This window comes from Sander lucioperca, chromosome 15, assembly GCF_008315115.2.
Source record: "Sander lucioperca isolate FBNREF2018 chromosome 15, SLUC_FBN_1.2, whole genome shotgun sequence".
NCBI lineage: Eukaryota > Metazoa > Chordata > Actinopteri > Perciformes > Percidae > Sander > Sander lucioperca.
The window spans coordinates 20523205-20638981 of NC_050187.1; the positions used below are offsets into that span (position 1 = coordinate 20523205).

At 40.4% G+C, this 115777-nt stretch overlaps 5 protein-coding genes across 14 annotated transcripts; 3 read left to right on the top strand and 2 right to left on the bottom strand.

Annotated features, from left to right (window-relative positions):
* Positions 1-3472: 3472 nt before the first annotated feature.
* LOC116054388 (serine/threonine-protein kinase MARK1-like) lies at positions 3473-34504 on the top strand. 4 transcript variants are annotated; one of them, XM_031305922.2, is made up of 19 exons: positions 3473-3819; positions 7344-7544; positions 13736-13789; positions 21865-21913; positions 22510-22575; positions 22933-23003; positions 24619-24675; positions 24842-25078; positions 27380-27499; positions 28594-28693; positions 28832-28944; positions 29031-29235; positions 29956-30137; positions 30375-30466; positions 30615-30755; positions 30954-31205; positions 32024-32050; positions 32682-32726; positions 32834-34504. In XM_031305922.2, exons 1-19 carry the CDS (start codon positions 3769-3771, stop codon positions 33177-33179), a joined length of 2409 nt encoding a protein of 802 aa, XP_031161782.1. In that variant the 5' UTR covers positions 3473-3768; the 3' UTR covers positions 33180-34504. The 4 variants fall into 4 exon arrangements, with proteins under 4 accessions (XP_031161782.1, XP_031161791.1, XP_031161800.1 ...); XM_031305940.2 differs by having other exon boundaries at positions 3475-3819; positions 29031-29184; XM_031305931.2 differs by lacking the exon at positions 32024-32050 and having other exon boundaries at positions 3474-3819; positions 32834-33179.
* On the bottom strand, positions 34387-39978 carry LOC116054413 (leucine-rich glioma-inactivated protein 1-like). The gene is made up of 8 exons (XM_031305956.2): positions 39294-39978; positions 38977-39048; positions 38303-38374; positions 38147-38218; positions 37486-37557; positions 36899-37068; positions 36647-36811; positions 34387-36486 (listed from the first exon to the last, which is right to left on the bottom strand). The coding sequence occupies exons 1-8, from the start codon at positions 39488-39490 to the stop codon at positions 35669-35671; spliced, it is 1638 nt and encodes a 545-aa protein (XP_031161816.1). The 5' UTR covers positions 39491-39978; the 3' UTR covers positions 34387-35668.
* A 3600-nt stretch (positions 39979-43578) lies between these two features.
* Positions 43579-64718, bottom strand: LOC116051035 (cone cGMP-specific 3',5'-cyclic phosphodiesterase subunit alpha'-like). Its single transcript, XM_035992522.1, has 33 exons — positions 64637-64718; positions 57828-57989; positions 57530-57649; positions 56606-56671; positions 56189-56339; positions 55794-55920; positions 55530-55719; positions 55355-55429; positions 52318-52788; positions 52098-52229; positions 51158-51532; positions 49329-49847; positions 48329-48481; positions 47807-47896; positions 47530-47670; positions 47368-47442; positions 47187-47251; positions 47004-47070; positions 46852-46899; positions 46586-46735; positions 46269-46412; positions 46111-46176; positions 45876-46022; positions 45517-45624; positions 45311-45420; positions 45114-45201; positions 44862-44962; positions 44642-44749; positions 44480-44543; positions 44318-44392; positions 44134-44217; positions 43816-43966; positions 43579-43706 (listed from the first exon to the last, which is right to left on the bottom strand). Exons 1-33 carry the CDS (start codon positions 64676-64678, stop codon positions 43666-43668), a joined length of 4506 nt encoding a protein of 1501 aa, XP_035848415.1. The 5' UTR covers positions 64679-64718; the 3' UTR covers positions 43579-43665.
* On the top strand, positions 64647-85386 carry myofl (myoferlin like). 2 transcript variants are annotated; one of them, XM_031305971.2, is made up of 53 exons: positions 64648-64831; positions 65312-65367; positions 65514-65605; positions 67737-67845; positions 68062-68155; positions 68791-68960; positions 69322-69450; positions 70354-70416; positions 70536-70586; positions 70721-70751; positions 70847-70962; positions 71097-71223; positions 71316-71419; positions 71508-71576; positions 71659-71702; positions 71788-71870; positions 72147-72271; positions 72386-72499; positions 72757-72934; positions 73326-73450; positions 73545-73654; positions 73861-74053; positions 74140-74295; positions 74394-74525; positions 74616-74779; positions 75241-75355; positions 75959-76061; positions 76174-76313; positions 76387-76551; positions 77303-77390; positions 77536-77613; positions 77798-77979; positions 78110-78268; positions 78355-78456; positions 78671-78832; positions 78932-79097; positions 79192-79262; positions 79352-79366; positions 79447-79545; positions 81089-81217; positions 81996-82151; positions 82298-82389; positions 82509-82679; positions 82812-82960; positions 83182-83321; positions 83475-83563; positions 83638-83733; positions 83847-83988; positions 84115-84214; positions 84349-84542; positions 84626-84735; positions 84851-84998; positions 85141-85386. In XM_031305971.2, exons 1-53 carry the CDS (start codon positions 64744-64746, stop codon positions 85177-85179), a joined length of 6123 nt encoding a protein of 2040 aa, XP_031161831.1. In that variant the 5' UTR covers positions 64648-64743; the 3' UTR covers positions 85180-85386. The 2 variants fall into 2 exon arrangements, with proteins under 2 accessions (XP_031161840.1, XP_031161831.1); XM_031305980.2 differs by lacking the exon at positions 79352-79366 and having other exon boundaries at positions 64647-64831.
* Positions 85387-86158: 772 nt separating this feature from the next.
* Positions 86159-114054, top strand: parga (poly (ADP-ribose) glycohydrolase a). 6 transcript variants are annotated; one of them, XM_031306000.2, is made up of 19 exons: positions 86219-86326; positions 86670-86671; positions 87025-87087; positions 88748-89395; positions 89538-89670; positions 90443-90565; positions 90670-90750; positions 91596-91670; positions 95687-95779; positions 96974-97128; positions 101224-101303; positions 101412-101472; positions 102411-102486; positions 104314-104461; positions 109610-109688; positions 109832-109940; positions 110618-110723; positions 111995-112123; positions 112827-114054. In XM_031306000.2, exons 3-19 carry the CDS (start codon positions 87059-87061, stop codon positions 113006-113008), a joined length of 2307 nt encoding a protein of 768 aa, XP_031161860.1. In that variant the 5' UTR covers positions 86219-86326; positions 86670-86671; positions 87025-87058; the 3' UTR covers positions 113009-114054. The 6 variants fall into 6 exon arrangements, with proteins under 6 accessions (XP_031161851.1, XP_035847874.1, XP_031161852.1 ...); XM_031305991.2 differs by lacking the exon at positions 86670-86671 and having other exon boundaries at positions 86159-86416; XM_035991981.1 differs by lacking the exon at positions 86670-86671 and having other exon boundaries at positions 86159-86416; positions 87025-87083; positions 88744-89395.
* The last annotated feature ends 1723 nt before the right edge of the window (positions 114055-115777 follow it).

Genomic DNA, 115777 nt, shown 5'->3' on the forward strand with positions numbered 1-115777 from the left:
TGTGTGTGTGTGTGTGTGTTTGGTGTGTGTGTGCTGTATGTAGCGTGTGTGAGCACATGCATGTGTGACAGCGATGAAGACAGGTGAAGGGGAGGCCAAGGGTGGGCGCGGGCTGTTGACGTGCTAGTCAGTAATACTTTTCCTCAGGTTGAGGTGTGCTCACCGGGAGGGTGTGTTACTGCTGGAAAGCTCTGTAATGAACAGGAGGCTGGCTCTCTGCCTGATCAAATTCCACCGCAGCCTCATATCTATCTTGCCTTCCAAAAATGTTCAGCATACCAGTGGGTTTTATTGACTTGTCAGAGCAGACAGCCGAGTGCAAGCTCTGCCTTGTAAGGTGTGCAGTTAACAGGTTTCTAAAGCAGGAATGTCTGCTGATGACTTTTTATCTGCAATACATTTTGTTGTGTTTTTAGCTCAAATTGACGAATGGTGATTAGAGCTACAACATGTGATAGGACACTAGTAATTCAGAATACAGACTTTGACTGTATTTATCCAAACTGTACTAAATCATGTTTGCACGTGTTCCTTTAAAATTAACTAGACCATAAATCTAATGAAAGCTAGCCCCAGTTTGTGTCTCTCATGTATTACCATTACATTTCATTCACAGAGATAAGCTAAGCTAGTTTTCAGAAAAATAAATACCCAGAATGCCGTTTAACAATACTTATGGCTGTTCTGAAGATATTCCTAGAATCCACAAAGACTCTTCAAACCATCTGGATGAAAAAAAAATTCTGTCTGCTGCACGATAAAATGATAGATTTTTTTAAAACCTGTTTCCTAAGGTAGAATAAAAAAGATGATAGTTCTTGTCCTGCTGCATCGATTTTGATATTTTGTAGGTCTGACAGTGCTAAAAAATTGCAATGCTAAAACAACGGAGTACCCTTTTAATGAAACAAAACTCTAAATATCTTTGTCTATATGTTGATGTTACTCTCCAATATTTTCATACAAAATAATGCCGTCATATTTTTCTTGTGTCGCACAAAAGAGCAAGGATGTATGCCATTTCCACAACCTGGATAGGAAATGTTGCCAAAAGTTTTTTTTATCGTGCAGTGGACGAAATTTTTTTTCATTCAGGTGGCTTAAAGAGGATTTTGAAAAAAACCTTCAGAACAACAGTAAGGGTTAAACTATCTTCTCAAATATCATCAACATCACAACTTTCCAGACGCTTAGGTCTGTACTTGAATGTAATAGTAATACATGAGAGGCACAAACTGGGACTGAATGTGAGAATGCAAAACTCTACAAAACATCTTCCTTCCTGAAGAGGCTTCTCATGGTATTTCCCACACTTTTGCAGGATGTGTGCAAACATTGTTACTGACTGGAAAGCATGGCTTGACTTTCACTGGTGAAACTGAGTCAGGCAAAAAGAGCTATGGTAAAGTGCCAATGCTGACAGATGCTACTCCACTATCTGTCTCATAATGACTTTAGCCTCCCACCTCCCACTACTCTTTCCTCTCACCCCCTGTCCTGCAAATACAGTTAACTGCATGACCATCCGCAATGAATGGCGGTTAACAGCTGCCTCTTTTTTGATGGTTGCCTGTGAGAGCATGTAATTGCATTTGGCCCTGGGTGTACATGCACTCATTAAACCAGTGTCAGTGCCCATTACATTCCACAGCAGTGCAACTCAGGTACAGAATGCAAATCCTAGGCATGAACAAATTCTGTGAATGCTTTAGCACTGAGGACGAGAGCACTAAAGGCCTCAGCTCAATACAAGGCCACTAGCAACTCAGTTGCATTGATTGTTTTTAGAGTGAATTTTCCTTCCCATGTGAAGTCTGATTAACACAAAAAATTGAATTTATTTCTATGATTGCATAAAAACTGGGTACATTTTAGCAAATCTAAAATATATATGAGCAAAACAGCCAAATATCTCACTATTAGTAGTAAGAGGATGTGTCTTACTGGAATAATTTAGCTGGTCCCAGTTGTTAGGGCTCAGAGAGGATAAGATCTGCTATGTTGGGACCTGATCCATGCTGGGATCCAATGCAGAATTCCAAAAATGCCCATCTACATGCCAAGATTCAGTGTTGGACCCCTTTTGTTTTGCTGAACCCATTTTATCTCTTTGCATATTGTTCTGGTATCTCTCCTTAAAAACATGATGAAGAGAAAACATGTTTTTCAATTAAGTTTATCTGAGCATTCTAACCTGTTGTGAAGGAGGGTGATGGTCTCTCTAAGATGATGTAGTGGAGCTGAGTTTGTAGTTAGTGAAAAATAAACTACAGATTCCTCAAAACCACAATAACGGACCTAATGTTCTCAGTGGCTTTCAGGTCCTATATCCATCAGTTATTGTGATACGGTATGTCATGCTGTGTCCATTGTTGGTTGTGGCCCCTCTGCTGTGTGAGACAACCCATCAGTCATGTAAAGCCTAGGAAGGTGCAACTGTCTGCCTGAATTCCACAATAATACTGAAGAGACAAAGAAGACTTGGCACCAGAATGGACACTAAATCCTGTTGCATTGCATGTTCTTCATCACAATATGATGTGTCAGTGCATACATGACTTATGAGACAGAGGATAAAGCTGAAGGTAATTCATGCAAAAAAAGATGAGTTCTGGCATTATTTGTTTGGGCCCCACATGTCAAACACTGCAGATGTGCAACATACTGCAGGTGCAGCCTGACACCTAGTGGACAAACTGTGCATGCACACCCACATGCACATGCCATATATCCTCACCACACCCAGAAAAACCCAGGTAATGATTTCATGAATGAGAAACACAAAATCTGTCTCTTAGTAGCAGACAGTCGCTCATATTATGTTCCCTGCTCACTCAGAAAAAAATAACTTTTAAATTACCAAACATAATTAGAGTAACAATGAGAGGTGTAATGATGTAATTGTCCAACAGATGGCAAAGTCTGTCCAGTTTGCAGTGTTACACAGGCCTCACCCATGAACTAGGCCTCTCTCTGGACAATCTTTACCACATTGTCATATTCAAACACCATAGTAGTAACCCACTGAGCTGTAAAACCATATTTCCATCCATAAGGTTAAACTAAGGAGTTCACACATCCAGCAAGATATATATATATATATATATATATATATATATATATATATATAAAATAAAAATTGAGCCTTTTATTCAGTCATACTACAAAACCACCATAATATGTCCTTAATATGTTGGCAGGCTGTGCACGCCCTACAGTTAGATGTGGCCTATATCTGACGGACACTGTTCTAACTGTGCTTAACTGTTATCTGGTGACTTGAATAATGAGCTATGAAGAGGAGACAAAGGGAGAGTGTGTGTATGAGAGAGAGAGAGAGAGAGAGAGAGAGAGAGAGAAGAGAGAGAGAGAGAGAGAGAGAGAGAGAGAGAGAGAGAGAGAGAGAGAGAGATCCCTCCATCCTTCCTGGTGGGAGGTTTGAGATGCGCTGCGCAGACCCGTCCGCTACCGACGCATCTTCCTGCTAGCCTGCCCGTGTCCCCCCCTCCCCTCTCTCTCTCAGTCTCTTTTTCCTCCTTTTCTGTCTGCCACTAGCCTACCTGAGGGAAAGTGCACAAAGCCAATAAGACAATCTGGCGTGTCGGCTGGGCCCTGTGCGCGTTATGCTTGGGTAAAAGGCCGCTGTTTGCGGTGTTTACAGGGGATGTAGAGAGGGACAGAGGCACCGCTCTCCCCGACGGACCGCGCCGTGTCTGCTCTGCTCTGCCCAGCCCGCTGCATCGCTGAGCGGCCTGCGAAGCACACAAGATGTCGACCAGAACGCCATTACCCACGGTGAACGAGCGTGACACCGAGAATGTAAGTGCTGTTATCCAGAGACACCGGTGTTTTACTGGACGTGGGAACGGAATAAAAATGACCTGGCTATTTTGCGCACTGGTCGGTGCAGGTTTATGGCAGCGCTTTTTGAGCTAGTGTTGCAGAGCGACTCGACCAATAAGCACTCCGGCTTTTTTTCTTCTGTTCCCATCTGACAGGAATAAAAGCACGCAACGTTAGCCGACAACAACCTAGAATAGAGGTGCAGTTTGGTTGTGTCTGCCCCAGTTTCTGTACACAATACGGCTAGCCTAAACAACGCACTGCGTCAGTATGCTGGCTTTAATGATAGCTTGAATGTTAATTGTTGAGAATGAAAACGTCTATGTGGCCTGTGAGAAAATGGTGTTGCTACACTCGTGCAACTGGGGGTGTTTTGTAGTCCACAACGTCAATATGTAGGGAGTGTGGGGGAGGATGTTGCCCTACTTTTCAGTGGCAACGCTAGCATCGCAATGTGACATCCATCACCTATTGGGCCCTGTTGTAACTGCACGCTCAGTGATGAAGAGGAGGGAGCGTGTTATTATTCACCATACTGCTGCCACGACACTGATGCCGTATTATCGGGCTAAAGAAATGGCTTAAACTGCTGGAGATGTCTCATCTCTGTGTGAAGGAATGTTTGTGAACGGCCACCCTGCTGCTCGCGTGCGTATACACTCACGTGCTCTCAAAGAACAGCATAATAATACACATCTTTTGAGATATGTACAATTAAGGACTGCTGTATCTATGCTGACAGGCTCTGACATATCTAGGTACGTCTGATTTTTTTCCCTCCTGGAAACAAGACGACACAGTCTAAAGCCTCCTTGATTTAGGCCTATATTGTGTTGCAGTGTAAACAGCTGGAAGCAGACTTTTAAAGGTTATTCCCAGGTTTAAAAATAGGACTTTTATTTTGTCTTTCCATTTAAGAGTGCATTTTTCTTGATTATTCCTCTTCAGGTGATAACATTTAAATTGGAAAATGCATTTCCAAAGTTACTTAAACCCTAAAGTTAATATCAGCTCTCTAGTCATTCTCTGCTGGTATTCAGAAATGCATCAGTGCTAATATAATTGTCTAATTCTGTCTAAGGCCTGTGTGCAGTGTGTAATAACAACAGAGTGTAAATTGTAATTTCCCCAATTGTAATTTCCCCATTGGGGATTAATAAAGAGTATAAATTATAAAAAATATTATTATAATTCTGCTTTAGGTCTCCTAAACATAGTATAGATATACTGCTAGGCGGCTATTAAAGCAGCCATATTATGCTCATTTTCAGGTTCATAATTGTATTTTAATGTTGTACCAGAATAGGTTTACATGGTTTAATTTTCAAAAAACACCATATTTTTGTTGTACTGCACCGCTCTCTCTCACTGCTGCAGCTCCTCTTTTCAGCTGGTCTCTGTTTTAGCTACAGAGTGAGACCTCTTTCCTTCTTCTTCTTCTGTACTATCTTTGATTGCACTGCACATGCCCAGTAGCTCAGATGTAGATCATGTCAGCTAGCTAGCTCCATAGACAGTAAAAGAAAGGCTGTTTCTACAACTTCGTTCAGTTACAAGGCAGGATTAGCTGGGAGACTTCTAAATGAGGGCGCACATGGAAGTAGTTCTTTTGTAGATTATGGTGAACTTGTGTGTGTTGTAGCAGTACTTTGCTATTGAGAACGAGGTAGCATGCTAGCGTTAGCATGCTAGCGTTAGCATTAGTGTTAGCATGCTAACGCTACGAGCTAATGGTTGCGGTTAGCCTGCTCGTTTCGGCTTGTGACGTCACAAGCCGTGCCGATTTTGAACAGCTCACCCAGAGACTGAAGGCAGGACACATTCAGAAACCGTATCTCACTCTAAACAGCATGGATGGATTTTTTTCAAAGTTTGTATGTGTGTGGAAGCACAACATAACACCCCAAATCCCAGAAAAAGTGATTTTTTCATAATATGGGCACTTTAAAGCACTGCCTTAGCCGCACTGGCAGTAGCCAGCCAGCCTAGCCTGCCTCTGTTCGACTCTATCATGCAGCCCCAGGGCCCACTAGCAGCTGAACTGCATTGCATAACAGCTTATTACTCAGAGAGACGAGTGGCTTTAAGTGCAGCAAAATAGAAGAAGCTCTCTCTTGGCTTGTGTGTGTGTGTGTGTGTGTGTGTGTGTGTGTGTGTGTGTGTGTGTGTTTTATTTTTTTAATACGTCCCTGAAGACATACTGTCAGTGGTTGGGAGTAAATGGATGGGCGAGTGAAACCAACTTTGTGTATTAATCAAGTGTTCCAAATCACCTGCCTGTCCAGATGCCCCTCAGTTAATTTACAGAATTTGGAGCCAGGCCAAGTGTGTGTTTGTGTGTACACGTGTGTGTGCCTGAAGGAAGAACTGGTCATATGACAGATCTGATTTAAAGTTGATGGAAACAAGTACAGTCCCTTTAATGTGGATATTTCCCATTTGCAAATAAAGGCAGTGCAAGCTACACATATTTCTCTGCCATGGAGATGTAAGAGAGGATTTTGGTGCATTAGAAACAAGGATGCTGACTTTGACAGGCATCTAATCAAATTTCTCCTTGCCTTACACACACACACACACACACACACACACACACACACACACACACACACACACACACACACACACACACATTTTGGGGAGTGCTTGAATCCTGCAGTGTAGTTCTCCCTCTGTCAGGATGTATGCTAGCTGAGGTGATGCGCACCCTGCAGGGTGTAGCATTTCCCCGATGAAACGGGAGCAGGGGAGCCTGGGTAACCAGACCAAGGCTTTATTCTCTGGCTGGGTGTGGTGCTCAGGAGCAGAGGATCATGGGATCTCTGACCTGGACTGACATCAGCAGCTGTCGTGGAGGAGAGGAATCAGACTAGCACAAACTGCATAGCCTGTGCCAGTGCTGTACTTGTAACAAGCTGTTCCTAATTCACCTTCACATGCCATATCACAGGGACACTTGTTATCGGGTTTGGCCATGAAGCCACTAATATTGTTATAACTCTTGACTCTGTACTGCACATATTCTCAAAGGCACGCAGTCGAATGAGTTTACTTTCTTTTGTTATTGAATTTTGTCTTGTGGCTGATAAGGTCTTTTAAGGTTAAGGTGTCAGAGGGAGAGGAGGGAACCTGACTCGTTCCCACACAGTTCCTCTTTGGGCTTGCATGCAGGGTACTACTGTCTGTGTCTGAATGTAAATGTAGCTACAGTATACACATGCACATGTAAAACATACATATGATCAGATCCTAGATCTAGGTTAATGGGTTCATCTCTGTTTGCATATCAAATATCCCACCTTCGGCACACACAAACCTCCACTGCAGCACTCTGCTGCATTGTTTGTATGTGTGCAGCCAATGTAGCAAGAGGAAGGGATAAATGTGTGTCAAAAAGCCCGAGAGGTTCAGGGACTTGTAGTATTAGTGTCTATATGAAACAAAGTTCCAGTCAGGGAATGAGGATGTTGCTAATCTCGACATGTGTGGCTTTCCTGCAGCACTCGTCGGTGGACGGCTTCGTTGAACCCCCAGTCCCGCCGACAAAGTCTGCAAGTCGCCACAGCCTGCCGCGATGCCGCAACTCTTTCACCTCCACAGAGGAGCACCCCCATATTGGCAATTACCGCCTCCTCAAGACCATTGGGAAGGGGAATTTCGCCAAGGTGAAGCTGGCACGACATGTCCTGACTGGACGAGAGGTAAGACAAGTTTTAAATATTTTATAAATCATTTAGGTATAACTTAATTGTCCATATACAATACATTGGTAATCCCAAAACCTAGTTTTTCAGCCTCACTCTTTTATTGCTACATGTTAACAATTAGGGCTGCAGCTTACTATTACTTTCATTATCGGGTAATCTGGCGATTATTTACTCGATTAATCAATATTAATTGTCAGAAAAAAGTCATACATGTCCATCACAACATCCCAGAGCCCAAGTTGACATATTACTTGTTTAAGCTGACCAACAGTCTAAAACCCAAAGACATTGAAATTACCAACAAATAAGACTAATAAAACAATCAATCAATATTTGAGAAGATGGTGCCATATTTATTTGCTTCATCAACTCTTTCACAGAAAGATTTTGCATAGTCCACACACACACTGCTGACCTGTCAGAGTGATAGACATCCTGCTTTGGTGTGTCGGTAATTAAAGCTCCTGTTTCCCCAAGGAGAAAACAATGACCTGTGATCTGTTCACTGTCTTTCACTCAGCAGGACCCACAGTGCTCACTGACAGCTCTGATCCACCTCAGATATCCTCTAATGTCTGTTTATTAGCCACTTGCATCCTTTAATCCTCTGAGTTTATTTGGTCATATCAGAGTATGGAGGGCATGAATATTCTCCCAGGTCAAAGCAGTAACAGTTTGATCCATCCTGCGTCCTTTAATGCTAATGTTAAACAGGCATATTGGGTATGCTGCCCACTATTTGCGGAGGTCAGGCGCTGCTTCGTGTGCCTGAGTGCCCTTGCTGGCTCATCAGAATGCAAAGACATGGATCAGAGTGAGAGAGAGAGAGAACAGGTGGAAAGAACATAACCCACTAAAACCGATGTTATCTGAGCTTGAGCCTAGAAAGCCACCTCTTACCAGCAGCTAACAATATTTCTTGCAGCTTAAACAAAAGAAAGTTTACCTCTGTAAAAAAAACATCAAAAAGAGCAACAATTACTTCTACATGTAGGTGACAGAGTGTACTGTCCTCTACCTGCCGAAGAGGGTGACAATACAGGATGTACACACACACACACACACACACACACACACACACACACACTGCCTCTACCATATGTTCTTCTACTCACTAGGGAGGGGCGTTAATAAGTTATTATGTATTAATCAATTTTCAGTGAAATTGTACTGTAATGATATGACCTCATCATGTTTGAATACTGTCTAAATCAATTATTCCCCCCAAAAATCAAATTTTAAATGTGAATAGTTTTATCTGATGTAATACATAACAGTGGAACAAAGTTAATTTCATTTCATTATTTTATATTTGAATTTGCAGACATTTCTCATATTGTGATGTATACTGTAGCAGTATTAGAAAAAAAAGTATGATTAGGTCTGCAACTAATGATTATTTTCATTATCAATCAGTCAGTAGATTGTTGTATCAATTGATCAATTAAACTTTTGGTCTATCTAATTTCAGAAAGAAATTGTGAAAATGCCTGTCACAATTTTCTTAAACTCAAGGTGATGTCTTTAGGGCCAAAATGGTTTAGGGCCAACATACATTTCTGATGTGCTGCTACACTATGAACCACCCAGACCTCTCAGGTCGTCTGGGACAGGTCTGCTTTCTGTCCCCAGAGTCAGAACTAAACAGGGGGAAGCAGCGTTCAGTTTTTATACTCCACATATCTGGAACAAACTGCAGGTCCGCCACAACTCTCAGTTCTTTTAAATCAAGGCTGAAAAAAACCTTTCTTTTTTGATGCTGCCTTTCTTTAAATAATTGTTAATTTCTTATACTGCACTGTAACTTTTATTCTCGTGTTGTATCTGTTTTTAATTTTTTTTATTGGTTTTAACTGCTCTTTAATGTTTTATGTAAAGCACTTTGAATTGCCCTGTTGCTGTTACAAATAATGCTGCCTTGCCTTGCCTTTATACACTCACGTGCAGTACAGAGAACAAATGTACTGGAAGAACTAAATATAGATATACAGCTAAACAAAGACAACAGAACTTAACAAAGATAAGCAAAAATTAACATACAGATGTTATGTGGCAGGGTGGTATGAAAACTAGTAAATATGAAAAAAAGTTAAATCTAGTCAAGTCGATTTTATTTTTAAAGCCCAAAAATCACAAGAGGACTTAAAAATCTGTATGACATCCTCTATTTTTAGACCCTCACTCGGAATAAGAAAAAAACTCAATATGCAAATTTATTTTGTATATACAGCAGGGGTGGCGAACCTGTGGCTCTTGAGCCGTATGCGGCTCTTTGCCTGCTCCTTTGAGGCTCTTACTGTGTGGCTGGGGGCTGTGTTATTTATTATTATTATTATTTTTTACTTTTTGAAACATTTCAGATAAGTACAAAAAAATGGAATGCACTTGCCCATACATTTGCCAATTATTTTAAAATAAAAAATAATGCAGCAGAGTTTTGAGGACAAATCTCTGCAACCCGAGGAAAAAAAAGCTGCCACAGATCACCTTCCTCATTAACCCTTTCACTGCTGAATCAGATTGTTTGAAAGCCCCTCTAGTGACAAACAAGTGAAAGAGTCGCTTCGGGTGGCACAACCGAGCTCTAGCAAGACCTGAAAAGGATTATGGATAACAAATACTGTCAGATTTCCCACTGAGTCAGTCTAAGTAAGAAAAAAAACTATGAAAACTGCTATGTATTATGACTGTCATCAGATCTGGAAGTCACTGTTGCTGTTGTAGTGTGGACGTGCATGTGTTGTGTGGCTTTTTGCTATGGTGCGGGTTTTTTTGTGGCTCTTTATGCTGAACTGGTTGGCCACCCCTGATATACAGAGTAGACAGAAACACACATTCATAAAGTATCTATTGTATATGCAGGTTACATTGTTAGTGTATACTGTATGTGCAGGGTTCTGTATAAACTGTATGGTAGTGTAAAGAATGCTGGAATATATTTGTATGGGTAATTATAAGTTACTCTGTTTATAGAGGTAGTTTATGTGTGTATATTGATGGATAGAGTATGCGCAATACTTGCTCATAAATGCATTTGACAGTAAAAGAATATTGTGCACATTCTTATATTCTAGCAACAATAATGTCTTTCTGAGATACAACCTTATACTCACACGCTACAATAGCGCTCAGAGATCATGACCCTGTGGTTGTGTAAAAAGAGCTCAGGGGGAAATATAAGTGTAGAGAAACATGTAAAGCTCTTCAGTGCACTCAGATGGTATGACTAAGTTTACCCTCTGTGTCCTCTAGCTGAATATTCACTTGTACATGTTTGAAATGCGTGCGCGATCACAAGACCTGCATACGGTGAAGAGCATATGGGCCGTGTGTTACGCGGTGAATAATTAACAGGGATGCACGTTGCCCTTCTGTCACTATGGAACTGAATTATTCACCCTCAAATCCATTGGACGGAAAGCACACTTGCACACAGACACTGGCATATGATGTGATGCCATCCACTCGTTCATCAACTCTCTCAATCTGAGAAACAAAAAGGGACATATTGGTACAGTGTAGCGTAGAGGAAATGTAATAAATATCTCTTACTAATAGAGAAATGTGGAAGTTATAACAACAGAGTGACACACGATGACAGCTTCGACACCTGCAGGCATACGTCAACACACACATGCATGCCTTCACCTGAGTTTTGTCCATGACAGGAGGAAGCAGAGAGGAGGGGAGTGAGGTCTGTCTGTGCACCTGCCCACCTAAGACAGGCTGCAAATAGACACCACCTGCGTACTGCGTGTCTACACACAGCGAGCCTCTCTGCAGTCTTTTACTCCACTCTCTCTTCTCCTTGCTAGACGCTTTTCCTTTTACTGCCACCGCATTGCTGTCATTATGGAGTTTAGTTTACGTTTGGCTGAAATCAAATGCAACTTGTATTGTCTCAGGGAAACCCTGCTCGGCCTGAATAATCTGCATTTTCTCCACTGTGACTCAGCATTTACTTCCTGGTTTTCCCCTTAACAGGCTGCTTGGGATTAGAGTCTGCATCCGCTGAAGCATGCTTATTAAGCTCTCGTAATGCCGCGATAAAAAATTGTAATTAAGGCTTTCATGGTATGATTAATCTGCTAAAGCAATTTCTCCCCTGCCTCCCTTTAAAGAGAGGTCAGAGGTCAGGGTTGCAATCTCTGTGTCAGAATCGTATTAAACACTTGAACATACAGGATGACAAAATGAGCTAAGTTTAGTCAAGTCTGGAGTTTCACAATGCAACACATTTTAGAGACAGTGCTGGCTAACTATTGGAAAAGAGAGAACATGCAGCAATCAGTGGTACAGTGGCTCCTAGTAGCTCAGAAAAAAACTAATGCATCTTTGAAAAAATGTTTCACAATATTTATAGGCCTATGTCAAGTTTACAGAAGCATGCGTAAGTCTGATTTGCTGTTATTATAAAGCTACTGTATGTTTTATGCTAACAGCAAGATCTTTGACCACTAGGCTGCTGTGACACCTTATCTAGGTTGTTAAGCTGCAAAATGTCCATTCACAATTTTAGCTATACTGACACTGTGTCCCATCCCACACATTATACTTTTACTATAAAAAGATGTAATCTGTATTAATTACATAGTATGTTATATCGTACTAATTGGCAATGGAGCTGTTTTTCCTCTAAGTGACTTACATGGGACGCACATGTTTGTGCGTGACGCGACACAGTCCTTCCAATGGTTTCACACTATTCACACTGGTCAAAAGTCAGCAGTAACATGACATGCTGCAATGCGTCAGCAAAGGCGGGGAGAAGAAAACTGCTAGCTAGTAAACATGGATGTAAAAAAAATGCTGGATTTAAAATACTTAAAAAATTGACTGTGCAGTTGTATTATAATGGGGGAAATGCATTGAAAATATTTGTTAGAGCTTACGTATACACACCAGTGAGTAACACTGAATCTAAACATAACTGTTTGTTTACAAGAAAACTACACAGGCACATAGCCACACTAGCAGTACTACCATAACATCATCATTGTCATTGTGATGCATGTTAGCATGCTGATGTTAGCATTTAGCTCACAGCGCTGCCGTGCAAAGTACAGAGCTACCAACATGGCTGTAAACTCTCAGTTATTAGCCACGAGTTGCTCCTCCTTTTCAGAGTTATATTATCGAACAACAGTGTGTAATCGCATCGCCACACTCAAAAATCAAGAACATTTTGTAAGCCTGCTGGTGTTTTTGAGTATACAATACTAAAAACATGGGGAAATCATTGATGTTTGTAGACAATTTCATTGGAACTGCATTACTGTAAAACACTTGGATCTGGGTTTATTTCTACTGACATTAACAAACACTACAACGACCATGTCACAGTGTTAAACATTTTAAATGTGTTGGTGATCAAAAATCTTGTGGTAGTTGCCTTTTTGTTCAACCACAAACTAGTGACATTCATAAGTCTGTGTAACAAAACTATAATTAGTGTTGAATCATTTTTCTGCAACAACAAAAGGCCACATGTATTTTTTTTTAAATGTAATTACATTACATTGTAAAACTGCTCCGTCAATCACTTATCAGCATTATGAATGAGCTTGTGGTGAGTCTGCAGTGTGGCTAAGCTAGTTGCTTTGTGAAATCTGCTGAGCTCTCAGAAAGTGAGGAAGCAGCTCTGTTTCAGTGTGCACTTTGGGGTGATTATTGAGATGGATGGATCAGACTGCTGCCTAGCAAGACCTGCCAAGCCAACAGTAGATCACCAACCTGCAGAGTCATATATACTAACTAACTGGCCTGGCTGCCACACAGGGACAGTTGGACAAACTCTGTGGATGCATTTATACATACTGTAAGTGATTCTGTGTGCAATGGGTTTTATAGTAATCATCATCAACAAATACATCTGTTTTTATCTCTGCCAATCAAAGCTTCAACTCTTCAGAAATTACTGAATACACAAGCTTTAAGGTGTGTACAGATAAACCGATTCAGCTGTGACATGTTTTGACAAAGCTGCCTCACAGCAGAATAGTGAAATAATGAGGATAGTTCATTTCAACACAGGCTTTCACTGTACAACCAAAACACAAATACAAAGCTAGAATTAGTTTTGACATCTTGGTTATCTTTTATCTCTATATCCCCCTCTCTCTATCTCTCTCTCTCTCTTCCTTTCTTCTTCTGTCTTTGTCTTCCTGCCTTTTCTCTCTCTCTAGGTGGCGGTAAAGATTATAGACAAAACCCAGCTGAATCCCACAAGTCTACAGAAGGTGAGTCGGTGTTTTTATGGCCACATGGTAACTTTAATGTTTTGGTTACAGCGCTTTTCCATCAGTCATTCCTGAGTTGTTGGCACTATTGATTCTGTGTTCTTTGAACTCAGGATGTGCTGTTTTACATAATGTAATCAGATGAAGTCAGGAGAGACCACAAGGCTTGTTTAATCCAGCCCCCCACCCCCTTGTACTTGTACAGCTAAAAATACCCCTGCCTGCCTGTTTGTCACTTACCCTTGTCTAGCAGTCATAACCAATTACAACGAAGGATTTGGGACTGTTTCCTGACTGAATTTCAAATCCAGCTCTTTCTGCTGATTAAACTCACATACACATGCATATAATCCTGTAGATTACACCATGTGGAAAAATAAGCACACTGCTATAGTATGAACATGCATCACTTACTGAGGTGTCCAGCTGAACGTCGGTGATCATGACATAGCATGGCTCACCATAGCTCCTCTTTTAATTTAAGTGTTTTGTAAAGGATGAACAAACTGCTAAGCAACCGCTGCAGTGGCTATCAGACTGTAATAAAGGACCATTTTAACCACCACACCTACATAAACGGCAGTTGATGTGTTGATGGGCCTCTTGGCTTCTATCTCATTGTAAGCTGCCGGGGTGAGAGAATATCGCAGCTGCAAGCAGTCTTAATGGCAAACTAATAACAATAATTACCTTCCCAAAATGTCTGCTATCCCACATTAGTCTGAGTGGAGTGAACTCAATGAGTAGCCTGGGAAAACCCTGACGAACTTCCGTCAAATTTGAGATTTTCTCTGCAAGTCAGTCTGGCCAAGAGCCCATTCAAGCCCATTTCCAATTTTTCCAAATTGAGGCACCAATCACAACCGTTGAGGCGGGCTTTACACGATGACGATAGCGCAGCTTTTTGTTTACGTTCAACATAAGGGTCACTGAAGCGCAGCAACCCGTTGATGCCGCTGTAGCTGCTACGTCACCCGGATCGTTGGTCTGATTGGTTGAAGGACTATCCAATTGCACCCAGAGGCATTTGAGCGGTGTCTGTTGGTGACGCCCCTTTCGAAATGAGCTGCGAATGAAGTTTGCCCAGACCCACTCTCAGTTACAACTGAGAAGGGTCTGGTGTCAACCAGGCTACTCGATGAGTGTTACTGGAGGAAATGAATTCTGGGCTAATCAAACAGGGTATAATTGTTAAAGGGCGTTGTTAAAGTGAGACAAATGAAAAATTTGGTTCTTGCATTTCATATTTCTTATAAATCTGTAAAACAAGACTATTGGGGCATTTCTAGCATGATTCTGCTCCCGACATTGTTCTCCAAGAGCAAATCTGTAATTGTCTTGTATCTTAATGGGATCCAACTGAAATTCTTCAGCCAATCAGTGCAAAGAAGACACTGTGAGAATTTCAAGCTCCAAAGTTCTGTACTCATCTAATCTGACTGAGATACATTTCATTGTGCAAGCTCTTTTGTCAAACAGCCTATTGTTGTGCTTTCTTATCTGCACACGCACACAGTGGGGTAATGAACATTTAGAGGCGTGTATGTGTGTGGCATTAAGATTCTGAACATAAACTGACTTCACCGATTTGGGTCTTGTCTAGGTCATGAGTGGTTACGCACCCGATGGGTCGGGTTGTCCGCTGCTTGGTGATGGGCAGGGCAGACGTATCATGTGAGACTGCAGACCAATCAGGATCTCGCTGATCAATTATTCAGTGAGCCTTTCAGATGTCAACTGCAGTAGACCTGAGCGGGTCAATATGGAGAGATCTTATGGCTTTTCATGGGGGATGAGCTATTATCATGCTATATAATAGCATGTATGAACGTTGATGTTAGTGTCTGCGTGTGCATTCATGTGTTATATCTGGTTTGTGTATCTGTATCTGAGTGTAGACATGTTATCTATGTATGGTGCTTATATATAGTTGTATATTTTAAGGGTCTTTGCTCTGCACTATAGATTGCTATATGGTATACATTAGTGCCATCTGCAATGCAGAAGCTCGTCTTTAAATGCAGCAGTAGTCTCCTGGATTGAATCGATTATCTCATTGACTTAGAGTGTCCTATATGCTATCCTTGTGAAAGCTCTACTATGGATGCATTAAAGGGACCATCCACCTTAATACAGTTTCTGCTTGGTTACTCTTGTGACATTGGCCAAATAATATCTAGGAGGAATGAAGTGGTTCTCATTCCTGGTGTTTGGGGTTCATAGTGCTGCTGGTTGGCCAGATAATTGCAGTTAATCGCAATGATTTTCATGTTGGATGGCGAAGTATTTAAAATCATAAAAAAAAACAACTACACTGTACTGTACAAATTTGTTGTTCAGTGATGTCAACGTCTCTAGCTCAGTGTTTTTGCTTTGGCTGCTTGTTTTGTTCATGTCTAGCAGTCTAGACTGAATTTGACTACGTTTCCTCAGGGTGTCATGGGCTGCTTTGCTTACTCTGTTCCAATCGTGACCTTCACCTTGGGAAAGTAGCAAGAAAGTTTAATAATGAATGGATGTAAAACATAAGGACTCCATTACAAATTCTGTTATAGGTTAAGGTTAAGGATTTTACCCCCTTGACAAAGTAGTCATTGTAGTTCTGCAACACAGGTTCTTGGACAATAAAGTGAAAATACCACAGTGTACATTTTCATGGTTAAAAATGCCATTCTGTGTAGCTGAGCAGGCTATTTCTAGAGGCGAAAATAAACAACAGACAGCCATAATTATTGATTCAGTGACTCCGGCTTTTTACATGCATGAAGAGGATTCTTTGGTGCATTGGTTGTCTAAGATGACCTTGTCTCCTTCTCTTGCTCTGCTTTGGAGTTGATTAAACATTTTGTACTGAGGGTCAGGAAAGGGCGCTGTCTGAAACGTCCATTGTGTCAAAAAAAGTGTCAAATTGGAGTGCTGTCCTAGTACCTAGTACTAAGGGTAAGACCTAGAGAAGAATTGAACCATGCATACAATTCACCATACACTGTTATAGTACAGTTTTTTATTTGTGACCCTGTTCTTTTTGACAATGTGACCGAGTGAGGTTTCAGGTGTTTGATTTGGCTGCATCACTCTTCCACTTACTGTTAACAGCGACTCTTTCATGTTAGCCCATCAAAATGCCACTGATCTCTCTCTTTTTATGGTCTCAGACGAGCCACGCTGTGGGTGCACCATCTGGCACTGTAGGCACAGCCAGCGCTCTGGCAGATCCTATATAGCCACAAACACATTGATGCATTCCTGTACCTGTGCACAGCCATTAATTCACTCATATACACATACAAACATCCTCTAACTTATCTCTGTGTAGGATTTAGAGTGGAGTTCACCTCGCAGAGACGAAGAGATTAAACCCATCTTAAAATCTCTGTTTTTTTCACTTATTTTCTTGAGTTTATCTTTGTCAGTCTGGTGCTTCCCTCTGATTTCTTTTTGATTTTACAAAGGGGTTAGCAGAGCCCAGCATGAGTCATGAGGCTAGAATGAAGCTCCAGTCTCTTCCTTTATGGCCCATTGGCGCTCTCTGCCCTGGTGTGACTTTGTGGTGGTTTCACTGTAACAGGAAATGAGGTTAGCTGAGCTTCCAAAGCACCTCCTTAGATCTGCCACAGGAAATTCATCACATGTCATCTGTGGTCAGGGTTGTTGACGTTGTCAGGGTTTTTAGGCATTTTAGCCCTAAAATAGACCTCTCCGTTAATCCCCTCTTTCACTGAGCAAACACTGCTCTCATCCCACCATCCCATTGCTTTCTATCTCTTTTTAATCTGTAAATAAGAGTTTTCATCGCTTCAACAATGACATCAACGACATATTAAAGGTTATATAATTGACCAGTCAGACATGATAGATGTGCCGCTTCAGACAAAATTAAAGCCTTTGCTGTTAAAACGCAAGACACATTCGTATTTGGAAAAGGTCGTGCCGTTGCGCAAAACAGGCCGCAAAGAGTAAATTAAGCGACAGAAACACTGGCAGCTTCTCCGGAAATTAAAATCTCTTTTCTCCACTTTGCTCAGGTCCACTGTGCTAACCTTCAGTCTTACTATCTTATATCTTAGTGTCGTGTTTTAAAGGCAATCGGAAAGCGTTTAGGACAACATACTCTGACTCTGTTTGTGCACTACTGTATTTGTCAGTTGCAAAAAGCCCACTGTGGGGTCAAGCTCTTTTAATGGCTATTGTTTATGTCTGTCTTGCGCCTGCCACTCTGCATTAGCCAATGAAATGCTGCCGAGCCCATAGGCTACAGGAGCTTTGGTCTTGTTCAGATGAGTGTAATATGATTGGACAGACAGCACTGTTGTCCGAGCTGAATCATGAAATAAATCAAATGTTGAGGCTGCTAAGATATGCATGCGTTTACATGTTCATGGATGTATTTTTACAGTGCTGTCAAGGCTTTGATTAAGAGTTAAAATTGTAAAAGAGAAGTTGTGCCTTGGTGTTGTGGATAATAAATATGAGGTGGCAGAGAGAGATAGAGATGGGGGTTATTTTCAGCACCTCAGGAGTCGAGGACAGGACAGCTTGTCTGAATGTCGGTGACACTTTCGATCCCTCTGTCTGTCTTTCTGTCTCTCACTGTCTTCCCTCGATAAACAGCAAGCAGTGGTTATTTACTGATATGCGGTTTTGAAGTACTATTCTTCCAGGCTACTCTCATCCTATCAATAATCTCCATGTTGAATGAGCAGCTGTGCTGCTGTGACTGAAATAGTCCAGCCAGTTCCTGTAAGTGTTCCCAGTCTGATATCTGCTGTTCTGCTCCTTCTGCATGGGAACTTGGCTGTAATTAAGGCTAGTTTGCTAGTTTGGGAGTCTGGGTGCCCCTGGGTGGCTGGAAGTAGGTCACTGGCGCAGACTACTGAGGTTCAGGCATATTCAGGGGGGGGGTCATGTTTGTGATAGACATTTTGTTTTTTCAGCTATTCTTGTAATCATTTTCTTCAATCACTATCTCAATTTATTATCTGAATCAACCATTTTGATTCATTTTAGCTTGAAAGAAGGTAATTTTGCTTCAAAGGAAGTTGGCCCAAATATTCAGTACTCGCTCACCTTCTACCATACAAACGGCTTTATGCCACGCCGTGACTCACATGTGTGACTGTAGATATTATTGATATTAATACCAGATCAAAACACGCATTATCTTCTGACAGCCTCCATGGTGGCTACACCCCTATTGAGCTTTTATTGACCGGTTTGTTGCTGTCGTTTTCCACAGCCCTTCTCAGATTTGTTCTAATTTTTGTTTCCAAGTGGCTGCACGCGTGCTTCCCATGTGAAGGGCTTTAGGGCAATGACGCAAACAAGAGAGAGGGAGAGGGAAAGAGGTAGAGAGGGGAAGAGATGGAGATAAAACACTGACTCTTTAGTCCATCACTCATTCAGAATAATAAAGAGTCCTGTCTTGACGGATGTGTCACATGTTAAACCACGTGAGTGGATGGGTGCATATCTCAGGCTGGGACTTATATGTTTATTCTTGTGTACTGCAGGACATCTTCTGGTTATTGTGTCAGTGTGTTTCCACTCTAATTGACTTTGTTACCATGAGGGAACTTCTCAGGCCAGCATAGCAGCTGATGAATATGGAGCAGGGTTTGCCACACAGGAGAGACTTGCTATTCTGAGCCACTCAGGAATGGAAGATTTCTGTTGTCAACAACATGGTGCCGTAACAAATTCAATCTACAAAATCTGCATGCACACACATTTCTTTAAAATGTCAGATTTAAAAAGAGACAGATTACTTTATCAATCCCAAATGCAAATTGCAGTGTTGCAGCAGACAAATCACATGTAAGAACTTCAAAATAGTCAAATAAAAACATAAAGAACTAACATCTTAACAAGAAACTTAAAACTATACATATATATATATATAACTGCAAACTATATGCAATGGTAGTACCTGTTAATGTACTAGGTTAATAGGTCGTACAAGGTTAGTGCAACATATGCAGTTACAAAGTATTAAAATGAACTGCAAGGTCTGATTAAGAGGAATCGGTAGTTATGCACAACTGCTCTCTGTTTCTTCAAACTATGACTACATTATTTTTTAACTATGACATTATTCTGTTTGTAACCCTAACCCAGATTTTACCCTTGAACCGGTTTACACATAACACAGGTTATTTGCATTTATATCTTATTTATTCATTTTATATGTTTCTTAATGTCCTCAAATCCCATGGAAAGACCAAAAACTAACAATGTGTTAATCAACCTATATACTTTTTGACTTACCTACCCTGTATGTGGCACTTTAGTTTCTAATAAAGATTTAACTCTTTAAAACATGTTTAAAAAATTGAAACCAGCTGGGCACTGTAGAATGTAGCTAACATTACTCAAACAAGAGTAAATTGTGCAATCCTTGTGACAATTCTCAGCTGCTGATTAATACACATTTGGTGCTCTAGTGAAACTAACAGCAGTAGGACAGTATATGTGGGATTGATTCAAAATAAACTACAGTGTCCATGTTCATTGGAATGAAGGCAGATGTCACACAGTGCAACAATGTGGCTCACTGATGTGTTATGTCAGACAATACTTCTTAATAGGAAAAATATCTTTTTTGGTCTTATTCTTGTCTTTTTCTGGGATATTTTGACAACGGGAAAAAATATAGAAACCTTATTCTTTAAGCCCTCTGCAGCAGCTCGGTGTACGCTGTATGTGTGCTGGGTCTAATGAGGTAAGAGGTGTCAGAAAGATAGAAAAAGAGAGGCAGGAGAGCAAGTAGAGACAGAGAACAGGGCAAATAATTAAAGTGAAAGAGAGTACCTGCATGTTGTTGAACCAGACTGTAGCTTAGAGGTCCCTTGGAGTCGGGCCTGCTCAAACTGATATAATGGCTGTGTTTGATGCCCTAGAAACATAGACTATCCCAGCACTTATGTAAGACCTAAAAGGCCATTAGAAAAGCTGTACACACACACACACACACACACACACACACACACACACACACACACACACACACACACACACACAGGTATACACGCATGCATACACACCACATACACATGTTTGATAATGACTTGTAGAGTAATTGTCAAGTTTCTCTTTTTAAAAAAGAGGACAGGAGATGAAAGCAGCATCGCTCAGGGCCTTTTTGCTTTATCAAAGTGGTCAGAAAATGGCAAAATCTGTGTTCTGTCTCAGGTAGCAGTAGATGCTGAATCCCAGTTGAGCGAATTTTGAAATTGAACACTCAAACAAAGCCTTCACACAACTGGGAATCAGCAGAATGTAAATGATTCAACAGCACCTCTAAGTGGCTGCAGGAGCTTGTCTGACATAAACAGCCACGCCAAAATTGAGGAGACACCGCTTTAAAGGATTGTAACTGAATTCTGTCGTTTCTGACTCCACATTCAGCTGTTATAGATGGTGCTTGGAGAAAATAGACTGGACAATGATTTTCTTTTTAGTTTTTTTTTTTTTTTCTCATAAAGGCTGGGTAGAAACTTTCCCCGTCTGAAGTAAAGAGAGTCTTATCATAATAAAACTTGTAAAGGAGCTTAAGTTCTGCTTTGTTTTCTAGAACTGCAGGACAAAATCATTAATATGACTTTGCTACTCTTTTTTTGCATGTTCATACTAAGATGATTACATTAGGCAGCCAATGCCTAACTGTCTGTAAGCCTGTGTACTGCTGCTCTGCAGTGACTGGCTATTGCATGCTGCTGACTGGGTGTTTGGAAGGCCAGCTGGCCTGATGGTTGGACTGCAGCGTGTCAGTGGAGTTGTAATTCTGGTCCTTATCTGTGTAGGGCAGGGTTTAGTGCAACATTGTCACTGCATCAGTCCTATTGCTTTACACAGTACAGTAGTCCCATGATCCTCAGTCCCTGTCATGTTCCTCCAGAGCGTGATCCAGTGTCAGATATACACACTTTAGTGCTTTGGACTTAAATGTGGCTCAGTTCCCTTCGCTCAGCTCCCTAATGAGTGCTTGATAAAATTTTCTAATAGTGCTTTCCCAGCAGAGACAGAGCTAACACTCAGGTTTGCCATGTTTTTAGACGAATGTCCCTCTGTCTCAACAGCTCTTCAGGGAAGTCCGAATAATGAAGTTACTGAATCATCCAAATATAGGTAAGTTCAAACAGGAGCCTGCAGCAGCTTGATGACATCTTAGCAATAATATTCCCATTTCATTTGGATTAGTTTTAGCAATTAAACCAACACCCAGCACAAAGCTAAACCAGTATAACTTTTATCAAAGAAATTATTATTATTATTATTTTAAAAAGCACAACAGTTGATGCTATTTGGTTCCTTGCTGCTGCTTTTTTTTTGCAGTAAATTAATTTGATTTATTTATGTATTTTTGAGTGGGAACCTCTGTTTTTCTGTTCTCTGATTTCTATTTTCTAAATTCCCTCTTCGACAAAGTAAATACCAAAAACGAAGGTATGACCCAATAGTTTGAAGATCTTAACAGTAGCAACAGCTTCATGAAAATGCGTGACTTCACTTCATATTTTTAGAACTTATTGGCTTCCTAAAGTACTAAAGATTTTATTCAGACTCAGATATCCATTTTAATGCAACGAGGAAACTCTAAACAGACTGGTAAACTCAGCTAACACCAATGTTGAACCTCAATTGGTAAAAACTATGTTTTATAAATATATAATTCATTTGATCTCCCCCTTCTTCTCTTTCCTTTTTTCCAATATCTCCTGCAGTGAAATTGTTTGAGGTGATTGAGACGGAGAAGACACTTTATTTGGTGATGGAGTACGCCAGTGGGGGTGAGTGAAGCGTTAATGTCTACCACTAAATGTGTGACATCTGGTTTATTTTGTGAGTGTATTCCTGCTTGTTATTTCCACAATATCGGTTGTAGAGCAATTTAATAAGCTCACATACAGACAAAAACACTCAGTAAGGTGTTTTTAAGGTAATGTAATTTGAAGCTGCCTCTAATGTAATATTCATATAAAAATCTGTAAACTATTTAAGTGCAAACCATGCCATTTGAATGCTTTTATCTAGAAAACTTTACAACCAGAGTGGCTACATGATTATGGTCACCCTAGTTGTGATAATGGTAATATAAAATGAGAATATACTGATTGATAATTGTATATTTCCTTTCTCTACTCCAGGAGAAGTATTTGACTATCTAGTGGCTCATGGCAGAATGAAGGAGAAGGAGGCCAGGGCCAAGTTCAGACAAGTGAGTCATCAGTATCGCAGTGCTCGCACTTCTGTCGTCATTCCATTTACTGTTTTCAGAGGGAAGACTGCATGCACCAAGATCAAGCTTCGTCACCGACTGCAGAGGAAAGATGGAGTGTAGATAGCTTGGCCTGAGAGAAGAGGGGGGTTGAGAACAACTTCCTTATACAGTACATGCTGCTCTGACACCTAGTGGTGCTACAAGAGCAAAAAGGCATCTACAGCAATTTATGTAGCCTATTTCATGCTTATATGTACATATACTATGAAAATTTACAGAATTAGACCAGTTCTTTCACATCCACAGCGTTAGCATATTTAAAATCCCTCATTGATGGTCAGAGGAACTGTGTGTGACAGTGTGGGCAGCTTGCATGTCTCTGTGTTTGTCCTAGTACAGATAAATCAACATTCAAAAAGGTAAAAGTGTTTGTGCATGTGGCTGAGACCAGGCGAGTTGGCGGAACTGTGTTTTCTATTTGATTGATGCTTTCCGGGCATATATTGGTGAAATTATAACTGTCAACTGTCATAGAAACTGCTTCCTGTGTGTCACACAATTACAGTGGCTTTGACATGAGACATTTGGGCCTGAAAAATCACAAAAATGTGCTTGCATGAGAAATGCAGTTCATAGACCTCAGATAAACATTACAATAGCCTCAAACATTTCCTGTTTTGGAAGCAGAAACATATACCATTCCCCCCTGTCTTCATGTAAACCAACTGGCAGAAGTTTGTTAAATTGAATGGTATTGCCATTAGCATTATGCAAGGTAAACGTTAGCTGCCGGAGCTTTTGGACGTAGAGGACATAATCATCTAAATTCTCCTGTTGCGTTGACAGTGAATCTGAGTAATTAATTGACTTCAGTTTAGACTAAGGTGTTTGCTTGATGAGGATTACCTATTTTGCTTTTCTTACCTGTGAAATAAATCCCATGATTAACTTTTTATTTGGATGCTGAAACAGTCTTGCTAACATGAAGCTAACGTGAAGCCTTGCTAACCTGAAAGCGCTCTTGTTTGTTTATTGCCCCACAGTTTGAGATAAAACCATATAGGGTTATAACCTTGCACAACAATTAATACTTTTATTCATATTTGGGATTTGTGCTGTAGAGCTGCAGTGATTATGCAATGAAAATGAATTAACAATTATTTTGATAATTGATTAATCGCTATTTTTCAAGCAAAATTGCCAAATGTTTTCTGGTTTCAGCTTCTCAAATGAGAAGTTTCTCTGTTTTTCTTTATCATATATGACAGTAAATTGAGTATATTTGGATTTCGGACTGTTGGTCAGACAAAACAAGTAAATTGAAGAAAATTTCTGAGAAATTTTTAATGGCCCTTTTTGACCTTTTTATAGACTTAACAATTATTAAATAATCTGCACATAATAAAAGTAATTGTTAGTTTCAGCTCTTTTGTTTCCATGTTTTTATGTCTTTTATACTTTTTTTTTGTACACCTCTGTCACTTGTATGTTCTATCTTTGAGTAAATAACTATGCAACAACTGTTTTGAAAACTGCTATACAAAGAGTTTTCTTTCTTAATATTTAATACACCTGTGATGTCCTATGACTTGTGTGTATGTTTGTATTTCAGATTGTGTCTGCAGTGCAGTATTGTCACCAGAGGAGGATAGTACACAGGGATCTAAAGGTGAGGATCTAAACTCTTATTTTCTCTGATATCTGATTTCTTATTTGAGTAGTATCCATATCTGGAATGTATATCTTGGAAGAAGCCTCTATAATGAACTATGTTCTGTCAGTGCTGATACATTAACAATCCACATGATGAGTTGCCTCATCTCCCCCCACCTCAGGCAGAGAACCTGTTGTTAGACGCAGATATGAACATCAAGATAGCCGACTTTGGCTTCAGTAATGAGTTCACTGTGGGCAGCAAGCTGGACACTTTCTGCGGCTCCCCGCCGTACGCTGCTCCAGAACTCTTCCAGGGAAAGAAGTACGATGGACCAGAAGTGGATGTCTGGAGCCTGGGGGTCATCCTCTACACACTGGTTAGCGGATCACTGCCCTTCGATGGACAGAATCTAAAGGTGTGCACTTGGTTCTGGTTCTGGGATGTATCACTGGTTATGTTTATGTAGACAGTAGAATGTATTGCTTTACAAAGGTCGTACACAGTTCTTTACATTAAACTTTGATAATGTACCTTCTGATTAGCTATACATAGTCTATATCCTTGACGTTCCACTTCCAGGATTGCTCCGTGGAAATTCCGCCGGATTTCACTCATTTAAGGCGGATATCTGTTGCCTTGGTCTTCCTTTGTGTTGGCATTTTAAACTGGTTGTTTTATGAGTACTATGGTTAACCTTTTCTCAGATCTCTGCAGGGTAAATCCAGACAGCTAGCTAGACTATCTGTCCAATCTGAGTTTTCTGTCGCACGACTAAAACAACTTTTGAACGTACACGTTCCACCAAAACAAGTTCCTTCACAAGGCTATTTTGCAGAGGCGCAAAATTGAAAGTTATTTTTATAGTTTTATCACCATGTTCAGTACATTACATTACCAGCTAACAAACTGTAGTATTGCTCTTATATTCTGTTTGTGATCACTGTGATAGTTATTTATTACCCACATCGGAGACCTTTTTTCTATTTGCAAAACAAAAAACTCATGTAATTGTATCTTAACATTGTCTGAAACCTTTCCAACAGACAATCTGACAATCATAACCATATACGCAGACACTGGCCTGGTGTGCAGAAGTGTGACTGTGGGTTTGAATTTCACACAATCATTGCGGGTGTACAATAGGGTGACCAGCTGTCCTGCTTTATGTGGAACTGGCCCACATACTGTATTGAAATGATCTCTTGCATTTTGATTGGCTATAGTTTTCAAAGGTCAAACCTGACAAACATACTCTTTGTCCCACATTTGGGAGTGATGCAAGTGCAACACAACAAATGGCTTTTACAGGAGACTGTAAGAAAGTATGCAGCGTTTCCGCCCCTCTCTGTGATGGCAGGCGTTTTGCCCCACTTTCAAGTGTGGTTGTTCAGAAAAGGTATAAACACTTATTATATTATATTATATTCAGACCTTTAATATGTCCTCCAAAATAGAGTATTAAAGGATGCAGCTGTCTCTTGTAGCAGGGGGAAAACAATTGAAAGTCCCAATAGTAATAGCAATAATAAATGCTACTCTGAGACATTTTTATTAATCAAAATATATGAAGAATTCAGTTTTTAGTCTGAATTTGCATAGACAGCAAAAGCCAAAGTAAATGACAAGTGCAAAATGAAGTGCTACGGCCTGTTATCTCCTATGTATCCAAGCTTCTTATAAGTGGGGTATGAGTCATTCTGAGTTAGGATGTTTACATGCAAAAACCTAGAATTGGGTTACTTGAATAACCAAATTAAGAGTGGAATTTCCTCTCTCTGTCTATCGTTTGGAGTAAGACATTGTAGAGATTCATCCACCCTGCTTTAATAATGCAGCAGTTTTGGAATATTCTTTGACGCTGCAGTAAATCCAGCAGAAAAACTGCACTGGGCTAAGTGATCTGTTGCCTTTTTAAAGCTGCAGTAATCAATATTTTTATATTAACAATTGATCATATAACTAAGTTTAGTGTGAGCTTGTGATGGTAAACCAACAGAGAGCATTTTAAGTGCCTTTCAGCTCTGGGTTTTAGTTTTACGGCGCCCAGCCTTTTGTTTTCAGCCCCAGCTAGGGTTGGGCATTGTTTTTAACAATTCCGATTCTTCCTTTCGATTCCGGTTCTTATTGATTCTTGATTCCGATTCTTTGAGGGGTGGAGTTGAAACGGGTCACATGTCTATTTTCACAAATAAAAGGAAAGTTTTATTTTGAGTCAATGGTGGTTTGCAGTTTTACAGCTTTTTCAATGTAAAATAAAGCCACACTAGAGCGTTGCTTACTGTTCTCCATGGCTGCAACACAACACGCGCCTGGCCGCTTCGGAAACCAAAACCTGCGCATATTAAATTCGGAAGCGATGATTAGATTTAAAACCAAATCCTCTAAACGATTCCAAACGATTCCAATAAAGAAACGATTCCACTTGAATCGTAATTTTTGAAAGGATTCCAAGTAGGAATCAGTTCTCGATGCCCAACCCTAGCCCCGGCAGGCAGTTTCTTTTGAGTAAGCAACTAGCTATTGAATATTATGAAGCATTTAGCAGCATATCTGCTGGATGAGTATATACTGTAGGCAACTGTTTGCTAACACTGTAACAACTGTAAACTGTGATAATGTTTTATGGCTTGGTCCACTGTCTGCTGCTCTTTTGTTGCTAGTTGTTGCTAATTTCTTATTTGTTTACATGTCTGTCTGTCTGGGGCTTGGTGTGTAGGAGCTGAGGGAGAGGGTCCTGCGGGGAAAGTACCGTATTCCTTTCTACATGTCCACAGACTGTGAAAACCTGCTGAAGAAACTACTCGTGCTCAACCCTGTCAAACGAGGCAGTTTGGAGGTATTACCGGCGTTTGCATTGTTGCATCTTCACAGTTATTTGCTCTTCATTCAGAAATGTTTTGCACAGCAGCCCGAACAGACAGTCCTAATTATTGCTGTGCGTCATCACATAATCGCTGCTGTTGTTAATTATAAACCAACAGAACACTTCACTTTACAGTCTGTCAGATGGAAATTTGGAAACATTCATCTGAGATCAAAGAATGGTCTTACATAATTCTTTGATGAAAGCAAGCAGAAATAATAAAGCTGAATGGAATTTGTTGAAGCATTGTAAGTAGGGCTGGGCGATATGGAGAAAATCAAATATCACTATCAATAATATAATATTTTTGACCAAATACCTCGATATCGATACCGTACGATATTGTAGTGTTGACTATTGGTGCTTTCACAAAATATTTACCCAATGAGATTTCAAATAAATCGATGATAAATGATAAATGATAAATAATCATCAGTAATGTGGATATAATGACTAAGTGGGTAAAGGCAAATAATAGAACAGTTACAACAGTCTGGTAAGTTCAGAAAATGACATCACTTTACTGTAATTCAAAACCAGGAAAAGACAACACTTATTGCATATTACGATATCCAAAATCTAAGACAATATCTAGTCCATATCACGATATTGATATAATATCAATATATTGCCCAGCTCTAATTGTAAGAAATAAAACTTGATTAATAAAAAAACAGAATCCTTATGCTCTGCACTTTCACTGCATTCATGATATCAGGAAGGATTGTAGCTTGTTTCTCATTTGAAAACAATATATACAGTAGTTGTCAGTTCAATTCAAGCTCAGGCTGTCCAGAGTCAATACCACCCCTGTACTCAAAACCAGACTGAAGTTCAATAGTAAAGATTTCTCCACTAATAATAACAATTGATCACTGTGTTGTTCAGCCCTGGCTGATTTCATAAAGAAGTCATTAGTTTCTCATCTGTATGTTGTGCCTTTTGCTTTGCACGCAACTGTCATGTTGAACAATTAAAAGACATGAGTCAAGATGTATTATCTGAAATTGCAGTTGATCTAATTGAACTGTACATACATAAACTGTAATTGTCTCTTTATTTGTCAGCAAATCATGAAAGACCACTGGATGAATGTGGGTCATGAGGAGGAGGAGCTAAAACCTTACATCGAGCCGGAGGCAGACTTCAGTGATTCATCCAGAATAGGTGTGTGTGTGTGTGTGTGTGTGTGTGTGTGTGTGTGTGTGTCTGTGTGTGTGTGTGTGTGTGTGTCTGTGTGTATGTCACTCTATGTCATGGCCAGTATACTGACTGTGATTCACGTTGACTTCTATCCGCCATCAGAGCTCATGGTGACGATGGGCTTCCCTAAAGATGAGATCACAGAGTCTCTACAGAGCCAGAAGTACGATGATGTCATGGCAACTTACCTGCTGCTCGGCAGAAAAGCTCCGGAGGTTTGTTTGACGTACATCGTGTTGACATCATCACCAGTAGTTAACGCAAGTGGCCATATCCCTCATCCTGTGTTTCTATTTTTCAGTTTGAGGGGAGTGAACCTTTGACCAACAGCATCCTGGGTCAGCGACAGCGACCGACCAGTGACATCAACAACAGCTCCAGCATTTCTCCTGCCCATCCCAAGGTCACACGCAGCATCTCGGCCAATCAGAAGCAGCGCCGCTACAGTGATCATGGTGGGGATGATGATGGTGGTGGTGGTGGTGGTGGTGTCGTAGAGAAGCCAAGTAAAGTAACCTCATCCTTCCCAGCTCTGAGAGTGTGGCTGGCTGCATGCTGTGTAGGGGGAAGTTGCTCTCAGTCACTGAGGATTGGCCACAGATCAGATACCGGTATCCACCCTGTGGAGCTTTACCAGCTTCACTGGTAAATAGCTGAATAAAGCTGATAAAGCTTGAAAGTTTTCCTTTTGGGAACGATAAATAAAGCACATTTCAACTGTTAGTTTTTTTGTAAAAGGAAAGGATGTACATCAAACCTGGACTAATTTGTTTGTTTGCTTAATGTTTGTTTTCATAATCAGTCTATTCAAATGTACAAATCAGTGACTCAACCTCAACACTGCACTGGTTGTGTAGCAGCTTCCTCCTATGTCATGTGGGGCCATTGTGTCTGGCGCCATCTGCTGGCTGGCTGCCTTCCTGCAGCTCCCTGAGGAATATCACCTCAAAGCATGAGGGGTGAACAGCTTTGCTTTGTACCTGCTCACCTTGGTTTCTATAGCTGTACGGATTCTTAAACAATGTGTTGGTGCAGTGTTCTATTTAATAGATGGGATGATGTGAAAATCCTGGCTTTGAGTGGCTTTGCTTGACGCTATTGTAACAAAGACACTGTCCTTGTTTGCTTGTTCTTTTTTGTCTGAAGATTCCTGATATTGGAGCTGTAATAGTGATATGTCCGTTGGAAAGTGTATAAGCATGTTCTGATACGCGTGTCTCTCCTAGTTGGTCCGTCTGTGCCCCCCGCGGTATCGTACACGAAGCGTGGCCAGGCCCTGAGTGTGGAAAGTGACCACAGGGAGGAGTGGGACGGAGCGCGCCGGCTGGAGCTCAACACTTCTAAAGGAGATGTTCCAGCTTCACCACTGGGGGTGCAGGAGAGAAAGAAAACTACAAGTGCAGTGGGGGTGAGGATGTGGAGGACACTTACACATTACTCGAGGATTGCTCACACATTTCCACATAAACAAATAGGTGCAGGCGGGTCTATATTTTATATAGATATTTCAAGATATATATACATTTTATATTTGTTTTAGATTTTTGTGCCTCATCATTGTTCTATGTTCACTCCTTGAGTGACCAGGCTTTGCTAATACTCAATCTAACATGCTTTATCATGTTGTCTCTCTTTCCACGAACAGACCAATGGATCAATGACTCGCAGGAACACATACGTGTGTGAACGATCCTCTACTGACCGCTATTCAGCTATTCCCAATGGCAAAGACAGCAGGTAAACACATTCACAGTTAACTGCAGGGTGAGATCTAGCTCTCCATGTTCTCTGTGTTTTTCATTCTTGTCCAAGTCATTTTTCTGTCAAATTTTCCAATTGTACAAATGACTACGTTTTGTTTAAATATTTTCATCCTAAACCCCAGTTTAACCGAGGTGTCAGGGAGCACCTCGTCGACTGCAATGAGTTCTACACGACCTCGTCACACTAAGTCCATGTCATCGTCAGGACATCCTTCAAAGAGCACACTGCCCCCCATCGACGACAACACAGAGCTGAAAGCCAGGTGAGCAGCCTGATCATCACCAATAACTGCAGCCATAACGACTGTGTATTTTCGATGTAAAAGTCTATTTGTGGCAAAGATAGTGATGCTGATAGTATGATTCTAAATGACTTCTAAATTACAGTATATATAGCGAGCATGCTGATACAGAATCTTTTGTCACATGTAGTGATTTCTCCTATAATGTTTATGTTGCAGCTCCTCTCCGCGGGGTCCCTCCACCTCTCCGTCTGCACACAGTATTAGCACCCCAGAAAAGAACCGTTTCCCCCGTGGTACCACCAGTCGCAGCACCTTCCACGGTGCTCAGCTCAGAGACCGGCGCAGTGCCACCTACAACGGCCCCCCAGCTTCGCCTACATTGTCCCATGACACAGGGGCTCTTGCTCAGCAACGCAGGGGCACCTCCACTGGGATCATCAGCAAGATCACCTCCAAGTTTGTCCGCAGGTCAGTGAAGCCAAACGGCTGCACACTAGGTTGTACTTACCACTTCTTGTACCTAACAGTTAAGGTATTCACATTCCCTTTGACTACTTTATACTGCCTGTGTGACTAAAGTACTGGCATTTATGAGGGCTTCAGTTTTGGAATTGTTCTTTTGCTACTTAGTCATACAAAGTCATAGATGTCGTTTAATGCTTCATGCTGTCTGAAGGTATGACTGATCTTTGGGTAATTAATAATCACACTAAATGTCAGTTGGATCAAGTATTAGCTCTGCTCAGATTAGGGAAATTCCAATTTAGACTAGTCCAACTACACAATAAAAGTGTTGTAATTATTTTTTAAACTATATGTTGTCTGCTTTCATTGTTAAAAGCTTTCTCTTTACATGCACTCACAATATGAATCTAATATGCTTAATATCTTATTCTTAATATAGTAATTTAAAGATGTAAGAGTCCACAGCCATGCTAGCAGCTCTGTGAGGCAGCACTTTGGCACTGCAGCATTTTGAACAAAATAGTTATATTCCCCCAAAACAAAAGAGATTTAAGAAGTGCTTGTGTTTAGATTACTCTCTGTAACTTTTTCAGCAGTGAAAACAAAGAAAGCATCACACGCTCTCTCTGCCTCTTTAGTACAGATGCACTCTCTGATCTCCTCCCGAGTCCTTAGTGCTTATTATACATCCACACTGTTACCCTTTGCTGTCAATATGACAAGCAAAGCATCATGCATACAGCAGTTAGCTCCTTGTGTCACCTTCGCGCTGGCCCATCTGGTAGAGGCTCACAGCTTTCTCTCCTTTTCTCCCCGCATAGAGCTATGTCTTTCAGGTCGACCCGGAGGTAGGAGAACACAACGCTTGCTGCACCTGTCCCCCCTGTCCAACAAAAAAAACTGTGTCCACTATGACCTTGGCCCGTGTTTCCTTAACCCCTTACATATTTGCCCACTACACCACATCCTTGCCTACTGACACCCTTGTTATGCCATGTATTTCCCTCCCTTGTGTCCACTGCTTCAAGAACCAACCTTACGGCACACCAGCTTTTCCTGTACTAAGCTAAGCCACAATATCGGCTTCTCAAATCGCTGGCTTTCCTCTCCTTACTCTCCCCCATCTTCATGCTGAGCTTAATAGAAAAGATCAGGCATATTATGGAGGCCAAATCAAAGATTTAGAACCACTTTCCCACTCCTTACAGTTAAGTGGGGATTAAGGAAAGGTAGCGTACAGTAGACGGGATGATGCATTTGGTTATTGTGAAGGGGCTACAATAGTATGCGCATCAAAAAGTCACAGACACCTCATTGTGTGCTGAACCCTGATACTCAGGAGTGTTGATTCTTTCCTGGCATGATGCCTAACACCCCTATCTGTGTCCAGTGATAATGGGGCTGGTGTTGGTAGTGGATGGGGGAACCCATGTTGACATCAGCGTGTGGGAGCAATACTGTATTCCTGGTTTATTTCAGGGTGCCTAGTGAGGGAGAGGCCAGCGCCAGGACGGAAACACCAAGGTGAGAATTTGATTAAGACGTAGATTTCATAGAAAGCCTGTAACCAACCTCTGCCATCCTTTAACATCTCACTCCATATCTCTTTCTCTCTTCTTCTGTTGTCGTAGAAGCGCGTCAGGCGATACTAAGGAGGACTGCGGTCGGGACTCCAAGCCTCGCTCGCTTCGTTTTACCTGGAGCATGAAGACCACCTCCTCCATGGAGCCCGCCGAGATGATGAGGGAGATCCGAAAGGTTTTGGACGCCAACAGCTGTGATTACGAGCAGCGTGAACGCTTCCTGCTTTTCTGTGTCCACGGCGATGCTCGCCAGGACAACCTGGTCCAATGGGAGATGGAGGTGTGCAAGCTGCCCCGCCTTTCACTCAACGGCGTGCGCTTCAAGAGGATATCGGGCACGTCCATCGCCTTTAAGAATATCGCCTGCAAAATTGCCAATGAGCTCAAACTGTGACAGCAGATGGAGTCCCAGTCAGTCTTCGGTGAGCTCTGGTTCTCATCTCATCACTGGATTAGTGTTGACTTACAGGACAAAATTCAGCACTGAAGGTCCTCACCTCGTAGAATCAGGGTGGACTCGGCTGGTAATGCAATACTGGCCACGAATGTACTGTACAGGGTAGTGGATCAGAGAGATAACGCAAGGTTTAACCTCTGTGACGGAGAGATAGCAAAAACAGCTAACCACCCCCTTTTTTTTCTTCCATCCAGCCCTCTGTCTCTCTCATCAGCCCGCTGCTCCTCGTCATAGCACACATTCATGTAACATATGCAGTATGCAACTGAAGATGACCATCCTGCAATAATGTTTTCAATCTCTTTTTCTAAACGCCTACTACAAGATCTACTCTCCTCGCTGAATAACCATTAAAATGAATGAAAGCTAAAAAAGCCGCTTTTCCACCTGTGTTAAGTCAGTATATAGATCAGGCTGGAGCCCATAGTAAAACTATGTAAAAAGAGAATTGTACTGTATGCATAACATCTGCAGGTACTGTATTGTATATTGATTTTGTGTTCTGTACAGAATTTTATTGTCAATACTGTCTTTTTTTCATGGGATTTCAGTTATTTCCTAATATAATTGATGTATCTTAAAGCATTATCCTTTCGGTCTGAGTTCTTTTTTTTTTTTTTTTTAAGAGCCACCGTATGAAAATAGTGTTTTTTACTTTTATTTAAAGAGCACTAAATTATTTTGTGGAGTATTAAGGGATGTGCTCCCTTGCCTTTTACGTTGTATTTTATTTGCCTATGGAAAAAAAACGCTAAGTTGCACCACATAGACTTGAGTAGTAACTTCAGTTAAAACTGAAAATGTGTTCACTTTATTTTCTCTCAGCAGTAGGTAGGTGATTTGGAGATCCTGCTGCAATTGCACAAGTTTTCCAGGATGATGTGTATGAACATGAGAGTATGCACCTGTATTTCTTTCATGTTAGTTTGGTAGTCCTCAGTTACAAAAGAAGCAGGGTTTTAAATTGGTTTACTTTAGAAAGCGAAGAACAGGATGTCTTTGTCCTAAGGATGGATGATGCATGAAAAGTCAAAATCAGTCACTATGAAAGAGGCAGTCTGTCTCGTGGAGCCTTGCTAAAGAGCCTGATTTAGTCCTGCCACCAGTGTGATTGTGCAGGTACTCGTGTATCTCCTTGCTTGTTTTTTTTTTTTATTCAGCGGATTTTATTGTATTTATTCCATTACATTGTAATGTGCTGCTTTGTAGAATTGAGGCGTGCACTTTGTTGGAGAAAATAAAAAGGATTTTATTTGTTTGTATTTATTTTATTTTATTTCTCAGATCTGAATCCATAGTTACACAGCTAACTTCAAGACGACAATTTCCCTCAAGCGATGAAGTAGATGTGTTAGTGCGAGTTGTTTGCTTAGAGGACTGGGTGTTGGCATTCACTCTGAAACAACATGCTACACAGTGCCAGCAGGGAGCTCAGATGAGATGTAACAGTTAATAATGTAAACCTTTATTGAATCTATATAGCATTATATTAGTCAATAACTTAATCCTAATCATGACACAATTGATGTGTTTTGCATACATGTTAGTCAAAGGTAAAGCATTATGAACAATATCCTCAGTTTTTCATTTCAGGTCCTTTAAGTGTGTGAAAATAGTTCTGTGTGTGCCCAAAATGTTTTCCATACTTCTTATGAAAAACTGTAATTCTTAATACTTTAAACATTATACAAACCATTAACGATAAAAATGTAAATTGAAAAGATTCACAGGTAGATTCTCACACAACATTTCTGTTGATATTTTCCAAATTATAAACATAAGATTTTAAATAATTCTCTCTAACAAATATGTATCTAATCAGTGTGGTCCTTCTTAAACTTACAAAAGCTTCATGTACAAATCTTTTAGCGTACAAGTGGAAAGACAGAAAAATGTAAACATTTCGTTTTGGCAGATTTGTTCAGTTAAACATGTTAATAGGTTAAAAAGTACTAGGTTAAAAAGTACTATTTCATTATTACTTTCTGTAGATAAATATATGAGATTACAAATGTATAAACATTGCTGAGTCACATGAAAAGCTGAACACAAAAAATAACCTACTGGCAAGAGTTAATGGATTAATGAGCATGGGTGATGCATTCATCAGGATGGGATGGCCTGTGTAAGGCCCTGGTCATGCATTAATGTCCTGACAACATATTGGGTCTAATCCTAACTTGAGGTGCATGCATTGAACTCAACATGCATCTCAGCCAAGTAGCTTTGGTTGAGATACATGTATTTATCGTTACATGATTCATGCACTAATTTTAATGGATGATAAAAAAGAAGAGTAATGCCTGCCTTGCTCAAGTTAGGATCACCTAGGTGTTGTTGCAGTGTTGTCTGGATCTGCTGCAACAGCCATCCCTAAACACAGAAACCACTCAAACAACCACCCAACCAGTCAAGAAAACAATCGCTCAGTTGCTCAGATCAATGACCAGGTGCTCATAAATCTGAGTTTTCCCTTTGAAACTGGAGGCCAGCAGGAACTGCCGGTTGTCTATGGAGACTGGAGAGAAGGCCCTTGGTGCCTGGATGTTCACCTCCTGGAAATGGACAAACTCGCCCTTCTTGGTATCCCAGCGGTACACCTGGGTGAAAGAGTAATCGCTGCCCAGGATGGCGTACTGCCAGCTGGCCACAGAGAAGGGTTGGAACACCATGGAGCCACGAGATGGCATGGTCTGCAATTCTCTAAAGAGGGCTCCATCCCAGCGCATCACTTTGGAGTCGCCGATGAAGCGCGTCAGACAGATGAAGAGGTCGGATTTGACCTGAAAATGCTTCACAGCGTAGACGTCCTCCATCTCTGGGATGTCGGTGCGTCTGTCAAACAGCTTGGTGCTTTTGTTCCACTGGTAGATGACTGGCCTCTGAGAGCTGCTGGACAGGATCAGGTGAGGTTTGGAGGAGATCTCCATGTACTCCGCATCGGTGTCCCGGTACCACGGGTGGAGCGATTGGTGAGAGTAGAAGCCATTGCCGTTCCACTTGTAGATGGTGGTGGAGCCGGCCTTGGAGCTGTCTGCTATGACGAAGAAGGATTCTCCATCAATGCGGAACGTCTCCACATCGTTTGGTTTGCGGATTTTGAGGATGTCAATGCCTTGGAGCTTAATGAATTTGTTGGCAGAGGTGTCACGCTTATAGATGTGTGAGCCACCAAACAACTGAGCCACAATGACAAAGAGCTGGTTGTCAATGACCAGAGGTTTGCAAATCACTGTGGATGTGCCTGGTGAAGAGAAAGAAAGGAGAAAAACATTACAGTTTCACTTTGTCTTAGATCCATGTCTCCATCTAGTGGCTCCTCCTCCAATCTCACCCCCTCCTTTTAGACTCACACAGCTCATTCACAACCACATGACATCATATTTGAAATTACTTCTACTTACTGTCAATGTCGTCAAAGTTTCTAAAGACCATCTCCACATGATCCCACTCTAGAAAGCTGCATTTCCCAATGAAGGGCTGGGCAAACACCACATACTGGTCATTCCCAAAGGAAAATGCCTCCACAGATATGGATTCAAACTTCAGGGACTGGTAGGAAGCAAACTCTGTGAGAGAAACAAAAACACTCTTTAAATATCATTGAAAAAGTCAAGAAAAATAAAATGAAACTAAAAGTATTTCTTGTGCTCCACCTGTAGTGATGCAGTCGAAGGACTGCGGTGCCAGATCATTGATCTTCTTGTCCAGTTGTGAGGCCGGGCCTTTACAGTAAATCTGATCTACTGTAGCGTTGGTGCTGTATATCCACTCCACCAACCACTTCAGCTTACAGTCACAGGTGAACTGGTTCCCTCGAAGGTCTCTGAAGGGACAAAAGCACCAAACTAACTTCCAACAGGAATGCTCTCAGCTTTTTAAATTGATTTTATTTTCAAACGCTGCAGTCACTTAAGTATGACCGCTGGCTTTGCTCTCTGGCCCTCACAGCTTCACTCTGTGCTCTCATTAATATCAAGAGGGACTATATAGAAGCACTGAACATCTTCAGTGGGTGATAGATTGCAAACTATCTCTGGCTTCCTCACTGCAGCATGTAATTTTAATGGCGTTAAAAGCACCACCCACACATTCTTCAAGCCTTGGCTGAAGTGGAATAATGATACAGAGTTCTATATATAGAAGAACTCATAGTCCATGATAGCATACATTATACATTATGTAACATTATGTAATTTATCTCTTTGTTTCCAGATGATGCAGGATTGTAATTCATACTTACACTTTCGTCAAGGCCTCAAGACCTTTGAACAAATCTTTGGGCAGAGTCTCCAGATTATTGTAGGCCAGACTCCTGGAAAAGAGGAAAAATGGATCAGAAATACTGCATATTGTATTGTGGTTACGCAGAGCAATATAAATATATCTATTAAAGAGCTTAGGCTTGTGAGTTTGAGGAAACATTAAGCTATTTTTAGAGCTGCCTCCTCAGCCATTTTATGGCTCTCTCTGCTACAAAAAAGGGACATATCTCTGTTGATGAGGTTGTTGTACTTTATTTTCTTAATTTTCTCAGAGCTTTGTCTTGAATATCATGACATCATCTTGTGTCCGTGCTCAACAGATATCTTAGTTTTAGAGTTTTTAGCTAACTCATTAGTTAGTTTTTAGCTAACTCATCTTTTCGATAGGTAATTTTAGTTGCTGACATCAATTAAGAGTGGAGTGGAGCAGTTCTTGCCTCGACCTGCAGACAGATACAACACGTTCTACTGATACAAACAGAAACAGAAAGCAACCTTACATTCTTTCTTACAAAGAGACCATCAGTGAGAAGATTTTATATTTAAATCAAACAGAAATTGAATTATCATCCAATTCTAAGTACCATTGTTTTTTTTTATTATTTTGCATGAGAAGCAAGAAATACAGTTTATACTTACAAATGCACTAGAGTTTTCAGTCCACGGAAAGCATGTGGTGAAATTGACTTGATTTGGTTGTTTTCAATGAACCTGAAAAAGGTGTTGAATAAATGCATGAGAAGGGAGACAATCTTTTGGAAACCTTTCCAGTATAAATTTGAACCTTATACTCACAGATACTCCAGATGAGGAAGACCAAGGAAAGCATCCTCATTTATAGATTCCAGGTTGTTGGCTGTGAAGAGGCTGTGCAGAGAGAGCCATAATATTTCACTATTCCTGCTCACAAATTATGTTAACAACAAGCTGTTGTCCCACATTAGCAGCTGCTCTGAAAAAGATGGACCTGTGATAGAAACCCCCTCCTGTCTCCTTCACAGTAACCCAACTACATCAAAGACAAGGATCAATGTTCTATTAGGATTCCTGCAGCCTTAAATTGTTTTGAAGGACATTGTGACTCAGTCAATACTCAATAGTAGACAGGAATGAAGGGGGATTCCCTCTTCAAAAGACGGGATTCCCCATCAATATATCTCCTTCTAAACCGTCTGATGCACTGATACATGTTAAGGCAAGACTTGGATGAATGCCCAGCAGAGAGACTATTATACCCTGAAAAGGCATGTAGGGAAATCATTTAGAAAGGTAATTTTCTCCAAAGCGGTTATTGTTTGAGCCCCCCATTCAGATGGCTACAGCAACACCCATTTCATTAGGCTATAATGTGTAGTAGCATCATCATTGGGGAGATGTCTTTGAACGTTAAACATGGCGTTGATCACCTCACTGGGGACTGACAGCATGCAACAAAGACTGAAGAACAAAAAGCTCCAGAGATTTCTCACAGGAGATGCAGGGCAGGTGTGTGGATGAAGCTCTCTTTTGGGATTTCAGTGAACTCAGACTTGACGAATGATCTGTGGAGAGGGGAAGACATCAGCAGACAGACAGACAGACAGACACACTGGTTAGCTTTAAATAATAGACTGTCTCATACGAACTGTTATTCCAGACAGTTCCTTGGATTGGGCTAATGTGCAGCAGCAGCAGCAGCACAGAAATACACGTCTTATTCAGCAGAGACGAACATGTTCTGTAAATCTCTGTAATGGAAAGCATTGGTTAGGAATTCGTTATTTAAATAATAATACATTTGACTTACAGTGATATGACATCGGGTGGAAAGCTGCGAGGGATCACTCCTGCGCTTTCACACAACGCGTTATCTTTGGTACATGTACATGATGAGGGACAGCGAGGCGGTCTGGCTCTCTTGCTGTCCACTACGAGTAAAAGAGACGCCACTACAAGTACGCAAAGCCAGGGCGATCTTTTGGGAATCTTGCGTGTATTTACCATCCTTGCGAACCGCTGCGGGCACGACCTGCGAGTCGAACAGCCCTACACATGAACCAGGGTCTCCGCTGTGGTTCCTTTTCCACTGCTGCGGCTGCCTGGAGGCCAAGCGACGCGCTGTCCGCTCCTGTCCTGCACACTTTGGAGGTGATTAAACCGTACGTCCACGGCGCTGTAATTACACTTCACCCCCAGACGAAAAATCAATATACCCCCGTGACAAAAATCTGGCTCAAACTCAGAAAAATACCAGCTGGCGCGGTGACAAACGTGGTGTGAGGGCAGGTGGGGATGCCAGCGGGAGCAGACGGAGCATCTTCTCCATCCAAAACCACGCCTATGATTTCAGCAAACGCTACACTCTCCGTGTCGACCTCCCGGAGCCCAATAGGCTACGCAACGGAATGGTGTAAATTTTCGTGAATCAGCTGGGGGAAATGATCAAGCTCTGACATGAGCCAGCGGATTGCTGCCTTTGCGCAGACGCACACGGGCTTGCGGGAAGCGGGTGGGAAACCCGATTAAAATTAATTGTCTCCATCATGGAAATGGCTAGAGCTGTAGTATTGGCTCAGTATGCTCCACAAGACTTCCAACATGCCATAGCTTGTATTATTATTGTCATTGTAACCTTCAGTTTTGCTCCAAATGTTCTCAGATTTTTGTGTGCACATTTTAGGTTTATTTCCTGGTTTGCACGCGGTTTCCATGGCGACTGCTGGATGCAAAATGTGGCTGCCCTGTTTTAAAGGGGTGTGGGGAAGCCCTCCTGTCACTCTGACATCTGCTCTGCCTCAGTCCAATGAACCCCATCCCCCTCACAGACAAAGGACTTCGTCTTTGCTCACATGTGGCTTTGTAAAATGAAATAAACACATTGCTGCCTTTCTGCAGCAATGTGTTTATTTCATTTTACAAAGCCACATAAGAAAGCTCATTTTTTTCTTATGGTTTATTTATGTTATTAATTACCTTCACAGTTAGTTTGCACTGTTGTCTGTGCCAGACATGACACGGGAGACCTATAAGGTCTTCTTATTCACCATCTAATATCGCAGATCCCTCCAGAGTAGATTATCATGTTTATTCACTGTGCCTGGCAGGGCTGCATGCGTCAGACCCTTCTGGGAAGAAACATGTGCAGGGAGTTTGAAAAGGCCTCTGAATATAGTGATCTGGACCTCCAGTCTCTCTGTAGGCCTACCTGATGGGATTACACCATCTGATATCCAGTGTCTGTTTATGGTGATAATACAATTTCTCCTGTAAAAATGAAAGCTGGACATTTAAAAGGAGCAGGGCCATGCTCTGAGAGTCGTCTCATTTTATGCTGTTTTATTGTTTGAAGGGGAAGGGTGGACGAATAAAGTGATTACAAGTGAGGGAGATAAAGGAGGCTTACTTCTGAGAAATTCAGAGGGGAATTGTGGACATGGAGGAGCTGGAAGGCACAGAAAGTAATAAATGTCTTTTTTTCATAAGCAGCTTTTGAACAAAATGGAGAACAGTGGATATTATTGTTGTGCTGCAAGATGATGGGTAGTCTCTGTGCTTCATAAATGCCTCATTCATCGCCAGAATAGAACACACACTGTCCAGAAACTATTTGACCACAGCAATGTCCGTAGCTATTGATACGCCTGAGTCTGGTGTTTCTGACTGGTAATGGACTTTTGATATCTGTGTTATTGGTTTTCTGTAATTAAAAACAAATATATGACTATATGTACATTAAGTGCATGCATAAATGTATTACCAAAGCAAAAATTCAATTATTTCTTGTTGCAGGTGCAAAATCAGGGTGACTGTCTTCCTTGATGGTCTGACATCCCCACTAGAGGGAAATGAGGAGCCGGTAGAGCCCTGATTTATGAGCTCTCAGCTCTTTAAAGGTATTTGTAAAATTAAAATAAATAAAATTCTATATTGCATCTTTCCGTTCTTATTTTCTCTTTATGATTGTTAATCCTAAATTAGCTATTGTAATCATTATTAATACAGTTCTAAATTGATGTAAATTAGAATCAACATTCAGTATTTTTCACAACAATCATTATCTGACAATCATATTCATATTAAGGTTCAAAATAGAAGAGGCCATCCTATTGCTCACCCTCACCACCAGTGAAAGCAGCACATTATGTGAGCATACTCTGTTTGACCTCTGGACCTAGATGCTGTCTTAAGGCGTCATGTCAGTCCACAAAGCTGGCTTACCTCCCATGACGTCACATGTCAGTCTCATATCAAGAGGATGATTACTTATGACAGCGATACAAGAAAACACATCTTCTTAAATTATATAATAACTATCTGCCATACAATAATTTATCATCACTGCAGAGAAATATGTAAAATGTTTTTTAATTCTTTCTAAGCAGCCTGAGAGCTGAACGTAAGTGAATGTGTAATCTCCATTTAAAACCTTAATAACTGAATAAGTGGATGTCGGGTTACGGTGAAGGTGCTGAAAAATATTCAAAGTTATATGAGTTAAAATTGATTGTAATCTTGCACTCATTTTCTTAACATTTTGACTTTGATATTCTGAATAGATTTTTACAGTTGTAGTAAGAAGCAGAAATGAGGCAGTGATACCTTTTCCTGCAGGGGATCTTAAAGGGATATTCTCACAGGATGCACCACAACATCTGCATCCAGACAAAGGTCAACACGCATGACTATGTTTGCATACTTTAAACAGCCATTAAACCCCATGTAAACCTTTGCAAACTGCAGCCTACAAGGGGTGATATTATATAGTTTCTTCTTCATGTATCTTTTTAAACAGTGATAATAAAGTTAGTGTTGGGATTCACAATTTGTCTAGTTACAATACATGCATATTCCTCTTGCTCATAAGGATATACATTGACATTTGATGAATGAATAGCTGAAAACAGAAACCAGTTCCAAATCAGTAACACAGGTCTCTCGTAAGCTCGTTAGCAGTTGATTAAAAGATGATGTTTGTTTGGTCAGTCCTGCTCTCCTAAACCCCCCTTTAGCTAGATCTCAGTAGTAGACGACGTAGTGTACACATGTTGGAATCAATAAGGTTGTAAGTCACCATCAGAAAATTCTTTCTATTCAATTATCCATGTGCTGCTGCTAATATACCCTGACATTACTCTAGTCAAATAGAACCTTATTTGTCCTGAGAGGGGCAATTGGTTTTACATGATGCAGCTCAAATGAAGTAAAACATGACTATTTTTAAATTTGTGTATTCTGATTGGGCTAGAATGTATTTAAATGCACAACAGATGCATGATTTGAAAATAAACTTTATTGAAATTCATGATGCTATTGCACATGTAATTATGTATTTATTTAAATGCTATACATTCATTTTAGTCAATTTTCTTTGCAAAGGTTGCATTCTCTGAGATATAAAATTCTTATGTTAAACTTTTGCATCAGAAAATAGAATCACAAGCTGTGTTTTGAGAAATCTAAACACATTATAATTGATGTGTTGTTCACACTTAAATGCCATTTCTCCTATACATGGTGCAGAGTGTTTTCACATGACACCTTCCTATCCTGTAAATGCCACATGTACTCTGCATACGCTGACTTATGAGCAGGACGACAGTATTTTTACTTTATGTAAGCAGGGGGCTTAAAAAGAAAAGCCTAGGGACTTGAAGTGGCTTATAACCAAATCCAATTCAGTCAAATCTTCTTACATCTCTCACTCATTTGCCAGGGACATATGCTTGAAATTTTGCACTTAAAAAAATGCAACTAGTACTTTTGTTTAGTGAGCTCTTTCTCTACAAAATAAGAGCATTTTATTGAAGTATTTATATACCAAAAGTATCCAGATATAACTGCATCATATTTGCAGCCTAATATTTCTATTCATATCATGTCCAAAGCAAAAAAAGTCAGCTAAATATCCTTATATTATATTCAGGATAAATAGTTATAATGATGAAGTTCACTTCTTTTAGTACAAGAACGTTTTCATAGTATTACATACAAACTATATGTGCTCAAGATTGGTGACAACTAAAACAGCTTCCTGTATCAGAGGATATATACAGTATATATAAAAATATTCATTTAGGGATTTTGCACATTAGAATTCCCTCACCTGTGAACACATGCTTGTGCGCATACACACACACTGTACAAATACACATCCAGACAAACATTCATAAACTGGAGGTCTAGAAGATAACGCATGTCTTTGAATTCCCGCCATCTTGACCTGTAAAAGGAACAAATGAGAAAGACGGTTAGAGGAAAATTGACAATGCAAATGCAGAATGAGCAGGAGGATTGAGGTAACGCCTTGGATTGTAAACATCGGCGTTCACCTTGTCCGCCTCCACCCTCCAGCCTTTTCTTCTCGTCTTCAATAGCCTTCATCTTGGCCTCGTAGACATCTGCGAGAGCTCTCCACTCGCCCCTGTTGATATTCAGCCCATCGAACATGGGGATAATCTCTGTGTGGAAGCGAGAAAACTCCTGCAAACATACAAATACGTGTGTAAGTGCAGATACAAACATACAGATTGCATAAGAAAAATTAACTGGAATATATATATATATATATATATATATATATATATATATATATATATATATATATATATATACTGATCATGTAAGTATTTTAATATGTATCTAGGTACCTTGTACACAAAGGAGCAGACAAAGTCGATGAAACCACACTGCATCTTAGGCAGCTCATCAGCATGATTTCTGTCCATCATTGGCTAAAGAAGACGAAGCGGGAGAAGATGATTATTGTTATGACTTTATGACAACATATACAGTGCAGGCAACACACCACAAACCATAGTTTAAAGCTCTTACAATAGGCTGCTGGTCAAGGACTGTCCTTTCGAGGTCTCCCTGCTCCCAAAATTCTGCTGCCACCATTAGAGCGACCTAAGACCACAGAACCAGGAGAACATAAGACCAAATGGGTGAATGATCACCCATAATCACTTTACAAGTCTGAAGAAGGGGACACACCTTGCTCTGAACCTCCCATGGCTTTGTAATGGCTGACAGGTCACAAGCTGTCATCATCATTGCCCTGTGGAAAACACGACACCATGGAAGCATCAACACAAGACAATCTAGAGAAATGACATGACAGAAATGGCTATTTCACATGATAAACTTTGCATTTACATGATAATTTCCTTCCTGGTTGCATTGTTGGAGATGTAGTTGATCTTGTCTTTCTCCTCTGGCATCACCTCCACAGCTTCCACAATTTTTTGGAACATTGTTCTCTTCCTGAAAGATGAGAAAGCTGTCAGATCTTTTCAAAAGTCCATGGAAAATCATGATCAGGTATTACAAGTGTTACTATATACGTAGATGGAACTAAACTCATGATATTTCTTACTTGAAGTAAAGGGCGAGATCAGTGGCAATTATGCAAACTTCAAACAGATGCTGCACCGTCTCAAACTGACGCTTCTGAAGGTTTTGGAAGATATTCAGGTTCTGTGAACGATAGCAGAAAAAGAGGTTAGACGGCAGCTAAGAGTCCCTAAATCTAAAAGGTACTGGGTGAAAAACATTTGCAAACAAATTTGTGACTATTTCAAACCACAACTACTGTTAAACACATTCATGTAAACACATAAGGACCCACCTCATTCTCCATCAGTGTCTTACTGTACTCAAGATGATGCCGCTCCATAATTGAGGAGCTGTGCAGTTTTGCTAGTGGGGATAAACTCCTATAAGAGTCCACCAGAACATATGAGTCAAATGTTTGGATTTGATCATGTTTCTCACCAATGAATTTGTCACTGATGTCACCTAAAAAATGACACACAGAAATCTTACTTTGTCTGGTAGAGATTGTTGGTTCCTCTGTGGTCAATATCGTGGCAGAATCCGGCAGCTACCATGGCAAAGGCCTCGAGATCGGAGTAATACTTCTTCAGTTTGCCTGTCTGATGAGGAACAAAGAGGACAATCCTGTGTTATAACAAACAGTAGAACAAGAAAAAAAAAAAAACTAAAATATTAGTATGAGAAATCTGACTTACTAGCAGCAGAGCGAACATGGTTTGTCCAACGTTGAAGCCGTGCCTCCAGTTGTGGTAGGTAATGTCACGGTATCCCCTGCGAACGGTATACATCCATCGTGTCAGGATCTGCAAAAAAACAAAACAGAGCTGCAATGAATCTTTGTATTTGCATTGCCGGTTCAAAAAGTAGATCCAGTTAAAATCTTTAACTCAGATCACATATAAATGTCTTTTAAGGTTATAGAGCAATTGAGATAAGCCAAAGTCAGCCTTGCAAAATATACAATCAAAAATTATTGAGAATAAAATCTCTTTACACTCAGAGAGTGGGGGGTGTAGTGAATACAGGCATGTTTCCTGACTACTGTATACTGTACCTCAGCTGGGACTTTGAACTTCTCTACCACCCCCAGCTCAAAGAAGCAGCGGATGCCACATTTGATGAGTTCCAACTCTGACAAGGGGAAATCACTAAAGCGGAACTCATGCAGCTCCACCTTCTTGGCGTCAGGGATGTTGCTTCTCTGCAAATTGGAAACAAACTGTCAGTAAGCCATCACAAACAAACTGAGTTTATGTGGAGTACTGCACTCCACACATCACTGTGCTTACCAACAGTTTGTACATCTCCTTCTGGTCACAGTCCTCTGGTGCAGAGCCAAACTTGTCTTGAGTGTTCTGTGTGGAAAAGGTAGTTTAAAGGGAGCTCATTCTATTATCTTTTTCACAGTCTGGTTGAATTATATAAATCGAGTGTGGCAGCAGCCTACCAGAATGGTCTGCACGTCATTTAGTGTGGCTGTTGTCTGGTACATGAGAATTTCCTGTGCAATATCTTTCTTCCACTCTGTCCTGTTCAGTTTGTCGTATGTGTCGCTATTCAGAGTGGACCAGCCAAGGAACTGGGTTAGAGCCTATTGACATATACAAATACAAATCTTATGTTACCATATATTACAGTAGTAAAAAATGGAATTAAGTAAGTCGGAGTGTATTATAACAGCATTAGGAAAATATAATATCGGGAGGCCTTAACAGTAAAACAAGATAAAATAAAGAGCTACTGAAGACAGATCATTTTCCGTACTTCTGTAATTTGTTCATCATTCTCGTCAAATGGTTTGCCATCACTTCTATTGTAAAAAGTGGCAACACCAACAATTTCTTCCTTTTTGTTGACGATGGGGAGGGACAGGACGTTCTTAATCTTCCATCCAGTCTCATCCACCGCTTCTTTCTGTCAAATAGAATCAAATAGAATATTCAGATTATTTTAGTGGTCAGTTGTGTTGTAAAAAAATAAATAAAAATGAATTTGATTAAATGTCAGTAAGTCAGTGAAGAGTGTTTCACCTGAAATGTGAAGTAGTCATCTGCTCCAACATTCATCATGTTGCAGATCTAAGACAAGTCATCACATGTGTTTGAAGATCAGCAGATCAATAAAACTGATTGTTTAACTACTGCAGGGTTTGCATAAAAAAAGCGGCAAAAGTGGAACTTACAAATCCATTTTCAGCCACATATGTTGGGAGTCCGCTGACCAGAGCCCAGTGGTCGGCAGGAGGGCCGCTGTGAGTTCAGGGAGGATGAGTAACTGCGTGTCTTCTTATTAGACTATCAATTAACCTCAAAATATGCAAATAAAGCCGTATAACACTGTTGCTACAGTGCATCAGGATACTTACGGGATAACTTTAATTTCCTCTTTATCTTCCAGCAAGTAGTCAATAAGCTTGTAGAAGTTGATTTCCTGAATGTTTTAAACATAAAAGAGTGTTTTTTTTAATATATTTTTTTTATATATTTATCTTCACCAATTGGTGAATAAGAATAATGTGACAATAACAAACCCAGTGTTGGACTTACTCTCCCATCAGGTGTCTTGGGGCCTTTGTATGGCTCCTGTTCTCCTAGTTTGATTGGCCACTCATCGAAGAATTCCTGGTGGAGAAAAGACCAATTCATGTTTCAATATACTGCATTATTAATTCAATGAATTAAAGCTTTTTCAGACTTTCCAGTACGCACCTTTTCTTTGGTCATGTCCAGGAGTCCCACAGAGTATCTCTCACACTTGAGATATGTCCTCACTGTGTACAAGGCTTTGTGAAACTGCCTCTCAATATCCGTCAGCTCTTCAAATACTTTGCTGGCTGACCACAGCAACACCTATGGCAAAGAAAAGTATCACTGCTTAGAATATGCACAGGAGCCTTTGATTATTATTAACTATTTGTCATTCTGTTTATTAAATGTGAAAATATTTTCAGACCGGACAAGTGGATTCATTACTGTGTATTTTTACCTGGCTTCTCCTGGACTCTATATCCCACATGCATGAAGTGTGGGCTTGGAGAGCAACCACAGCAGCAAAGTTCACATATTTATTAAAAAGCTGTAATGAAAGAGCAAAGAATCATATTGGTTTATGAATGACATGTTCCCTTTCAATGTTACTTAATGAAAACAGATTACAGTCAATTTCTCCAACAGATTTTCACATGGATGACCTCTAAATTCACAAATAGGTATGGGAACAAGACAAGAAAAAAAAAAAGTTTAAGCTTTGCCTTCCTAAATGGATTATAAGTTGAGCTGTCATAACGGTGATCCAAAGCACAGAGTCAAGCCTTTAAATATCCAGGTCAGAGACAGAAAAGCTGGTGGGCTAAAATTAGAAGAGTGATGAGACCCTTCTACTGGATTTATCTGCCTACTACAGGAGGTAAAACCCTGCAGCCTTAACAACATACTTTCAGTTTCTCAGCCCAACTAAGTGCAGTCAGTATAATAAACTCTTATATTTATGAACATCCTGTCCACTCACCTCCTGATCACTCTTTGAAAATTCATCAGCACCTTGTTTGTTGAGTGCCAATATAACACCAATGGGTTCCTTCTCACACATAATGGGAGCAGTAATCATGCATTTCGTGGTATATTTGGTCTGTTTATCCACAAAGTCACTGAAATGAGAGTCCTGAAAATAACAGGAGAACAGTTTAAAGGTGTGTGCCAACATACTGACCACAAGATAAATGTAAAAGAACATTACAGATAAACACACATGTTTATCTGTTACAATGCTATTACAGTATACTACTAAGTTACAAATCAGCATGAAAATGTGAGACGCACTAGAACAGAAAATATAAATAAAGCTGACAACAATTAATGGTAATTGTTCTGTCAGGGATCTTCAACAGGGGGTGTGGGACCCCTAGGAGTTCCTCAGAGTCAATGCAGGGGGGGGGGGGCTTCAAATTATTGTTACATTTTTTAAAAATTTGAAAGTCCTAAAATGAATCCAACATATTATTAGCAAATATAAATCCCCACTTATGATATACTTACCTATAGGTAAGGTAGTCACTAGCCACCCACAGATACATATAAAATCATGCCAATTATTACAATTATTAAGCTATTTTAATAGCTTAGTATTCTATGCAAAAAAAACAGATCTATGAAGGCTTCAGGCCGCCCTACACGTACTTGTAGTCCCAGTGTATAATGCAACTTCATCATGTTATACAATATATGTAGTAGGGGGTCCCTGCTCAGTCTCACTTTCAGCTAAGAGGTCCTTGGTTTAAAAATGTTCTAGTTTATATTGTAGCTACACAGTTTTAGTGCAGTTTGAACTGCACAGTATCTCTCCAGCGATAACATGGAGTCTTTGGAGTTTAATAAAACAGAATTACAAGATGTTTCCTCAGATGTCTCATCCATAATAGGCCTGGTTTAGTCTCTTTGTTCCAAGCCCAATTGTTTTTTTGTTTTGTTTTTCCCTCTACCATAGTATTGGTTTGTTTTCATTAGCTCACCTTCTTAACATCAGCAATGTTCTGAGGCTTCTTGGAATGTGCCGTCCATCCAACAATTCCCATGTCGGTGGGAAAAACAATCTCTGCAGTGGAATCCACTAAATTCTTTTCAAATGGAGAATTGTGTGACACGTCGAAGAGGACCGTGGTCAGCTCAGGAATTCCGTTACGTGCCCTGGAGCCAAAGTAGCTGCAGCGATCGGCCTGGATCAGCAGAGCAATCCTCTGGAGAATTGTATGCAGGGCTTTTTCCATCGGGGTGTTGCCTTGCATCCCCTTTATGAGATCGAATATGAACTCAGCCTCCTGGATGGTGGTGACATCATTGTAAGAGGCTGGGTCTTTGACCTGGACCTGGTTGTTGAAGGCAGCAGTGATCACATCTGCCTTGACTTTCTTGTCATAGTACTCCTTAGCAAATTGTGGGTTGTTGTCAAGGAACTTCTCTACAGTGTTTTTGTCTGCCATGTTGTCCAAATTTGGATGAACGATCCCTTCTGCAGCTGCACAAAGCTGCTCCTCTCAGATGGGTACAGCAGAGCAGTAAAGGTGGCCTTCAGAAGATGTGGCAGCGCAGACCCTACTGAGACATTTCCAAAACTCTTATGTGGACACAGCTCCAAACGTCTCCTCAGTAACAGAAGGTAGTGAGTGGCTTACTGGGTAAGGGGATCCCAGGGGAACTAACGACAGTCATGCAAGGGTCATAAAGCCCCTGAGCTATCTTAACTCCTAAATCCAGCCACTGGTCATTTCAGGTGGCCAATCCTATCACAGGTAATGTCAGTGGAGTTATGACACTTGTAGTATATCACCTACACTGTAGAGGGCACTGTGAAATTTGCTTTAATACTTTTCCTATTTAAACTTTATTTTTTCAGTTTACTTGCAAAACGTAATGAGCTAAATAATTGTTTTTGTAAAGTTATTCTGTTTTTGTGATCATTGGGAGCCAAAATCATAATCACAATTCGATTAATTGCACAGCCCTAGGAAGCAGCCACAGAGATAATGTAATTATATCACTGCTCTCAGCTCATCAATTCAGAACAAGTACTGACAGCTGATTCTAATATCAGAATTCATCTAGGCACTTCTCCAGAAAGAATTGAGTGTTTATTCCATCGGCCTGGCTTTCCTGGGCCAGTTCTACTATTGCAGCTACATTTAACCATTGACAGGATTAAGTGGGATTGTAAACTGCTGGTTTGAGTTTAATTATTCTTGTTGGCAGGCAAACTGCCATTCGTTATTATGATCTGGTTACGAGACACATACTCCCACACCAGATGACTAAAAGGAAATGGCATGACAAAAAATAGTCTTTTCTATGAGGTGCTCCAAATTTGTTGCACAATAATACTTCAAATTAATGGACTTTATATTAGTCAATTAATTGGTTATGGCAGTTCAAGAAACAAAACACTAATCAATATTTTTATAGAACATATTATTATAAAAAAACAACTAAATATGACTTCATCTAATAATAATCTGTGCTGTATTAGTGCACACCACATTTATTATTTGGGATTTCAAAGTAAGATACATTTTTGTAAAATTAAAAGAAATGACAAAAAAATCACAAAAAAGCAATGCTTTATTATAAAATTACCTATCTTTACAGTGTTTGCTCTTTCAAAGGTGTTTCAATCTTATATTAGTATGAAATAATTTCTGTATTTAAATATAATAATTTCACTTATGAGCGAGCATTGTATCTTACATGACAGGTACAGTATATCAAATGTCACCGGAGGTGTGGACCATGTGCTGAATGCTTTATGTAAGTTTGAATCCTCTATTTGACAAAACAATCATGATAATCATGAATGTATCCCTTGCACTTGACCACTGCTGTGAGGTCTTTTTCTCAGTGGTACTATAACAGAGCCACAGCAGAACCTGCGCCAGCCATTCTTGAACTGGCAGACTGAGTAAAGGATGGGATTGAGGGCTGAGTTGGCCAGTGTGAACGTTACCACCCAGAAGAACATGGTAGAGGACAAATCTAGGTGATCCAGGAAGTTCCTGGCCAGGATGAGGAAGAAGATGATAAAAATAGGGCTCCACATGATTAAGAAAGAGAGCACAAGGACCAGAATTGTACGGAAGAGCTTCATATCTTGGCGGGACACATGGTACTCAAGAGAGTCTCTAACTGGCTGACTGTCTCGGAGTCCTAGCCTACATCTTTTAGCAATCTGTAATACAAATAAAATAATATTACAACAGACTGGCATTCTACACTTGTGACATTATATAATGTGGAGAAAAGAGATGTAACCTGATTGATACTATGGGTTTACACATGATGTCCTTTATGTTTGTCTTCAATGTGTCTCAAACATCCGTAAAGTCTTCCCACAGCTAAACTCAATTTGTGGCTTCATTTTCTATCATCTGTATCACTTCAATGCCCACATTAGTAGAACTGGTTGCCCAATGTAATATTGACAGTTGATAGTGCAAAGCTCTGAACCACCTCCTACAACCCCGCCCTCACAAAGATGAAGGATTACTCCTGTTTGGTTAACGTTTGCTATTTCCTAAAAATGTTTTAGAGTGACACAGGCAGGGTGGGATGGACATTAATTGTAGATAGATGGACTAACTCATTGTGGATTTGTTAAAAGTAAGAAAATTACAGAAAAAATGTCAGCTATCCAAATGTTCTGGGATCCCCTGAGCCTACAAAACTCAACTGTCTTTTAAACAGTGCCTTTCTTCACTTCCTGACATCTTTGCCAAAGAGCACAAAAAACCCACCTGTAATATTTTGCTGTAACTGACCACAATTATGAATCCTGGAAGAAGGAAGCACAGGGCAGTGAAGGCCACGTTCCACACAATCTCTGCAGTTGTGTCGGGCCACCTGAGAGTACAAATGTGTACACGTTTCTGTGGAAAAGACATGAAAATAAACAAAAACACATTCATGGCAGGGACACTGAGGTTTCCTTTCATCCATCCATCAAGCCATCCATACCTGCTCAGGGAAATCGACTTCCATCACAGTGAAGAACAGACTGAGGGGTATGGAGGTGAGTGCAGAAAAGGCCCAGATGAAGAAGAGGGTGCCGATCACCACCCTGCGGTTTAAAATGGGTACAGCTTGCAGCCGAATGATGGCCTGGACCCTTTCCACACTGATGGAGGCCAGGGTGGTGATGGTGGCACAGCCGCTCATACAGATGACATACAGCACAGTGTGGCAGGCCGTAAACCCCAGCATCCAGGACTCAGTCCACCGCACTGCCACAATCAGTGGGATCATGCTGACAAACAGCAGGTCGGCCACAAACAAGTTGAGGGTCAGGATGGTCTTGTTGGCCAGCAGTCTGCGTTCCCAGGTTACCAGGGCTGCAGCTCCCGCATTTGATGCCACGGAGACCAGGAAGACAGCGGTGATAGCCAGGGTCTCGACAATAGTGATGGCAACATGATCTGAGTGGTGCGCCTCAGAAAAGAAGGAAAAATAAGTGAAGTTTCTTAAATGGAGAAAGTGACTGTGAGGGTTAAAATCCATATAGGCTGAGAAACGTGTGTCTAGATCCTGGATGCTTACTGATTTCACAGCTGGAGACTGCCAGAGATGTGAACGGGGAAAAGCAGCTGATAAGGCATAAAGTGATAAGAGTGTGATGGAGGGAGGTGCCTAGACTCTATGATGCTGTTTGCTCTTCGTGCTACATGCAGGGAAGTCAAACATTACAAAATGTTCTTTGTGCTGTGTAGTTAAACATCATTTTATTCTGTGCTACTTTAATGCCACATTTGTTTTGCAAACTCTTCTTCACAGCAAATTCTTTACACTTTTCAAACAATATCAAACACAGCTAGACCTCCAGACTGCATCACCTCTTTAGGAATAACTCTACAACACCCTACAGTTAGTTGCTGACTGTGATTGCCACGATTTGCCTGAGGAGCGTTAATCCAATCATCAATCGAGTTGTTATACAGTAATCCAAAGAGTGTAAATGGCAAATTAGCTGTTTATATCTAATTAGAACACTTTTATTTACGCTGTGAATTAGATTACCAGGTTTACTTCGTAAGTAGAGATACATTAACTGATCAGTGGCTCTCCTGAAAATAGGCTTTTCATCTTGGGCAACCCCAACAGGGACAGGTTTAAAAATGTTTAGGAAGAGGAGAGATTTACCTAAGAAATATTTGTTTTACAAACTAGTTAACACAGTATTTTGTCATCATCTTCAAGTCCGCAAGAGAAACACCCACTTGGCTTTATGTCTGACAGGCTAAGCTCATATTTCCATAAAGACGTATGTATGAAGTTTCTAAAAGGCACAGCAAGTATGGAGGTGTCTAAACCATATTAGTATCTTTTTTTTTTTTTTTTTTTAAAAAAAGCAGTTAGCTTACAGTAGGTTAACTCTTGGTGGAACGTTCGCTTTCAAAGCCCACTGTCACTGCACAGACCTGTCTCCCCATATTGTGGGCTAGAAATACTAATCCACGTCCTGAAATAGCACAGGCAAGGGATTAACTGACAAGCGGTTTTGAGATATTCATCTGGTTTGAACATAGATGTTTGAACAGTGTGGGAGGGGTCAAGGACCTACAGTCGCATCATTTCATAAAGTATCACACATAACTATTCTTTTTTATTTTATTTTTTGAAATACAGCACTTAAACACAAAACTAGGAGTCTACGGCCATGTTGATGTTTAGCGGGACACATTTACCAGGTTCACCATTGCAGATTAGCCTGGACCACCAAAGTCACTAGAATCTATCCTCAAGGGACCCTGAATATCTGCAGAGCCACTAGCTAACCGAAGCTTTGCGGGTTCATTCAAAATACTAAGAAGCACAACATCAGCAACTCAACACGTAGTTTATTAAGATAACTTGTACCTCTGGTTACACAGTAAAAAAACAATCCATATGACAGAAGGTACAGAATTGAAGAAGTTCTCAGCTCAGCTCAGTCAAAACAGACATCTACGTGGATCAACAGTTCTCTGTATTGAGAGGCAGAAAACTCGGTCCGGCAGCTGGGACACTCCAGGAAGCTTTCATTCAGCAAGCTCTTGGGAGGGGAGCATGTAAGGCTGTCTCTGGAGCACAGGGAGGGTGTGTGTGCTGCTTCACATGAGTTGCCATCCTGCTGATCTCTCTAATATTAATACAGTCATCGATCAGTTATGACAAATAAGACTCTGGATTAAATAGTTCTATTATTTTTGACCAACAAAATTTAAAGCTGCACTAATCAATATTTATTTGTTTATTAAATATGGATCAAATGACTACAGTACGTGTAATGTCAAAAAAAATTAATTATAGAGCCATAGAAATGTATCAGCCAACTTTGCAAGTTCTCTGAGCTTTACGGGGCCTTTTGTTTTGGATTATTGTTTTGGTTTTCCGACTTACTTACTTATTTATTCTTATCAATCTTTTTTAGGTTATTATGCTGACCCAATCTGCCCCCCCCCCCCCTCCCCAAAATAAATAAATCTTTTAATGCAGTTTTAAGGTCCAGCACTGAATTTTACACTATTCATGCCAACCTTTGACAGTTTTGTCACATGGTCTTTGGATTTCTGCAGTTTCTTCAGGACTCTGACCATTTGCTTCTTTAAATACAAACAATCCTGTTTCTCATCCTCGAGGTCTTGTGAATAAATCTTGATCTACAATTTAAAAGGTTTGCATTACAATTGAGAATATAATATAGTATATAAATAACTGTGGGAATATTTTCAAATACAAATAATTACAGTATGTCCTTTGCTTATGTAAGGACAGATATGTTCCCTTTAGAAGGAAAGCAAAGAGGTAAGAAAGTATGACATGCCCACTCCTGTGGATGAGTGAGGCTTAGAATCCCAAAGGACAGACTGATTGACACGAGCCAATGATTCCTTCTTAAAGTGTAATTAATCTGTGTTATTGAGAGTGAATGTATTAACAAAATCCTTTTCATTTTTAGTTAATACTAAGATTTATTCAAGGATAGGGGACCAAACTGAGATGACTAATACTTTCATACCTGTCGCTCCATATCTGCAATCTTTTCCTGGTCTTCATTGTGACAATTTCCCAAACACTTCTGAAAGAAAGTCAACTGAGAAGAGGTTTTTTTTATTTATTTGGTGGCTTTTTTCCACCTGAAGGATAATTTTATTTTTCTTACTTATTAAATGAATAGTTCAATGAAGACGTACCTGCTGCTTAAAGTTAGCTGACCTGCGCTTCTCCTCATCCAGTCTGCACTGGAGGTCTTCGGTCTCAGCAGTCAGCCATTGCTCTTCATCCTCAGAGCGATGATGATCTTCCGGTGCACTTTTTATGTTCACATTTTCAGTTTGCAGCTGCTGCTTGAGCTCTTTCACCTTGCTTTCCCTTTCCTTGCACCTACACATCAAACAGTCTGTCATGTAGCTGACTACCAACTTTAAGCTACACCATATTCTTCATTTTCTTTATACCAGTTTTGGGTGACTTTCAGGTTCTGGTGGGCCATGTTGAGCTGCTCCCTGAGCACCTCCAGCTCGTCTTTGGCTTTCTGTAAGAGTCTTTCATAGTGCTCCTGCATCTGGCTTATTTGCTCCCTCACTGTAATGTAGATACGCAGATGATGAAAATGAAAAGTTACAAAAGAGGAAATTACACAAATGCACAATTAAAATGTCAGATACAGCCCTACACATGCACCATGTAGTAATAAAATACATGTTATTGCCAATGCATTGCAAGCCACATATTCTGTAATAGTGGGCTAAGCACGGGCAATCTTGACATCTTAAAAACCTTGTTGTGACAGTCTGTTGCCCCTTGTTGCCCCAGTGGTGAGTGCCCACTGCCCACTGTCCCTCTGGCTCACCATCTGAATGGTCCTCATTGTGCTGCTGTGAGCGGGCCTGATTGGCTTTGTTCAGCTCCTTCTCCAGCCATAACATTCTGGCCAGAGTTGCCCTCACATAGGCCTCTCTCTGCTGGTCATATTCCAGCCACTGCTTGTTCTTCTCCAAGGCCTCGGGGGGATTGAAATAAAAGAATGAGAAGCACAAAACAGAGAAAGACAGAACGAGAGTTGAGCCAGGGGGATGGCTCCAAAGCAAAAACACTTGGCAAGAACTGTATACTGTACACTGGCACACATCCTCACTGAGAAACAAATGCACACATAGAGTATACAAAGTTAGAAGTAACCAGAAACACAGAAAGGTGAATCAGGCATAACTGAAACAGCGAACAGAAGAGACTTTCCACAAATATGTGGCCACCACACATTACTTACATGACTGAGGTGATTTTGGAGCTCTATTGTGGTGTTGGCAGAGGCCCATTCATCTGAATTGGAGTCCTATTTGACAAAGAAAATATGGTACAGCCTGACACATATGTGAATGAACAACTGATTTTACCCAACTCTCGCCGCTGCTTTAATAAAGATGTCATAATAAGGCTCAAAACACAGGCACAGTGGGATTAAGAGCATCACATTCTTAAGTGTTATGACCCCTACAATATCCAGAAAGTCACTGTGATGGTATGCTCTGTATGAGGAAGTGTGTTTTTATGGAGAACAGTACTCCTCCTCTAAAATGTGAGACTTATAAACAGCTGCTGCCATCTAGTGGTGTAAAACTGGTAAGAGACAAGAGGGGCTTTCCTTGAAGACCTTTTTTCACAGAAGACTTTTTGACATGCCACAGTAGGAAAAGCACAGATGTAAATAATCAAATGGATGCTGGCAGAATTAAAAAAAATTTGGATTGGTTTTAGGTTGCTGGTACTGTGCATGCTGGCTCACTGTCATGACTTACTGGGACACCTGAGTAAGACAGCACCATCGTTAATGTTATAAGTAACACAAAACATCAACATTTATCATTAAACATCTAACACTAGGATGTTAATAGGCACTATTATTAGAAAAAGTAAAAAAAAACATTTGTTGTAATTTCCATAACTAAACACATATTGTGTTAGTGTGTTCAAAAGGATTTGCTGCTTATAAAGGCATATAGCTTGTTTTAACTTCCCTCAGCACTACACTACACTCACTTATATTAAAATCGAGCCATGCTATACCTTCTTCTCTGCAACTTTGTTCTCGAGATATTGACACCTAGCTAGCTGAGATGCTCACAAGCTTGTTCTTGATTTCTTCAATCTATCTGGAGTAACTGGATATGCTTCTCTTTCTCCTCATACTCACTACGTCCATCAGCTTCCCTTCTTTCTTACTCAGCTGCTCTGACAGCAACTCAACCTTCTCATCTTTGGCTGTGAGCTGCTGACAACTCTCTAGCCTAACAGTTTCAAGAGAGAGGAATCTCTGCAAAAAGACATTGAAAAATGAGCTGTTTTACAATACCCTGCATTAAAAAAGCACAGCTCTCACTGGCAACATTATTTACAGTACAGTGTGAGTAATCTTGGCTAGTTGACCAATGTTGGCTAAATATCACAGAAACAGAGCTGATTGTTTGGCTGAGTAGTTTGACTAAGTTTACCTCTATGAGCTTATTACGTTCTGAAAGTTGACGAGACAACTCAACCAGGGTTTTCTTCAGATAGGCATTCTCCTTCCTTAGACTGCTGACAATCACATCAAGCTCTGAGTTGGGCTTTTTCCTGGGGGAATTCTTATATTTCAAGGACGCCATCTCAATCACCTGTTAACAAATATTACAAGGGACTGACACAAAAAATACGGTTGTCAGAATATAGCCTACCTGAAAATATAATTTTCAAAACTAAACATTCTGAATGGGTACAAGATTGTTTTCCTTTTAGTTGTTGACATTAAAAAAATGCAGCAGCAGGAAAAAAAAAGTAAACCCAAGATCGTTTTTAAAGCACTTAGAATTTAAAGAAAAAAAGCACACAATTAGATAAACAATCTAGCTAGCTAATGCAGTCCATCAATAACTACAATACATCTTATCTTTATAAAGTCAATATGAAGTTGCCGTTGAATGTGTTAGAGAGGCGCTGATTCAAAACTTTGGAATGATACATAGACTAAGTATGATAACCATAGATGATAACATATTTCTTTTACGTCATGGGTGTTGGTGGTTGCATATGACTGCATTTTAGAAACACCACCACTAGCTGACCGCCTCTGAGTTTAATTAGCTACAATTTAAAGAGCATAGGTGTGATTGGCAAAGGAAAAAAAAGCAGGAAAATATACGGCGCACCCATGACGCTGCGACAGCCCCCCCCCCTCATTTAAAAAAAAAAAAAAAACCATTAAATGGCACTTTCTGGAGAGTTTTGTGCGAAGAAATGGAGAAATTGAGTCTTACATGATATGTAGGTATTAGGGCATTTAGCATTTACATTACTGTTAATCAGTCATCACTTGATTACACATTGCATTACCTTGTTATAATATAAATAATAGTGCCACATGAAGAGACAGTGCAGCATATGACAGTAGCAACAGCTGAGAAGATTTGGGTCTGTGGTGACCAGGTCCACCTCACACAAACTTCCTTCTCCTATTCTCTCTCCTTACTACCACACCCACCCACACCAGCCCACATTACCACGCCCATGCAGCCCCACCCATGGACATTTACGGATTTTTAAACATTTAATGTAACTGGCAAACAATGCTTTCTACTTTTTAAAGAGCACACGTTTATAACAAATTTTTATTTATGCCGTTTGTATGCTGTTACTGTCATTCTCTACAGTATGTAGGTATGTAGTATGTATGTTGTCACTGTCTGTTCAATTGTCCGTGTTTCTCTCTGTTGACACTGTACATATTAAGTTATAACTCTAACTCTGCAATTTAAATGTTTTTTATGGCTGTCTGTGATTATACGTCAGGGTTTTTCCTTGCTCAGAATTTGTCTTTGCGGGAACACACAAAGCAGGGGGGGGAGGGGGTCTGGGGGTCCTCCCCCAGGAAATTCTGAGGGTAAAAGACTTCAATTCCTGCATTCTGATACATTTTTAGGCACCAATTTATGGTAAAAATGTCAATATTTATTGCAAGGAAATCACAAAATTCTGGTGGCAGGTAACAATTCAAAATACAAAATATAATGGAATATTATTATATTCAGTAGTCCAGTAAGGAGGCTTTCACATCCGGGACATGGGCCGGATACAACAACACAACCCTAAAGTCCAGTTGTTTGTAGGATTGACTTAGGCTACTTAATCAGTGATGTTGAATATAGCCTTGAGTGTAACGGACCACCACAGTTCATACATACATGTGAACCGCAGATTAATTGCAGAGTTTAATCTACATAGTGTAAAACTACTACATGAATGGGGCACAGCAGAAAGACGGAGCAGAGCGACGCTGCTTGTTCAGGGTTTTCATGTGTCCTCCTATAGGCCTACACTTTGCATCAGGTGTTTAAACCAACTGTACCGAATTAGACTACTATTTAACGCAAGATGTTTTTAACCGCTAATAAAACTCAATTTAATACTGATGCCGTCAGACGGCCGCGCGGACAGACAGCAGTCGGAGTTCCAGCAGAGCTCTGCGCCGGTCAGCAGCGGCTTCTCACTGTACAGCCGGTCCCCCAGAGCAGCATGATCACCGGGAGGGTCCGGTACAGCCTGAACCCTGCAAACAGAGATCCCGTTTGAAGGTGACATGCTTGATTTTGACTGAACGTCCCAATTTAAGTAACCTCTGATCGGGTCGTAGCAAATTAAGTACACTAAGTTTAAGATTAGGTGTTGGTCATTCTCAACACCTTTCTACACCCCCCCCCCACTTATCAACTCTGGACTCTGTGCTGCTGCCAGCCTGTGTAACGTACGTTACTCACCATCGATCGACTGTTAGCTTCAGCTGGCTAACGTTAGCTGTCAACCTCCCGACTAGCTAGTGATCTAGCGAGGATTAGCCCTTCAGACCACAGTGGACTTCAGTGGACTCTCCATCCAATCTCCCGACTGGACCTTCGTCTACCACAACTGCCGGACTCTTTCAAATACATGTACTCCCTGTCTCCGCCAATCACTTGGTAGCGTTGGTCAGCTGTCAGCTTACGCCAGCTAGCTTCTGTTAGCGTCCACCGACTGACGGCTCGCCCAGCACATCTTTTCGCTGTAGAGCTCTTTTAGCCATGTTTCCCGGCTCAACACTAAGTTAGTGTGGGCCACTACCTTTCTGCACTGCCGAAAATGGTGCTCCTAAAATATTCCTCACTGCAACTTCTCAGCGTCATCTGCTACGTCGCTTCAGCTTGCATTGCCAACATAAAATAAAAATATTGTCCCATTGTCGGCTTCAGCTAAGAAGATAGTTCGCCCCCACACGTCCAAAATTCTTATTCAAATAACCTTCCGCAACGATTGCAGGCTCTTTGGTGGAGCTCTGCTTTGAATGAAGTTACATCGTGACAAATTAATGGACCACTTGCGGAGTGATATGAAGACATGAGTCAGAGGCACAAAAAACGTTGACCGGTCATTATGTTTACCAATACCCCCTGTCGGTACACGATCCGTTCTGCCTGCACGATCCGTTCTGCACATGCGCAAGATAATACTGTTTTACGTATCCATACGACCTGCACGATCTGTTCCACGCTAGCCTATGGCTAGCCTCCACCGGGAAGCTAACGTTAGTTTAGCTAACAGCTAATTCGGCTAACCGCTAGCTGACAGCTAGATTCAGTCTAAAATAACGTTAACTCAAACGTAATGGGAAAAGCAGGCTACAGCTAAATTAAGACTTCACAGTAATAACAATAAAGACAAGTATTGAGTGATTGTATTTTAAATGAGCACAAGTAAAGTAGAACTGACGTAACAGCTGTTATATATGTTAGGTGTTTGTTATATATGTCAACGTTTATTTTCAAGTTTTATTTTGAGGGTCTTTTAAAGTTATTACATGCTGTCTCAGCTAGCAGTTAGCCGAATTAGCTGTTAGCTAAACTAACGTTAGCTTGGCTGTCGACCGGAAGCGTGGAACAGATCGTGCAGTGTCGTAAATCCTCGTACAACCGCGCATGCGCGAACATTTTACGCATGTGCAGAACGGATCGTGCAGGCAGAACGGATCGTGTACCGACACGGTCCGTGTACTTGGTGGCCAACGGATTTTCGTTTTGAAAGGAAAAAAACAAAAACGAAAAACGGCCAGTTTCCCAATTACCATTAGTAAATAGGAAAACAAAAAACGGAAAACAACCCATTATTCGTTTTTTGTTTTGATATTAAAAAACGGAAAACGAAAAACAATCTCGTTATCCGATTGTCTTTGATGTATTTGTAGATGGAACTCGAAAATTAAAATACGTGTGTATAAGTCGTATTCCTTAATTTTGCATTGGTATTTTTTTCGTGACCCGGAAGTTACTCCCGCCACGCCAAGACCCGCCCTTCAATAGCATTTATTGGCCAGTACTGCCTGTAAGATCCGTTCTGTGGATGCGCGTAATTACGTAGTAGAAAACTAACAATGTCCCTGTGCGATTTGTAACTGTCGGTACACGATCCGTTCTGCCTGCACGATAGACTGTATATAAGTAACATGTGTCAACACTTTACGACCAAACATTACAACTTTTTTATTAAATCTTTTTTTATTAAATCTTTATTATACAATAGTCATAGCTACAAACATTCGAAACTTGTCACTGATCCAAAACCGTGTAGCGACATCGTTGTTGTGTTGTTTACGTTAATGTTTTTACCTAATACTTCGTCTTGACTAATAACCATAGACTGTCTATTATTAATGCGATGAAGTGTAAACGTACATAAGTGTCCTTTTGAAGATGGGATGACAGCTCTCCCAGCCACCACTGCTGTATACCACTATAGTAGCTACATGCTAACGGCAGTAAACACTATAGTAGCTACATGCTAACGGTCATCTTAGCTGGCAATGTTGTTAAATTCTCCCCAATTCCGGGTCACATTCCAGCTGAAACATGTCCGATTGTGTAGTGTTTGGTCTGCGATTTTTGACGTTAGAAAGTGCTGCTTCGTTCCACTACAATCTAACGTTAGCATACTCATAGCTAACTATTGTAGCTGCATGCTAACGCGACATAGCGGAGCATATAGCTAGCTATGTACGTATATAGCAGGACTTTGTACCGTAAAAAATCACCAATAAAGGCTTCTAAACCAAATACTAAACAAATACAAATACAGTAAAGTGACCGAAATTAGGGGTGAAATGTCCAGCATTGAGCTACATAATAGTTTGCTAGGAGTTAGCTGGTCTCTCACAGAGATCTCATTTGTAGCCCTGTTTTTACCTGATACTTTCATAAAAGTACAAACACATGAAGTGAGAGGTATACACATGCTTAAACTTTATTTAAAACATGGTTAACCTGAAGCAGGACGGAGTCATGACTTATAACACCAAAGCAAGGCTTCTAGCTCAGGCTAGCTAGCGTTAGCAAATTACCTTCAAAGTTGTAAAGAAATGACGAAACGTAAAATTTGAAGCCTTTATTTAATTTGCTACATGGTGTTGTACTGGATGGCCGGACGACGCTCCGTATATCATTAACAGATACTTTAGGCAACTCCAGCAAACACCTTGTAAACTTCATCTTTGCCATCATAACGGTCTACTGTCACTGTCTAATGTTTTCTTCCGGTAACCGGGAATGTCCAAACATCCTTACGCCAATGCGTGCATAGAGCTGTGAAGTATGCCGGTGCTCGCGCAAGCGTAGAACTGATCAGGCAGTGCACAGAACGGATTTTACAGGCGGTACGGATCGGGTACTGACAAAGGAATAAGATTTATACACACATTTTAATTTCCGAGTTCCATCTACAAATACATCAAAGAAAATCGGATAACGAGATTGTTTTTCGTTTTCCGTTTTTTAATATCAAAACAAAAAACGAATAATGGGTTGTTTTCCGTTTTTTGTTTTCCTATTTACTAATGGTAATTGGGAAACTGGCCGTTTTTCGTTTTTGTTTTTTTCCTTTCAAAACGAAAATCCGTTGGCCACCAAGTACACGGACCCGACACCCCCGACCCGTGCCTTGCGACAACAAAAGCGGATTTGCATGATTTACGAGAGCTTCATTTTCAGGTCAGAAAAGCAGGATTTCCGGAATTATCCGGAAGAATCACACCCCTGAAAGAGAAACTGTTGAAAACTGTTTCTCAACTTTTACGCGTAAACATGGCCCAGTGCTAAAAAAGAGAGAAAAGGAAATAGGCCTATCTCAAGATCAAGATCGTGTGAATCAAGATCAAGATTTTCTGAATCTGATTGAAAGCTCCATAACAGCCAATAAGTAACAATAACGTTAGCTAGCTAGGTTAGCCAACTTAAAGTTACCCAACAGATAACGTTAACGTTATTTTCACACTTGCTTGGAAGCTGGGTTTGTTAGCCAGTAACGTTAACGTAACATTCACAAGAGAAAATTAGCTACACCACATAATGTTAACCAACGTTACCCTATGTTAACGTGTTAGCTGAAATAAAAACAGTTAAGATAGCATAAAATGCTGATAAAGTAACGTTACCGTTACTAACGTTAGCGGTAAGTTATTAACTAACGTTACTGCCACTACAGTGAATATAACGTGTTGCTTTTCCACGTCAGAATGTTCAAATGAATAAACCCTTTTAAGTCCACTGTAGTAACGTTAAGTTAGCATTACCTTGGGAGGGAGGAAGGCAGCAAGCTTAACTGTCATTGGACCATAGCATTGTATTGGACAGCTGCCACCGCCTAAACTCCTCCGTCCGCCACATTTTTTTACCTAGACGCCAAGACCCGCCCTTCTATAGCAGCCAATAGTAGTGTGTGAATGCGAGTCTTCGCGTGGCCATAGCAGGAAAAAAAATATCGCCCTCCGTCCAACATAACGCTAGCAGCCCGAACAGTTCCGTGCGTAAATTTGGTAATAACAACAATATTGTTTCTGGAGCAACGTCTTTTGTGACCTAATTATACATGTGTTTTAGTTATGATTATATCTCATCAAATAATAGAATTGGAAACAATACTTCAAGCTAGCACGTTAGTTTAAATTAAATCGTAATATCCGATACGAAGGATGCATTACTTACAACGCCACTGCTGGGGGGCGCTGCAGTACAAGAGAAGAGTAGAAAAACTCTGGTTTGCCTGAAAGGTGCATGATTTAACCTACGGATTTAACTCATAGTTCATGATGCCAAGCAATAAGTGATGAGTTATAAGTGAGGCCTTTAAAAAAAAAGAGGTAATGACAAAGCTAGGATGTCCTTTCCAGGTCAGTTTTGTGTGTCTTTCTCGCCTACTTACCCTCCTCACCCAGGCTGGCTGGTGTGTTTCTTGTACGCCTCTGACTCACAAGGGAGGCTGCCGTCCGGTATCCACTCGCCCTTCTGCACATCTGTGAGTTTCAGTTCCCTCTCTCTCAACGGAATATGATTAGTTTTTCTGGATACATTTGTCAAAATGCTGCGGATCATTGTTGAGTCCGCTAGTGGGATCCCCAAAAAGAAAATTGGAAACCCAGATCCAATAGTTGCAGTTGTCTTTAGAGGTGAGACTGTTGCTTTGAGTTTTTTCTCTGAGGAAACTATTGTATGCTCTGTTAACTCTTTTCTCGGCCTGCATGATCATGTACACAGTGTTTTACTTTCTATCAAGATATCATCTTTTCTGTCATACTTAAGGTTTTGAACATCACTTTTTTTTGCAGTTAATTGTAGCTGTTTACAGTATGCATCTAGTCTTAGAGCTTAATTCGAATATTTAGGCAGTGATTCATATTCAAAACGAAGAGTACATCCTTATAAGGTCATAATAGCAACTTTCTTTGGCTACAAGGCTTGATCTTTATATTTACAAAAATGATATGCCTTGTAGTGCATTAGGTGTTTGGCTGTTACCAGCAGATTGTAAAATGTCGTTTATTTTTTTGAAGAAGTGTTTGTGTCCACTGTTTTATCTAGGACATAATATTGTAACAGCAGATTATGATTTTTATTTAACAGAATAATACTGTTCATTGTGTTTACAGGTGAAAAGAAGAAAACCAAAGCAGTTGACAGTGCATTGAATCCTGTATGGGATGAAGTAAGTCAAGTAGAGTTAACTTAATGTGTTAGAGTTACAGTTTGTTGACTGGGAAATTTGACTCACATGAGAGCTGCTATTGCCTCAGTTAAAACTACTGTATGTTGTTTTAATTGATTGTAAATGTATCTTCCATGTCATTACAGGTGCTTGAATTTGATCTGAAAGGCTCTTCTTTGGATGCATCTTCATTCATCAGTGTTGTTGTCAAAGACTATGAAACAATCGGCAAAGACAAGTATGTGTATGACAAGCATCACATATTGAAATTTTGATATAATATTTCCTATTGTGTGCTTAAATTGTGCTATAGACATTGGTTTTTTTTTGAGTGAATGAATACAGGACCCTCAGCCTACCTCCCAGTATGACTCAATACTGATCATTTAAACACACTCCTGCCTTTTGGGAGAAGAGCCTGTCAATGTAAACAACTCCCCCAAGACTGAGTATTTCAGTCCTTCCATTATAGAAAAACCAAACACCCATGTTGCGCTATGTAGTGCAGGTAAAGACTGAAAGGGAAAACCTCACTACACCTTAAAGGTTTACCTTTTAAGAAGGTAGACGTGTGATCACAATCTGTGAAAGTGCTTGTTTCTTAGCAGTTGTACTACTACCGATACTACAACCTCACTATTCATTCTAACAGTGTGGTTGAGAGTAGTTATTATGATCTTTTCTTAAGGAGCAGAGCCAGCATGTTTTTTCTGAGCTATATAACCAAATGACTCACTGTGACCATGTTAAGACTTGCAGTGTTAGTATAGAATTTTGTCTACCTAACATTAGCACTCCATTTCTAAGTAATGTTGCCTTAAACGGAAAAAAAGTCACTTTTTAACCTTTCCTACGATAGACTCAAACTGCTATGTTGTTTATGACTCTGTTTAATTTTCTAATGTGTATCTGTTTGTTAGGCACATACATGCATTTTGAAACATTGTAAGTCTGACTCCTTTTGTCTTTCTGAAGAAGGTAGACCAAGTATTAAAATTTCACTCTAGTCTCTAGTGACTGATAGTGTATAATATAAATTATTCTGGGGCAGGCACAGGGGGTGGGCGGAGGGGTGTCTGCGTCAACCACACACGCACTTGGATATTTTCCCATGATCACTGGCTGCAAAGCATGAGGTGGGTGAATAAGAGAGCTTGTGCTGGCTTGTCATTGGCACATCTGTGATGACTAGTTGTAACTCAGCCTGTATTTCTGTGCAAAAAAAACTTTAGACATAGGGTAAAGCTTCTGGAGGGAAATATGTTTGATTGAACATGTAGGCAATACTTTGTGACCAACTCTCCTCTACTTCTTCAATCTAGGACAAACTATGAAAAGGAATGGGACTCAAAGAGCCTATCAGGGGTATCTAATCTGCGGTACCATCAAGTTAAACCATCTTGAAGACTGCTCAGTTTGTTTGGCAAAGATTGTTTTACCCCCAAATTAGCTTTGTTTGAAAGTGATATGGAAGTAGTGTAAAATATATCGGTATGCCAGACAAATTGTTTTCTGCACTTTCACTGTGATTTTTTCAATGAAGCAGTTCTAAATTAAGACTAGAGTTCAAACTTTTGTTTTCTAGTTCATTAGGTGAGTTATGTATACAAACATCAATTTTTATAAACTAGTCTTTACATGTTGGCCTCTGCAGTGGTAGAGACAGTAAATTGCCATACCAGATTTCCTCTGTTTTATAGTTGACCCTGCTTTCCAAGAACAATTAGTTTTTCCAAGCCATGTGTAATGATAAATAATGGCACAACTGTTGAGAACAAGAGAGAAGAAAAACAGAGTCTGAGCATAATCATGAATATGCTTTTGCCTGCGGCTTACTTCACCCGTCTCCTTTGCTTTATGTTTGTCCACCCTTACACTAGGCACACAGCGCCCAGTACATGCCTGTGGTTGCCTTTTCTTGTGCATTTTCATCATCTTAGGGTTTGCCTATGTGTAACCAGCTGGTCCTTGTGACACAGCAAAGCAGCCCATTTGTTCTCTTGAATTATGTTACTGCTGCTCCCAAATGGCTCTTTTGCCCAAATTAGCCAGTCAAATTGAATGATATTTAAAAAAAACACCCAATGTGTTGCAATCCATTGTGGTTATCAATCACTGTTCCTACATTACTTCTGTTTGGTATAAAAAGTAGGTGCTGTTGCTCGGTTTGTCATTATATGTGAAGAAGTTGAATTGGGAAGTAGAAACCACTAACTATCCAACGCAATGAGCAATTACAGTCACAAACACTGCTTCCTATTTCCTCACGTGGTAATGGCATACATTTGTCACATATTATGGAACCAAATCATTTGCAGATATATGTATAATTGTCTGACCAAAGGAAAATATATGTGATTGCTTTGCAGGTTCATTGGCTCGGCAAAAATCGTTCTGAGAGACTTGGCCAGTGGTCAACTGAGGTCCATCCCATTCAAGAATGTGCCTTTAATCAATGAGAAACAACAGGCTATTGGGGTGAATACATTTAGCACTTACATGTGATGCTTGCACTGCAATTTTATGACACAGAATATCAGCTTAAGCAGCTTCAGCTCTGGCAGTAGATGGTGCCTGCTGTCTGTATAGGTCTGCAGGAAGTAGTTGCATTTGCTGAATCCTATGACATTTATTTTGGTGTTAGACATATACAGTAAAACTGATGTTTATTGAGAAAGCTTTTTCTTTTTTTAGGCAACCATTAATTTATCGATTGGGTATGAGCCACCTGCCAACACTTCCTCAAACCTTAATGATCAACCTGAGGGAGACACTAATGTGGATGCAGGTAAGTAGACAGTTAATCTAAGAAATGAGAAGAGATAGTAAATTTCCTTTACAATAATTCACATTGAAAATGTCCATAGGGTATCCTTGCTGAGGAACAATAATAAGCAAACAAAAACACAAAGACATACAGTACATCAATCAATAAACACACAAACAAGCGATATAAAAAGCTGTAACCCTCTCAGCAACTGGATTATGTTTTTTCTATAATATCTAAAAAGGGGGCCCAAACTTCATAAACTAAATTTGGGGTTTTCCTTAAATTATGTTTTTTTCATATTTAACACTGGATAAAAACTCATAGAATCACTTTTGATAGGGTCTTCCAATTAAGTGCAAGGTGCTTATTAACTGCTGTTATCACTATTCTTAGAACTGTTTTGATATTACTGGTAAGGCTTGTAGGTTTTCAAGGTATTCCCATTTTTTACAGTCACTGGGTATCCCCTAACAGAAAGAAACTAATTATTGTCGTCTGGATTTAAACCACGTTTAATAAAATAAAGGTGTCTTCCATGTTGTTAGGAGGTTAGCAGATACATCACACAGTACCAGGGTGTCAGTTTTTCAATCAGAGTGTTTTTGGAATATTGATTCAAAGAATGTTGTGATTATTGTGGTTTTGCTCCACAGGAGACAGTGATGAGGGTGATGAGGGGGAGGCAGACGTGGAGGGAGAAGGTCAGAGTGGAAGCCCAGGAGCTCCCACTTCACCCAACCAGCCAGGGAAACCCAGCCACAAACCATTACGTCTCAGCCGTAAGAAGCATAGAGCCTTGGCCAATAAGCCTCAAGACTTCCAGGTATTGTCCAGTTTAGGGTGGAATTGTTAGAATTAATCATATGAATGACAAGGCTGCACGAGTGCAAACTTACATTGATGGGGGGCAGCCAAAAGATAGTGAATTATAACATTTATCATTCATGTTAGAACATTTGCAAACATGTAAACCTTCTTTTAGTTCTGCTGCATTAGGGCAAGCAATTTCACACATGGTTTTCTTTGGTAACATATTTTTGTTCCTGTAACAGGTCATATGTAATGTATTTGAGCAGGCTTGTGTTTGTACTGATTAAGTTGGTATTTGTCAACCCGAATGAATCAATGGTACCTTTTCAAAAAGGACCCAGATAAATCGTCTCACTTTTGCCTGCGAACTTCAGATTCGTATTCGGGTTATCGAGGGTCGACAGCTGCCTGGCAACAACATCAAGCCAGTGGTTAAGGTGAATGTATGCGGACACACCCACAGGACCAGAATTAGAAGAGGAAATAACCCGTTTTTTGACGAGGTAATGTGTCCACAAAAAAATACCACATTCTGTCAAAAGGAATTAGTGATCACTTACTTTCCCCTTTGTCTTGCTTGTCAACATCTACTAATCTTTTCTCTTTGCGAATTAATCCACACCAGCTTTAATAACCCTCTATTTATTTATTTATTTCTATATCGGCAGCGGTGATATGACAGTGGACCTGAAAGGCAGTGCCTTCGGCTTTCTCTCGTATCTAACTCCTCTCATATGCATTTTCCTTTGTCTTAGTTTTTGCCAAATCATAATAATCTCAGCTTAAAGGTCCCATGACATGGTGCTCTTTGGATGCTTTGGTCCCCTAATACTGTATCTGAAATCTCTTTCCTGAAATTCAGCCTTGGTGCAGAATTACAGCCACTAGAGCCAGTCCCACAATGAGCTTTCCTTAGTATGTGCATTTCTGTGTCTGTAGCTATTGAGGAGGAGAGAGGGGGGGGGCAAGGTGGAGGGTGGGGGTGTGGCCTTGACCAACTGCCACTTTGCTCGTTTGAAAGCCATGATGTCTCTCTCTCATGGGTGGGCCAAATTCTCTGGGCGGGCAAAGCAGAGAAAGGGGAGGTAACCTTGCTCCTTATGACCTCATAAGGAGGAGATTCCAGATTGGCCCATCTGAGCTTTCATTTTCTCAAAGGTAGAGCAGGATACCCAGGGCTCGGTTTACACCTATCGCCATTTCTAGCCACTGGGGGACCATAGGCAGGCTGGGGGAATGCATATTAATGTTAAAAAACCTCATAAAGTGAAATTTTCATGCCATGGGACCTTTAATAAATTGTAAGTCATATAATGTTTGTCACAATCACTGATAACAAAGTGTGTCTGTGTTACTGATTGTAAATAATAATACTCATTTATTTATGACTTGTTTCTGTCCCTCAGATGTTCTTCTACAATGTTAACATGCTCCCCTCAGAACTGTTTGACGAGAGCATTAGTCTGCGGGTGCGTAGATAACTCCTTTTTAATGCAATTTTCTTTTTCAAAAATAAAAAGCTGTCCATTATGTGGTTTTAAAATCAGGAAAAGTCTTTCTGAAGCTGTAATTGCTGTTTTTTTGCCAGGTTTATGACTCCTTCTCGCTCAGATCTGACAGTCTAATGGGAGAGTTCAAGGTATGACAATTGAAGTGCTTTTACGTCCTTATCTCTGCTTGTTTCAATTTTGACCTGTAGTGATTTATCACTCACTAGCAGGGACTCAAATTTTATGATAAGTAAAATGTTTTTTTTCTTTCTTGCTTACCCAGCTGGATGTTGGCTACATCTATGATGAATCAGGTCAGTATTTCCATTTAAAATGCATACTCTGAAAAATTAAGATTAGTTTGTATATATTATATTCTAGGTGTTTGAATGTGTTGGCTATTGTCCAGGTCATGCCATAATGAGGAAGTGGCTCCTCCTGAGTGATCCTGAGGACTCTAGCTCGGGGGCCAGAGGTTACCTGAAAGTCAGCATAGCTGTTGTGGGCACTGGAGATGAGCCGCTTGTGCGTGTACCTTCTTTTTTTTTTACCATCAAGTTTCTTCCTACTAGACATAGAGTACAGTACAGAGTACAGATCATCAAAAGACCATGACAAAGTCTCCTCTCCTCTCCTCTTCTCTCCTCTCCTCTTTCCAGACTGAGAAGAGAGATATAAGTGAGGAGCAGGATGACATAGAGAGCAATCTTTTGGTGCCAGCGGGTGTCACAATGCGATGGGCCTCACTCAGCCTCAAAGTCTACCGTGCTGAGGATATGCCACAGAGTAAGTGACCCATAAATCCCTGCCACAATTGTAGTTTAATGCCGTCAAATCACCTTGAAAAACTTCTATTTAGAACATACTTTACATTGCAGTGGATGATGCCTTTATTCAGACGGTAAAACAGGTCTTTGGAGGGGAGGGAGACAGGAAAAACTTGGTGGATCCATATGTGGAAGTCAACTTTGCTGGCAAGAAGGTATTTCATGTTACGTAAAAAGAAAAATAATGTTTTATTTGTTCTTACTGTGTGAATATTATTTATATCCAATGGAATTTTCTTTTAGCTGCGCACCAAAACCATTGAAAAAAATGCAAACCCAGAGTGGAATCAACTTATCAATCTCCAAGTCAAGGTAAGAAGTTGGGCTTGATTAAAATTTCTGAAACACTTTAACCTTCAGCACCAATAAACACATGCCTCTGTTGCCTCTGTAGTTCCCATCCATGTGTGAACGCGTCAAGTTGACTATGTATGACTGGTAAGAGCAAGTTCATTTATACACAGCTGCATAAGTGACAATAATATCACAACCCATATTTGACGTGCCAGTTTACTCTTGGCAGGGATCGTCTATCCAAGGATGATGCCATAGGAACATTTTTTTTTAATCTCAGCAAAATGTCTTCCTCAGGTGGAGAGATTGAAGGTAATCATGTAATCTATATTTTTGTAATATTTGTTGTCAGTGTTTTATAATTTGATATTGCAATATGACATTTAATATGTATGTTTTTTTTTCCCCACTGGAAACAGACTCAAGGGCTATACGTATGAAATGGTCATCTGCATGTTTTAACATGTTGCTTTGTCGCTGATTGTTTAACCCTCAGCATCTGTTTGTGTATCTATTGTCATACACCATATTGCTTTATAAGCCTTTAAACTGTCCAGGTGGGGGTTTTAAAGTGTCTGTATGTTACAGTAGGCACAGCAGCATCAGAGATTGGTTTTCTCCCAGCTTTTGGGCCTTGCTATGTCAACCTGTACGGTAGCCCAAGAGAATTTACTGGCCTTCCCGACCCATACGAGGAACTCAACTTTGGAAAGGTAAGACTACCCAATCAGCTCAGTACAAAGGGTTCAGTACTGTAGTATTGACACACAATATTTCACCTGTATGACAATGCGTACATGAGGTTTTTGCTTTTTGATTTGTCGCAGGGTGAAGGGGTCGCCTACAGGGGGAGGGTCCTTGTTGAGCTGTCCACTCAGTTGGATGGAAAGGTTGATAAAAATGTGGATGACATCTCCAGTGATGACATACTGGTGGCACAGGTATACACTGTGTACTCTAACTCTGTTATACTGTAATTACTGTCTACTTATATTTGGCCCAAGGTTTTGAATCTGCAAGGTTTCATTATTGCTTAATTGCTTTTTTTCCAATGTTATTGCAATGTGGGTCTTAAGAGTTCTCCTACAGAAAATATCAGTAGCTCACACACAGTGTCGAGCAAAAGAAGTTTCTGATTGGAAAAAAATAAACCTGCCCTAAAGTCTTACACTGCCACATCCTTTTTAATTGATTGCAGAAATACCAACGGAGGAGGAAGTACTCTCTGTGCGCTGTGTTCCACAGCGCGTGCATGCTCCAAGAGCCGGGTGAGCCAATCCAGTTCGAAGTCAGCATTGGTAACTACGGTAACAAGCTGGACTCCACCTGCAAGCCCCTGTCGTCCACCACCCAGTACAGCTTTGCTATGTTTGATGGTATGAAAAGAAGAAGTCTGCAAGAATTAAAAAAAGGACTCTAAAATGTATTCCAGTTTATAGTCTAGGGTGTTTTTGTTCAGGAGCATGAAGGAGCTCCACATGCATTACATAGTATTCCAACCTTGTTGAATGTATTCTTTATTTTTTTTAAAAATCAAATAAATAACAATTATCAATGGAGTATATATATCATTACAACTTTGCTTTAACAGTGGACATTTGACAGTTCTTTATTTAAACTTTTAACCATGCTGTAAGTCTGTGTTTAAGGGCTCATGAAACCAAAGAGAATAAGAACATCAACAACATGGACACCAAATGTTAGTGAGCGGTCAACTCCACAACTTGTGTTTAAAATGACTGTGTGTATTTATTTTGTATCCCACAGGTAATCACTACTATTACCTGCCCTGGGCTGACACTAAGCCTGTAGTGATTCTCACATCATACTGGGAAGACATCAGCCACCGTCTGGACTCTGTCAACATTCTCCTCTTCATCGCTGAGAGACTGGTGAGAATAAGTCACAGTGGCACATATTGTGCATGTTTACACAGGTTTTACTGCTCAGTAATATACTTTAATCTCTCTTTGTGATTTATTTTAGGAGTCCCATCTCACCACTTTAAAAACAGCCATGTTAGCCAAGGAGTCTGAAGAACATCTGAAAGAGATTTGGATCCAACTCATCAACCACATGCTTGAGGACCTGAACAGGTAAGACAGGACCAGACAAATCCTACACTGGACCTGTGGGTTTTATAAAGTAATGCAATAAGCAACATATCATTAGGAAAACTGTAGTGTGGTTATTGCGTTTAGGTCAAATACATTTGCAGGTGGCTTTTTGGGTTGAGTCATGTTCTTGTTTTACCTTGTTTTGTTCCCATCCCACATTACTCTCACTAACAAAGTTTTGACAGTTTCCAGCTTCCAGTGCTGGAGGGTCAGCCCAATGTGACTGAACTGGATCTCCAGCTGAAAAAGCTGCGTGATGCTGCTGTGGTCAGTATTAGAGAGATGGCCAATCGCGTGAGAGAGGAGGCCACAGATGTCAAGGCTACTGTTGGTGACATTGAGGACTGGTTGGACAGAATCCAGCAGCTGGCAGAGGAGGTCAGGAAAAATATGATGTTATGTAGCTTATAAAGATGTCAATGGGAATGTAACTGAAATGTTACATTATGTTGTGTCTCCATCAGCCTCAGAACAGCATGCCAGATGTGATCATCTGGATGTTAAGAGGAGAGAAGCGGGTGGCTTATGCTCGAGTCCCAGCAAACGAGATTCTGTACTCCAACTTCAGCGAAGAGGCACGTGGCAAACACTGTGGACGGACCCAGACCATTTTCATGCAGGTACAAAACTAGCTAACATACAGCAACACATTTATATATTTGTAATTATATATTTCACTGTCAACTATAGAACTACTTTCATAATGTTTGTTTGTCAGTACCCCATGGACAAAAACAAAGGTTTGAAGGTCCCTGTTCAGCTGCGGATCAACATGTGGCTCGGTCTCTCTGCCAATGAGAAGAAGTTCAACAGCTTCTCAGAGGGAAACTTCAGTGTGTATGCTGAAATGGTACAGTAGCTACACACAAAATTCCCTTTTTTAACTACATATATATTTAATTTGATACACGTTTTGTTATCTCTCACTTTCATTTCACAGTATGAGAACCAGGCCCATGTTTTAGGGAAGTGGGGAACTACCGGTCTGGTTGGTCGCCATAAATTCTCAGATGTGACTGGAAAGGTGAAATTGAAAAGAGAACGCTTTCTGCCACCACGGGGATGGGATTGGGAGCAAGACTGGTTCATTGACCCTGAGCGATGGTACATTTAAGAAACTCACTTTATCATGCAGAAGCACACACACTCACACAGTCCTTTGTGATTCATTGCTTGTACAGTCTCAAGTACAAACATCCTGTTATCAATGTGCAGTTTATGTAACACCCTCAAGAATCCTGTTCATATTTCAGTTCTATGCTCTATTAATTGGCAGTAGTCATAAATCAATGCTTGTACCAGCAACAATGTGGACACAATCACAGGAAATGAAAAGGAATTTTGGCATCAGCCAGTTTTTTGGGTGTAAGGAGGTCTCCCTCCCTCCCTTAGTGCCTCCTACTTCTTTGCTTACATTCTCCCATCAAGGCTCATGTAAACAATTTTAGCTCTCTGAAGCCCGTCTTCCTGAGCTGTTCCGCTCAGTTTGTCATGGTCCTACATAGCTAACGTCTGAGTCACAAAGCTTCTCATCAACCTCTGTGCTGTGGTGGTGTTTTCTACAGCCTATTGACAGAAGCAGATGCGGGCCATACAGAGTTCACAGATGAAGTTTTTCAGAATGAAACACGTTTCCCTGGTGGGGAGTGGAAGCCCGCTGCAGAACCCTACACAGACGTGGTACAACCTACTGCTCTCATACACACACATACACACATTTAAGTTTTGTGAAAAAGGTAGGTGAAGAAAACAGGACAAACGCCGTGTCTATTCATGTTCATTTCCAGCTTATTTGTTTTGGTTTCATGGCCATGGACTGTTTTAAATCTCTTTCATTCTAGACATTCCAGCAACAAAAGTCAAACAAATACAATTAGCAACTAGCTGGTGAACATAAAGGAGCATTTAGCATCTTAAGAACCAGATATTTCCCTCAGGAGTTAGTATCAGAATCAGAAAAATATTTTGATGCTTTGGTTGATGGTGCATACATAAAAACCATAATTTAAATAAACAAACAATAAATAAATACAGAAACAAATAACACATATGTACATAAAGAGCAAAACAAAGCTGGAAGGAGAGTGAATATTGAATTTCAGGCCCCAACTAGCCAAAGAAATTGGGTAATGCAGGTTTAGGTATTATAAGTGTTGATTTGCATTTGTGAAGCTGCAATCACTCAGCATGTGTATGTATTTACAAGTTCAATTATCATTAATTTTGTGTTTATTAATACCTATACATCACATCAATGAATGACAGAGGGTCTGTGTTGTCTAGAATGGAGAAAAGGTTCAAAGCCCAGGAGAGTTTGAGTGTCCACCTGGATGGAGCTGGGAGGATGACTGGAGCTTTGACAGCAACAAGGCTGTAGATGAAAGCGGTAACATGAATTCTAAGACTAAATTATGGGATCAAAATCTTGTTTTCATGTTTGAAAAACTGCAAGTCTAACTTGGTCTATGTGTATGCCTGTGTGTTTCCTTTGGCACTAGGCTGGGAATACGGAGTTACCATTCCTCCCGATGATAAGCCCAAATCCTGGGTTGCAACAGAGAAAATGTATCATGTCCATCGCAGGAAGAGACTCAGAAGACCACGGAGGAAGATATCTGATAAAATGGCTGTTACTGAGGTGAGGAAAAAAAGTAGATTTGAGAGATGTTATGCATTTTCTCATTCTTCTGCTATCCTTGTCTCTTCCGCAGAGGCGAGAACCAGGGGAAGGCTGGGAATACTCTTCCCTGATTGGCTGGAAGTTCCACAGGAAGGAGCGCTCCTCTGACACGTTCCGCCGTCGCCGCTGGAGAAGAAAGATGGTCCCATCTGACTGCATCGGGTCCTCTGCCATCTTCAGACTGGAAGGGGCATTAGTGAGTCTTACTTACCAAAAAAGGACCAAAAATCGGCCCTGGCATTTTGGCCCAGACCGGCCCACCAAATAAGATCACAAATACCACCCGTCCTTGCGCTCCCCTGAATATGTATACCAACTCTAGCCTGGCAGATGCACACTGAAACTGCATGCAGGCAGAAATCCCAAAAAGGGTGCTGTTTAAAGATATGATTGGGCCAGTCCAGTGTCAATTAAGAAAACAACCAATGGGCTGCTGAGCTACGTGTTTCATGGGCCGCGTCTGTCAGAAAAAAAAACCTAGCCTATGTGATATTTTTGACTAAAGTGTTTTGGGCCAGCAGCCCAGTGTCAATTGAAAAAACAATGGGCCGCCGATCTAGGCCTACCACCTTTATGGGCCGGTTCATGGGCTGGACAAAAAAGTTGTGTCGGCCCAAAAAGCACGTCGGCCCACCGGAAAAGTGCCCGCTATGCCAGATGGCCAGTCTGCCCTTGCTTAAGTCCCCTGAGAAACATTACTAGAAATGTGTTGTATTCCTACATTTCCCCTAACGAGGCAGTTGTCATGGCAACTACAGTTACTTCATACCATCCGAGTCATATCTTGTCATTATTCTCCTGCATGTGCCTGTTCCTGTCAGATGTTGGCAAATCACTCAGGAAGTTTATTTTAGTTCTGCATTCTTTTCTTCATTTTTTCTAATTTCTTCTTAAATGTTTGCTGTTAAGTTTTCTTTTCAGCACCTCATCCTGTGTTTTGTTAACAGGGAGTTGATGTTGACGAGAAAGCCAGTAAAACGGATGCAGCCAAACTATTTGGTGCCAACACACCCACTGTTTCCTGCCACTTTAGCAGTAAGTAGTTGGGTCAGATAAAGTTAATTCCTGGTCAATCATGCCGAGTGTTTCTTCAAACATCCTGATGCAAGATAACATTGAATCAAGACCTCAGTAAAATCTGTAAAATACAGTTAAACATGCTGATGCTATCTCTCTTTAGGGTCTTACCTTTACCATCTTAGAGTGTACGTGTATCAGGCGAGGAATCTCTGTGCCATGGACAAAGACAGCTTCTCAGGTAAAAATAAAGCAAACAACTTGTGGCTCAGAATAACCAGACAAAGTACAAGCCTGAGCAAGAGGAATAAATGAAATCTACTCAGGATGTACAATTTGGCAAAAGTAAAAATGAAATTAAACATCACAGGTTCACACGTTCTGTCTCACATTTTCATCAAAATAATACTCCTGGTCCTCGTCAGATCCCTACGCCCATGTGTCATTCCTACATGTGAGTAAGACCACAGAAGTCATTAGGTCCACCTTGAACCCCACATGGGATCAGACTCTCATCTTTGAGGACATTGAAATCTACGGAGACCCACAAACTATTGCCCGCAACCCTCCTGATGTGGTGTTGGAGCTGTGCGACAGTGATAAAGTAGTATGTTGAATATTTAATCTGCCAAATCAAATCACATAGGCATATAGACTTTTAAAAAATGCAAATGGGGTTCATGGCGGTGTATCAGGCTTTGATAACTGTTTGTGTGCTGCTGTGTTTTATTTACAAGGGTAAAGATGAACCCATGGGTCGCTGTACATGCCCTCCAGTAGTGAAAATTAACCCCAGTGTGGCTGGCAGCCCGAAGCTGCTGTGGTTCCCGGTCACCAAAAAAGGTAGCAGTGCTGGGGAGATACTGCTGGCTGCCGAGCTCCTACTGAAGAACAAGGTAAAGAATACACTGATGAGAGGAAACATACTGTAACTTTAACTTTATTAAACTGTACTGAGGTGATTCTGTACTTTGCCCTCCAGGTGAATGACGGAGATCTGCCCCTGTTGCCTCCTCGCCGGGGGGAGAAGCTCTACATGGTTCCCCAGGGAATCAGGCCTGTAGTGCAGCTCACTGCAATTGAGGTACAAAATCACGGCATCCTGCTCCAGCCCAGCCAGCCCCTATAAATTAACTTCACACACATTACATGATCAGACAAGATCAGCCCAACTCTAAGACTTGTGTTGTGGTTTTATGTTATTCCCTATCTCCCTTTCATCCTCCTTTCATCATGCTAGACCCTTAATCTGCCCAGACTAGTTTTCTAAATGTGTTAATGTGTTTATTTGATCCCAGGTCTTGACTTGGGGCTTAAGGAACATGAAGACCTACCAGTTGGCCACAGTTTCTTCCCCCAGTTTGATAGTGGAGTGTGGTGGTGTGATTGCTCAAACTGCTGTAGTCAAGAACTTCAAAAAGAACCCCAACTTCCCTGGATCTGTGTTGCTGCTCAAAGTGGTACAACCCCTCAGACTTTCTATAAATATTGAATATATATTCATGTGTAGACTTTCCATATTTTCTTACAGGGTCTGTTCTATTGTTTTCTCACCTTAGCTTCTTCCCAAAGAGGAGATGTACACCCCTCCAATTGTGCTTAAGGTAATTGACCACCGGCCATTCGGTAGGAAACCTGTGGTGGGTCAGTGCACCATTGACTGCCTGGAGAAGTTCCGCTGTGATCCGTATCGGATTAACAGTGAAGCCTGCATGTCTACTAGAGGTATATACACACATGCATGGACTTAGGCAGATACATACACAGTCAGCTACATACAGTAAAGGCTTATTGTATCCTGTTTCCATTGACTTTGCAGTGGCAATGATGGCAGCTGCCCAGGGAGATGTTGTCATAGACATTGAGGAGAGACCCATCGTGAAAGCTGAGGTATATAATAATGCACTCACAAAAGGTGGGAGACAATATTTTCTGTCTACTTCCATTTATTGATTCTTTGTTTGCTTCTCACTTTGCAGCTCCAACCAGAAACTGTAAGATTTTCTCTTTTCACAGATACTGATAGATAGCATATCTAAAAATACTAAGTTCATCATTATTTTCTATCGTGTAGGAGGAGGAAGCAGTAGACTGGTGGAGTAAGTTCTATGCCTCTGTTGGAGAGCAGGAAAAGTGTGGGCCTTACCTGAAAAAGGGATACGACACATTGCAGGTAAAAACATGTCGTCGCACATTGGGAAAAACACAATCATTGATTTAATCTTTCTTTGATTCCTTGTTTGTGTTGGTGCAGCAAGCTAGCTGTGACAGACAGGGTTGTGACCAGAAAGTCCTCGTTCTTGTTACTTTTGATGAGACTTTGCAGTCGTATTATATCCAAAACAGAAAAACAAGACAAATGTGGGAGTTTTGTGAAAACTTACAAGTAAGGTGTGAAAAAGATCGTTGGTTGTCCTCTTCCCTCACTAGAGGAAATTGCCAACTTAAGACTGCTCTCAAAAGCCACCAAAATTACACAAGACTGTTCTCACCATGGTCACCCACTGTTTGAATTCTTGCCCTCAGGGAGACATTACAGATGTCTAAACACAAGGACTAGTAGATTTAGGAATAGCTTATTTCCCAAAGCAATAACAGTCTTAAATTATGAAGCTAAACTTCTTAAACTTTTCTAATGATGCGGTTTGCACAGTTACTCAGCACTTTATCACATTAGAATATTTATTATCCACTTAGTGTGAGAGTGGGAAAGTTGTGTTCTTATGCTTTTGTGTTATGGTTAGGATGTGTTTGTAGGAAAGACGAGAGAGGGTTTGGTATGAATGATGGGTGAGATGTATTTGGTACGTGTGTGTGTGTGTGTGTGTGTGTGTGTGTGTGTGTGTGTGTGTGTGTGCAATGAATGTGTCGCAAGATGAGTTTTAGTTTTAGTTTTACATATATACTGTATGTTTTATAATGATGCACCTTACTATAGTGGCTGTACAATCTCATTGTACGTAAATGCAATGACAATAAAGGCATTCATTCAAGTATACTTAGTTAGGTTGAAAGCTCACAATAATAAAACGTTTGATTTAGTTTTGTGTAGCAGATAATGCAGTAGATATACAATATGTGTAGTCTCGCATTGCCAGACCTATCTCCACGATGCAGTAGAGTAAGGTCTGGCTACACCACACATACATTCTGGGATAGGAGAAAAAAAACGCTCTGGGTTGTTTGCATTTCTTTAAACAAATCACAATCATCTTGGGCGGCGCTAAGCTCTGGACGCAGCGATGGTGGCTCTGCAAAATGGTCTCAGGAAGGAACTTGTTTTGGTGGAATATTTGCACCTGACAAAGAAAACGCTGCATACAATATTAAATGAAGTTTACTGTTCACACAATAGATACATGGCTGGATACATGGTTAAAGGTAGTTTGCTCCTACCAGTGTATCCCTGTGTCTACTTTGTTAGATAGTAAATGCTGTAGACATATTCTTTGTAAATCTTTACAATTATTCCCCGAAAGAACCAAGCAGGCCTGCCTTGTTGCACGATCCAAACTTTATTCAAAACATGCCATTTTCAGCATGTAGCTTGCAAGCTCTAAGTTTGTTGTATAGAAGGGATTTTGAGAACGGCAACACACAGAGAACGGAAAGTGAGGGAAATTATCCTGGAAATGTACTTCTGTTGATTCAGACTACAATAGATGTAATTTGTGTTCTTCTTTCTGTGTTGTGTCGTTGTGTTATGTGGTTTTCAGGTGTTTAACAGTGAACTAGAAGAGGTTGCAGAGTTCCAGGGACTCACTGATTTCTGCTGCACTTTCAAACTTCAGCGAGGGAAGACCGAAGATGAGGAAGATGATCCCACTGTGGTGGGAGAGTTCAAGGTAACAAAGCCAAATTTTGAGGAAGTATCCCTGTGTGACTCAGCATCCAATTATACCTGAACTATTGTAACTTGAGAAATCTCTGCTTTCGCTGTTGCACAGCCACTTTTTCTAGCCTTTGTCTGCCCTCTGGTGGATCATTTATGAATTTCATAAACACAGTAGAGGGACAGTTAGCCTGCAGATTGGTATGTCTGTGAAGGGATAGTTTGCTACAGTGTATAGTACTTCTGGAGTTGAAAACCACAACTTTCATCCTGTCCTGAATATATGGATTATATGGATCATTCTATTGTAATGTATGCATATTTGATAATTAAAGGCAGTAAAAAATATTTAAAAAGATTGACCATGTTTAGTGACCTACAAATATTAAGGAATAGGAATAAATTAATGATGATAAACTCTTTCATCGATTTAGTTTTTACTATTTACAAATATATGCTTTATGATTAAGGTTTTGAATTGTGTAATGGTAAGTAAAAGACACTTTCCCACTTTGAGTGGATAATAAAGTTGCATTTTATTATAGATATGTAGGCAATCAGTTAATTTATATTTAGACCCACGTACTTTAATTTTTTGGACAGCTTATGAGTTTTTATTTTAGCAGCTTATTTTTCAGGAAGAATGACAAACCACTGAGAATGAATTTACCATCTGTGATTCTACAATCTGTGGTTACCTTGATATGGAATATAGTTCCTCATTGAATTTTATTATATTGTAGAAGAGATGTTATGTGACTAATGGTGCTGTCCTATTTGGTGATATGCAGGGCTCATTCAAGATTTACCCACTGCCCGATGATCCAGGGGTGCCAGCTCCACCCCGCCAGTTCAAAGAGCTTCCTGAGAGCAGACCTCAGGAGTGCCTGGTCAGAATTTATGTGGTGCGCTGTCTTGACCTGCAGCCTAAGGATACAAATGGCCTGGTGAGTATTAAATGAAGCTGCAACTGAACAACCACCCTGGTTTAGTAATAAAGAATTGAATGACAACCACTCTCTAAATTTTATTTGGTGAAAAAGATGATGGAAGCTACTGAAGCTAAGATCTTTTTTATGCATTTTCATTTTAGTGTGACCCATACATTAAGATTGCACTGGGAAGAAAAACACTGGATGACAGAGATAACTACAAACCAAAAACCCTTAATCCAGAGTTTGGGAGGTGAGACAGTAATGTGTTTATCTTACTAGAATGTATGTTCGTTTTCTATTTCTTCAAAGATTACGGCCACAGTAGGAACGTAAAGGAGCAACACATACATTACATACATTTTTGTCCAGGATGTTTGAGCTGTCCTGCTTCCTGCCTCAAGACAAGGACCTGAAGATTGCTGTGTATGACTATGACTTACTGAGCAGAGATGAAAAAGTGGGTGAGACAGTAATCGATTTGGAGAACAGACTCCTGTCTCGTTTCAGGTCCTGCTGTGGTCTTCCACAGACTTACTGTGTGTAAGTATGTACTCTTAACAGTACAATCTCTACAGTGCAGTTGAGACGTCCTACAGAGTAGGCCAGGGACTTCTTCTTTGATGTGTTTTAGTTTCTCAAAGCCAAACCTACAAAGCTACAACTTTCTTGCAGCTCAGGGATCAATCAGTGGAGAGACCAGCTGAAACCTTCTCAGATCCTCCAGAATGAGGCCAGAGTGAGAGGCATCCCTCCTCCACGCATAGAGGGAGATGGCAGCTCACTGTCTTTTGCAGGAAAACAATACAACCTGCAAGATTTTGGTACTGCCATTCTCAAATGCCTTATTATCATATTTTTGGTAGTATTATAACTTATATCTACTATATCAATGCCCATGTCTTGATTTCTTAAATGTTCTTAATAGACTATTTAACAATTATGAATTAGTATGCTGCAGTTGTATCTTGTTCTCATTTTGGCTCTTTGATATTAACATAATCCTTTCATCCTTAAACTTTGTGATCTACCATGCCCTTTACAGAGGCAAACACTGTGATCCACCCGCACTTGGGCCCAGCCAGAGAGAGGCTGGCCCTGCATGTCCTCAGAACCCAGTGCTTGGTACCAGAGCATGTGGAGACCAGAACCCTGTCCAGCTCCCACCAACCCAACCTGTCTCAGGTTAAAGCAACAACAGTAACACCGCATTATTTTGTTTTAGTAGAGTTACAGGTAGTAGAGATAAAGTATGAACATGGTGCTCTGCGAAATTAACATTTTAATGTTGTTGATAGCTTGTTTTTTTTAAAGAGTCATCCTTTTCTACAAATACAGGGGAACATTCAAATGTGGGTAGACGTTTTCCCCAAGAGCCTTGGTTTGCTAGGGCCCCCATGTGATATCACTCCACGCAAAGCCAAGAAGTAAGAGACACACAGAAAATATTGTTTTATCATTGTGCATTTAAGGGTCAAATATAACGCTATATTCAAAACAGGTACGTCTTACGGGCCATCATTTGGAACACAACTGATGTCACTCTGGACGAAACAAGCATCACTGGAGAAAACATGAGTGACATCTACGTTAAAGGGTACATTACTTGTCCTGTCTCTTACCTTAACCCTTTATTGATACTTACATATAGCAAGGTACTTAGCATAGGTACTTATATAACACATAGCTAATCTGAATTTAACATTCTAGATGGATGCCAGGTATGGAGGACAACAAGCAGAAGACAGATGTCCATTACAGATCCCTGGATGGTGATGGAAATTTCAACTGGAGGTTCATCTTTGGGTTTGACTACCTGCCTGCAGAACAGCTGTGTGTTGTCTCGAGGAAAGTGAGTGAGATCATGGAGCAGGAACACTGCATCAGCAGCAGGGATTTTTGTTCATAACCATATCCTTTTTTTTTGTTGGGCTGGTATGATGACGGGTAATGATCTAAAGTGTGTGTCTTTCTACAGGAACACTTTTGGAATCTGGACAAAACAGAATTTAGGATTCCTCCTAAATTGATCATCCAGATTTGGGACAATGACAAATTCTCCATGGATGACTACTTAGGTGAAACAGCAGTGATATTAACCCCATTTTATGCCATGACCACACAAAGGGAAGGTTTTGAAAGATTTATTTCTGCTAGAGAGGACTGCTGCAATAAAAGACAAATTATTATTTTCTATCTATATCTGTTACAGGTTCAGTTGAGCTGGACTTACTCAATCTGATCTCTCCTGCTAAGAGCCCAGAAAAATGCAGCCTGAAGATGTTGCCCGGGATGGCGGGCTCAGTCTCCTCCAAAAGACCACCGCCTAACTCACTATTCTCCCAGAAGTCTGTAAGAGGCTGGTGGCCATGTGCGATCGAGCAGGATGGGAAACATGTGCTTGGTGTATGTTTATGTCCACAGTACAGTGCGGAGTTACGTTTTTTTTCTTCTGATTACTGTTTAAGACTGTGTGTCAAACTCCACAGGGGAAAGTAGAGATGACACTGGAAATAGTGGAGGAGAAGGAGTTGGAGGAGAGACCTGCTGGGAAAGGCAGAGATGAGCCAAACATGAATCCCAAACTGGACCCACCCAAGTAATAAATCGGAGAACTTAAAACAATAACAATGTATCCAAAATATGATTTTGTATCTCTTATGAATTGCTTCACGTGAATTATGTGAATGTTGCTGTCTTTCTCTATTCCACAGACGCCCTGACACTTCATTCTTCTGGTTTATAAACCCTTGCAAGACCATGAAGTTCATTGTTTGGCGCAGATTCAAATGGATTTTCATTGCAGCGATTTTTCTTCTTCTGGTTATCTTGTTCCTCGGGATCATGTTCTACTCCTTACCGGTAAGATTTCTTAGTTTACTGATAATTTATTGATTTTATTATTTCTGAAGCTGCCATTTATATTTTGTATTCATCCCACATTGTTTTTCCAATTATTTTGTAATATGTGTGAATTTTAATCTTGTCTATTCTATATCCACAGAACTATATCTCAATGAAGATTGTGAAGCCTTTTTCCTAAGGAGCATTGCAGAGAAGCTGTCTGCGTTACTGCTGCCGAATCTACAGTCCTCTTCACTGTTACCATCCCTCAGAAATATGCAATAACATCCTCTGCTGATGTCATAGCAGACTGATATTTCATTTCATTTCATTTGATTGATTTATTTATCTCGAACAATCAACAATGTTGCAAGACAAAACAAAAAATTTTAAACTACAAAATAAAACAAAAACAAAAAAACACAAAAATAAAAATATAAAAAGGATTAGTTCGAGAAGGAGCAGGCGGAAGCAGATAGCTTATTTGGTCCTGCCCCTATTTCACAAAATCATATTATTACAAAGTAAGTATATATGCAAATACAGCATACAGTTTTTTTTGGTCTTACAATACTTAGCATTCTCCTCTCACATAATCACACCTGTCTGCTTTTATTTTTTGCACTCCCAGTATTGCTTACAGTATATTTCCTGTGTTGCAAATAATCACTCTTAAAATTTAGACAAACGAAATCATGAACGTCAAGAATTATATATTTTAATAAACTTTGTTTTAAACAAATTTGTCATTTTTGTTACACTTTGCACACATTTGAAATCAGAAACTATCTACCTGTATTACCAATATAAAAACGAAGTACATCTTCTGTCCATTTTACGTTAACATGTGCATCAACATGGTGGTTACCTAGACCTATTTAGACTTATACTATTTTGTAAAATTCACTTTTAAATAAAAAAAAACGTATGTCAATAACATAAACTGCAATAAAGAGAAAACCGAATGGTAATTTAAGTTATTTAAAAAAAAAGAGTTAAAAACTAAGGCTAAAACCAAGTATAACATAAAATGAAGTGTCTTGTTAAAGTGTGGAAACTATTGCATACGTTTGTAATGATTTTTTTCACTACTGATATATGAATTAAATTACTTTACTCGACATTGTTGCTACTTTGTCACTTTCCTCTACTTGCCTCCTAAACGTTTGCACGACAGTAAACTCCTTTTAGACCAAGTTGCTAGGATACCGACTCATGATCACGCCTCCTTTCCCAAGAAACATGTCCGGATTGGTCCCGATTTTCCTGCCGTAAAGGTGCAGCAGCAGCTGCCTGCAAATTGCAACAACGAAGTGAAAGTAAACCGGACGATATCATTGTGATATGTTCAGGGGAGAAATAGTTGTATGTGAAAATAAATAAATAATTATGTAATGCATCTAACTCAGAAGTCTTACACAAAGAAGGGCATGCTTGTAAGTTGTATCTCTTCGTTTTCATGGAAACAGCACTGCTAACGTTAGCTTGGCTTGATCATGTTACGTTAGCTAGCGCTATCTACAAAACGTTAGATCTTTAGCCAATCAAAGCTAGCTAGAGATGACTTGTTTATTTTGTCTTGCAAGATGTGTTCGCATCAAGGTAGTAAGCTACTAACCATATTCTTTTGGAAAGATACATTGTACTACTGATATTTTTTTACAGTGAGGGTAACGTTAATGTTAGAAGTGGTTAGTTGGGGTTAGTTAGCTAGCTAGCTAATTGTAGCTGTGTGGAACCTGCCAGCAGCAGCATTTCTTGTTTGTTTTTACAAATAACTGTCAGAAACAGAAATTGATTCATTAGGCAGGAGGCTGAATCGAAAGTATTTGCCCAGCCTCATGACCTGAGTGAAATTTACCAAAGGTCTGAGTGTAGTTTCCGTCTAAGACCAAACATAAACACTGCTTTGTATTGTGCTCTGTGTAAAGTCCAGTGTCACCTGAAAACGGGCAGTATATAGATATGTCATTACTTTGTAGGCATGTATAAAATGATCAATGTCGCAGCTTCTCAACATGTGAATGATTTCTTTGTCAAGCAGCTATTGTTGATTCATCTTGTCTGACCAGTCGAAGATGGATGAAGGGGTGGATTCTCAAAAAAGGTAAATCAGTCAAGTTAGCATTAGGATTTTGGGTGATGAAGCTTTTTGTTTAAGGCTGGCCACATGCTTGGACCTTTTAAGTTTCTAATTAAGGATTAAGCACATAGAATATACTACTAACAAAGTGCACTCATGGAAAAGGGAAGCTGCATTGTAATGATCATAAGTGTACACTTTAATACCCCTTTTCCACCAAGGCAGAGTTGTAGATTCAGCTAGGCCTGTCACGATAACAAATTTAGCTGGACGATAAATTGTCCCAGAAATGATTGCGATAAACGATAATATTGTCGTTCTGAGACTATTTTCATCTAATACAATGATAATGGCATAATAATGCGTTTCAAAGATCAATAAACTTTTATTTCTAAAGAATATTTAACACTGGAACTGGAAGACATTTTAAATATCCACAATATGTCTTTGATCTCCTTTAGTATGTCGTCTTTCACGCTGTTGTACAGTTGTGGAATTGCCGTTTGTGACACGTATGTTCTCCCAGGCAATTCGTACTGGCTGTCAAATGTTTGCAGCATTCGTCGAATGTTTGTTTGTGCAATAGACTACAGACTCTGTACTACATTTAACAATTATTTATTAAACACTAAATATTAAATTTAAATAATATAATACATTATATCTATATTTATGTGGCTATTTGCCACATGGCGAGTAAATGTTTGTATCAAAATAGTTCTATTTATCAGTCTTCATTTAAGGCGAAGGTGCAGCTACTTTCTTCTGCTCCTCTACTGTCTGCAGGTCGGAGCTTCGCGGGACGGGCCGACACCCCCACACACCCACACACACCCACACACAAACACTGGCGCGCACACAAAAACTGGCGCACACACCAGACGCCAGCCACCACGTCACTTCTGTTTACTGATAGCTATCGTTTACCTCAGGCTAATTAATTAGCTAGTAAGTGGCGATTTTTGGCAGCCAGCCTTCCAAAAGGAAGCACAATGAAATTAAATAACCGATCATTAACCGTTGACCGACAAGCAGGTAACGGAGTCTCAGTTCACCGTCTGGGAGCCTCTGACACACTTTCCGTACTCCGTATCCACGGACAGCTGTAGGCTTGTACCAGTTAATGTTCTGTGCATTGTCGGACACATGCAGCCACTTTCCTGAAACTGCTTGCGAGACTGACAAGTCCACAGCGGCGTGTATGTCCGAGCCTGTCTCCACCTGCAGGTTGTCAACTGTGTGCTTTGGAATGAAAGGGAGAAAACAGGACGCAGAGTAACACGGCTGATATCGCTCATATACTTTTTTTTTGACGGCGCCTTAACTGCAAAGTGCTGCAGGAAACCCTGCTCCAACAACTAGCGTTTTCTCTGTCTCTCTCTCTCCATCAGGAGTCCTGCCTCCCCCCACACAAAGACCATGCGACTGACAAGAGGGTTCACTCCTCGTTACGCTAAGGAACCGAGAGTGGTCATCCAGTCTCTTTGGTAGAGAGAGAGAGAGAGAGAGAGAGAGACAAGGAAAACAAACAAGCATGCAAATGGAAATTATCGCGGCCGGAAAAATTATCAAGCTCATTTTTTTTATCGTGCGATTAATTGATTTATTGACTATCGCGACAGGCCTAGATTCAGCCTACTAACAAGGCCTTCTCTCACTTTGTTCTCCTTCTGTCCTGCTGCAGTATGGCTGATGAAATCAAGCCAGAGGATGTAAAGAATGATGTTCCAACAACAAACTTAACAGATGGAACTGTTTGTGTACCGCAAAAGAGTGACACTTTTAAAGACTGTGCACTAACGGAGAACATGCAAGATGACATAGCATCTCAGACTTCGATGGACTGTGGTTCTGCAGGTGGGCTGGATGAATCTGTTCTTGCAGGCAGCAGAAGTAACACAGCCCCAACATCCTGTTCTAATGGACAGAAATCTAAGAGGTCCACTTCACCTGGTCCTCACCCTGTTAAAACAACCGGTGTTGCTGCACACGCTCCAAATCCAAAACTCACTCTCTGTCTCAGTAATAGTCCCAAGAAGGGTGTCAGTACACCCAGTGATGTGGAGATGCTGAGTCCGGACAGCCCCATCTGTAAAACCATGTTCGTGACCAGCTCAGACAAGGATTTAGATGGCAGTGCTTGTGCAGAGGACTCTGGCTTTGCAAAGGAATCACAGCAGTTTGTCAAAGACTCTGATTCTGGATGTTCGGCCAAAGAAAAAGTCCATCTGGTTGCCATGGGAACTGAGGATGCTGAGATAGCTGAGTACAGTGGGTCATCTGATATGAGCCAGGACTTAATTGGAAGCCAGTCAGGTGCTCTTTTCAAAAGGTACTGTTTTAACTTTTCTTTGTTCCACTTTTTGTCTTTGCCGATTAATTAAATTCCTGTCGTGTCCTAGCTCCGCTATGCTCACAATGTCCTTCAGTAATTGTGTAGCATACAGCCCTGTTCTGTTTTTGTTGCTTTACAGAATTTCATTTGCATTTCATAACATGGACAGAGGATGGCTGGGGACACCCATAGATGAGCTGAACAGAATGCCCCAGTGTGCCCCCCCTCTGTCGCACCTGAAAGCAGCGCCTCACCACACTGTCACAGTCCGGGTGAGTAAACAGCCACTTGTACTATGTGTGATCTTTGTATGTGGTATGTTGTAAAGAATGCTAAAGTCATAAAAATGTGCATGCAGATGTGACTGGGCATTGTGTGGTGGATCTGTACTGGGAGAACAAGATAGGGAAACATGGGAAACCATCCTCCATGATCCCCTCAGGGCCTCTTGTCAGTAAAGCTCCTATCATACTGTGTCCTCCACTACAAGTCCCACAGGAACACTGGGTGCTGCTGTATAGCTACTACTTGCTCTGAACATCAACTAACCACTGCCATCCAAGCTAGATTATCCCCATCACCCCCTCAATCACAAGAATGCTTGACTTTTAATTACTGTTTAAGAAAAAGCACATCTCATTTAAATCAGGGCAGCTGATTTTCAGTTGTTCAGTCAGCCAGCAAAGGAACATATGACTTTTGGTAAAATAAGTGTCAAGCTTGTATTCCCAATTATCTATGTATTCAGTTTTAAGATATATATATATATATATATATATATATATATATATATATATATATATATATATAGCAATCTCTTAATACATTTTGTTTAGAAGTAATGAACGGAGCTAAAGTGACTGACTTCTTAATTTCATAACATCTACCATGCCATGTTCTTAGTCTTAGAAGTTTTTAAAAGCCAACTATTGCATTTTTTGATCAGCCAAGATAGAAAGCAGGTCTCTCAATCATCACTTCTCTACACACAACTGTTACCTGTAAAGTCATTTTGTTTTCCCTGCCATTTTGTTTCTGTTACAGACAGATCTCCTCAGAGAGGGAGAGGTCCCTGTTCCATACCCCGGCAAGTTCAAAGATGCGTGGGATGATGTGTTTGTGAAGATGCCCTGCTCTGAGAAGAATCTGTTTCCTCTGGAGACTGAGGTATAGTATACTAGTGCATCACAGCTTTGCATGCTTTTCAAAACAAACCATATACCACAACAAGGTTTTAATAAAAGCAATTTGTCATTTGTTGTGTCATGTAGGATGGAGGTGGTGTCCAAAGTCGGTGGGAGCTGATCCGCACTGCCTTGCAGGGAGGGTTCAAAAGTTCTCTGGATGTGAGGGTAAGACAGCAGTGCTGGGCTGGACTCTGCTGAACATAATATGTGTCATTACTAAGACAGGATAAACACCTTTTAAATGTGAAGTGACTTCCACAAGTCCGTACTGAAACACCAAAAGTTAGGAGAAGTGCTGATTGTCTTTTTCTTCATTGTCTTTGTGTTAGCGAACAACAACATTATGCATTATAATCCGTAAGGAGTGGGAGGGGACACAGTTTACTCTGCTTGTTCTCAGCAGTTCAAATCTCTGTTTTGACACCTCCTAGTCTCAACGTTGTGTTTCAGTAGAGCTGAACACACAGTTAAGTTTGTAATAAGTGACTGCAGAGAGAGAAATGGGAGACATAAAGTTGGCTTTTTAACGTTACTTCAACACAGTATTGAACATGTCTAAGCAGTCATCATTTTGGCAATATGTGAGACTCTTGTTTTCAGAGTTCTCCACCCTGCAAGCATTTTTGAAAACCTTGTTTTTGGTTGTTCAAAAATGGACAGCTGAGGTTGGTGTGGATGGAAAGTAAATACTGTGAAGACAAGGTACCATTTAAAAATAAAACGTTGGCCTATTTGGACAGAATGCCTTTTATACTGGAGAATTTCTAAGGTATTATTCCAATTAAACTGTCACAGGAGTTACAAATATACAAAACTTATTCCATAAACAACCACAGGGTGGCAGAGTTTGCAACAAACATAACCTGTTGTATCACACATTAAAATAAGCTTTGTAATTTAAGATCCTGAATATGTTTGTGCATTAAACCTGCTCTTAATCTGCTGCCATGCAGTTTATATATTTAAAAATGGTCTTCTATGTATAAATAACTCTGTATTCACTTCTACAGGATGCTATATTGAGATACAACATAGCCCATGCAAAGAAATGGGACTTCACTGCCCTAAACCTTCTTTGCACAGAGGTAAGCTGTCCGCATTTTATAGGCTGGTCTTGTACCAAAGATAAAGCAGGAAGATTAAAACAGCTTCCCTCTAGGGCTGGGCGATATGGAGAAAATCAAATATCAAGATATTTTTGACCAAATACCTCGATATCGATACCGCAACGATATTGTAGTGTTGACTATTGGTGCTTTCACAAAATATTTACACAATGAGATTTTCGATTAATAATCATCAGTAATGTGGATACGATGACTAAGTGGGTAAAGGCAAAAAATAGAACAGTTACAACAGTCTGGTACGTTCAGAAAATGACATCACTTTACTGTAATTCAGCCTTTAAAACCAGGAAAAGACAACACTTATGCCATATTACGATATTACGATATCCAAAATCTAAGACGATATCTAGTCTCATATCATGATATCGATATAATATTGATATATTGCCCAGCTCTACTTTCCTCAAGCCTGCTGCTCATATTGTAACTGTCAAAACATGTCTTAGGCATGCATCTTTGCTGTATACCTTGGGTGGGAAGCCTCATGTAAAGAAACTACTTTATTTTGTATTCTAATTTCTTAATTTGCTATATAAGAGGCTTTCATATTTGTAATTGTTGTAATAGAATTGACATATAAACACACACCTTATCAGTGAAATGAAACACAGTTTGACAGTCAGCCCCTGTGAACTTTGCTGGCAGTGTTTGTTTAACTCACCATGATTAATTATATCTTTAAAATTACCTTAATGAAGAATTAAGCTAAAGCTGATACTTAACTAGAGTTGTTATCGCAAAGGGAGCCTGCTCTCCTCTGTTTGGCTGCAAGCCCATCAGTGTGCGTTGTCCCCCTGCCAGTACCTGGGAGTCTCACAGGAGCTAATATGCTTCATACATTTAGGACAGATGAGCACAGAGCATGGCGGCGGCAGCTGTTGCGGGTGAACCATGGGGATGTCTTTCTTTTTTTCTGTCTTTCTCCTTTCTTTAAACACTTATTTTCTTATGCTTAGACAGTTAGGGACTGTAATTACATACCTGTTGTCAAAGAAACTTCTTACCATGTGGGATGTATATTTACCTGTCTTTTATTGTTATGAAATGACTTTTTCAAACTGTTTTAGAAATTACCATTTTCAAGTAAAGCATCAGTCCTTTTGCAGAAATTCCTTCCCAAAATCCTGTAGACACAGTAGTACCACCCAAAGTGGCCAAAAAGAAGACAGAATCTTTTAGTAGATAGCAAACCAATTTCAGCTAGAAGCCTAATTTGGTTACCTACATTTAGTAAAGCATGTAGTTTATTGTCAAACTCAATATCTTTGTTAAAGCCATTAGGAACAAGGTAATTATTTGAATGGAGCTCTTACAACTAAGTGGGAACATTTCATGCTTGCTACAGTCCAGTCAGATTGATATCAGAACTTGATGTCCTTCCCTTCTCATCATTGATTACTCAGCTAAATTCTTTTTTTCTCCTCCCTGAAATAATTTCTCAATGTAAAGCAGAGAACTTGGTAGATCAATAGCCACCAGAGCCTTTTTATAGCTTAATCCAATTTAATTAAAAGGTCCCATTAAATCTGCAAGGATGCTCAGTAATGCCAGCAAGAAACTCGCCCTTCCAGGAGTCTGTTGTGTCAGCAGCTCCATCTAACTGCCCTACGCGTGGTATTTCCCAGTATTTTTTTCATGCTGAGGCATGAAGTCGAGGTTTGATTATTAAAAGTTAATAGAACTCCAAATTAAGTGATGTGCAGTAATTGGAAAAAGTTATACAGGAATGTGCATAGATGCCCATGTACATTATACAAAATAGATACTGGTTGTGAGTGACTGCTTTCTATCAGTTAAATTTCTTTCAGTTAGTGGATGCAGGATTAGGGATCATTCAAAGCATCCTGCCAACAAATTGAGCAGGAATGATTAACAGCTGCCATTCTACAGCAGAGATGCATACATGATTCTTCACACACAGAAGAATCACAGACTGAATTGTTTTGCTGTTTGGGCAACCCAATTGATGAGTAATTGACAGAATTATTTTTACTGCTGCTCTGCTTATGCCTTTTTTTAATGTAACTCCTTTTTCGCTCCAGTTTCTGTGTGTGTTTGAATCCTAACTGTTGCACTCCTCAGCCAGGACCACCTAATTAAATCTGGAGGAACATTTGTGCAGCACTGGGGTAATTGTCACGAGGTACATTGCCCCCGGGCCAGTGATTGACACTCCGCTCAACGTGTAATAGCAATAGGGGGGGATATCCAAATTAGGGCTTGTCTGTAAGTTGTCTTAGTGTTTTTCCCCTGCCAAATGAAACTGTCACTGTGTCACTGTCTGATGAATGTCTGAGGGCTGAGCAAGAAAGCAGCCAGGAGTAAGTACAGCTGATGTCCCAATAGTGCATGAACATTTAGCAGCAAGACAGCAGCACACTCCATCCCTCTCACTTTTGTGCTTGGTCACTTGTTTTTATTTCTATCTCTGCTTCTATAAAACATTCTTAGACCTCTAAATAAATATGTGTAATTGAGACTTGGATATGTTTAGCTGCCAGGAAATGAAAAAACTTGCAAAGACCAGAATGGGTGGAAGATCGGAGTGTAATCGATCATTAGCCTACGCAGCAGTAAATCTGGACTGTCCCGCTAGAACGCAGTCTATCATATGTATTGATGTGAAAGGTATAGTTTGTGTGTGCAGCCTAACCTGTGTGTTACCATGGTGGCCGGCGGCTGTAGCTGTGGAAAGGCTTGGGGATCATATTTCTACCCTCATCCTGCCGCATAACCAACTACCATCTATTAGTCCCACAGGAGCGCTTTATGATGTCTGCCAGCTCATTACTTTTGACAGCATTTAGTCAGACCTGCTCTGCACTCATATAAATGCCCCCGGCCAAATCACTCACCAAAGACTTCCTGTTGAAAATCAAGCCACCCTGCCATTCTCTCCACAATTGGTCATTTGCATTTCCTCCAGAAGGTCCATTTAATCAGCGCAAGCTCCCCTGCTTACCTTGATAGCGTAAGTCAAGTGATTGATGACAGTGACATTCGAAGCCAATACACTCATAAGTGATTGCGTTGTAAATCTGAGTCTATGATGGAATAACTGGGTGTTTATTTTAGAGGGAATTGCAGATGGATGCTGCTGAGGTAAGCTATAGGCTGAAGTATGGATGCCTCGGCCGTGGCAGGCTCGCTCCCAGATTGATGGTAGTTTATTCTGAAAATGGTTCTGTGTAGCGAGCAGCTCTGCAGCATTTCTATTTCTTCTTTCACCGCTGAAGTGTTGGGATTATTGATATCTGAAGAGTGGGAGTTCACCCTGAAACAACAATAAACCTCTATTTCATTTAACTGACATTGAGCTTTCTTGTTGAAAATTGAGCATCCTTCCTTAGATATTGGTTACTGGTATTGGGTTATGACCTCAGACTCACTGTCAAACAGTTATTAGACCATTTACACATTTCGTCAAGTAGCTGGCAGGGCCATAATGTATCTCTGTCCTAACAAAACCATACTAAACCCTAAAGTAAATTATTGATTGGAAATTGCATGTTGAGCTTTTACATGTCATTGCATTTTCAGTTGAAATCGAAATTGAGGTAAAGTGGGGATGAACTGTTCATAGGAATGTTCAAAAACTTTGATAGGATCATTGTACAAAATAAGGTATCACTGAACCAAACTGTTTTCTAGAAAATAAGGGTAACGGAATTTTAATATAAATGCGTCAGAAACTAACAGAAAAAGAAAGAAATGTGTTAGTAGTTTTTCTTAAATCTTGCTGACAGACAAACCGAGCCGAAAACTACTTCGCGGAGGTAAAAATTATTTGGTTGCGACTTAACATTTCGGTTGGAAAAATCAGTGGTGTTACAGACCAATATGTCACTTCAGATATAATCCGTCACTCTGACTGCTGGCTCTGAGTAACTGCCTGCCTAACTAGGCAGTCAGCTCCACAGAGATATACCATTTAACAGTACTTCTGCATGTTGTTTTTTTTCTCCTCTTTCCAGTATCTTGAGCATTCTGAACTACAACACCTGTGTGAGATCGTACTGCCAGCTATGGTTGACCTCGCACTCCGTGCTCCTGTCCTCTGTACAATGGTAAGTGCAGTTTACTATTTTTGAATATGTGCACAGTTTATGTTTAGGGGGCTTGCAGGAGTTGTGTGAATTGAAAGGTGAGCTTTTGTGATACAGTGGGTTTAAAAAGAGATCTGCAGTGTTAAGGGATATTGGAGGAAGGATGTGAGTGCGTGCAGTCAGCAGAGAGAAGAGGCAAAGGGTTAGATGGTGGATGTTATACAAGATCAGCTCATGAGTTAGGACTGCTATATAATGAATGCCCCTTTTGGTCCATATCAAGAACTGCTTCATTAGAAAAAAAGGGCTGCGAGAGGAGAGGCCCGTCTCATTTCCAGTCATCCATCTGATGTGTCATGCTTGTGCACTTGAGGAAATGACTCTTCTAAAATTTTAAATTCAGTCAATTCCTTTGGACTTCCACACTAGCCCTTCCTCCTCTGAGCAATATATTTTGAGAAACAGGGCCCTCTCTTTTATTCGCATTAAGTGGAGCTGATCCGAGCTTTAAAATGTCATCCCCATTTGTCTTTATTTTTTCGTTATCCGTCATCAATTATAGCAATGCAAAAATCCCAACATTGGTACTTTTGTAATTCAGTTATCTATTCCATAGTCCATAGTTTAATTTAATAAACTTAATTCAGCTCCCACTCTGGGCAGGATAGGAAAATCCCTCTTGTTGCTACCGGAGACAGAAACAGGGGCAGGACATTGAAGATGCTCAGGTTTAACTAAGGAAGGGAATTTCTGGTACAGATTTCACCTCAGAGTCAGTCATTTGTAGCGGTTGGATAATAAAGCTTTCTGACTCTCCGCTTTATTTTGCAGTATTAAGCGTCAAGGCTAATGTTTATGTGTGTGTTATTAGAGCTGGTATTGATTTGCTAACTGGGCAGCCTTGGGAGGCTCTTTAGCCCTAATCAGTGAAGATAGATGGGCCCCGTGTGTCTGACTGAACCAACCTGGGGGAGAGCAAGAAAACCAGGACCTTAATTACTACCACCCATTTACCTAATGGATCTCTCCTTGTCTCCTCTGCTTGCTAGATTGCTAAACTAATTATCTATCCCCATGAGCCATCAGACCCACAGTACTACACCCACACAACCTTGTGTGTTTCTTGTGCATTTCTTTTTGTCCCTACGTTTCCCATTCTGATCTCCAGTCCCTCAGGTTTGGTCTCTTTCTCACTTTTTTCCTCTCTCTTTCAAGCCAATTCCCCTACTGAAGTCAAGGATGAACCACTCCCTGACTCTGTCTCAGGAGCAAATAGCATGTCTTCTGGCCAACGCCTTCTTCTGCACTTTCCCTCGACGCAACTCCCGCAAGTCGGAGTACTGCAATTATCCTGAGATCAACTTCTACAGGTAAAGGCACACCATCCCTTGCAAAAAACTGGAGACACACAACAATTATCAGTAGCTCTCTAGAGTAATTGAGTGAGCTGCAGTCATTAGTATTTTATTCACAAAATGAGGTTTGCCCCTTGAGCCTTTTGCTGAGTCCCTTTTGTAAGCCATTACTTTAATCAGGAGAAAGAGTAGATCTCAGACTCAGATATTGATCCTGAGTTAGCCGCATTGGTCTGTATGCTTCAAGAAGAAGCTTACAATGCTGTCTGACAGGAGCATGATTGGACTCATTGGCATCATTATACTATTTTCTGGTCCTCAATGATTACGGAACATCCCGTGTTGCCCAGTTTTTATTGGCTTAATAACAGTCTCACAATGTTCTCAGTATTGTTCTGTCCAGTAATAGTGCATCAAATATATTCAGAGATTAGTAATATTTTCATGATTAAGTACAACCATCTATTACAAATGGGTAGAATTTTGATTGAGTAGCTCTGTCTTTAGTGACCATTCCATTCAGAAGAAACTGATTTCCATATGGGGGCACTACTGCCTTGAAAACCCTTAATAACGGAATTATATTACTCAGCTTCAACTTATTTAGTGTCCATTAAGATTACATACAGTAACATTGAAGTTTATTTTTTAAGCTTGCATGCAGAATGTCACAACGAGGTAAACTGGATCTGGCTGGTAACAGAGTTACAGCTTGTGGTATCTCATTTGTTATTTTGTCAAAAAGCATATTTATTTATTTTATTTTTTTTTATAGTTGTAAGATTACATTGTGTGCTGTAACTGCCCCTGTCACCTTATAGCCTGGAGGATGGGACTGTGGGCAGGGAACCTCATTGAGCTCTGTGTTTCTGTTATGTCTTTTTATGTGGGAAGGAGATTCAGAGTAGGAGTGTCAAATTGGTGTTCTCTGTTTCTACTTACTCAGAACCAGTGGTCTGTTAAGAAAGCCTGGGATGGCTAATTGAAACAAATGGTTTTGATAGACTTTTTTTTAAAGGGCACACCTGTCTATCTGTCTCTGGCTTCTCATGATCTTGAGGAGTCAACGTTATATGCAACGGACGGAGGTGATGCAGTGTGGAATCAGGCCTATATTATTGTATCTGAAGTACACAACCTCTGCTCTGCTGCTGTAACGTGTGAAGACGGCAGCAGCAGATGTGGCTGTGTTACACTCAGGTTGTATGTTATCACAGTTTTCTGTAGTTTGGGTTAATGAGGTCCAGCTTGTTCTCTGTTCTGAGAAAGACTTAATTGTTGTTTGTCTTGTTTTGTTATTTGTGCTCAAGGCATTTGAAGCAGCTGATAATGGTTAACATTTTGAGATGTTGTGTATGGTTGTAGTGGGGTTGGTAGCAGATAGCAGTAGCAGGTAGAGTTATGAGATTTTGTTACCAGCTCTATTACAGTGTTATGGACTGTATGCACCTCAGTACACACTGGGCATTGTCCAGATATCACCTCAATTCAATTTCCCTGTATTTCTTTGAGGCACCGTCTCCTCAGTAGTGAGTTGTGTAATCCCTTTTGGTGATGTTGCCTCGGTTTGACAATACATTATTATGATAGTGCTGACACTCTTTGCAGAACATTCACAGTTCGGTTCATATCACGGTTATTGAGTCACAGTTTACGGTTCAGTTCGGTACGTTTTTGGTACACATTGCCAATTTCAACTTGCTTTTCATTTTTTTTATTTGGCAGAAAAAGTTAACGGTTTGCCTTAACAAAATACTGGCTAAGAACATAAGGAACATAAACTCTTCTTTATTGTCAAATCTTTATTAAAAGAATATGTTTTCTAATTAGTGCAGACAAAAAATTCAGCTTTGTTATTTTCATAGCAATATGGACACAATTTAGACTAAGGCCATCCACATAAATTGAAGCATAATCTCTACCAGCACTAGACTTTAAAACAAAAAAACATTAGCCCATAACATGTCAGTTTTTAATGGAAATTAAAAATTAAATAGTTTTAAGTGCAAAATTTTCAATACAGTAAAAGGAATATGGCTGGATTTTTTTTTTATCAAAGGGAAAAGTGCCACTGTGTTATTAGAAATTAATGTTACTTTAATCATATGCTGAAATCCCGCATCCTCCACTACTGCACTACTGCGCTATAAACCGGCCAATGCTTTAGTCGTGGATTGGATTGCCGTGTCTGAATCTGCATAGGGAGGCTGTGTAAACGCTGCGGGGAAAAGGAGTTGCTCTGTCCTCCCCGACTCCCTCCTGCTCGGCGGGTCAACGGACACACTGGTTTGATGTCTTCATATTTGGAAGTATTTTTGCTAGCATAAGCCACACGTCTTGCACAGTGCTTACACACAGTCACTCCTCTATCCACCACTTTTTTCAGTCACTGTCAGGTAACACCAAATCCGTAATGCTCCCATACAGCAGACCAAGACCGACAGCTGACAGCTGCATGTATGATTTGGTCCATATTCCCACCTTCAACTCCCTCATTTTTATCTGAACCTTAATCGTGCTCTCATAATCAGTCATCTGTATGGGTGCATGATATCTGCCTCCAAATGAAATCTTTAGTGGCCGACTAAGTAAAGAGGCCTCTGTAATAATGTAAGCATTGATTCCAGTTGGAGGGCTGGCTGTTTCAGATCCATGCCAGCACTTGGTTGCAGACCTGCCTTTACTATCAGCATTTCTGCTGGCAGTGAAATACAAGAAAGAACGAGAGGGAAAAAAGTCTTGATGTTTCTGAAAAGATGAGACAAGACAACCAGTGCAGTCTAAAATGGGCCCCGGATCGTTATTGGCCCTCCCTTTCCCCCTGTAATTGAGGGAGTGTCCGTCACTTTGCTTATCAGCTACACTAGCACTCTATCTTGGACAAGGAGAGCAGCAAGCAATCTGCTGATTGCTGTTTTGGCAGAACTGTCAAGGTTTGTCCTCCGTTAAGTGACGGATAGATTCGAAGGAGAGGAAAGAAGGCAGACTTATCTCTTTAGCTTGTGTTTTCCTCTGTATGAGAAGAAAATGACATAGGAAGCCAGTTTAGTCAAGAATGCAAGCTCATTATTAAGAAATAAATCCTCTTGTTTTTATTTCTGAGCTGAGTGACCATGAAATGGCCTACCTCATTTGCAAGAAAATAGCCTTATTGGTAATGGTACAATTGAGAAATCTTGTCTCCTGGTGCATAAGAACCAAATAATGAATGTGACTATCCTTGAAAATAAAAAATTGCTGCAATATATTTTGTGACTAAATCCTTCATAATTTGTTGCCCCTTTGTCTTCAGCAAGGTATGATTTGTGGCTATACTGGAAATCTCCCCGTCATCCCACCTATGTTTCACGTACACTGTCTCATAGGTGGGTTGTCCTCCAAGGTACATTATGCTAAATTGACACTTACTAAGGGAAATGGGGTGGGGGGCTTCCCAGTGCATGAGTAAAACACTGTGCAAGGAATGTGAAAAGTGGCAAAAACACATTTGATATGCAGGAATTGCCTAATAAATTTGTTTGTTTTTCTTACTGAAAGCCTTGTAGTACATTACCTTTTTCATGTCATTTACCCCCTCTGATTTTATTTCTTTACTGGTCTGGGCAGAAAGCAGCAAAGATGAATGCTGAACTGGGATTACTCATCAGCTTAGGTTGCTTTTAATGGAGGGAGAGCACCAGTATGGGGTGATTTTAAGCCGTCCACCCGATGCCCTCTCTCTCTCTTTTCCCCTCCCTCCTCCCTCCGTCCACCCTAGTTTTTATGGAAACCACCATGGAACAGAAACATGGCCTCAGGCAGTGCCATTGTGTGAAGAATAGAGGTAGATGGGAGAGACATCATGCCAGTTCAAAAGCTTGACCTCACTCAAGCCATGCTGTGGCATGGTTGTGCAGTGAGCTATAGATAATGACTCTGAGTGAAACATCCATGTCTCTGATCTGCTAAAACACATCACATTTTATTTCATATAAAAAAAACTATATTTTGAGTAAAACTAGTTATTTTCTTTTTTTAGAGACTCTAAAGTCTCACATGCACTATTTGACAAAGTCAGTACCCTACAAAGATCTCTTGTGAACTCAAATTCCCATTTTCTTTCTTTTTCAGGTTATTTGATGGTTCTTCACCAAGAAAAATTGAGAAATTGAAAACTCTGCTGTGTTACTTCAGGAGAGTTACACAGACCAGTAAGCATTAATAACATCCAACATGATGTTGCAGCAGTTGTTTCTCTGTAATGCTCTCTTATGTTTTTCAGTTGATTAACATTTTTGTTATGCTTTTTTTTTCTCAAGAGCCCAAGGGTCTTGTTACATTCACAAGACAAATGCTGAACAATCCTCCAAACTGGGAAAGGTATTACTATATTCTATTCTACTACATTATTAATTTAATGATTTAATGAGCTGACTTTTTGTTATGATCTACCCACAACAATCCATAATAAAGGAAATTTGTTTTTTCAAAATATTAAATATACATTTGTGCTATGTTTTGGGTCAGTAAATATTATTTTCATACACAGTGACACTTCAAATGTGGTTAAATTATGTAAAAAAGCAATTTAGATGTTCCCACAACTTGGTTGAACAAATCTGAATTGTGTTGATGTTATCTGAGTAGAGTAAGGAGGACCACTCAAACAACATCAACCCATCAGAGTTCCTCTGCTGCTCGTGTGCACAGCTCAGTCATCATCCAGTCCTACCACGAAACATAATGATGGCAGCACTGTGCTGCTTGGTGGCTTTTTTAGCAGGTGGGATCGTGAGACTGAATGGTGCGAAATACAGATTCATTTTGTGGAAAGACCTGAGGTTGAGGTGGCAGTTTATATGCCATCAGAATCATGACCAAAAGCTTAGGCTTGATTCACAAATGCTTCCCATCCAACCTAGCAAAGCCTGAATAAACCTGCCAAAAAGTATGTCAGCGAATTCCTAAATTTAGATGTGCAGAAGTTATCCGAGGAGAGAAAGAAGTTGACGCTGTTGCTCCAAAGAATGTAATGACTTGAAAAGTTTCAGGTGATATGTATTCAGTTATTTATTTCAAACAACTCTAATTTATTTCAGTCAAACAACTCTAAAGCAATAGATCAGTTTATTTGAATTTCTGTTCCCCTCAACATTTTAAATGACCTCACTTCCAAACAAGCTGTTTCTTTCAAAACTCTAGAAATTCTTTGGGACATTCACACTTTGCTGAAGTGTGTAGTTGCTTCACCTCTTCAACAATGGAATTGTTATATTGTATTAATTACTTTTTTTAAAAGAACAACTTTTTTTGTCAAGTTCCCAGACTCAGCTGAAGCGCCTACACATCACTTGTGAGGGGACGATTGAGGATGATGGATATGGGATGCTGCAGGTAGGAATTTTTTTACTGTTTTGCATCTAACGCTGTTTTGCATCTAATGCCAAGTAGAACAAGTTATTCAGCCTGGCATAATAAAGGTATTTTTTCCTGCCAGTGCCCCCCAATCATTGTAAAAGGATTCCTTTTTGTAACCACAAACTCAGACAAAATTATTGGAGTGTCAGATTTGATGCACTGTAGCATGCCTGTTTTGCACTTGTTATTGTGAGTCAAACCTAACAAACATGACTCTGACCATCCCCATGCCTTCTGTTTAGCTTTTTAACTGCTTGTCTGAATGGTTGTCCACCACCTGCAGAAAGTCAAAATCGGGTGTATCATTTTTGTGCATATCTGGGAAGGTTATTGGCTCTATTTCTGCATTGATTCACACCATCTCCCCACTCCCCGTCAGTGTTTTAGGATAGCTGGTGCATTTTTTTACTCTAGCTGACAGCTGATGTATGTACACTTGAGTAACTCACAGTAGCAAGGGTGGAGGAGAAGACCCTGGGGTGGGGGATGAGGGAGGAGGAGGCGCATGGAGGAAAAGATGACGAGGGTGAGCCATCTCACTGGGACGACCCACTGGGCCAGGAGTCCTGCAGGCGGATTGATGGCTACCTCAGCAGGCTGGGCACTGGCTGTGTGTTGACTTTTGATAGGGCAGAGTGGGCTGTCATTCTGTCAGGAGGTGAGATTGAAGGGTGAGGGGGGTGAGGTGAGGGGTGAACCAGTGAAGGAGGTGAGTTGTGCGACTGGTTAGACAACATACACACATGCACATACAAACACGCTCTCTGTCACACAGATTGACGTAGCTGTGGGCCAGTGAGCAGAACCCTCACCCCTGACAGGCTGTTTGAATAGCAGCATTGTGATTGAATGGACTGTCCTCTTATTCATGCCACAAAAACAAGGTGTAGGCTTACATGGCAGGAAGCTCCAGGATCACATCAAAAGATTTGGCTAAAATTCCATTTGGGAGAACTTCGTTTACCACGTGCACTTTTGTAGCATCATTTCATTCATTTTTAACCGTTTCAGCACTCTAAAAATCAGATAATGATACTTCACATAAGCAACTTTTTATTTGGAACAATGTTTATAAATTACCCCAGATATATTTCAGCATTTTGGTTCTGCAAATTATTTAACTATTGTTTACACCGATATATCTGCAATGAGCTTGTATCGGCCAATACATTTCCCCAGCTGATTTATTGTTCTAGTTCTATTGCGAACAAGGTAATTGTAAAATATTTGGTCTTCATCAGGGATCAGTTCCGGCCTATCTATAGAGTAAAGAGACTTCTAGACTTAAGAATTACAAATATTAAGGGTGAGTGAAGTACCCACTTGTTTTTAAAAAGGACAGTCGGAGTGTTTCCTCTCTCCCTAAGTAATGCCAATAAACTTATCCCATTTCTAAAAATAGAGGCAGTCTGCACACATTCATGCAGATGTTGCATTACTTCTCTGCTCACCATTAATTGTATTTTATAGATATCTGAACTATCTCTGTAAAATGTATGTTGTTTTGCTACGATTTCTTGATTTGATTATTTGCAAGCTTCCAGCAGTGTAGTGATCCTTAGACATTTATCTGTGTTAAATGACCTCAGTGGGTGACAGTTAATAAGGAGACACTAATAGAGTCATTTGTTCAAATATTGGGAGTGACAGTAGCTAAACCTCACAGTTCTTCTCAACTGCATTGAATGGGCAGGACAATATATTAACCATTTGTTTTGTTGTGAATTTAACTATGGGATTGATTGTGCCATTTTGGTTAACTAACTGGTTTGGTTTATTTTCCCATTATATTCCTTTAATTAGGTGGACTTTGCAAACAGGCTTGTAGGTGGTGGAGTAACAGGACATGGACTGGTCCAGGAAGAGATTAGGTTCCTCATCAACACTGAACTCATTGTCTCTCGCCTCTTTACTGAAGCTTTGGAACACAATGAATGCCTCATCGTCACAGGTACGTAGTCACACATGCATTATCAGCCTTCAGGTTCTGCTTTGTATGGCACTAATGACTAGGCCTGTTAAACACTTGTTTCACGTATGCTTCTTTCAATTGACTCAGTCAGTTCCTTCCTCCCTTGTGGTTCCTTGTGTCCACTTCATCTGTTGGTGGAAAATGTGATTAAACAGAAATGTATTGTCAACAAATGTAGATTTGTTGCTTCAGATTTACAGAATAGTCAAATGTGAGCATAAAAAATGTAGTAGTCAGCAGTGTTTCAGGTGCTGTACCAGACTGTTGCGGTGAAAAGGGAGCTGAGCCTGAAGGCCGGTTAATCTATGTTCTAGGGCTGGGCGATATGACCTAAAAATAAAATCCCAGATTTTTTCCAAAAAAATCCGATTCAAGATTTAAATCGATTTTTTTCTCCCCCTACTTAAAATCAATCTGCAGATGACAAAGAAATTGTTCAAAACAAGTTTTAACTTTATTTTGTTTTGACTCACACACACGCACACACATGGGGCATGTATACCATTATGATTATTCATGCCAATTTTGTGGAAATATAAATTGGTTTGAGTGTTTTCCCTTTTTTTGGATGGGGGGTGCTATATATTCAACAACAAACAAACGGATGCGTGAGATAAAGCTGTTTTCACACATACAGTTAATTCACTTCTCGTTCCTCGCTAAAAGTTCAAATCATTTTAACGTTATTGCGCAACCTTGCCCCTATTTTCACCTGTTGCTGAGTAACGTACATTAACATCCCATGGTCTCTTGAATGTAGCATACCTGTAGCAAGCTCCTTCGTAGTAACTAGCGGTAGAAACAAACGTCGAAGAGGAGCTCCGTGCTACAGAGCGGCGATTGCTAGTTGTTTAAGCCGCTACAGACCTCCATCACAGCTCGGTCGTATCAGCGGCATTTAGTAGATGTGTTGAGCCGCAAAAGAGTTCCTCAACACCGCCTCTGGTGCCCCGCATGGTGGTCCTTTAGGTCAGCGGTAGCTGGTGATTAGTTATACGATAATAGGTGACTCTCAGCCGGGGACAGAGCACCGCGAGCTGCCGGTCATTTCGGCGGAGATTACGGATAAGTAAGTAATGAAACTACTAGTTAAGAAAAGAATTAATGTTAGTCCCTGTCGCTGCCATGTTGTTTGTGTATCTCTATGGCAAACGCGCGGGGCGAGGGCTGAGCCCGTTCGGAGCTATGGGATCCATGAGGGGAGCGTCGGCTGATGTTAAGGAGAAAATCGATTTTCATTTAAACAAATCGACGTTAACTACACATTCGACTTAATCGATAAAATCGATTTATCGCCCAGCCCTACTATGTTCCAACCCTGGCCTTGTGTTAATATGCTCAGGCTAATGAATGAGCAAAAGGATGTTATTGCATCTACCAGTGGCTGAAATGATTTTATTTTGCGCATGCATTAATGTCCTCATACAGAGACTAGATATTAGGTCAGGTTATTTATAGGTTTCCACCCAGTTAAGACTTTCTGTGACATGGTGCTTATTAGCCCACATTGTGCAGGGAATGGAACCATTGTAGAGCAGACAGACTCTGTGACATTGCTGCCATTGTATATTTCTTTGTTGCTTTTATCCGCAAATTAGCATCTTGTGAATAAATAGTTACAGAAAAAAAATTATTTTGTGGATAAGACCAGAGAGCGGGTATCTAGCTCTTGTCATGGTATATGGAGATAAGGTTAGTCCCCTTACGCATTGTGCATAGGGTGCTTTCACATCTGTAGTTCCGTTCATTTCGTCTGGACCAATGGCAAAAAAATATATACTTTGTAGCATTTTTCAGCCATTTCGGTTTCTTTTCACACCATGCCGTTTGCTTTGGTCGGAATCAGTTGATGAGTTGGTGAAACAAACCAAAATGCAGCAACACAAGTTACGTGACAACATTCACATCATTGGCCAGATGTGTCTTTGTAAACTTCTTTGTCTTCGTATTACTGCTCTTCGATCTGTCAGGTTTACTATCCGCGGAAATTCCAACGGAACTCCCGGAAGTAAACAAAGAGAGGAGGAAAAGCCAACAGACAACATGCCGCAGTCCTACTATGAAGAGACAACTGCGTGGGTTGATTGTAGCCCTGGTCATCATAGCACAGCACAGCTGACTACAGCAGCTGGTTTAGTCCAAAAATGGGTCTGTTCGAGGTCCGATCACGTTCTCACCACAAACAAACCGCTTCAAGGAGGTCTCGGTACACTTGTTTGGTCCGCTTTTGTTGCGCATCCGAGTGTGATTGCTGCATTCACACCTGCCCAGACGAACCACAGGGGAAAAACAAACTCTAGTGCGATTCAACCAAAATAAATGAGGCAGGTGTGAAAACCCCATTACAAGCAGGAATTAAATACTAGTACAATCTATACAGAACAAATATGATGCTACCACACGGGGAATATTCTTTATATATTGTTCCTTCATGCCATGTGGTGTGTTTGGTAGTGTATTTTTATTTGGCTTTCCTCTTTCTCTTATAGAAACCACACACATATCACGTCTTTCTAGTTACACATAATATTGGCTAAACTGGTGTTGTTTTTCGCCTCTGAGTTATTGTCTCTAGTTCATTGAGCCCTGTATGTTTATTGGGCTCCATTCTTTTTTACCCCTATCCTTCCATCCAGTCCGAGGGTAAATCCATTGCATTGATTTACTTGGGACTGCCCAGTTATCCTTCATTTCTCTCAAGCAGAATTGCTCTATTTTTTAACCTCCAACTCACTCTGCTTGGGTCAACCTCTCTAAGTGTTGTGCCCTGTCACCCGCCTTCCTCCTCCTCTGGCCAGCCTACCTTTTTCCCTGTCTCACAGCTGTACCTCGCCCACCACTGGTCAAAGTAAGGGCAAGCACAGATTAAGATCACGGATGTACAATTACTGCCAGAAAATTGAAATATATAAATAGAGGGAGGGCATAATATGAAGGCTTGTGCTTAATTCAATCAAAACATGCATGTTTTAAATTTTACCTCATTATTTTTGTTTGTAGTGTCATTGTAAAGCATGGAGAAGTTTTATCTCATTGCCCCCTCACCATGTTTCGAAATGGCCTCAGTTGAGTCAATTGATTTATGCCCACATCGTATTTATTTTATTGCCACTTTATCTAGCTTGACAAAACAAATATTTAACATCCACTTGTCCTGCTTTGGTGCCAGTATTTCACTGGGGAATTACAATCAGATGTTTACTTTAGATTTGCCTTTGATGACACAAGAGGCATCATTATCCAGTTTGATAAATCCATCTGTTTGACACAAGGGCATGTATAATAACTTAGCTGCGCCCGCAGAAACTCAAATATAAATGTTGCTTCCAAATGTCTGCACTTGATTGATTCTGTTGGTTCTTTGAACTTGTGCCTAGCAAGAGAGACACATGGACAAACAACATATGAAGAGACTAGGAGTGTGCATGGTCTGATGGGCACCCTCAGCACCCACTACTAACTGTACATTGCTTGTTGCGCATAGGCTGGTTGGAACAGCAGAGTAGAGAAAAGGAAGAGCCACCGAGGTGTTATTACCCCAGACCCACACTGGTAACACACACACACACACACACACAAGCGGTTCTATTTAGCCACTGTTAAAATCGACTTCTGTCTCGTTCACTACCCTCCTGTCAGCAAGCCAAGCATCGTCTATCTTTCGTATGGCGCCATGTTGTCTTCTTTGTAACTCGCATCCCTTCCAAGTCACCTTCAGTGGTTAGCCACCGTCCCCCTCCCTGCCTCCCATCATTCTGCCTCCTGCCCTCTTTCCCTCCTCCTCCTCTCCACTTAACGTTATTACATTTGGACAGAAAGGAATTTATTGCCCAACTAAGGTCATTGCTCCACTAATGGAATAGGCCAGTTACGCCATAGATTCATTTAAACCTTGCAGATTATTCCTTGCACGCATTCAGTGTTTCCTCTTTAAGTCTGGTCTCTGTTTCTAGACTCTTTATATCTGTTTATCTTCTTCTGCCTTAGTTTTTCTCTTCTGTCGAGTTAATCATATTTCTTAGGTGTCTTAACATGGGTCATCCAGAGCATTTGGAACTTATGCGTCACATCAGTTTTTGTCCATAGGCGTTTTCAGATCGGAAGGTAGATGGTCACGATGTAATCTAGTGATGGAAGCCTGTATTCCAGGAGGCTCTCATTGACGGTTGCCATGGTAAATAGTATCAAGGTGAAGGATGAGAAGGGCAGCTCTGTTGATGGAGAAAGTGATATGGGTTTTCAGTGGTGCAAGATGTTTTAAATAAATGTTTTTGTTCACTCTTTTGCCCGGTTGTACTGTCATTTTTGGTTATGTTTTGGCTCCAGTACAGGCCATTAGCTTGAGTCATACTTTGTCATAGAAAGGCACAAAAAAAAATCATCATTCCTGCTTAGACTTCAAGTACTGGCAGATGGTACATGCTTGAAATTAAATGAAGTCAATTATGAGAAAGTTAAAGCAGCGTTTAATTACTGCTCTTCAAAGAGATACTTTTAGAGAATGACAGCATTGCTTTTAAAATACTTTCGATATTTTCTTCTAGTAGCATATGTAACTCTGCCAGTACATACAGTAGAACCTAAAGGCTATGCTAATCACCTGCTCTTCACTGAAGTGTAGTGAAACTTCCTCATACCTTATGCATAATGTATTGAGCCTTTAATAGGCATCACTTTCAGAATTGTGTGCAGCTGTATTTGTAATGACGAATGATGAAATCTTTCGAGCTCTAACCCCCGAGCACATACCAGTACACACACAAAAAGGCTAACTTCCATCAGCGGTGTGTTACCCTGTCTGGTAATGAATGATTCAATGGTGTTTCATGTTTTGCAAGCATTTTGCGAATATGGCCAAGGTTAGCGTCTTCTGTTCTAACCAATTCTTCCTATTATGGCTGAAAGCTTTTCATTTCAAAGCCCAAAGCGGATTACTTATTAAGTCACTGGCCTTTATTTATGACAATCCAATAGAAGCTGATACTGTGTAGTCACATGGGGAGCATAAAAAGCACTAAATGTGATTTAAGAAATAAGGCGCAGAAACCGATTTAGGCCAACTGCGTGTTCTGGCTGCTGAATACTGAGTAGTGTCTTTTTTTCTTGACTTTCTTTCTTGTTTTGCAGGCACTGAACAGTACAGTAAATACACTGGCTATGCTGAGAGTTACAAATGGAAGACCAGCCACAAGGACGAGACTGCCAGGTACATTTTACTCACATAGTACTATTTCATATTTTGTAATTGCTTTGTTTTGATATTTTATTTCAAAAAAAGTTTGAGTAATGATAGGAAAATGTTTCTAAGTCATCGTCAATCCCATCTCATTGCTTTTCTTTCATTTCCAGGGACGACTGGCAACGACGCTGTACGGAGATTGTGGCCATTGATGCTCTCAAATTCAGGCACTTCCTAGAGCAGTTTCTCCCTGAAAAGATAACCAGAGAACTAAACAAGGTGAGAGAAAGATGTCCTTGTCTGTGTTTGCACAGAACTATATAAAAAAATATGGTTGGCTTACATACAATATTACACATTCCTCAAACAGATGTGTCTTTGTGAAAGGACTCAAGAAAGCTATAAAATACAGTGTCAACTCTCAACTTAAGTGACAAATAGGATGAAGCTGGACATTATGATGTTTTTGACTAAAAGCTCATGGTGGTAAACTTTGACATATTGTCAGGTATCACCTGCAAAGACGTTAATTAAAGGCTTAGTGAACTGTAACACCACTGAATTTAGCTCAGGGCTACCGAGCTTATCTGGCCGATACTAATAGTACATAACACCTATCTGTTGTAGTGGTACTGTCATTTACTACAGCTTTTTCTGTTGAGGAGTTAGACAAAAAATGATGCACCTGTGTGCACTTTTTAAAGGCGTTACATTTTTTTAAATATGCTTATGGTTCAAGCTGAAGCATACTCTTAAACATTTTTGCTTTTTGATGTTTAGCTCGCATGAAACCAACAAAAATGTAAACAAAACTGCTGTAGAAATATCATATATTTTCTATATATTCTAAATCTATTGTGCAAAGAGATAAAAAAATTATTGAAAAGGTTTCTCTTGTGTCTCCTTGTTTTCTTCCTCACCTTCCCCTCCTCCTACTCCCTGTGCATTTATCCTAGGCATATTGCGGATTCTTCCGAAATAAAGCCAACAGCAAGCACCTCTCTGCAGTAGCCACCGGCAACTGGGGTTGTGGAGCTTTTGGTGGAGACACACGGCTTAAAGGTATCATTGGCTGAATTACAAACATGCATTCGGGTAGATAGGAAAAGACTGCGTATAGTAACACGTGTGAAGGAATTAACGGTTTTTTTTTTTTTTTCATACATGAGAGCTGAAATGGTACTACTAATATACAGTAGGTTAGCAGATAAATAATATTGCTTACATTAAAATATAAACTCTTGATTCTCAAGCATGAGGTAAATATTAGTTGCTCAGACAGGATCAGCCATTCATCTGCACTGCTTGTCCCAGCCATTGAAGGACTGGACGGCACAGTCACAGATGCCGGTCTGTCTCTAGCACTTCTGGTCAATTAGTAGCTCTCCCAGGGTGTCACTCATCTGTTCCTTCCCTCCCTTTATTGATCAGCTGACACACATTTATTATTTTCCATTAAAAGGGCAATTGATTACAGGGAAGGGACACCATAAATCCAGGCTGATTCAGGTCTCTGTGGGCTTACACAACATCACTCTTCACAAGCAGGGGCCCCTTACTGTCCCCTTCAGTACGCCACAGCGCACATTTTGGGGTTTCTGGTCAATTGTCTCTAACATTTTAATTTTCTGTATATTTGTTCATACTTATCATCCATGGAGGCTGTGCTGTACTAAAACCCACATTTCCACATAAATGTCCTGCAATATGAATGCAAATGCGATTGGAGTAACATGGGTATGTTTGTGTACAGTTTCATTTAGAACTGAAGCACGCTATCAATAGATCCACTGGACTAGTCCCTGAGGATGATATTAGCTTGCCGGGGACCCCTCTTATTAGCCCTGGAATTAGCATAGCTGGTATTTTTAGAAGGAAATAACTGTATTTTACATTATAGTCCCGGAGCTGACTTGAGATGTGGTAGTTACATAAGACCGAGCTGTTGTGTTGTAAAGATTACAGACCTTTAGCAAATTATGTGTGTTTTGTGTGTTTTAATCTGGAATCATTATCCATTCTGTTAAATATTTAAAGGTCTTAAGACCTAATTTGCAAGGCTGAAAGATTGAGTGCTGTTGATGAGGCTATGCTACCAGTGGTGGATTATTTACTCTTCTGATATAAATTGCCCCTGTCACTCGTGTTCTTTTCTGCCAGAAGCCGTACCTTATCCAGCTTATTGACCAATTACTTTGTTTCCTCAGCTTATTTTCAGCGGTCAATTACACATTTATGATTTTGTTCTGAAACTGAAGGATACTAATGATGCTAATATGGTATATTATTGTTGCCTGGATTTCCCTTTAGCGTTCTCCTTCTCACTTTTTCAGCACTGATTCAGTTGATGGCTGCAGCAGAGGCCGGGAGAGACTTGGCGTACTTCACATTTGGAGATGCTCAGCTTATGAGAGATGTTCATGAAATACACACTTTCCTCACCGAGAGACAAGTCACCGTCGGTAAGACTCACACACAAAACCAAATTTTTTAAATATTTTTTTGTTGCAGGAGTTAGACACTCTGCCCTGCCTCTGTCGAGCTCTTAACACTAAATTGCATAATGAACCGGAATGGTGATGTTACCAACCACTGTTGTAAAGGATTGTGGGGCTCTTGAGACTCATACAGCACATGGAGGTTGTCCTTGCTGGTGTCATTACAGGGACAGTATGCATAAATAACAGAATACAGTCCATCTCAATGTTAAGTTATTCCACCTTATGGGCCGTCTCCGTTACTCAGCCTATCCATTCAGCCTCTGCTGCAGAGTGGATTACTGCCTGAACTGACCCCAGCCTCTCCCCTCCCCCTCTTTTCATTTTTCTTCCGCTGACATTTATTGAAGCCTTTCAGAGAAATTCCCCTCTAGCCATCCATTTCCTAAAGTGGAGCTACAGAGAAAAAGCTCACGGCTTGTGTGCGTGTGTACGTGCACTTGATTTATAAATGAGCTCAAACACGCTTTCATTTTTCTTCATTTTTTTTCCTGTTACACTTTGTCTCTCTTGCTCATTCTTTGACTCCGTTTGTCCTTTTTGTCTATTTCTCTCAAATTTTCCTCCATATTTCTTCCTTCTCTTGACCCCTGCACCATCCCCTCCCTCTGTCTCTCTTCCTCTCTCTGTCTTCACCTCTCTTCACCTCCCTCCTTTTCCCTCCCAGGGAGGCTGTACAACCTTTTGAACCAGTACTCCAGTTCGGTGTGCAAGAATTGCCGCACGACTCGACCTGACATCAGTCTCTACAGTTTCATCCATGAAAAAGTCTCTTCCCCCACGCCCACTGACGCCCCGGAGTCTGCCAAGGATTCTGGGATGTCCCCTGTAACATCGGACTCTCATTAACACGGATAGAGCTGCAACTTAACCTCCCTCTGCTGTCTCTCTGTGTAAAAGAGACTCCAGGTTCACAAACTTCAATGTGCTCTCAGCCTTGTGCTTACACTCACTTTTTGTCTCACACACTCCTCCCTTTAAGTTTGTGATCCCAACACACAAACTACCAAAACACAGTTTTGCCTTTCTCGTTGGTGGTATTATAGGAGCCTCGTAGTATGTCACCAACTATGGTGAAATGTTTCAGAGACTTATAGCAATAGTAAATCCTGGTTGCTGTCAAGCCTTTCTTTAGTTTAAGTGTGACGTGATCATGTGGACTTCTTTTGTTTTTACATTAATTACACATATGGCCAAATATTCATCATATGCATGTTTGTGGACAGTTTTCATTATTAATAATCCAGGACATGATAAGACATCCCTAGTTATCTTGTCCTATATTGTGTTTGCTACTTTTTGGATGAGTTGTCCTCTCTGTTTACCGAACCCAGGCTGTGGTGAGGTTCCTAAATGCAGAGAGATGATGAGATGCCATACTGTAGTCTATGCATGGGTAACATTTATTTATCAAATATTCTACAAATATATGCTGCTCTTTTATATTCCCTAGGATGTCAATGTTCAACACACATATAGTCCTTATTTTCATATCAATAAATGTTATCGGTATTGGAATCATCTCCGATGAAACATTTAATGTATGGTCATTTTCATCTTTAGACCTTTGATTCTATTCAGTGTAACCTAATTATTTTCAAAAACATTCAGTGTTAAGCACAGCAGTGCTACTGTATATACAAATAAAGGAGGCAGCAGATAAAGAATTGCACGTAAAATATTATTTTTGTTAATGTTTTTACACAACCTTTACTTTGGGGATACGGTTGTTTTTATTATTTACTGTATTTTCTGATTGACTGTGGGTTCTATTTAATAATGGGTTCATAAATATAATTAAAGACTGTAAATGTATTGCATAGTACTGTACTTTAGGTTTTTAGGTTGTACTCTTTATTTTGATTTCTTAATTAAAGTATATCCTTTTAAAATGGCATTTCTTTGCTCAGATCAATGTGATTTACTGCCTAATGACCAAAGGATCAGCACAATACAAGCAAAACCTTAGCAAAATAATTCAGAGACCAGCTGTTCTCAGTCTCACTCCACAATTGAATGTTTAACACTTATGTCAAGAAGCATTTTTGCTGTATTTTCATTATGTAGTTTTATTACACCAGGATGATGTCATTATTCATAGATCATCTAGAAATAATTATTCCAGACTCATCCGAGATAATTAATTTCTTTCTTTTGTAACCGTGCCTCGGCACCACAGATTTGTCGCGTTATTTCATGAAATCATACATTATTTAATCATTTGAAATGTGATTGATTTTTGTGAGAGCATGTGTACCAAGGGCTTTCAGACAAATTTAATTCTGCCGCCAAACATGCTTTATTAGATGAATTAGGGTTCCTAAATAACCTCATGACGTGGACTTCCATAAATGGTGTGTAGGCTTGGCTCGGATAAGTGGATTACACATTATCTGCTTCTCTCGCTCTTTGTACTGCCCAAATGAGCTGTGGACTCAAAACAAAGTCAATTTGGTTTGGCAGACCTGACAGTTGATGGCTGCCATGAGCCTGGGTCACCTAGACGTGAACTTTATTTAGGTTACTGGTTCATTCTGGATTAAATCAGTCATTGACTGAATGTGCCAGGCAAATCCAACAAATGAATAACCATAGTCAACAACAATGACGTATTTCGACTGTTACTCACATTTCAACAACAATTGATGTCACTAGAAATAGGATGTTAGAGATATTGTCCCTTGTTTGATTTCCCCATTAACAAGAAATGTTTGAAATGCTGAACAGCTGGTCCAGTTCGTCCTGTCTAGTGATGTAATTATTCTAAAACAGGATGTAATTTAACACAGAGCCTGTAATGTTACCCAGCGGCACAGGTCTTTTCATCGATGAACACTATTAATAAAACGCCAGAAAGCAACTGGTCTTCACTCCATCTTTGTCAGACGGTGAAGTCACTACAACAAAATGGCATTTCAGTTCATAATTGCCTGAGCCCTACGTTCTCCAGGTCAGCCGAAGACCAGCAGCAACAAATGCAAATAATGAAAAAGGAGGAACTCTCCGTCAGGGAACACCGAACATTATTGTGTGCTGTTTTAGAGTTAAAGCATATGTGAATATATATTCTTGGCGTGGGTGAAAACATTTGCTTTTAATTGTTTGGTTATATACAGCATGCTGCAGATCATGTGAATAAATCTGTTAATGGTACATTAGACATTTTGGAGTTGAGACTGACAAAAAATTACCAGTTTAAAAACCTCATAATGATGCTGTGGTTTATGTGATGCTCTGATATTTGTTTTAGACCTACACTGTTTTGTCTGGTAGATCCTCTTGCAACTTGTGCCCACTCCCATGTTCTGTTTTTCAGTGGCGTGTTTGTCATGATTGATAATACCGTTTCTTCTGTGCCAGCAAGTATGACTGATGAACATCTAGATGAGGAGGAGAGGTTGGGGAGGAAGGAAGGAAAGAGGCTGGAGTGAGTGAGTGAGGGAGGGAGGGAGAGCCAATTATCTTATTGTTTAACCCACTCAAGGTAGAAGCCCATCAATCTGAAGCCACTTGCTCAAATGATTCATGTTCAGACTTTATAAAAGTTGAATTGGCTTAATTAACACTGAGGGGAAAGGCATATATGTCACGCAACTTAGAGGGGAAACAATGACCTGT

Excerpts from the sequence above, each read along its gene's own strand:
- LOC116054388 (XM_031305922.2), top strand. The coding sequence starts at position 3,769 with ATGTCGACCAGAACGCCATTACCCACGGTGAACGAGCGTGACACCGAG. Across the intron at positions 30,467-30,614 it reads CCCAATGGCAAAGACAGCAG|TTTAACCGAGGTGTCAGGGA; the intron begins GTAAACACATTC and ends CCTAAACCCCAG. Across the intron at positions 32,051-32,681 it reads TCTTTCAGGTCGACCCGGAG|GGTGCCTAGTGAGGGAGAGG; the intron begins GTAGGAGAACAC and ends GGTTTATTTCAG.
- parga (XM_031305991.2), top strand. The coding sequence starts at position 87,059 with ATGGATGAAGGGGTGGATTCTCAAAAAAG. Across the intron at positions 89,396-89,537 it reads TCAGGTGCTCTTTTCAAAAG|AATTTCATTTGCATTTCATA; the intron begins GTACTGTTTTAA and ends GTTGCTTTACAG. Across the intron at positions 112,124-112,826 it reads CGAGAGACAAGTCACCGTCG|GGAGGCTGTACAACCTTTTG; the intron begins GTAAGACTCACA and ends TTTCCCTCCCAG.
- LOC116054413 (XM_031305956.2), bottom strand. The coding sequence starts at position 39,490 with ATGGTAAATACACGCAAGATTCCCAAAAGATCGCCCTGGCTTTGCGTA. Across the intron at positions 37,069-37,485 it reads CTTGAGGCCTTGACGAAAGT|AGACCTTCGAGGGAACCAGT; the intron begins GTAAGTATGAAT and ends TTGTCCCTTCAG. Across the intron at positions 36,487-36,646 it reads AAACTTTGACGACATTGACA|GCACATCCACAGTGATTTGC; the intron begins GTAAGTAGAAGT and ends TCTCTTCACCAG.
- LOC116051035 (XM_035992522.1), bottom strand. The coding sequence starts at position 64,678 with ATGTGCAGAAGGGCGAGTGGATACCGGACGGCAGCCTCCCTT. Across the intron at positions 49,848-51,157 it reads AAGTGCAAGGGATACATTCA|GAGCAGCTTTGTGCAGCTGC; the intron begins TGATTATCATGA and ends CCCATCTGAGAG. Across the intron at positions 44,393-44,479 it reads CATGGGAGGTTCAGAGCAAG|GTCGCTCTAATGGTGGCAGC; the intron begins GTGTGTCCCCTT and ends CTGTGGTCTTAG.
- myofl (XM_031305971.2), top strand. The coding sequence starts at position 64,744 with ATGCTGCGGATCATTGTTGAGTCCGCTAGTGGGATCCCCAAAAAGAAA. Across the intron at positions 67,846-68,061 it reads AGAAACAACAGGCTATTGGG|GCAACCATTAATTTATCGAT; the intron begins GTGAATACATTT and ends TTCTTTTTTTAG. Across the intron at positions 74,296-74,393 it reads CCCAGACCATTTTCATGCAG|TACCCCATGGACAAAAACAA; the intron begins GTACAAAACTAG and ends TTTGTTTGTCAG.